This window comes from Nilaparvata lugens, chromosome 5, assembly GCF_014356525.2.
Source record: "Nilaparvata lugens isolate BPH chromosome 5, ASM1435652v1, whole genome shotgun sequence".
In the NCBI taxonomy this organism is placed as follows: domain Eukaryota; kingdom Metazoa; phylum Arthropoda; class Insecta; order Hemiptera; family Delphacidae; genus Nilaparvata; species Nilaparvata lugens.
This window is the reverse complement of record NC_052508.1, coordinates 1386191-1510103: the sequence shown is the minus strand read 5'-3', so window position 1 is coordinate 1510103 and position 123913 is coordinate 1386191. Positions and strand designations below refer to the sequence as shown.

The 123913-nt window shown below is 33.2% G+C and overlaps 6 protein-coding genes and 2 long non-coding RNA genes across 10 annotated transcripts; 4 read left to right on the top strand and 4 right to left on the bottom strand.

The window, feature by feature from the left end:
- Positions 1-7927: 7927 nt before the first annotated feature.
- On the bottom strand, positions 7928-21407 carry LOC111054014. The gene is made up of 8 exons (XM_022340972.2): positions 21149-21407; positions 19450-19777; positions 17129-17435; positions 16402-16475; positions 15835-15940; positions 15333-15395; positions 13990-14126; positions 7928-9743 (listed from the first exon to the last, which is right to left on the bottom strand). The coding sequence occupies exons 1-8, from the start codon at positions 21330-21332 to the stop codon at positions 9620-9622; spliced, it is 1323 nt and encodes a 440-aa protein (XP_022196664.2). The 5' UTR covers positions 21333-21407; the 3' UTR covers positions 7928-9619.
- Positions 21408-21501: 94 nt separating this feature from the next.
- On the top strand, positions 21502-44282 carry LOC111054011 (alanine--glyoxylate aminotransferase 2, mitochondrial). Of its 2 annotated transcripts, XR_005571472.1 has the most exons (11): positions 21545-21710; positions 22684-22769; positions 23652-23836; positions 24200-24323; positions 25448-25636; positions 26336-26533; positions 31637-31729; positions 32222-32443; positions 33542-33790; positions 36352-37317; positions 44016-44282. XR_005571472.1 is itself a non-coding variant. In XM_022340969.2 (10 exons), exons 1-10 carry the CDS (start codon positions 21656-21658, stop codon positions 34673-34675), a joined length of 1506 nt encoding a protein of 501 aa, XP_022196661.2. In that variant the 5' UTR covers positions 21502-21655; the 3' UTR covers positions 34676-34834. The 2 variants fall into 2 exon arrangements, 1 of the variants encoding a protein (XP_022196661.2); XM_022340969.2 differs by lacking the exons at positions 36352-37317; positions 44016-44282 and adding an exon at positions 34571-34834 and having other exon boundaries at positions 21502-21710.
- Positions 39535-42450, bottom strand: LOC111048722. Its single transcript, XM_039429335.1, has one exon. It carries the CDS (start codon positions 42448-42450, stop codon positions 39535-39537), a length of 2916 nt encoding a protein of 971 aa, XP_039285269.1.
- Positions 44283-44319: 37 nt separating the features above from the next.
- LOC120351693 lies at positions 44320-59301 on the top strand. The gene is made up of 5 exons (XM_039429664.1): positions 44320-44815; positions 45357-45456; positions 46022-46123; positions 57581-57736; positions 58985-59301. Exons 1-5 carry the CDS (start codon positions 44373-44375, stop codon positions 59051-59053), a joined length of 870 nt encoding a protein of 289 aa, XP_039285598.1. The 5' UTR covers positions 44320-44372; the 3' UTR covers positions 59054-59301.
- Positions 59302-69396: 10095 nt separating this feature from the next.
- LOC120351692 lies at positions 69397-71637 on the bottom strand. Its single transcript, XR_005571471.1, has 2 exons — positions 71420-71637; positions 69397-69637 (listed from the first exon to the last, which is right to left on the bottom strand). It is a non-coding gene; the product is annotated as an uncharacterized LOC120351692 (long non-coding RNA).
- Positions 71638-75936: 4299 nt separating this feature from the next.
- LOC120351691 lies at positions 75937-79860 on the top strand. The gene is made up of 3 exons (XR_005571470.1): positions 75937-76947; positions 77970-78059; positions 79350-79860. It is a non-coding gene; the product is annotated as an uncharacterized LOC120351691 (long non-coding RNA).
- Positions 79861-96793: 16933 nt separating this feature from the next.
- LOC111054010 lies at positions 96794-111945 on the top strand. Of its 2 annotated transcripts, XM_039429663.1 has the most exons (5): positions 96801-97018; positions 99581-99675; positions 101133-101455; positions 103485-103609; positions 111354-111945. In XM_039429663.1, exons 2-5 carry the CDS (start codon positions 99646-99648, stop codon positions 111500-111502), a joined length of 627 nt encoding a protein of 208 aa, XP_039285597.1. In that variant the 5' UTR covers positions 96801-97018; positions 99581-99645; the 3' UTR covers positions 111503-111945. The 2 variants fall into 2 exon arrangements, 1 of the variants encoding a protein (XP_039285597.1); XR_005571469.1 differs by lacking the exons at positions 101133-101455; positions 111354-111945 and having other exon boundaries at positions 96794-97018; positions 103485-104348.
- Positions 111946-118773: 6828 nt separating this feature from the next.
- Positions 118774-122434, bottom strand: LOC120351547. The gene is made up of 3 exons (XM_039429334.1): positions 121505-122434; positions 120629-120875; positions 118774-118829 (listed from the first exon to the last, which is right to left on the bottom strand). The coding sequence occupies exons 1-3, from the start codon at positions 122432-122434 to the stop codon at positions 118774-118776; spliced, it is 1233 nt and encodes a 410-aa protein (XP_039285268.1).
- Positions 122435-123913: the final 1479 nt, after the last annotated feature.

Here is a 123913-nt window from a genome sequence, read left to right as displayed (position 1 = left end):
TTTTAAAAACTTTTTCTATGAAAAAGTTTTTATTTCTCTTTAGATTTTGTACATATAAAGTAATAATAATATAAGAAAATGAAATACACATACAGATGACTATATTATTAGAGAAATAATATGAATGTTAACCATGATTAGTTGTAAAAGTGAACTTGTAATTGGATGTTAGCTTTTTTCAACTATTCCGAAATCTGTTTTAGTAAACGAATATTTTGATGTATTCTCCAATGAAACTATCACATTATTTCATCCTAGAAATTATTTACTTCTTAGAAGAAAGTGAAATTTACATTTTGTCAGACAAAACTACATTCACATTAATCATAACTGTGAGAATTCATGAACAAAGATAATCAATCACTGAAAAATCGTCTCATCTAAACATCACCGTATCAAGTCTCCAAGGATTGGTGCATTTTTCATTTTATCAAATCAATAAATTTTACCAAATTTGATTTATTTTTCAAAGCGTGTTTTAACATTTTCACTTGAAAATAGCTATGGCTAAAAAATATTTTGTGAGAATATATGTTGAAAATCACTCAAATTTAATCCAGCAGCCAAATTCAAGATCGGTGGGTATGATTCAGATTCTTAACTAACATTCCAAAGTTTTATCCCATTTCCATTTTCTCTAATGATTGATCATTACTGTCCAGTAAATGTTCTTAAATATCCCAAAGGAAATAAATTTTTTGTCATACTTATTCAATTGCAGCTGTTTTCCATGCATCAAATCAAGCCGGTAAACAGCTGTTTACAGAAAAAGAAAACATGTGATTTTCATTACAGCATACTATACTGTAAAGAGATCATATGTTCTCTTTACAGTCGAGTATGTTAGGACTCTACTGAGTCCTAATATCATCTGAGTAATTAATATACTAACTCAAATAATTAGAGAACTCATTTAAGGAGTTTCAAGTTATAAGAACTCATCTGAAATCTTATAATTTAGGCCTGTATTATTTTATTTGAGCTCGAAGGGTCTGTCTTTTATGAACTAGGCGCTACGGGCTAGGCCATGTTTATAGAATGCAGCAGCAGGTAATGGTTTCTGTTTCTCAGCAATATTATTCTTTCTCAGATAAGTATGACAAAAAATATTGTACGTAACTTGTACGGTAACGTACTTATCGTTACCGGACTTGTTACGTAAAGTACTATTACAAATGTTCTATTTATTTTATAAATATGTTCTAAGAATATTATTTAATAATTTATTAGTTGAGTTCACCTAAAGATTATTTTTCTCTGGCATTTCGTTTGATTATACTTCAAATGCTATTGAATTTATTTTGTGCATTTACATAATTTTGTATTCATTTGAAAGTTTTTAAAAGTTATTCATGTACTATAAATCGATTATTGTCTTTGAACATTATATATCATTGTATGCAAAATTAATGTCTAGTTTAGATTTTTTACAAATTGACTTAGTTGATGATTTTAATTGAAGTGATGGAGTAAACTGAATATTCAAGTATAATTTGAGAATAAAATACTAAAATTTATCCGGTGTTTTCTTCATTATCCATCCGTCAACTAAAGTGAATTATCATATTGTTTCTTAACCTGCAATACTTGTGATAATGCAAGGTCTACAATTGAATGTCAGGCTGGAAGGTGGCGAAGTAGGCCTAGGTGTGACGGAGAATAGCATGATAGTTCTGGAGGAGGCTTGCCAAGCTCAGGATTTCATGCTGTTGCCGTAAATTACCGGGTGAATTACGTATACCCGACGTTATACGCAAAAATAGCACAGACGCACATTATAGAGAAACTCGTCCTAATATCGCGCGTTCAATTCCATGTGTGGGGACCGTTAAAAGATGGATAACCACATATTTTTATAAGTATCAGTGTCCGATTCAGTGGAATTATTTCCCCCATGAGTTCCTATGGGACTGTTCTCACTCAGCCCGGCCGAGCAAGTTGGAATAGTCCCATCATAACACATGGGAAGAATATTTTCAGTGGATCGGACACAGACTGATATGAGCAAATCCAGTATGAAAGTGCTATTACCATCTCGGCAATCACCGGCCGGATTTTCACTTTACTACTGCTCACACATTTCAAATTCATTGACTTTAACAAGAGACTAGTGAGATTCACTTCAAACTGTCAGCTTTGTTTAAATTGCAAGCATTACTGTTACTTGTAGGGAATGCTGAGTGTGAATAGAATCCTATTATAGCAGGTTTTCTGAATTTACAACTAAAATTTAAGTTTATAGTGGAGTTATCTACACTATAATAAAGGAAAGAAAGAGCGTATACACGTTAAGAATAGTTATTTTGTATATCTAGAGTGAAAAGTACTGTTTTTTCTCCCTGAAGGGAAAGTTTGAAGCCCGAGGCGAAGCCGAGGGCAACAATGTTACTGAGGGAAAAAACATTTTTCACTCGTGATGTACACAACATTTTTCCTCCACCTACATTGTTTTATAGAAACTGCAAATCAAATAATTTTAATAACTCACGTTATTGGTGTGAATGTTTTATTTTACATAACCTGAAATCTAAAAACTAAACCGGTCGTCTGTCATATAGTAACTATATTACCCTATGGGTAATATAGTTGTTATAGTTACATTAACTATATTACCCTATGGGTAATATAGTAAAAAAGCGATAAATTTTTACCCTATGGGCAATATAGTTACTGTAGTCTGGCACTGCCGATTGCGCTATCTATCGGCAAAAGTTGTAACAATTATCAGCTGGCCGTCTATCAAAAATGGCTGACTCCAGCTCGCGCGTTTCAGATTTGAATTGAAGATGAAAAATATTTGTTTGCTGGTATTTTGAATAGAATAAAATATTTTAAAATATGTATAAATTTTTATCGTCTACTAATATTAAGTATGTAATATCATACAAACATATATTTCATGAGTTGATCAAATTTCTGGTTGAGGTATTGAATTCAGTTGACTAAGTTAAATGACAGACACCTCTATTATGTTTCCTCATCTGAGCTTAGACTTTCTAACATATTTCAAATGTAAGTTATTAAAATAGAGAGAGAAGCTTCCCATGTCATTTAAATGGAGCTACTTTTACGCTCTAGGGAGTTTTCCTCTCTTTTCATCCCGAGAGCGAAAAAGTGACACTCAAATCAAATCAAAATTTTTATTCACAATACAAACAGTTGAGGGTCCTGCCAAACCCAAAGGTTTTTCGGCGGGTGCCCAGTTACAGGAAAAAAATGAGTTACAAAAGATAAATAAACTTAGACAAAATAAATATTACACTTCAAAGATTTTAAGTAAAAAATGAAAGAAAACTAATGCAAAATGAAAAAATAAAATAAGAAATATACATAAGATTTTGATACAGAATTAATTAAAAAAAGGGATAAATGAAAATTTATTAGAAAGGAATGAAATAAAAAAATTTTACACAAGTAATAGTACATTTTTATCGTTGAGGCAGGCGGCAGTGACAATAAAAGGAAAATTTCAAAACTTCTGCCAGCAAAAATTGAAAAATTCTAATAATGTAAGCATATAGCTGTCATTTTTTTTAAATTGACGTTTCTTAAAATTATGTGTACGTTTGTAATATTATTAGTTTTATAAATTGATTGTGCTGTTATTATTGAGATACAACATTACATCCTTCTTAGAGTAATCACGAATATTTGGAGGTAGTCTGTTAAATAAGTAGGGAATTACATGATGTAGGGATCTTCTACCATAAATATTATTGAATCTGGGTACTACATATATTGATGGAGATCTTAAATTGTAGGGTGAGGGAGGAGCAAGGAGTCTATAGTATAAATTTTCTTTGTGGAGTATTACAATTTTGAAAAGGTAGAAATGTTTGGGCGATAAGGTATGATAGAATATTTGTAAGCTACGTGGGTTGTATGGATCAATATTATTAACATCAGGAATTCTGGTAGTTATACATTTTAATGTTCTTGATTGTATTCGTTCAACTCTAGATAAAAGATAATCGGCTGCACTTCCCCATGATTCAATGCCATATCTAATTATTGGTTCCATCAAGGACTTATAAATTAGATATAGGCAATCAGAGGTGATATTTTTATGCAAATAAAATACTTTTGCGTTAAGCGCTTGAAGTTTTTTTGAAATGTAGTCTATGTGAGGACACCATCTCAGGCTGCTATCGATTATAATGCCAAGGTAACGGGTACTATTTACTAAAGTAAGAGGCGGACAAGTGCAGATCTGAGAAACATTCGCATGAAGGCAATGACAGTCGTGGCTTAATACAGTTGGATCTTAGATGTGGAGATTTAAAGTGCATTAGTACAGTTTTTTTCCTGTTGATTATAAGATTTCTGTCATGGGACCATTTCAGAATTCTGTTGTAATCAAACTGTATTAATTGTTCAGCCACTTTTAAATTCTTATGTCCAACAATCAGAGCAGTATCGTCAGCATACATCAATACTTCTCCATGTCTGATTACTTTGGAAATTGAATTCACATAAATATTGTACAAAATGGGACCTAAAATGCTTCCCTGCGGAACTCCAAAATTGTCACATTTATATAACCCACTGTGATTGCCCCCTAGGTTAACCATGAAGTGTCTATCACTCAAATAGCTCTCAAACAATTTCAATACATTGCCAGTAATTCCAATATTAAGTAATTCTTCAAGAAGTATCCTATGATTAAGTGTATCAAATGCTTTTGAATAATCTATGAATAGCGCAAGAACATGATATCTGTCATTCAGGAGAGTATTTATTTTATGTGTAAAATTTACTAGAAGTGACTCAGTGCATTTTCCTTTTTGGAATCCATACTGATAATTAGATATAATATTGTTCTGGAGTATGTATTTATTTAATTGTGTTAATAAATATTTTTCAAAATTTTTTTCTGGTACGGACAATTTAGAGATTGGTCTGTAGTTATTGAAGTTATCACGTGCACCAGATTTATGAATTGGTTTAACTATTGAATTTTTCAGGGAGTCGGGGAAAATGCCTTTTAGAATAGATAGGTTGATCATGCGGCAAAGAGGAGTGCAAAGATAGTCTTCAAGGGTTTGCAATTCCAATACTCCTATACCATCAAATCCAGGAGATTTGTTTTTATCCATTTCATGAACTATTTGTTTAATGTCTTGAATAGTAGCTTGTCTTAGATAAAAGTTGTGATTAGGTGGGATTGAAACAGAGTCATCAAGAATTATTGGACATAAATGGGAAGTATTTCTAATATTTGTTATGAAAGAATCCGCGAAGGCTGAGCAAATTTGGTCTAGATTTGAGAATTTGTGAGAGAAGTCTTTAAGGATTCTACTATCTGAGACGTCAGATGATCGACCTAAAATACCATTTATACACTTACATTTCTTCCTGATATTGTTTTTTGAATCATTGAAGCTTTTTATTATATAAGTTCGTTTAGCAAGTGTGATATCTTTATTGAGTTTGTTCCTATAAACTTGATAATCATTTTTGTACACAGTATTCGTAGGGTTGCTTTTGGAACGTCTGAATAAGATATCTCTTATTTTAAGCTTATTATATAGTTCATATGTCATCCAATTATTTTTAAAATCATTGGAATGATTGGTTTTAATACGAATAATTTTCTCAGATTGTTTTGTTGCACTATCAAAATTTAATTTAATCATTTCATTTACCAAATTGGGAGAGGAAAGTAATTGACAACTATTCCATTCACTTTGTTTTAATAAAGATATACGTTTTTTCTTATCTATGATAGTTTTGAATACTTTTTGGTCATGATTGGGTTTCGATTGTGGGTTGCAATGAATTTTGCAACCAATGATATAATGATCGGAGATCTTTACATTGATGACTCCGGTATGAGCAATAAAAATACTATTTAGACGTAGGAATAAATGATCAATACAAGTTTGAGTGAGCAAACTTTGCCTGAGCTCTTCTCTAGTGACAGCAGAAATACCTTTTTTGCAACCATAAGAAAAAAGCATTGATTCAAATAACTGTACAAATTGATCATTGGATTTAAGAATATCTAGGTTCGCATCACCGATAATGATAAGATTAGCTGTATTATCAACCTCAAGAATTAACTGCTCTAGATCAGTAATGAAATTATCTTTATGAAAACTGTGTGGTCTATACAAACTTATTATATTAATTTACACTTTATACTAAAGTGTATTTACAAATACACCTTAGTACAAGGTGCGGCAGAAAGGATGAACGGTTTTCAAAAAAGTAATATGTCGTTACCTATGCATAAAAAAACATTTATTAATTTACAGAACAATATTCACATTATTTTACAATTTTAGAAAATTAATGTTTGAAAAAAAAAACTGACAGGTGACGGCCGTTTTCAGCAATGCACTTTACAAGCCGCTCTCGGAAGTTGGATTGTACTCTTTCTAACATTGCCCTGCCAATTGTTCGACTTCCTCACGAATTGCTCCCTTTAGTTCTTGAAGTGTACGTGGTTTATGCTGGTAAACACGTGACTTCAGGAAACCCCACAAGAAGTAGTCGCACATGGACAGGTCTGAAGAACGAGGAGGCCAATCAATGTCACCAAACCGAGAAATGATGCGACCACGAAAAACAGCCCGAATTGCTTCCATTGAATTTCTTGCTGTGTGAGCTGTCGCCCCGTCCTGCTGAAACCATATTTGCCGGATAGGAATACGTTTCCTTCTTAATTCAGGAAGGAAGAATTCAGTGAACATCTGTCTAAAACGTTCTGAGGTTACAGTTACAGTGGTCCCGTTGTCGTCTTCAAAAAAGTATGGACCAATAACAAATATACTGCTCACAGCACACCAAACTGTCACCTTGGGACTGTGTAATGGTCTCTCATGCATTAATTTTGGATTTTCATCTGACCAATAACGATAGTTCTGCTGATTAACGGTACCATTCAAATGAAAATGTGCTTCATCTGTCGTAAACAAAATGATGTTTTCATTTTGGTCAAATATGGCCTCCATTTCTCGAGCAAAATTCAGCCGCTTTACATAATCGCCAGGATTCAATTGTTGAACCATGGCCATTTTGTAGGGATGAAATCCTAGATCTTTATGTAAAATACGCCTTACTGACCGATCACTGATGTTCAGTTCAGAAGAATGTCTCCTAGCAGATCGATTAGGACTACGGAGTATGGCTTGCCGAACTCTTTCCACATTTTGTGGAGTGCGTACAGTGCGATGAGCCCCTGGTGGTCGTTTATTAATTACTGTTCCTACTGAACGAAATTATTTTACCCAACGTAAAATGGTGTTACGAGTGGGTACATTTTCATTTCTCGCAAGATTGAAATGACGACGAAACTCGCGCTGAACTGTAATGATACTCTCATTATTACGCACAAAACTGTCGTAAGTAAACACACGATGTTGCACATTCCACGAATCCATGATGCCGATTAAACAATGACTAGAAAAAATGGTATGATCTACCGAACACATGTTCACTTCAGCTGGCCCAATCCGACTACCCAAATCAGAATACTATCTGTTCTAAAAACATCCACCCTTCCTGCCGCACCCAGTATTTTGTTCCAGGGAGTAAAGTAAGCACTTTAAAAAGTAGGTTGAGGAAAAATATTATGTATCTCGCATCATCACGTCTGAACTACTGGACTGATTAACTTGAAATTTTGCATATACGATTCATAACCGAGATTCTTAATCTCGTATTAATTTTAATCTCGTAGATACTTGATCTATTAAAATTCTTCAAGATTTCATCACGTCAAGTTTTAAAACAGACCCTTGCGGAGCACGAGTCACCTGCTTGTTCAATAATTGAATTAAATGAATAACGGAGTCAATTTGAAAAATGATGGTATTAATAATTCATTGAGGATTGAGAAAATGTATATTTTTAGATCTACAAAAATAGTTACATATCATACACTTTTGATTTCAAAAATATACAATAGCAATGCATTAACATATTTTACATGGTAAATACAGAAATTTGTTACAAATTTCAAATATTGATATTGATAAAAAGCCACATCTAAAATTGTGTTCTCATTAATTGAGTACAAATTTAATATAACAGCATCTAAGCTGTTTGCGATAATGTAATTCTAGAGAATATTAAAAAATTGTCCCTGAATGATAATTTATTAATCAGAGCCTGTTTAATTATGAATAGATTAGAAATATATATATATATAGTACTTAGTACATATTCAAAATGCATTGATTGCAAACACTGTGGTTGAAATTTCCAAGCCGTTCAACGAGGTACAAACAAATATATTAAAAGAAAAATACAATAAACAATACGGAAGATGAAAATATTAAAAAGGTGATATGCATGTTTAGAAGAGCTTCAATTATAAAGAAATGAAATCATAAAACGTCAAAGTAACAATCATCAAGTCAAGAGGTTACAAGTGGCTTTGTTTAGAGATAATGAACGTGTCGATGAAATTTATTTAGCTTATTGCAGATACACAACAAATATATATCTCATGAGTCTCAAATGCCTGGATATAAACTGTAATTTCCAAATTCTTTGAGATCTAGTTTTCGGTCAGGAGAGCATGAGTTTGTTGATAAAAATCGATTCAATATTGAATTGAATTAACTGCAATAATTTTCAAACTGACTTCATAATTGTTTGAGCTAGCTAGCAGGCAGAGGTGGTTTTGATTAGCGTGGATATTGGGTACGCACAAGGATCATGAGCACATGTAAAGGATTTGGATCTGTAAAGGATCATGTGCACATTTAAGAATTTGTACACATGTAAGAAGGATCTTTGGAAAATAAGACATCAGCATTTTATTTTTCTATAAGAACTCTGTATCGTATTTCAAATCGGTTTAAAAAGAGGGTTAGTATTCGTTTAGTAATGGAACATAGAAATTACTTGCTTCACTTAACAACAAAAATGTCAACACCAACGAAATATTATTTTACAATATCAATTAGTGTGAGATTAATGCAATCATATCTCTAGTCTTCCGTCTCTATTGCTTTTGCCTCATCATCGAGTTCCACATTTTCCCATAGGCTACTTCAACAATAAAAAGTTTGTGCCATCTCTCTATTTTTTCTGAAGAATCCTTCAGTTATAATTCTGACACTGGTTACATTCTAGTCAAGACGTTTTCAGTTGAATTTCAATGATTGTAGGGAGCACCAATTCATCGGTAATGAATACTGATGTGGTTCCCAAAAAAAAGGTTTCAAATTAACACTTTCCATTTGTTGCTTTCAAGCGAGTCAACAGAGATTGGAAACCTCCAGGACTTTGTAACTTACAAATTAAAATCTAAATTGGCTTGCTTACATGATCTTTATTAAAAGATAATCAACATTTAAAACTAGATAACAAAGTAATATAAATATATATTATTATTATATTCGTATCAACTATGTACAATATCTGAACAAATACAAAAATCGACTGAAAAATATCTACAAGATAAGAAAGTTTAATGAAAACTCACCGATGTTCAGTAGACAAGTACGTAATAAATAGAAACATTTAAAATACGCCGTTCAAAGTTTTATTAGCCTAAAGAATCTAGAATCCATCGTTCCATTGAAAAATCTAAAGACAATATTCTAGATTGAATAAGCACAAAAATGCAAGTAATGGGGACTTGCTTGATGATGAGTGAATTCTCTTATAAGGTTGGTCCTGATTCGTCCACCGAATCCGAAAAGTCCTGAGGTCGGTCATCTACATTCTGACTACTGTCTAATGTCGATGCTAATAACCTCAGATTGTCAACACCACTAAGTAGTTGCCTGCAACAAAACAATCCATTAAATCACATTGCAATTGGAATCAATCAATGTAATATTTACGTAGTTTATTGACAAACAAGCTCAAAACTAAGTTAATTCTAAGAGAAAAGATATCATGGATAAGTATGGATAATTTGAAATAGCAGTAACACACTCATCTTTTTGAACGAAGCTTGATATTTTTTGTTTAGTGTGTACTTCGAATGATTTTAAAATTAGAGAGGAAAAGGTGAAGTAGAATTGATTATGTATAAAAATAGCATCTGCTGAGTAGCGTTCGTTTTTGTCCATAAACTTCTTTAGACATTGTGACAAGTTGTGCATACTTTTCTGAAGCGTAGCACGTGGTTTGAATTTATTGTGTAATAATCTCACTCAGGATTTCAAGTGCACGTGTTTTTATGTATACACCTGCCTTTAGGTAGCCCATAAAAATATAATCAAAAGATGATTCCACTCCACATCTCCACACAACGAAACGAGGCGGCTAGGGAAGGTCTGCCTTCCAAATCCCATGGGTTCTCTTGATGTATGGTATACATCAGTATTCAATGAACAAGTCTTCTAGTAATTAACATTCAAAACTCTTCTAAAGCTACTCATAGACAGGAGAAGTAGAGACCGCCGTTACTGGTGGCCAATGCTGGTCATCACATCACTTTCCATGAATTTCCAGTAGACAGATTTTTTCTTTTGTAAATATAGGTGGATAGTGAATCAATGACAAGTATTGAATGCAAGAAACTTCTCATTTTTACATTCCTCTCTATAACCTCTTAAGGCTGTGCAAAAGGCCTAAAAACCTTTTACTGATATTTTTCAAAGATTTTCGATTTGTATACTATCAAGCTATCAAAGTAAAAATGTTTCCTCAAGTTTTTTTTAACATCATTACTTTTTGTGATATGAGCGTCTAAAGCTCAAATTTTTGGCACAGGTCATTTAAAATTCGGTAAGAGATAATAAATTCATGGAATTTTGAGGATAAATCCTTCATGGTATTGTTTGAAATGATTGAATGAGATTTAAATTTTCTGAAAATATACATTTTTGGGAAAGTTATTCCATTTACAAAAAGATGACCGAAAATGACTGTTAGTTGAGTTATTTTTGATAGCTATACAAAACAAAAAACGTGAACAAATATTACCAGTAGTACGGAGATGAAAATTTTGAAAGTCCTAGTTTTAACATTTTATTTGTTTTAATAATTTTATTTTCAATTCCTTTTTTGGATAAGTTTTATGCCTCATATTATTTGATGTCAACTATTTGTAAAGGCTTAAAAACAAAAAGTTTTTTTTAAAGTGAATTTTTCATGAAGAAATTTTAAAGACAAGTCTAAGAATATTTTCTAACCTCAAAATGTTTTATGGAGATGGGAAGTAGGTATTGATGTTTTTCAACGTTTCTGCCTTGTGTTTTAAAGTACTGTTTTTGATTTTAATGTGAGTAATTGTACATTAGATATTGAGTGGATTTTGAAATCAATTTGAAGCTAATTTTTTGCAAGCCGGACACATTCCAGTAATGTCTCCCGGCTACATAGGCCAAAGTCCTTTTCAGGGCAATCCAGATAGTTACTTAGAATAGCACAACTTAATATTGAGGGCATGACAAGAGCTAAAGGAGAAATTTGTGGAAAAATGAGTGAAGATCTCAAAATTGACATTATACTGATTCAAGAAACATATGTAGCAGCGAATATGGATAACAAGCTGAAGATTCCTGGCTATACACTTGTTAACAGTTTAAATCATGATAAGAATGGAATTGCCACATTTGTTAGATCGAATATTGCTTCTCATTGTATTGGTTCAAATGGAAATAGTCATGCCATAGGCACAGCATACGGAGGACTGAGTATATTCAATGTGTACAAACCCCCTGGGGAAGAATGGGAGAACCCTGCCCTCCCTCATGCTGCACATCCGTGCATATATGCTGGCGATTTCAACTCTCATAGCCCTTTGTGGGGCTACAAAACAGAAAACAGGGATGGTGAGAGTCTGATTCGATGGGCTGAAGTAAATGATTGTCACTTGGAATATGATGCTAAACAAGGCTATCATTTTCATTCTGCCAGATGGGGAACTTCTACCACTCCAGATCTGTGCTTTGTGTCATATAATAGGGAAGGTAGACCTTTGCATGTGACAAGATCAGTTGAATCAAGATTCCCTAGAAGTCAACATAGTATGGTGGTTTTAGAGATTGGCATGAGGTTGCCATGTGTTCAAAATCCTGAACTTCCAAGGTGGAATCTCCGTAAGGCAGTTTGGGCAAAGTTTACTGAAGAAGTGGAAAAAACAGTATCCAGAATCCCTATCAACATACCAAACTATGGAAGGTTCAGTAGACTGCTCTTCATGGCTGCAAGAGATCTATCCCAAGAGGCCATAGAAAGAATTATGTCCCATGTTGGAATGCAGAATGTGATGGTTTACTAGCTGAATATAGAGTTTCACCAACTGATGAGCTGGCCAATAGCCTGATAAAAAATTTGGATGAAGGAAGACGCAATCGTTGGATGGAAGCCATGCAGAGTCTTGATTTCACTCACTCCAACAGAAAATCCTCCCCGTTACCTAGGAGTCAGACTTGACAGATCCCTCACATATCGACAACATCTGAAGGGGTTGAGAGATAAACTGAAGACAAGGCTAAATATCATCAGCAAACTTGCGGGAACATCCTGGGGTTGTGACATGAATGCCCTTCGAACATCAAGTCTTGTACAGTACAGGGGAGTACTGCTCTTCTGTCTGGGCACGCAGCAGACATGTTGAGGAAATTGATACAGTTTTCAATGAAACTATGAGGAAGATTAGTGGGACATTGAGACCAACAGAGACTGAATGGTTGCCTGTGCTTAGTAACATCATGCCTCCAGCTCTCAGAAGGTTGGAGAAGAAGAACAAGTTCATTTCCCAGTTGCAACACATTCATGAGGATCTCCCAGTTTCTAGAGATTTGGCTAACCCTCCACCAAGGCGCCTCAAGTCAAGAAGATACTTGAGACTAGATGAGCAGGGGGAAATGAGAAGTGCGAGGGAGTTATGGAGACTGAGATGGTTGCAGGAAGAGGTCAGGAACAAAGGCCTTGTGGATGACCCTAATGACATTGTTCCTGGCACCCAGCTGAGACGTAGAGAGTGGTGTGGCCTAAACCGGTTCAGGACGCAGGTGGGAAGGTGTGCTGAGCTGATGACAGCATGGGGATACACCTCTGATCCTCTGTGCCAATGTGGACAAATTCAATCAATGAATCACCTAATATCTGAGTGTCCACAACACTCCTATCATGGAGGGCTGACACAAGTTCATGATGCTGGAGAAGAGGCATGTCAGTGGCTCCACAACTTACTAGATTCCATTAGTATTTAACATATTAAGTGTAAAATCATGTTTTTTTCTAACTTTGGCCTATGAATTCACACATATATATATATATATATATAATATATATATATATATATATATATATATATATATATATATATATATATATATATCAGTAGATTTTTTTCTACCCTGTTGCACAGCCTTAAATAACAGATGAGCGGGAGAGATTAACAAGTTTGTGATTATGATGATTTTTACAGATTCAACTAATTATTATTCATCAATAAAATTCTACACATTTAAGGATTGGAAGTAAAGAATAATCTTTTCCTACAGTTACGTTGAAAAGTGGCCATTGCTGCACTGATTACAGAACGCAAAGAATCACTTTTCCGCTCTAGTGCGGGAAAAATTTTTCTGCACTCCAGATTTGCAACATGGCAACGCAAAATACTTAGTAGGTTATATGGAGCAACAGTGCAGCAAAATCAAAATGAAGTTGGTAACAGTGACTGCTGTGGCTGCTATAGTGAGCAGAGGTGCAACGAAGCAGAACGCGCAAATTATTAATTAGATATTATAACCAAGGACAACATTTTTATTCAATTTGACAATAAATTAAGGTTTTTATCAATAATAAAATTACACAGAAAAACATTTGATGCATTTCAGGCAATTTTACCCATAATTAACCACTTTTCATACATATTCAATGGTAACTGTAGGAAAAACTTAATGTGAAATACGTGCGCAAAGTTCCTCTGCTGCACTCAACAAACCATTCCGCCCCCGAGCCGTTTCTTTCGGTGCAGCAAACTGACACTTTGCGCACTAGTTGCACAAATAACTATTTCAATGCAGTTCATAGAGTCTAGAGTGGTGAATGAGAGATTATAGATACCTCAATAATAGTTCGGCACTGCTGGCCGCTGTCCTGAGTTCGCGCGAAAGTCCGGCGTTGAAGGGCCTGCTATCGCTGCTGCTACACGCTCCAGCTGCCTCCGATCCCGAACTGCTTCTCAACTTCAAAATCTCCAGCTGTAAAACACATAATTATCAAATAACTATAAAATAGTAAAGAAATAAAGATGGAGAATTCATTTTTCATCCACATTTCTTCGATAACTCGGGAATATTCAGAGCAAAACAGTTTCAGAATACTTTAACTATAACCTCAAAGGAGATAGATAGGTGTAGATGAGTAGATAGATACATAGATAAAGATAAGTGAAGCTGCGTGATACATAGATACAAATACGTAAAGCTGCTTACAGACTTATGCGATGCGAACACTCTTTATCAGCTGATGCTATGACTATAATATCTGTATCTCACTGCATCTGTGCCGATACAGCGATACATATATAATCAGCGTATGAAGAGCACAAGGGGGAGTTCAAGACGCATAAGTCTGTACGTAGCTTTACAGCTTATCAGTTAATTTTGTTTGATCTATATTTTAAATCTATTACTATACTCTGTACAGAATTACTTCAGACTTGGGATGGACATGCGCAGGAGAGAAAGCATATAACGGGAGGGATACAGAGGCGCGATGTTGCCGTTTTGAAGCGGCCAGCGATCTCCAACTTCTAGTGACTGTTCATGTGCTCATGCTACATATGCGAAGTTTCCTGTCTGAAAGCAGTCCGACGACTGACAAATTGGCAACTACACTTCTACCTATAACTCTATTAATCACTGTAATTGGCTGGTCTCCCTCCACTTCTCTGCGCTGCATATTCCTCAAAGTCTGAAGTAAATTTGTACGGACTATAAAAGATATACTTGATTAAAGACTTATTTTTGTACAAGGCTTATAAAAATGTATTACTTCTAGTTTGTTCTTCTACAGCAGACTTGGATAATTTTTCTTTATCATCAACTATAGTGCGGCCACTATAAGAAGCGTCCCGGGAATATAGATATTTATAATCTAATATAATGAAGCAAAAACAGCCCAGTTCCTCCTTTTGCAATGACGGGGACATGAATAGGGTGAAGTTTTTATTCTTCAGCTGAAATTTGGGAGAAAAAAAACCGCAAGCCAAACCCTTGAGTCTTGTGCCGCTTCTTACAGCTGCGCAACTAGAGCTTAGATTACGCAACGACTTCTACTCCAAATCGTTAAATAACACCATACAATTAAAATAATGGAAAATGAAGCAAATCATCGCCAGTAAAATATGTGAAGGGAAATTCAAAAAGATAAGATGGATTGAATATAATTTTGATTCATCTTACCCTCAGCATTTTCACTTCCTTCTCCAGCATTTCTGCCTTGTCCTCTGCATTGGTTGCTCTTCTCTGCAAACAATCAATTTAATCAATCCTTATAAATTTGAAGCAGTAAGAAGATTGTTATCTGTACAGTTTAACTGCATTAAAGGTGAAGCAATGAATAAATCACTAAATATAATTACATAGCTCTCAAGAAGTCTCAGGAAGTCTAATCGTGAGCTATGGCGGAAAAATACTAATATTCATAAGGAAAAATATGAAAATATATAGAAAAAAATTGTACTATAACAAAATATTGAATAAAACATGTTGAGATGATAGAATAAAAGGAATAGATTAGTAAAATGTAAAAAAAGCAATTCTATCAAGAATTTAATACGAAACTACTACAAAATCAATGGCATCTACTGTCAAACCATTGATAGGACAGTAGAATCAACCACAAACAAAATAATATAAAATTAATCATAGGATATCTAAACAATGAAAATTAACTGAAACTTACCCTCGTTCTCTTCAAATTTTCTTCTATTTGAGCAATCATCCCTTCTAAGCCTGTTTCATGTTCTGTACTGCGTATTGTCATCAATTCCCGTTCTAAAGAATCATTCCTGAAACGTCACAAGACGACTAATTCAATAATTATTTTGAGACATAACGTATCATAAAGCATTGATAAATTTTCTTAATGAAATAAGGAATGGAATTTATGGTTGCAGATTATGTTTTACAAAATATTCTTCTTTAGTCCGAAAGGATTGAAGTTACATAAAGATAGCCTTGAACATGTTCAAGTTAGTATAATTTAAAACAAAGAGAAAACTCAATTATGATTTAATATAGCCTAATATACTGTATAAAATAAATTGCCTATCACGAAATCGGTAATCAGTAGGAGGATTCAAAATAAACAAAATATTGATTTATTAATGTTCATTATAATTCATCAAAATTCGGGAGAGAGACAGTTTTGGGATAATATGCCTGTTGATCTCTCCCAATCATATTATTGTATATTAAGATTTGTGATAGTCAATATAAATAATTCACAAAATTGTGAAGATGATTCTACCTTCTAATTTGTTCATTGAGCTGTCTTCTTGCATTGTCCAGTTCTCTTCTTAGTCTCTCATTTTCCATTTGTATCTGAAAAGAATAAGTTTCAAAAGTTGACGATACTAGAAAAATCTATGTTTTAAGTTATAACAATTATTAAGTAATTCTCAATAAAAAATGTCTGTAATGAATCTAAAAGATTCTAACAAGACCCAATCTGTGATGGACCTCAATCATGTCTCCTTCAAGTACTGAAAGAGAACACAGGAACACAGAATTTTCAAAATCGATTACATTCTCTGAAGATTTTTTACAAAATGAAATAAACTTTTTATAAATTGATCCATTGTAAATAGTAAACCTTTGGGGAAAAAGAGAGTGAAGAGAAGGAAAACTGCTGACAACCAATGCTTTTCACAACATACACTTTCATTATCATTACACGTCATCTTCCATCAATTTCCATTTACCAAACATCTTTCTAAATAAAAATTGATAGAATATGATGTGATGAAAAGCACGGGCTGCCATTAATTTGCTGTCTCTACTTTCCCCATCTATAAGCAGTTTTACTATTTAAAAATTGTATACAAAATTTTCTTTTACGAAATTAACCCACATGTAAATTTGCTTAATGTTACGGCCTCGTGACTGTCATTAGTAGAAAGGCATAGAAAGAATAGAAGCATTTGCTAAATGAAGAAGGATGAAATGTGTTGAGAAAACGGAAGATGATAACTGACCCTTGGCGACGGCAGATCACTGGGAAGAGGCGCGGGAGGACTGTTGTTGTCAGAGTTGGGTTGACTGGAGTCATTGCGCCTCTCGCTGTGAATGGGTCCATCCGAGAGGAAGTCAGGCAGGCTCTTAGAGGCGCCGACCTCAGCCGACGCCGATGGCAGGTCGAACGGAAGCGTCGCGGGCAAGTCCAGTGGTCTGGCGGCGCTCTCACTGCTCCTGGTCCGCTGGTTTAAAGTCAGATCAAACGGTAAATCACCTTGACGCCCGCCGCTGCTATTACTGCTGCTGTTCCACTGCTCATTACTCGACCTCAATCACATCATACAAATTCAAGTTAGCTATTAATTGAGATGGAACTGAAGAGGGAAAATACATAGTTCTAGCAAATGATGATAAAATTAGCTCAGTCAACGAAATAAAGAGATGTTACGTTTCTATTTGTTTCATATTGGATCTGCCTGCAAGTGATGCCTCCTAGTTGAAAAAAGATATTTAGAATAGTCAGTAATCGAGATGACTCCTAGTTGATAGAATGCTGTATTAAATGTGCATAGTATGTATTAAATTTAGCTTCCCATGTACAGGTTTGATTACTTAGAAATTCAAACCAAGCATTGCATTATCATTCTTTTTGTGTATGTTGAATGCTATAGCCTGTGTAAACCTTAGTTTGCAGCAAGGGGCTTTATGGCCGATGTTATTATTTTTTCAAGATTTCAATTTATTTATTTCAAAATAAAATTGAAAAAAAACAGTTTATATAAATATTTTAATCCCTCTAGTTAATAGCTATTTTTTTTAATATAATTTTAATGTCATCATCATCCACGGCTCTACAATCCAAAACGGATCTTGGCCTCCTCCAGCAATCGCCTCCATTTTACTCTGTCCATGGCAGCTCGTCTCCAATTTCTTACACCAAGCCTCCTTGCATCTTCAGTGACTGAGTCCATCCATCTCAGTCTTGGTCGACCAGGGCGTCTTCTTCCTTCCATGTTGTAATTCATGATTCTTTTAGGCGGATATGAGTCATCAGCTCTTTCAACATGGTCTGCCCACCTGAGTCTCCCTACTCTGATAAAAGCCAGTGCATTGGTGTGGCCGTACATATCATACAGATCCCTATTCTTTCTTCTGTGCTACACTCCATCAATTTGCACACCACCAAAAATTCGGCGTAGAACCTTTCATTCGAAAACGTTGATCATATTCTCATCCAGTTTTGTTAATGTCCATGCCTCACTGGGATAGGTCAGTACAGGCAGAATCAGTGAGCGATAGATTCTTATCTTTGTTTCTCGGCTCAAATTCCTTGATCTTAAGTGTTTGGCGAAGTATGTCTTATTTGCAAGTAGGATTCTTCGCCTGATCTCATGTGTTGTTTCAAAAATTTTAATGTAACAATAGCAAACTGTAGCAGTTTTCATGCTCATTCTATAAAATAGGCTCAAGCTCTTTCTCTCACAACAATTAGCTAACAGGCTCTCTGGATTCTGTGAAATCTAGCTGCACTGCACTCCTTAAGAACAATCCTGCAATCTAAGGTTTGCAGAGCCTAGTGTTAGTATTAGATTCTTATTCAAAGCATACACGGTTCATAAGCAGAACCATATCAAACCGATCATGACTTTTCAGTGTTATGAATTCGTCCAGATCTGGAGATACGTAATGCTTTACATTATTCTCTGTCATCTTTTTTGCTTGTTACTTCCACTGAATTATAAACATTTGTACTGTTTATAAAACTTTATATAAATTTGTATTGTAGCCTATATATCTTACTAAAAATGTTTATATTTTTATATTTGAAATATCCTACTACACCGAAAATAGATAGATAGACCTGGAATGATGTGAATTGCTAGATTTTGGATTTCTGTCTTTATTTCTTCTTGATATTAATTAACTTCTACTTGAAACAAAAAATATCAAAAAGCAATTCGTTCCCTTAATGCTGTGAGTTGTTGGTACACAGCTCTCACGAATTCTCAGCTTTTACGCTGAATATATCCATCTTTAAAATCATCCTTGGTCAAAAAGAGCATTTACTCGATTGGTCTAGCCTCATCTACGTATGGTTGTGATCACGATTTACTAATATTCATATTTGTAAAAAACTCATGTCAAGTCCAAGTTACCCTTAACAGTAACTGCCAATGCCATTCATAGAACGACCACAGCTCAATGAGCCGAACAAATATAAGCGAATGAATAGGTAATATATGTTCAATTTGGTGGAATGAGATTTATATTAGACTCTATTGATAATATTATTTTGAAAAACATTTCCAGTAATCAATTCACATAAATAAGATTCACTCACGCATTAACAGGTGCGAAATCAGGAAAGTTATCAAGGTCAACGGCTAGTTGACAGGAGGAGTTATGACCAGAGTTTTGAAGATAGCACTGCTCTATGACAAGATGGTCTTGCACAAAATCGGGAAGACCGGAAGTGAGTTCCGGATTGAGCCTGGGTGCCGGAACAGGACTGGTGGCAGCTGAGCTGGCTGAGCCGGAACTCTGACCCAAAGGCTGGCTGAACACTTTGGGCCGGGCTCCTCCCGACGAGCAACCAACATCACGGTTCAAAAAGTGCTTGAACGAGAATGGGTTGTCTTCCCGTCGAGACGGGATCTCACTACTGCTACCTAAAACACAATCAAATTTATGTGCAAATATTAATAATGTTGAAAAGTGTATTATTTTGTACCTATAACCAAAAATACATTGAATCTAATAATTAAACAATAATATTCATGTGGAAAATTATTGTATTTTCAAACCCACATTTTGCAGCAGAGTAAGTAAGCTAGTGTAAATAAAAAATGTTGAAATCATTTCACAATTCAAAGAAAAATACTGAAATGGAGATAATAGGTAGGGTACTCAATGCACCTTGTCTACTGACAAGGATAATGGAGGGAATGGTTGAGGGAAGGAATATGAGAGGAAGACCTAGGCTGGAGTATATGAAACAATTGCTACGGGATGTGAGATGTGGATCATACTACGAGCTGAAGCGGAAAGCGGACGACAGAAAAGCATGGAGAGCTGCTGCCAACCAGCCCTACGGCTGTTAACCCAAGAGAGAGAGACTCAATGCAGGATATCAACTAAGTCTATGCGCCGACAGAGAGTAGTCAGGCGTTTTGAGAGCAAAAGGGCAGTGGTCAAATAAAAATGTTGTAGGTAATAAAAGATACTGTCATCAGATATAGAGTCTGTATCTGTAGCTTTAGTATAAACGTCTTTCTCTCGTAGCAACTAACTGAATTTTCTTTTTAGTTTTAGGTACTATCGCTATCGCGTTCTATGAATTTTAATTAAGTAAGGGCTGCCCGTTAGAGGGTTCTCATTGACTAATATGTGGTCTGACCGTTGGTAGTACATGCTGTAAGGTATCAAGGTATTACTACAGACGTGTAGCACAAAACGACTGACCGCTTTTTGTCTGCGCATATCCCAAGTTGCTATAACCTTACATTCACTATCCCTACAAAATGATAATGCTACCGTACGTTGGCTCAATTTGGTAACAAAATTAAAACAGGGCATTGATTATCATAGTTTTATAATTTGATAAATATTAATTCAGCTTAAAATTTAATCGATGGATAAGTTATAATTCTTGAATGATAATGAATAATTCTTTGTTTTTTGTGGGGTTTCAATGAAGCAAAATTCATAGAGATCAGATTCTTGATAGAAATAAACCCAGAATTGAATAACATTGAGAAACAAATCAATGCCTGATAAAATAAACTTGTTTTTATAAAAATAATGAGTTGATAATATAGTTTTAGAGACAAATTTTTGATCAACCATGAATAATTTTTATAAGAAAGATTCTTATGTAAACAAACTACCAAATCGTTGAATACATGAGATTCGTTCTAATTTTTTCGACAATTTCTCCAGCTAGTGAAATACCAGTTCAAAAAACATAAATTTAAAATAGTATAAAGCTTAATTGGTATTATCCATAAAAGTATACGAAGAAATAAACTTGACCAACTAACCTGCAGGTGAACATTCTGACACTTGTTTTCTACCTATCATTTTCCGACTAGATGAACCTAATCCTATATCTGGTCTAGGATTAGCACCCTCACTTTCACTGTCTGAATCTTCTAAACTACTTCTATTCTTTCTATTTCTATAATATTTCTTTTCGCCGTTACCATCATCATTGCTTTCCGCCATACCTAAATTCTAAAGTGAAACAAGACAGAAGGCAGAAGACGGAAGACGCACACAGACAAACGCAAATTCTCATTCAGTTCAAAATTCAAACACAGCTGATTGTAAACATCACAGCTGATACCCTCAGGTGAAGCGGGAAGTTCAAACTGAGATTTGATAAGGTCATATCAATTCTGATGACAGATCATTTTAATGAAACAGAATGAGGAGAGAACATGGGTGCAAAGAACGCTTTATTCTGATAAGATGTTTCTATCTTATGTTTAATTCGTCTGTCAACAGCACTGTGTCTTCTGATAAAAGGAAGACTTGTTGAATATTTTATGGACTTATTAACTTATAACAGAGCAACAATGAAATGTTTACAGAGTATAAAAGGTAATGTAGATTAATATTTTCACTACTGTAGCATTCAATTCAATATATGTTACCACATTGATGTATTCTTATAAATTTTTCAACAGAAAATATTTTATAATTTATATACGGTAATATTATGATAGTAGGCCGTTGTAGTATTTTTGAACTGATGGTAATAATAATATTATCAAGTTGTAGTTCAACTAATTTCAAGATTCTATTTGTTTGATATTGTTAATATACCAACAATACTAATTTAAAATGCTTAAAAATTGATCATTGTTAAGGTACCTAGTATAAGGTAGTGCCTACACAGCAGGCATAAATAATAATCCTTGATGATGAGTGAAGCACAATACCGTAATTATATTATTTTTTAAAAATTTGTGCTCTATTTACAGATTGTGAGAAGTGAAAATATGTTATTAAAGATGAAGTTTGTGATCTAAATAAAATACATACTCAATCGCTTGCAACCAAAATAATATGACTTGTCGTAAAGGGCCTCACAGCTCACAGTCTTGACTCACACCAGACACCAAGTTTGGCTTCCTCATCATTTTGGTTTCAATCTTTCATATACCGGTAGCCTAGGTACTTTTCGTCAATAATACAGTACTTCAAATTTGTCTACAAATTCCAATTATTTTGAACTCGCCTTGACCTCATCTGATTTATATAGGTAGGTATTTGAATTTGTATATCTAAGTGCCGGTTGCACAAAATCCGGTTAAATTTTAACCGTGATTAAATTCCACGCGAACTAATCAGAGAAGCTGTATTTTCGATAACACCTTCTCTGATTGGTTCTCGTAAAGTTAATCACGGTTAAAATTTAACCGGCTTATGTGCTACCGGGCCTAAGAATGTATATAGGCCTATAGATGTGTCTCAATGCTAGCTATCCCGTGGCCCGTACAGTGCAGTAACTATTTTTGTAACTTCACCATTAACTTACAGTACGGTAGTCTCTTTAATAACTTGTTTCCAGGTGTCAGGATTGAAAAACGTTTATATGGGACGAAAGCGTTGAAACATGAAATTCCAGACACTAAATTTATACCGAGGAAATATGATGTAAGTTTTTTAAAGACATTTGAGTTGGATAATTTGATAAGTTAACGTATAGTCTATTTTATTATAACTTAGAGCAAGAAAAAATGTTAGAATTCAAAACATTCCGAAAGAGCTGCTAATTCGGCTGTTACAGGTCTAAAATATTATAGTTTCCACAAGTATATTGAGAAACATACTATAAATTTTAAAATTATTTAAGTATACCGTATCTATCATATTAGAAGGAAAAACGTTTTGTTCATAATATGGTATTCTGAAATATTACGGTACCTACTACTTTCAGAATTAAAGCGACTTGAAATATTTTTTATTGATTACCGTATTTCTTATCAAATGAAAGATAATTACAATACGGTATATTTAATTTCATACCAATTAAGATAATCATTAAATATCAAATTTATCCACATGAAGCTGCCTGTGATTATTCACAGACTTTGATTATTCATAGACTTATTTCTATATTTACATCAAGAGTACCAAATCTCAGTATTGCTTACCGGTATAATATATTACATAATATATTATCGGTACTGTATTGAAAATATATTTAAAGGCTCAAAAAATGAATTATCAGTACCTACATATTTACTAGCACAGTGTGATTTAAAGTACCTATCTATCAGAAAAATGGAAAAAATATAAATAAGCATTATAATACCATTTTTTTAAATTAATATAAAAAATAGATTAAAAACACAAGTTAAAAAAATAGCCCTAAATGTATATATTTTAGGAAAAAATATTAATTTTTACATTATTTAATTATTTCTAAAAGACTCCATCAATATTTAAGAGCTTTATCAATATACAGCATCCAGAATTAAATAAAACTCATCGAAATAAAATGATGTAAATTATTGATTTATTCCATTTTCTAAGGGTCCAGAATACAATACTCTGAAAACCCTGAAGGATAAGCATGTAGTGCCTTGCATACAACAGTATTACAAGACTCCTCTCCTTATCAATGAGGGAAAAATGCAATGGCTGTTCGATCATGATGGAAGACGATACCTGGATATGTTTGGAGGAATCGTGACAGTGAGTGTGGGACATTGCCATCCGTGAGTATACCAAACCTTAATCCTTCAACTTGATTTATAGAGCAATATATTGTTTACCTCTTCAACTTTTTGAATTAGAACAGATTTTTGCCAAATATGAATGAATCAGTAAGTTTCTTATCTGATGGATAAACCTGTGAGTCTCCTCTCTCAGATCATTATCGGTTTTCATATCAGATTTAATTTATTATAATAAAGATTCTCATCTGAGACTCTAAATATTGATCTCAGATTCATTATGAATTTCAATGCTGATTCATTTCAATCATAGGCTATTATAATACGTCATTATCAATTCATTGACCAATATTGAAAAATTATGAAATTCTATCAAACCATTATTACTGATCCGATACTTTTCAGGAAAGTTTGTGAGGCCGCTAGAAAACAAATGGAAAAGTTGTGGCACACTACCAACATCTATATGCATCCGAATCTCTACACGTATGCAGAAAAACTTACATCCAAACTACCTGCTGATCTCAAAGTTCGTACAGTATTTTATCTTATCCCAAAGTTGTATTCTAGTCCAGATTTTCAATTCAGAAGCAACAGAGAGATATATAGATAGGCTGTTTTTATTTCAACCTGGAGGGCGAAGTTAGGGCGCAGCCGGCCCTCTCTCTCACTCAACCCTCTTATATAATTCTAATGCATCTACATCACAACAACATAAGGAAATAATCTCTTTAATAGAATAATAAGAAGTATGATTAAAAAAAAGCAAAGAGAAAGCAAAGTTTATTTTATGAAATAGCATCAACAAACAAAAGATATAAACAATATTGAAAGCTTTATTAGTTTTGATGATACAGAAATAGTATAATATTATAAGAGAAACTATCAAGAAATTACATTCTATTTTTTATTTGAAACTGAAATTAAGTAATTTGCACTAATAAATATTTTTTTATCATAATTATATTATGTAGAAACCCCATTTTTTGATTTTGATCCTCCCAAACATCGTATTAAAATATTGGCAGTTTCTAAAAAAAAACAGCTACAATAATACCAGAGGTTCCACAACATATTATAGACTAACAACATAATTAGCATATGGAATCAAATAGAGAATGCGTTTATTCAAATGCTAATTAATATATAATTATTATTTAACGAAAATCCTAAATAAATGCTGCAAATCACCCCGAAGACCTCTGCTACTGCAGACATTGACTACAGGGTTAACAGCTAGATGGAAATTCCATGAGAACTACTATCCAAAAATTAGTCATTATTAAAATGAGCGCTGCTATCCAGAGATTGTCAGTTTGGTGTAAGGGCAAGCATACCTGACTAGCAATTGGGAGGTACCGGGTTCGATTCCCGGGCTGGCAACTAATTTTTGGATAGTAGTTCTCATCGAATTTCCATCTAGCTGTTAACCCTGTTGTCAATGTCTGCAGTAGCAGAGGTCTTCGGGGTGATTTGCAGCATTTATTTAGGATTTTCGTTAAATAATAATTAATTAGCATATGATCGGATATAACTATAGTGTACTCATCCTTTGTTTTATTAATTTTAGAAATAAGACGAATAATATTTAAGCCCACACAGTTCACTCCTGCTGAGTTGTGTTTCTGATTTGAAGTTTGTTTTCATGAACAGGTGGTTTACTTTTTGAACAGTGGCTCAGAAGCAAACGATTTAGCACTTCTATTGGCTAGGACGTACACGCAGAACTATGACATCATTTCATTCAGGAACTGCTATCACGGCATGAGCCCCTATGTGATGGGTGTCACTGCCCTCTCAACATGGCGATTCAATTTCCCTGTCATGCACGGATTTCATCATGTAAGCTTAAAACTTATTAATTTTGTGCACAGTAAATAACAATTATGAATTTTTATAGTACTGTAGCCTACTTAGATTTATCTAAGTAGTAATAAATATAAATTGACTTTCAGTGAAAAATTAGCTTTGAATTATTACAATTATTTGAATATGGGATGGGCTGACTCATGACTACAGTGATTGGCTTTTTGCGAATATATTTTCGATTGCCTATAAGTATAATTACAGCATCATAATAAGTTATACTAAAATCCTATGTCAACATTACATTCAGAGTATAAAGTGCGTTGAATACTTAATAATTTTATAATCAGCTTGATTGGGGAGTCCGATCTCATTAGGCATCAAATCTTCATCACTGTAGAAATCAATCTAAAAACAATTAATTTGAAAATCAAATAAAAAAGTTATTTTTATATTGTATAATATGAGGAATTTAATGTTTTTCATTTATAATATTATGACGAATGTATCCTATTGAAATACAAAATAGGCCTAAATAATAATATAGGTAATGTAAATATCATAAATGTTGTATCAGGTAACTCACCTATATAATACTATTCAATTCAGCTGTTTTTCTAACGCTCTGGTCACATTCACATCTAATTTCAGATTCTCAAATGGTTTTTATAGTTTCGGTTATCAAAAAGTCATCACTGTGATAATATTGCATTTTTTCATGCAACGTTTTCGTAGACGATGAACCCAGACGTTTACAAGGGATTATGGGGCGGAAAGTTTTGTCGCGATTCACCAAGTCAAACAACAAGGGACTGCAACTGCTCTGCAAGCAAATGTCAGGCGGCAGATAACTATTACAATCAACTTGAAGAGATCTTCAAATACTCCCTTCCCAGGGGGAAAGTGGCTGGATTAATAGCAGAATCCATACAGGTAAAGTAGGCCTTTATATTTATGCAACTTCTTTATTACTACGGTACCGGTAATCCTTCTAATATGGAATTAAATAAGGATACTCAATTATTATCGATAAATTATACTTTTATTCAATGCTCATTTGATAAGTGTTATTATAATCAACTATACAGCGGTGGCGTAAAGGGTGATCCTTAGATTCCTAAGTTGAAAGCTACTGTTTAATAGGATGTAATGTGATATTATTATCTAAGTCACATTTTGAGAAGTACAATTCTATTGTCTCATTGGGTACCTCCGTTTTTACATAATAATAAACAGTATCTTGAACACAAATGCTTATACTTTCAATAATTATTATTAAACGAGAATCCCAATTGATAATTATTAAATGCAATTTCTCAGTAATTACCATCTTTATACTTTTATTACGAGAATGGAATTTGAGATATAATAAAAGGCAATTAAAAATACTATAGTCCAGTCACATGGTCGTTTTTCAGGAAACAGCCCCGAAAGAATTTTTCTCGACGGTTCTATATGTATTTTGGGGCGCTGAATTCGAATCCGAAATTTGCTGACACGCCAGAGAGCAGCTTCACCCCCAAAACCCCAAAAAACATATATGTTCCCATACAGAATATGACTTACTATATAGAAAATACATGAGCATATCAATAAAAGAAACAAACGTAAGCATTATTTTTCAATAATTTATCCAACTTATTCTTAACTAGATAATATGATACTAATTCCACTTTTTTTTACTACCGAATAGCCTATAACATTACTCACTTTTTTATTTCCTGAATAGTTGTGAAGGTGATTATTGTGGTAGTTATCCATCTGAATAAAAAGGCTGAACAAAATCTGTGGTTTGACAATAATTAAACTAGTAGTCCAGTCAAATGGTCGTTTTTCAGGAAACAGCCCTGGAAGAATTTTTCTCGACGGTTCTATAGGTATTTTGGGGCGCTGAATTCGAATCCGGAGTTTGCTGACACGCCAGAGGGCGGCTTCACCCCCAAAACCCCAAAAAACCCCAAAATTTCGGATTTTTTTCGAATTTCTCATTCAATCTCGTAAACCTTGAGTTTCTCAAGAAAAATCATTCTTGACAAAATTGAAGAAAATAAAATTTCCAATAAATTGAGTGGTCGCGCAGGACTCTTTTAACGTTTTTGGTTCCAGAGCTACGAATTTTCAAAAAAGGGGCATTTTCTAAGGGGTTTTCAAAATTATGCAAACTCACCACTTTCACCCTATACAACTTAGATATTAGACTAGTAATGATGAAAAACCACACATCAAGTGAAAGAGCAATTAATTCTGAACAGGATTACTTGGGAATTTTCAAATTTATCAGAGGGGGAGGGGGACACACCCAAAAATAGAAAACAAATCATTCAGTAAGAATACAAATTTTTCATTATAAGACCTTTTCAAGGCCTTCCTAACAAAAAAAAAAAGATATTTCGGCTGAAATCATCAGAAGGGTTATTTTCTATGAGAATCACCCGTTAGATACACTTAGTTCCATTATTTCCGGGTGGGGGGAGGGACACCCATAAGGTCAGATCTCCGCTTGTTCTACAGCTCATTCTTCTCAGCTTGTCAAGGTGGTTCAAAATCATGTATCATAACTAGAATTTGATGACAGAATGAAAAAAATCTTTTTTTAGTGTATTTTAGCCCATATTTAAATACACATTTTCTTCGATTTCACTGTTATTCAAGAGTCTCTAAAACGAGTAAGATACATGATAGAAACTTGCAATTGGCCTCAAATGGAAGAGAATTAAATGCTCTATAAGTTGCGTTGCCTCAAATCCATCTTGCATGGATGTTTATTATCGAAAAACTGTCGAGACTGTAAAAATGAGAAAAATATTGCAAATTTCTTGATTTTTTTAAACAAACGTATCTTACTTCATGATTGGATATCCTTCATTATGAAGGATATGCTGAATCCACCCCTTCAAAAGATTGAGGTCTGGGCATTATCTCCGACTGGCAGAAGTTGAGAGACAAGATATTATAGAATTGTTGAGGCAGGAATGGTTTCAGGTCAACATTAAGAATAAGACATTGGTGGAAGACCCATCTGTGCCATTGCCTGGAATGGATTTGAAGAGGAAACTTTGGTGCAGGTTGAATCGCTTTCGTACATGGCAGGCAGGTGTGCTCAAGCACAGACTACTTGGGGCATAGCCACTGACCCCCACTGCACCTGTGGAGATGTGCAGACGATGCAGCACTTAGTTGAAGACTGCCCACTGTATTCCTATGAAGGGGGACTCAGGGGTATTCACCTGGCGGATGAGCGTGCCATGTCATGGCTGGAGGGGACTGTGGGAGAGCTTGGCATTTGACCTACCAAAAATGAAGAAAGCCCGACGAGACATATTTATGTTGAATATTATAAACCCTATATGTACGTTTGATTGATTAGTGGTAAAGACAGTTATTGTGATTTCCTTCCTTACCCCCACCCATCCCTCTTCATCGTAGAAGGAAGCAGCCAAAGGCAGCTTCCCCCTCCAGTTTCAGTTGGCATGAAGTTCACGAAGCTACAACATCATTGCTGCTTTGAAGCCCCGGTTTCAACTGCATTTTCTTCAGTTTTTCAAGTAAGTTTTCGTTTATAATCACACAGCTCTTTTCTTTTGTTCACCCGCGGTCCTCCACTTGTAAAATTTCTGTTTCTAATCACCATAATTGGTCCTATTTGGGTCGGATTAGATCAGTGTTTTTTGGAAATGCATTCCGCTCATTGTCAGTGTCTGTACGTGTCGTGTTATTTAGATGTCTTTAAATGTTAAAGTCCCATTGTTTTGAGCTGTGTGATTCGGTAGTGTGTGAACTCAAAGTGAAAATTCCGTTTATTTCAACTCAATGCATTGCACGGTTCAAAAGTTATTGAATTTCAAAGTTTCAACCCAAGCCATAGTCAGACATTTTGGATTTTGTTTCCATTTCAAAATTGATCAATTATCGAACTTCGTTAATGGTCGGCAAAATTCGGTTTAATCAGTGTCACGTGATCGATCCCGTGAATCAATCAACGTCAAGTGCAGGAAGGAGAGAGAGCTACTCACGCAACGGAGCCAAGCAGACGACCACAACAAAGCCTGTATCAACCTTCCTTATTCCATTCCTTGCACATTGTGTATCGTTATATGTTGTTGTGTACATGTCTATATGTTGTTGTTTGTGTGTTTTATTAATGAACTGGTCCTGAAAAAAGCATGAGCATATATATATACTTTATGATTATATTTTTACAAAATTCATTCACCTCACATGAAAGAGGAGACTCTGTTCTTCAAATCAAGACCAAGTACCATTTTTTATCATTTCGGGTTACCTAGATACACAGTTTTGAATATAGAAATTGGGCATTTTTCTGTGTATTTAAATATGGGCTAAAATACACTAGAAGAGGATTTTCTTATTCTGTCATCAAATATAAGTTATGATACATGAATTTGAACCGCCTTGACGAGCTGAGAAGAATGAGCTGTAGAACAAGCGGAGATCTGACCTTATGGGTGTCCCTCCCCCCACCAGGAAATAATGGAACTAAGTGTATCTAATGGGTGATTCTCATAGAAAATAACCCTTCTGATGATTTCAGCCGAAATATCTTTTTTTTTGTTAGGAAGGCCTTGAAAAGGTATTATAATGAAAAATTTGTATTTTTACTGAATGATTTGTTTTCTATTTTTGGGTGTGTCCCCCTCCCCCTCTGATAAATTTGAAAATTCCCAAGTAATCCTGTTCAAAATTAATTGCTCTTTCACTTGATGTGTGGTTTTTCATCATTACTAGTCTAATATCTAAGTTGTATAGGGTGAAAGTGGTGAGTTTGCATAATTTTGAAAACCCCTTGGAAAATGCCCCTTTTTTGAAAATTCGTAGCTCCGGAACCAAAAACGTTAGAAGAGTCCTGCGCGACCACTCAATTTATTGGAAATTTTATTTTCTTCAATTTTGTCAAGAATGATTTTTCTTGAGAAACTCAAGGTTTACGAGATTGAATGAGAAATTCGAAAAAAATCCGAAATTTTGGGGTTTTTTGGGGTTTTGGGGGTGAAGCCGCCCTCTGGCGTGTCAGCAAACTCCGGATTCGAATTCAGCGCCCCAAAATACCTATAGAACCGTCGAGAAAAATTCTTCCAGGGCTGTTTCCTGAAAAACGACCATTTGACTGGACTACTAGTTTAATTATTGTCAAACCACAGATTTTGTTCAGCCTTTTTATTCAGATGGATAACTACCACAATAATCACCTTCACAACTATTCAGGAAATAAAAAAGTGAGTAATGTTATAGGCTATTCGGTAGTAAAAAAAAGTGGAATTAGTATCATATTATCTAGTTAAGAATAAGTTGGATTAATTATTGAAAAATAATGCTTACGTTTGTTTCTTTTATTGATATGCTCATGTATTTTATATATAGTAGACTAAGTCATATGCTGTATGGGAACCGTTCAATAAGTTGGAGACTGTTGCAGATATAATACGGAACTGTAACTTCCAGGATAAGTTATTGGTCGAATACTCCACCTTTTGAAGTACAATTGCATCTCAACCCCTCATAAGGGGATGACTTAGGGGTTGTAACTCGAATGTTTTAAATGTAAACACCCATTGTGTGGTACATCATTTAGAAGACCTTTTCAAAAAAAGAAAAAGAATGATGACATCAATAAAAATGTTCTATGATACTTGTATCCCAAATGGCGGCTGATTGAAGTTTTAATTTTTACTTGAAAATTCAATCAGCCGCCATTTGGGATACAGATATCATAGAACAATTGTATTCATGCTATCTTTCTTGATTTAAAAAGGCCTTTAAAATGATGTACCACACAATGGGTGTTTACATTTAAAATATTTGAGCTACAACCCCTAAGTCACCCCCTTATGGGGGGTTGAAATCCAGTTGTACGGTACGTCAAAAGGTGGAGTATTCGACCAATAACTTATCCTGAAAGTTAAAGTATTATAACTGCAACAGTCTCCAACTTATTTAAGGGTTCCCATACATATGACTCACTCTGTATAATGGATTAAAAATTGACTCGAATTTGAGATAAAATTCTTATACTTGCAGGGTGTAGGTGGAACAGTTCAATTCCCAAAAGGATTTTTGAAGAAAGCTTTCCACTTAGTGCGTACAAATGGAGGATTATGCATTAGTGATGAGGTAAAACCTAAAATATTAAAAATTTACTAGTAATATAATAATTAGTATGATATTATTAAAGTATAGATACAGTATTTGAGAAGAAAATCTGAGACTAGAAGTTGAAGCTTGAGGTATTTAAAAAAAATGCAAAACTCAACAATAATGTGTTATTAACAGAGATTTGGAGTGTATTTTCATCAAGATTTAACAAAAAGCTACAAAAACCATTCAGGATGAAATACTTCTGATAGCCGTTTGTTTGAAAGTTATTATTTTCAATTTATTTATTTCAAAATACAATTTTGGTAAAAACAATTGGTTTTTCCAATCGACTTTGTCAGAGAGGAGCCTTTTTTCATTCAGAGTATTCAAGGTCTTAAAAAATCAGTATGGCTCATATGGGCCTCTGAATGTGTATAAAATGGCCCTAAATCAGTTGAATTACCTGTCCAATCTTTGAAAAATCATATAAACTATTTAATATCGGTAATGAGTTTTATATTATTCCAGGTTCAAACAGGATTTGGTAGAACTGGGGAGCACTTCTGGGGATTTGAGATGCATGATGTGGTTCCCGACATTGTCACTCTAGCCAAAGGCATTGGAAATGGCTTTCCTTTATCAGCTGTCATAACTACGCCGAAAATTGCCGAAACACTTGGACACGCATTGCACTTTAATACTTATGGAGGAAATCCTGTAGCGACTGCCGTTGGAATGTCTGTTCTGGAGGTAAAATTAAGAAAAATCCTTATATTAGATTGTAAGCGGTAGTTATTAGTAGAGTGAATGAAAACTCGTAGATGATTCAGTATAATGTAACAATTAATGATAAACAAGTTAAGTTGTGTGAACAATTAATAGTACGGTAGGTAGTCATATATCAAATCTCCAAGTCCAAACTACCGTCGATAGGCTAAATGATGACGTGTTCTCAGTACACATACGTACAGTACATTGGAAGGGTGACCGCTTGATGCCAGCTCCATTGACTGACTATGATTTGGAACCCATATGAAACTGATTCATAATAATTATTATCTTCTCTCCTACTATCCCCACTCAAGCCAATAAGTGCTTATTTCCGTAGGCTATTATTCCTAGCGGAAGACACTTGCAACAATCGAGTTCAATCTAAATCCAGAATCAAAATTCATAAGTGGGAATGCTCACCTGATTCATTACCGGTACTGATTTGATTAGTAATCGATCATTAAATTTGAATGTTTACACTTTGTACAAGCTTCATTATTAAGGAATAAGAACATATTATTAAGGAATGAAATATTAGCAGTCAGAGATCACCAGTTAGGGGTGTCGTTCGAATACGGTATCTAATGTTTATTTTGACTCACTCTGTATCAACAATTCGTGGAAAAATTTATAAACTATGAATCACAAACCGCATAGCTTAGTTATTGAAAAACAAACATTCGAGCGAACGTAGAGAAAAATAATACAATATTCTCGTCAATATAGTCGAATTTGTTTTTGTACAGATAAATAAATGAATAATAATATTCTTTGTGACTCTATTTCAATTTTAATTTATAACTTAACTTATATAAAAACACTTCACTTGAATGGGCTGCTTTTATAAATTATTAATAAAACAGTATTGAAACTTGAAGTACCCTTTATTAATTAAAAAATTACGATTAGTTTTGACTATTTTTTATTTTCCTCATTTCAACTTGAAAATGACCTGAAAACTAGTCGTTGTAATATTTTGAATAATAAAGGGTACTTCAAGTTTCAATATTGTTTTATTAACTTGAGTTATATCTTTGGAATTAATAATCATATAAACGATATAGGTACTGTTTCTAGGTTATAGAGGAGGAAAATCTGCAAGAAAACTGCAGAAACGTCGGCACTTATCTTATCAATGAGCTCGAAAAACTAAGGGATGAGTTCGAATGGATTGGAGATGTGAGAGGGAAAGGACTGATGATAGGCGTCGAGCTGGTTGCAGATAAGGAAACAAAAGAACCCTTTCCCGCCAAATATTTCGTTGATCTCATGGAGGATTGTAAAAATATGGGGCTCCTACTTGGAAGGGGCGGTCTAAATGGCAATGTAAGTAATATTATCACTATATCACGCCTTGAATTATTATTGAAAGTTATTACATGGCTTTAAAATGAACATATATTACTCTTATGTCTTATTAGTTACCATAAATTAATATTCTATCTATATAATATTTATAAAAAAATAATAATCGTATCTCAATGGAATATGTTCAAAGATGAATAATGAATATGGATCCATATCAGTGTTTTGATTTCCTCTTTCTGAATACCAAATTTAACGTTCTGATCCACTCATAAATTTGAGCCCAATGAATTCAATGTAGATAGATATTGACTATCCATCTAACATGCTATGCATTATCATGTCGTCTCCATTAAAGTGTCAGTAGATTTATCAGATACAATCTCAGGAAAAACGGCATTCCATCTTGAAAACATCCTATTAATTAATGCTTGTTCTGAGTGTCTTGGTATTGGAAAACAAATGCATTTCATCTGGAAAAAAAATCGAAAAATATATAGTGTTTATTCTATAAACTACCGATTGCTAACAATTATTTATTTTTTATTATGTTATTATAGATAGGTTATTATAGATTATTTTGATAGGCTACGTGTGATATAATTGATATTTTCACATATTTTATCCGCATCTGATAGGGCTATGTATCATATCATTTTATCGTTAATGATATAAATTTATAATAGTAATAAATTATAGCTGTTATTATAGATCATCATCTATTTCAATAAGAAAGTGATGCATCATAGAGCATGAAGTGTTTTCGATTATTCACTAATCAACTTATATTTTATTTGCCAGGTGATTCGTATTAAACCACCAATGTGTATAACAAAGGAGGATGCTGGATTTACAGTATCAGTTCTGAGAAAAGCATTGCTCTATCATGAGGAACGTCGTTCATAGAACAGTCAAGGATCGTATTTCATAAAACGTATATGCAGTAAACTACCTATAAAATAAAAAAAATAAAAAAATAAAACCTATCTCATAAATTTTATCTCGACTTTTAGTAGGTACTCTTTCAGACAAACCTTACTCATCTACTATCCAGTGTTTTGAAAATCACCTAAAATAACAGTATGTTTTATAAAAATTTGTGTTGTGCAAGCTCCCGTTGACTCCACACAAAATCATTGTTAATATTAAATAACAACACAATTATTCATTCAGAATTTAAAATTTAAAAACAACAAATTGTAGAAACTTCTAACCAAGAAAAATTCTTTGGGAGCTGTTTCCTGAAAAATGACCATTTGACTAGACTAAACTGTGAATTATCTGATATAGGATATACACACAATATGCCTAAACCCCCGTACGGTAACTAAACGCGAAAGAGCGGGAGCAGGAAAGGAAATGGTAGAGACGGAGATAACACAATTAAAGGAGTAGCCTAGTAAAACACATATTAGAATAGAATCAGTCATACCAGTATTCGGTAGGTACTCTATCAAACTCTGGAACTCATAATAAATAATTATAAGCGCACTCTATTATCAATCGAAATGCTCCAGGTTCATTAGTTTACAAAAATTACTACTTTATTCAATTTTAGTGCTTCAAAAAAAAAAAAAAAAAAAAAAAAAAAAAAAAATATATATATATATATATATATATATATATATAAACACTTATCCACCACAGTAGAATCAATTTTAAGAAAAACTATACTATTATCACCATCCAATTACTTTGTGTAGTCCACTGACATGATGAACTTTTTGATGATCCTGGATTCTGATGGTTCAATAGAAAGTAAAATATTCATGTGCTTGGATCGAGTAGCCTCTAGAAGTTTTATTTTTCTTGGGTTGAGGAAATAAGTGCTCCAAAAGCTGATTCATTTAAAGTCTGTTCATCTCATTTTATATAAAGTCTGTAGTTCGCTCCAACTTCTGCACCGAGTTTTTTTTATAAACATGCACGATGATCGATATCACTCTACAATATTTACGAACAGATATGAAACTTCATATTTTTAAAATATTCAATTCAGAAACGTGATTGTTACGCTGTTTACAAACTGACTGACTACGGTAGTTGTTCGTCTGTGGGCAGGTTGGCAGTTGTAGCAGCCTTAACTCTAGTTTACGGTAATTTTTAACTTTACTTGATCAACTCACTGGAAGTGGTCAATATTCACTTATCACTGTACATAGGTGTATGTGCAGAATGGCTCACTGTGAGGGTTGGTGTTCAACCAAAGTCTTGATTTGACTCAAGACTGTCACAATCACTACTGAGACACTATAATTTTACTATTGTTAAGAGAAGATCAACCAATACCTATGTCATCTATCCTTGACAGCCCATAATTATAACAATTGAGTACAATAAATATACACTAATTTTAGGTTTGGAACGGTATTTTGTGGTTTAATTTTCTCAAAACATGACTATATCCATGAAAATAAACATAACTAGTTATTTCCTTGAAAATGAGTACTAGAACCCCATCATTAGCGATTGTAGGGAAAGCAAGACGACAAGACCTGCAATTACCTAGGCCTACTCTTCCAGGGAGTCAGAATGACTTCTAATTATTGATTCTATTTCCGGCATCTCCTGATTATTTACAGAGAAGAGGATTGATGGGCATCTCTCGTGACTTGGAAAGGAATCACTTGTCTTCTAACTTCCAGTGAATGAGCTTTGTCGAAAGTTGGTATTCTCTTCTTACTTGTTCATATTTTAATACTAGGTAAATGATAATGTTCAGTCTGATAAGTGAATACTTAGCAAACCAAATATTAAGTAGATTGATTATTAAGCTCTAATCCATCAAAATATTATGCAGTCTACAGTAACTGTATCATACTTAGTAGGCCTACTGTACGAAGAATTCGCAGGTACAGCTTTCATATGTTATTTTTAATGTTTTACTGAAACCTAGAGAGCCATAAAGATATACGTTATTATCAAATGTGTGCTGGGTTTATGATATGTTGTGATATATGAAGGTGATTAGAATACAAAGAGGTGGTAATTACGAGCTTCCAAGTACATTGAAAGAGCAGTGCCAGCAGATCGTATCACATCAGTGGTGATCAATGTCACTATTTTATGTAGGTACCTATCTTCCTAATGTTAAAATCCTTATTTGACTAAAATTCAAATGCTTTGACGCTATTATAGCTATTATAATTACCTCTTAACACTGTTGTCAATATTTGCAGTAGCAGAAGTCTCTGGGGTGATTCACAGCATTTAATTTGGATTTATTCGTTTAATAAATTAATAGTTATTCATTAATTAGCATTTGAATGAATGCAATTTCTTATTAATTTATTTCTGTAGATATATTATTGAGGCAAATTATAAACATGTACTTACCTAATTAACTTGATCAATAATTTGAATCTTTCTATCTATTTGCAGAGAATAATTAGATCTGGTTGTATTGGTCTTTGCAATGAAGAAGACTCATTTGGCCTGATGGATTGTGATAGAGAATATAAAGGACAATATATTTAATAGCTTGAATTATACCTATTCAATAAGGAGAATAAATTCAGTTTTTTAGTTCACAAATAACTAGTAGGATGGTATGTATTATTTTCTATTTCAAATTTACCAGGTACATAGGATTATATCATAGAGAAACAATAGCATGAGTAGATATACCATGGTATAGGGCGTTTATGTCGCAACTTTTACTGTTATCTCAAGCCCATAGTCCACGTAGTTCTTTCCCGTGAAGCTTTATGACGCTGGTAGTCTCTCATATTGTGCCGTTCATACACTCTAACCTGGTCAAAACTGAAAAAATCAACTATAATCGACAGTAATCGGCTTGAGATAACAGTAAAAGTTGCGACATAAACGCCCTATACCATGGGATATCTACTCACGCTATTGTTTCTCTATGATTATATTTACTTTAAAATTATTTAAATCTCATAATGTTCTTTGAAACAATCACTATTCTTTCCATTTTAATGGACAGAAATATTTTTTTCAATGTTACTCCAGTTTCCCAGTGTCAATAATTCATTTTTGTAATTGATTCTTTCCTTCCAAAATAAAATCTTGCAGATTAAGGGGTTTTGATTGAATTTTATGGAAATCTATTCAATAATTATTCAATCAATTAAAACAATAATAATTAAAATTCACGATGCCTGAACTTCACACTTTACATAGTTCTGTAATTGCTTCAAGTGCATAAATATGACACACAAGAAATGTTCCATTGTAAAAAAATCTGGTACATTACATTGATTTTATTGCTAAAATAATAAATGGATAAAAACAAATGGATGTAATAAACAAATACCTTAGTCCCTATATAGTTGGTACTTTACTTTACCATGAGGTAATAAATGTGAATGTGTCATTGCCTGTAACGAATAAAATTTATATTCCACTAGCAAGAACCCGTGCTTCGCAAGGATCTATTTTAAAACTTGACAAAATGAAAACTTGACGTAATGAAATTTTGAAGAATTGAGAATAGGCCTATAACCATCCTTGGTTAATTACGAATCTATAAGCAAAATTTCAAGTAAATTAGTCCAGTAGTTCGGACGTGATGATGCGTCAAACATAATTTTCCTATCCCGTACGTGCATAAGCCAGCTCTTTACTTTATATAATTATTATAGATATAGTTAACGACTGCAAGAGATAGGACTGTGGAACAGAATAGTGGTGAAACTATGATAGCGTCAGAAGTGTCTCAAACACAATAGTAGGTACTACATGAACCTTTTGAAAGTGATTTGAAAAAATGTTAAAACAACAGAACTGAATCCTTATCATTCTAACTTCATTTAGAGAGGCTTTTGTTTGAGCCGATTGGAAATCTATTTATAAAAAAATGAATGTCTGTTTGTGTGTTTGTTTGTATGTTTGTTTGTTCCCTGTAGACTTGAAAACTTCTTGACATAACGGCATGAAATTTTGGGAATATGTTGTGTGAATATTGGGGATGGTTTCTGAACAGAAATTTTAATAGGGGGGCTAATAATAATTATTTATTAATCCATTTTACAGACATATGATTACAATTCGCCGTGCAGTTCGCTCCACAATATTTTGGCTATCCATCATAAGTGGAAAACATGCGAACATGAATACAGAAGTATTGGCAATTTTTTATTTGATTAAATTCATGTTTTGAAGAATTCATTGTTACGATTGATAAATTGATAGGAGCTTATAGATATTTTCTAATTCAAATGAAATAACTTCTGAAAAAAATAATGATTGGATAAATACCAATATTGAATTATTGTTGACCAAGAACTCAGTACATAGACAATTCATTCAACTAATTCTGTATTGATGAAATTATAATCATTTTCTCTATTGATAATCAATTTCATCAACTAACTGGAAAAAGTACTTCAATTTCCATGAATTTATTAATAGAATTATATAAATCTAAAGTGTAGGTCATATCTAAATTCACAAAGAGTTCGATTCTTGTTGGCAAGATAGATGTTATTCAATGCAGAAATCATTGTTATTTTACTAAAAGATAGGATAAAATTTCTCTTCCAGGGGGAGTTTTGACAACCCACAAAACTCATTTTTCATTTGAAGAAATAATATCAAAAAGGTGCATAGGACCTTACTTTTTTGTTCAGCTTGCCAAAATACCCCTCATTTCAATATTAAAATTTTCGACTGACTGTACAGTGAGTCAATCATTCTATCAAGGCTTGAATAATTTTGAAATTTTAATTAAATAAAAATGGTAGAATATATTATCATGTAGATATCTTCTTCTTCTTCTTCTTTTCCTTCCCCTTATGCCGCTAAGCGTCGGGTGCCTCCAGCCATTTCTTATATTGCACTCTATCCTGGGCCATCCTCCTAACGTCCGTCATTGTCTTTCCCTTTCCAGCCGCGATACTCGCCACATACTCGCTCCATTCCATCCGTGGTCGTCCCCTGCCTCGACGTCCCTCCGGTCTTGCTTCCATTACCATCCTTGCTTTTCTTTCCTCCCTCATTCGTGTGACATGTCCATACCAACCTAAAGCTTTTCGTTGGACAGAAATGATCAGCTCTTCCTCCTTTAGAGTATCTCTGATCACTCCATTTCTCACTCTGTCTCTCCTTGTCTTTCCAACGACTTTTCTTAAATATCTCATTTCTGAGGAGGTAATTCTACTTTTATGCTTATCTAGGAGTGTCAGGCATTCTGTTCCATACATTAGGATGGGCTTAAAAACTGCTTGATAGATTTTCATTTTTGTTCCCTGACTTATCTCTCTTTTCCCAAGTAGTGTCCTGCTTATTTGGTAGTATACCTGGTTAGCTTTCCTTACCCTATTATTGATTTCTTCATCAACCTTTCCATCTGTGGAAATGACCGTTCCCAAATATTCAAAGTTATTCACTCTTTCCATAGATTTTCCATTCCACTTTATTTCCATTTCTGCATTTCCCTGCATCTTAGATATCACCATTACCTTACTCTTATCTGTATTTACTATCATTCCCTTGTCTCTTATTGCACTACACCATTCCGTGACAGAATTCTGAAGGTCTCTTTTGTTTGTTGATATCAATGCAATGTCATCCGCATAGATAAGTGCTTGAACATACACAGGACGGAGCTGATGATTTCCGACTTTACTTCTACTTGTTCTTCTTTTACATATTTTCAATATTTGGTCCATCAGCACTATGAATAACAGAGGGCTGAGGCTGTCTCCCTGCTTGACGCCCTTATCCATTTTAAACTCTCCAGACACAGCACCTCCTATTCTCACAACTCCGGTTACATTCTTGTACAGGCTCTTGATCCTTTTCATTATTTCATAAGATGCCCCCGCCTCCCTCAAGGCTGACCACAGGTACTCTCTAGGAACAGTGTCAAATGCTGCTTTCAAATCCAGGAAGGCCAAGTAGGTGTCACCAGCGCGGCTCAGTCTTTTGTCCATGACTTGTCTGATAGTAAATATATGATCACTGGTCTGACGATCTCTTCTAAACGCCGCCTGTTCCTCCTCCAGTCCCTCCTCCACCTCTACTCTAAGTCGTCTTTCTAGTATCCGGGAATAGATCTTCAATACTACTGATGATAAGCATATGGCTCTGTAGTTCTCACATTGAACTGAACTACCTTTTTTATGTATGGGAACAATCACATTTTTCTCCCATTCTGATGGAATTTTGGCATACTGCCAGACATCTTTACACAACTTCCATATCCAGTTAGCTACTCTTTCCCCTCCATATTTAATGAGTTCGGGTGTTATACCATCATATCCAGCTGCTTTTCCCAATTTCATGCACTCTATGGCATTTTGAACTTCTTGAAAGGATATCTGCATTTGCTCTTCTACTTGATCTTCTTCATTAGCACCATCAATAGGTCTTACCTCCTCCTGAAATGCCTTTTCATAGTAATTTCTCCACACCTGCAATACATCTTTCAGTTCTGATTTCACCCTTCCCTCCTCATCAATCACACTTCTCACACGCTTTCCATACTTCCCTCGTAGGGCTCGAACTGTGTGCCAAAATTTATTACTCATTGCTTGACTGTTTTCCTCAATTACCCTTCCAAACTCCTCCCATGACTCCAACTTAGCCTTTCTTACTTCTTGTTTGGATTCTCTTCGTCTTTGTACATATTCAGTCCAATCATCTGCATTTTTAGTTCTGAGAAACTTTTTCCATGCCTCCTTCTTCAGTCGAACCTTCTCTTTCACCAAATCGTTCCACCACTTGGTTCTTTTTACATGCTCTCCCACTACTGTCTTTCCACACACTTCCTCTGCAACTCTCAACAGCGACTTCTTCAGTAGGCACCATCTCTTCTCAATATTTTCTTCTGAGCTTCCATCAATTTCTTCCTCCTTCCTCAAGAGCTCCTCAGTTATCAGCCTTTGATATTCTCTTCTGTTCTCTGCCTTCTTCAATTCCATTATCTTTATTTTCTCATACTTGACAGATTTATACTTCTTTGGAGGTCTAATTTGTGTGTCCATAATCAATAGTTTGTGCTCTGTACTGAGCTCCGCACTCCTGTACACCCTCACATCCGTTACCGCATATCTGAAGTGCCTTGAGTATACAAAATAGTCAATTGCACTTTTGACTCCTCTGTTGGGTGATTCGAATGTGATTTTATGGATACTTTTATGGGGGAAGAAGGAATTTCCAACTAACAGATCGTTATCCACACAGAACTCCAGCATTCTCTTGCCACTACCATTTAGTACCGACTCTGCTCCATGCTTTCCCAGGCATCCATGTCCTATTGTGATATCATTGCCTACCCTCGCATTCCAGTCACCCATGATTATTATGTGCTTTGCATACTGTCGGGCCTTATCAACTGTTTCCTGTAAGGCTGAGTAAAATGTCTCTTTCTCTAGTTCAGCCGAGTCATCTGTGGGAGCATATATTTGTATTAGTGACACCCTTTCAGCAAACTCTAAATCTGCAGAAATAATTCTAGAGTTTACTGCCGTCCAGCTCACCATTTTTCTTTGGCACTCATCACTTAGTATAATGCCCACTCCTTCCTTTGCTCTATCTTTCATTTCCACCCCTGAATATAGAAATGTGTATCCCTTATCTAAAGCCATCTCACCACATCCTTTCTTTTTGGTTTCACTAATGCCCATCAATTTCAATCCATATTTCTCCATCTCCTCGACCACCTCACACTCCTTTCCAGCAATAGACGTAACGTTCCATGTTCCAAATTTCATAAAATTGCATTTCCGTTTTTTATTCCTTAAGTCCGGTCCTGTTCCGAGGCTCGTTAGTCTTCTCTGAATCCGAGGTTATCCGGCGTGTGGGGGATTAGCCCAACGACGCCTTCTTTGGAGTACTTCTTTGTCTGCCTCCTACCCTTCGACCTGTCCGGCTTGGGTGGCCCTGCTGGTAGTTACACTACCGCCGGCATAGCTCTCTGGGTCACAGGAGGACGCAAGCCCCTCCACCAACGACAAGGTGTTGTACTCCCCAGGAGGGGATGTAGATATCAACACCTTTATTTGAAGACATATTAACTGCATGCGTTTTCATATTGCCGATACAGCATTGATAAAACTGTAGACGTTTATTTAGCAGTCTCAAAAAACTGTTATAGCTGAAAAATTAATAATAACTACATGCTACGTGTAGGCTTATACATTGCATCAGGAAAACGAAGTTCAAAACTATGGTTTTCCTAAACATATGTTTTTGAGATAATTTCTTTGATGCAGCTGATCCACATTCACCATTATAAATTATACAGAGTTTGTGAAAATAAAAATATTTATTGATTACCAAAACAATTCTATTATTATTTTAATGATAATAATTAATTATTAGAACAATACTTTTATTATATCAATAATAATATTATTAAACATATTTATCAATAATAATTATCAGAACAATATTATTGAGGTTGAGTGGAATCAGGTAGAAAGCAATAATAGAACAGATGTTCTTTTTTGAATTTCTATCATATTATTTTGTTATTTCCAATGATTACAACATATGTTGGAATATCACATGTCAATAAATAAATTATCTCATATCCATATGGCACTCACCTTACCATGTTCATAACCTTACTTAATAGGATCCTTTTTCATCCTTTGAAACCCTTAGAGGCAAAATATCTCAAAATCCGTTCTTAGTGCGCGTCTAGCATGTTTGAAGAATATTTGTGCAAAGTTTCAAGTCTGTAGGACAATTAGTTTGAGCTGTAGTGTGATTTTACATCAAAATTTTCGAAAAATGCCTTCTCCTGGACCCCCCTGTGCTCCTGATCGAAATTTTTCTGCATAGATCTAATTTTTTTTCGTAGCTGAACAAAAAAGTTCCTCATGACTTTGCTGTGCAATGAGCGGTTAAAAAGTACAACATTTTTGGGGGGCCCCAGCTCCCTCAGGGGGGCAAATTTCTGAAACTCCTTTCTTAGTGGATGTTTTCAGGCTACCATAAACAATCGTGCAAAATTTCAAATTTTAGGCTCAGTAGTTTGGGCTGTGGTGTGATTTCAGTCTGTCGGGGCTTAGCCTTTTATAAGTATAGAGAAGATGATTATAATCCATAGCCTAATTTTAAAATAGTATAAAAATTCACAAATTTTATTTGCGCATTTACTATATTGTACAAGGATGTCTAAAATTTAAAGCTGGTAAATACCATTCTTACTGAATTAGTTGCAACTTCTTTGAATTTTTTATCAAATAAAACTCGTTCTCTCACTTTCGATATTCTCCCACAAATTAATAGATTATTAATTCATGTAGTGTTTCAATTCATATATTTTCAGATAAGTCTGAAGACTGCAGTTTTGATGCGACAGTATCTTCGATATTTTCGCAATAGTCCACTATTGTTCATCTTGGTGATACTTGTAGTAATATCATCGCTAATAAATTTATTGATGATATTGTTCAATGAGAGAGATAACATGGAAAAATGTTTTTTGGCGTTTAAGGACATGATAACCGTAAGTGCCATGTTCTCTTGTTTTCTAAAACGATTTAGTATATTTGAAGAAAGCATTGAATTGACGCATATGATTGAGGAGGAGCATCTCTTGGACCACTATCAATTGGATAGGACTGCCCCAAGTTGGGCGAAAGTTGTCAATAACTACAATAAGAAGAGAAAAGAACTGAACGTTATGAGTAATATTATATTAGTGTTAGCTTTCTGCGCTGCCTCAACACTTGTAGTGAGATTTTCGATATTGAGATTATTGGAATCAGATCCAGAGGATCGACTACGTGGCTTCCCAACTCCATACGTCTCCTACATTCCTCCAGAGTTTGATCAGCTTTCATTTGTAGCATACATATTCATATTGCATTTTCTGATGATGATATCTTTCACGTTTGAGGGCTTTACTGCATATACGGCCCTATTACAAAGTGTCAAGAAACTGCTATCAGACTATGAAAACATTTATATTTTGTTGGACGACATCAAGCATTCACCTAGTTCTTCTCAGGAAAAAGAATTTACTAGTAATGAAAAACAAATCCAAAGAGTCGATAATGTAAACGATGAAGAGGATCTAAGGAAAAAAATGAGGCTCATTGTGAATTATCATCATTACATAAACAGGTAGGCCTATGTTTGTGATGAAGGCACTATGATATAGAGATAATGTAATAATCGTTTTGTTCCAGTGTCATTCACTTTCACGGAAAATTTGCTAATTTTCTTTCAAAGCTACTAAATAGCTCCCACTTTTTATTTATCCTTACTTAGATTTTGATGTTGTACACTATGAAACTTATAACTTATCTATCATAAATCAATGGTTAATAAAATGATGATATATAAATATATATATATATATATATATATATATATATATATATATACCCTATTTATTTATTTATTATTCGCTCAAAGTAAGCTATCATTATTTCATTGTTATAATTTCTATCTGATCAGGCTATTAATTTAAAATGTACATTTTTACACTGAATGATCATCAGTACTTCTATTCATTTACCTTTTTATACCATATTATGTACTGTATTCATGGAAGAATGTTGTGACTATTTTGAACAACGCAAATACCTCTTTAAAAATTTGCACTCGGTCATTTATCTATTGAAAACTTATAGCCTAATTAATTTCTATTTTTCACAAACAGAAGTTTTGAAAAATGCGTCAGATGCTCAGAGTATCCTCTAACTGTATTCAGTTTCCTTATGATTATGGACTCCTGCATTAATATCTACTTCATGATGCAGGTAAATTACTTTAAATTCAACTTGAACATTTCAGCTTCATCATTACCGTTCACTACATTCAACTAGTATCAGCCAGAACTCATATGTATCTGAGATGATATAATTAAAACGTTACTTTACAAATTATATGAATAGGCCTACATAGTTTTCAAATATTTGCTTCAGTGAATCCACTAAAAAGTGGTACTGCATTACACTATTGTTCATTCAATAATTCTGTTATTATTTGTGTATCACAATCAGGAATTGGAAGCTCCATGAAATAATGGAATTTGAATAGGTGCTAGAACATTATTATATTATAATATATAACGTAAAGGACAATTAAAAATAATAATAATGAATTCCAATAATATTTCTTCTGTACCTATGTACAGTTGGTACCTACCGGTACTATTTTTAGTTTTCAATGTCATGTGATATTTTGAGTGGAACAGAAGGTTATTATAATGTAGTAATTATATTATAATAATGAAATATTTATTCATTTGTTTTGATGAGTACAGCGGATTTATTATAAGTGATGCATTCCTTTCCTGTATCGTTCTCTATTTTCTTTTCTTAGGCGAGGAATCCAAATGTAGCAATGAGTCTTGGATCATCATTCCTCTTGAACAACTCAATCCTCCTTCTTTGCTATTACAGCGGTCAGCAAATTAGCAATCAGGTAAATATTTGTTTCATATGCTCCTATAATTGATTGGTCCAGTCATTCTCGAATAAAAGTTCTCAATTTTTTTTGTCTCTTGTGATTGAATGCATAATATATTAGGCAATTGTGTGGGTTTTAAAAACGAAGAAACATTAATCAAGGGTGTGAGAATTGACCAGTGTTTTTTTATCTGTTGATTTTGTTGGAGAAATTTGTATTGCCGCCTACTTGAAATAGTGCCATCTATATCTTATTGTATTGTGTGTATCTGTGTGATCTGAATAAAGCGCGACTTGCCAGGATGCCAGCTAAACCTTGTCCGGGCTACATTCTTTATAGGTTATGGGCCCAGGAAGCTCTAATAAAGTTAATTAAATGTTTTATTTTACTTTCTAGTAAAGTATGTTGAAAGTCAAAGTGAATTCTGTGTGAAATCAGTGAAATTTTCTTCGTGAAAAAACTGAAACCTGTGTGAATTGCTGTGTGCTGTAGGCTAATCAAAAATACCGTGTGTTATGATGCAACGTGCTATGCTTATTGCTTCCTTAAGTGTTTTAAGCTGAAATTCAAATAATAATATTGAATTGGAAAACGAGAACAGTTTTCTGCTGTGTTTCGGACAATTTTAAGTCTCAAGATGAACTCTTCCGACTTGGTAGCTAGGTTCAATGGCACCAACTACAAACAATGGCTATTTCAAATGAAATGTGCTCTTCGAGCTAAAGGCTGCCTAGATGTTGCTTTTGGCAAAGAAACAAAACCAATCAACGAAAAAGAATTGAAGGACTAGAATAAGTTAGATGCAACTGCTATGTTTACACTATCTACTGCAATGGACCAGAAACAAATTGTGTTGATTGAAAACTGTGAAACTTCATTTGAAATCATTCAAAAACTTGACTCAATCTATTGTCAAAAATCTGAAATTAACAAAATGTTAATAATAGACAAATTTCATCAATACAAAATGGACCCGTGTGATAATGTAGCAACCCACATTAATAAAATTGAAAGTCTTGCTAAAGAAGCCAGGGATATAGGCGAGAATATAAGTGAACTATCGATAATAACAAAAATCTTGAGTACCCAACCATCAAAATATAGGACAGTGAGACAAGCTTGGTTCTCAATGCCTGAAGAAAAACAAACTATAACGAATTTGACTTCAAGACTTCTTGATGAAGAGAGAGCTCTAACTGAAGAGGAAAGCAATGATCAAGCTCTATCTACCTCAACAGTTCAGAAGAAGAATATGCCATCAGAAAAAAGGACAGTAATTTGCTATAACTGTCATGGTAAAAATCACATTGCAAAAAATTGCAAGAAGCCAAAAATGTTTCATGGAAAGACATTTCAATCGACTCCTGAAAACGTGCGCCAACGGGAAAATCGTGACAACCAAAGTTATGGAGATGGAGAACGTTCACATTTTTCTGCTTTCAACGCTGAAGAATCAGATTTCGACCTGGATGATTCTGAAGACTCAGAGCCATGGATCCTTGACAGTGGAGCCTCATCGCACATGATGGGGAACAGGAAATTCTTTGCAGAAATTCAAGAGTTCAGGAACAACAAGTCTGTAATACTGGGTAGTAATATTTGCCTTCCAATCAGAGGACAAGGTACAGTTAACATCAAAAAGTTTATTGAAGGTGAGTGGTTTGACTCAATTATCACAAACGTTCTCTTTGTACCAGATTTAAAAAGAAATCTCTTTTCTGAAGGACAATTAACGAAAAAAGGGATGATTATAATTAAGAAAAATGATACAGCTAAGATTTATCATAACAACAAACTTGTAGCTGAAGGAATTCGTACTGAAAATAATTTGTATAACATGCTTTTTAAAACTGTTGTGCTAAATAATATTGAAGTAAATTTGACAAGTAATGAATCTATTGCAAATCTTAAGCTTTGGCATGAAAGGTTAGGACACTTAAATTGTAAAGCAATCAAAGAAATGGTATCCAAAGGATTAATTAATGGTATACGAATTGATGACACTGAAAAATTTTTCTGTGAAGGTTGTACTGTAGGAAAACAACATAGATTATCTTATGATGTAGGTAACTCATGGAAATCTTCCAAGCCAGGTGAGCGAATTTTTAGTGATGTATGTGGACCTATGTCAGTAACTTCTATCGGTGGAGCAAACTACTTTATTTGCTTCAAAGATGATTGTTCAGGGTACAGAGTTGTATTTTTCATTAAACATAAATCTGATGCGTTTGATGCTTTCAAGACTTATGTAAATAAAATAATGAACATGTATGGTCGTACACCCAAGTATTTGCTTACAGACAATGGAACAGGATATGTCAATAAAATGTTCGAAAATTATTTGTATGCAAATGGTATTGAAATTGAAAGAACAGCTAGGTATACTCCACAGCAAAATGCCAGGGTTGAAAGGGATAATAGAACAATTATGGAAATGACTCGGTGTATGTTATTGTCTAGAAATTTGCCTAAAAATCTGTGGGCAGAAGCTGTAAATACAAGTGTATACATATTGAATAGATCAGGGACATGTCAAACACCAAACTCTACTCCTTTTGAGGTATGGACTGGTAAAAAACCGTCATTGAAACACTTGAAAATATTTGGTTCAGAAGCCTATGCATTGACACCGGATTGTAGAAGAAAGAAACTGGATTCTAAATCAAAGAAAATGATTCTAGTAGGCTATGATGGGAACTCAAATAATTACAGGTTAATGGACATTGTAAGTAAATCAATAGTAGTTACTAGAGATGCACTTTTCAATGAAAATAAATCCCCTGAAAGTGACAATTTTGACTCAAAAGTAAGTATTGATTTATATCGAGAACAAATTTCACAAAATAGTGAGAAAGAATCATGTACTGAAAATGTAGAAAGAAATCGAGAAAGGACATTACAAGATTATGAGAGAGAACTATGTAATGATGATGTAAACAGAAATCAAGAACAAACGGAGAATAATGAAGAAGACTTGTGTACTGGAAATCACATAAATGATAAAAATTCTAATATGAATCAACAAGATTGTGAGGAAGAAGTGGAAGAAAATAATCTGAATCTAAGACCGAGAGAACTCTTAAGAAAGCCAAATCGGTATTTAACTGAGTGAATGAAGTGATTGCTTTGTATGTAGAGTCAGATGAAGTACCTATGACATTCACAGAAGCAATCAAACAGAAAGAATGGAAAGAAGCAATTGATAAAGAAATTGATGGATTACAAAAGTTGAATACTTGGACACCAGTAGAATTGCCAGAAGGAAAGAAAGCCATAGAAACGAAATGGGTTTTTAGGAATAAGGATAATGGGATTAGAAAGGCCAGATTAGTAGCTAAGGGATTTCAAGTTGAGGATAAGGGAAATAATATTTATGCTCCTGTTGCTAAAATGAGTTGTATTAGGATGTTTTTAAATGTAGCATTATTAAGAAAACAAAAGATCATTCAAATGGATATTCCATCTGCTTTTCTGAATGGAAAACTCAATACCGAAGTTTATATTCTGCCACCAGAAGGAACTAATTATGACAAAAGTAAAGTCTTGAAATTGAATAGAGCACTGTATGGACTCAGGGAATCGCCCAAATGTTGGAATGATGAATTTAATAACTTTGCTAATAGACTTGGTTTCAAACGTTCTGATTATGATTATTGTTTGTATATTGCTGATGATGTAAATATGTTAGTTTATGTTGACGACATTTTGATTGCTGGTAATTCCGAAAATGTAATTATAAATTTGCAAGAAAAATTCAATGCTAAACATATGGGGGAAATATTACAATTTCTAGGCATAGAATTCAGGAGGAGCGTTAATGGTTTGAAACTGTCTCAAACAAAATTCATAAAGAAAGTACTCAACAAATTTCAGATGCTTGATTGTAAAGGTATGAAAACTCCTATGGAAAAAGATTTGAATCTGTCAAATAATGATGAGATAATTGATGTTCCTTTTCGTGAATTAATTGGAAGCCTCATGTACATTGCAACTAGTACAAGACCTGACATTGCATTTAGTGTTAGTTACTTGAGTAGATTTACTGAAAAACCGAGTGAAAAAGTATGGAAAGCAGGGAAAAGGATTCTAAGATATCTGAAAGAAACACAGGATTATAGTCTCACTCTTCATTCTAATTCATCTGAATTATTGCAGGGTTATAGTGATGCAGATTGGGCAGGAGATAAACTTGATAGGAAAAGTACCAGTGGTTGTGTAGTTTTATTTGCTGGTAATCCTGTATCATGGTTTTCAAGAAAACAAAATTGTGTTGCTCTGTCAACTGCAGAAGCTGAATATTTGGCTGCTGCAAGTACAGCCACAGAATTAATTAATTTGAAAGGCATTGCTAATGACTTAGGTTACAATGAATGTAAAACTTATTTATCTATTGATAATCAAGCTGCCATACAGATGACTAAAAATTTTGAGAATAGTAAAAGGAGTAAGCATATCGATATAAAGGCTCATTTCATTAAAGATGTTGTATGTAAAAGTATATGATATGATAAACCATATGTTTTCGTTGTCATTGATTCATTCATAAATATCAAATGTTGTTGATCCATTACTAGTAGAAAGTCATGTTCAATTTTATTTGATTAAAGCTCTACAAATGAAAAGTTTACTTATTTCAATTTAATCAAATAAAATGCCGACAAAGAAAAAGACAAAAACGATTGAAAACCGTAACTACGAAGAAGATAAGATGGAATCACATATTGACAAGTTTCTCAAGCCAAAGGAATTATCTATCGACCCAGATTCGCCTACGGCAGAGAGAGAGTGGAAACATTGGAAAAAGACGTTCGAAAATTTCTTAGAAGGAACGACAACCAAAGACAAAATGAAAATATTGGTAAACTTCTTATCACCTGCTTTATACGAAATTGTGGAAAGCTATACTTCATATGAAGAAACTATATCCATGTTGGAAGATATGTTCGTTAAACCAAAGAACGAAATTTATGCACGATACTGCCTTGCTAATGCAAAACAACAAATAGGTGAGTCCATTGATCACTACTATTCTGAACTAAAAAGATTAAGCTTATCATGTAACTTCACTAGAGTGTCAGCCGAAGAAAACAAAAACGAGCATATTAGAGATGCTCTTGTTTCAGGGTTATGTTCTATTGAAATTAAAGAGAAACTTTTTCAACAAGGAGATTTGAGTCTACAAGAAACCGTTTCCCAAGCACGTGTTCTTGAATCCGCAAAAACATATGCCGACTCCTTTAAAAGTACTTGTTATACAAACTCTGTTGAAGAAAATAAAAACATAAGCTTGAGTGAATCTTTCTCAGATGTTAATGCTGTAACCCAAAATCGACAGGCAATTGTAGAGAAATCCGTTCAATGCCAACGTTGCGGATATAAAAAACACTCAAATTCTCAAGAATGTCCTGCAATAGGAAAGACTTGTCATAAATGTTCCCGAATTGGACATTTTTCCCATGTGTGTAAAAGTAAAACGCTCAAAGAAAAACTAACTACGTCAACTATTACTGCAGCTGGTATAACCAGTAATCTTTCTAAAGCTACAATTATTGTTTCGGTGAATGGAATAAATACACCAGCTCTTATTGATACCGGAAGTGTTGCCAGTTTTATTGATGAAAAATTTGCAAAAACAAATAAATTTAAAACTGCATCAGATTCTTGTTTTATAAGATTTGCATCTGTTCAACATAACACCGCTACAAAAGCATGTGTTTATAGCAATATTGTGTACAAAGGAAATGAATACAACAATATTAAACTCTTGGTATTAAAAGAATGCTGTTGCAATGTGATACTTGGTCACGATTTTTTGATGAATCACTCTACAATAAGTTTAGCATTCAATGGTAATAAACAGCCTCTTGTAATAGATAATAATTCTACAACCACACCACCCTTGAAAGATTGCCTCTTGGTGGAGGCCATGATAAAACCATGTTCCCTTTTCAATGACTTGACTCCCGATTGCCACCCAATAACTACCCGATCCAGAAGACACCCACAAGATGACTATGAATTCATGAAGAATGAGGTCAATCGCCTCCTTACAGAAGGAATAATTGAGGAAAGCCAGTCCAGTTGGCGTGCCCAGCCTTTCATTGTAACCAATGGACAGAAGAAACGAATGGTCATAGACTATTCACAGACTATTAATAAATTCACAAATTTAGACGCATACCCTCTCCCATTGATCGAAGATTTTGTAAACACAATTGCCAAGTACAACATTTTTAGTACTGTAGATTTCAAGTCAGCTTACCATCAAATACCGATTCTTGAGAATGAACGACATTACACTGCCTTTGAAGTAGGCCGAAAACTTTATCAGTTCAAACGAATACCATTCGGAGTAACCAATGGAGTAGCTGCCTTCCAACGTACAATAAACGGACTTATAGAAAGAGAGAATTTGAATGACTGCTTTGCCTATTTGGATGATGTTGTCATTTGCGGTTCAGATCAAGAAGAACATGACAGAAATCTTAAGAAATTTCAACAAGTAATTGAATTGTATGGCTTGACTATAAATGAAGAAAAATGTAAATTTTCAAAAAAATCATTGAAGTTCCTTGGGTATGAGATAAAACATGGAGAAATTAAACCTGACCCAGAACGCCTTGCACCACTCATGAACTTTCCACCCCCAAGAAATGCTAAAGAAATGAAACGACTCATGGGATTACTGGCTCATTACTCCCGATGGATTAAAAACTTTTCTCAAAAGATTCACCCCCTTGTCCACATACAGAAATTCCCTCTATCTCAAGATCAGATGGAAACTTTGGAATTGTTGAAAAATGAAATTGCTTCCGCGGTACTGCTCTTTGTTGATGAAAATGTACCATTCATAATTGAGACAGATGCATCAGATTTTGCAATTGGTGCAACATTAACACAAAATTCTCGACCAGTAGCCTTTTTCTCACGAACTTTGTCCCAAAGTGAAACCAGGCATTCAGCTGTTGAGAAAGAAGCCTATGCCATTGTGTAGTCTATAAGAAAATGGAGACACTATTTACTACGAAAACAATTCACTTTGATCACTGACCAAAAATCAGTCACATTCATGTTTGGCACTCAACACAATAGAAAAATAAAAAATGAAAAGATACAAAGGTGGCGCCTAGAATTATCTGAATACAAATTCAACATAGTCTACAGACCTGGAAAAGAAAATGCACCAGCTGATGCACTCTCTCGTATATGTATTACAGCTGGTTGTTCAACATTGAACTCAGCTTTGGCAAAATACCATGATGAACTTTGTCACCCTGGTGTAACTCGTTTCTACCACTGGCTCAGAATGAAAAATCTCCCCTATACTGTAGATGATGTAAGGAAAATTTGCTCCAATTGTGCAATTTGCTCTGAAATAAAACCACAGTATATGAAGACAAAAGGAAATCTCATAAAGGCAACAAAACCTTTTGAACGAATTAATATGGACTTCAAAGGACCCGTACAATCAAAAACAAGAAATAAATACCTACTGGTGATGGTTGATGAGTACTCAAGATTCCCTTTTGTATTTCCTTGTCCAGACATGACTGCGAGAACAGTCATAAATTGCCTGGTCTCATTAATATCAATGTTTGGCCTTCCAAGCTATATTCACACAGACAGAGGAACATCCTTCATGTCAACTGAGTTGAAGAGCTTTCTTGGCTCAAAAGGGATAGCAACTAGTAGATCAACGCCTTACAATCCGAGAGGGAATGGTCAAGTAGAGCGATATAATGGAATTATATGGAAAGCAATAACACTAGCTCTAAGATCACGAGGACTTGATTCAAATCGATGGGAGGAAGTGTTGCCTGATGCACTTCACTCTATTCGATCTCTTTTGTGTACTACAACAAATTGCACCCCTCATGAACGAATGTTCCTACACATGAGATCCTCAACAAATGGACAGTCACTACCATCTTGGCTAATGAGCCCAGGACCAGTTTGGCTGAAGAAAATGAACCGAAATTCAAAGCAAGATTCATCAGTAGAAGAAGTTGAATTGATTGAGGCAAACCCAGAGTATGCTCACATTCGTCGCCCTGATGGACAAGAGTCCACTGTGTCGCTCCGTCATCTTGCCCCTAAGATAACACGAAAATCTAGCCGGGTAGAATGATATGATAAACCATATGTTTTCGTTGTCATTGATTCATTCATAAATATCAAATGTTGTTGATCCGTTACTAGTAGAAAGTCATGTTCAATTTTATTTGATTAAAGCTCTACAAATGAAGAGTTTACTTATTTCAGTATATTAATAATTAAGTATGTAAAAAGTGAAGAAAATCTGACTGACATTCTAACTAAAGCTCTGTCATATGAGAAATTTTCCAAAATGAGAAATGGTATGAATATTATTGTGTGATTTTGTTTGTTTTTTGTATTCATTCCATATATTTGATGTATAATCTGATGATTCTACTTTTTTCTTTTGATAATAAAAAATTTAAATCAAGGAGGAGTGTTGGAGAAATTTGTATTTTGCCGACTACTTGAAGTAGTGCCATCTATATCTTATTGTATTGTGTGTATCTGTGTGATCTGAATAAAGCGCGACTTGCCAGCTAAACCTTGTCTCGGCTACATTCTTTATAGATTTCCCCATTGTGATTAGCCTATTATGATCTAAATGTACATGCGATCGTTTATGGTATTACAACCATACAGCAATGGATGTGAATTACACCGTTAATATCAATATCGTAGCTCTCAAGCAAATTTTGAAACTTTTTAAAATAATGGAATCAGCTCTTATAGTTAGTCACCTGTATAAGAAGAACCGAAAGTCAATAGTGTGTGGGGATTTCAACTAACATTTCAATGCAAATAATGACAAGCAGGCAGAACACTTTATTAATTTGTGCAGTATGTATGGCTTTGAAATGAGGGCTTATGAGCCGACTAGGGGGGCCAACTGTCTCGATAATGTTTTTGCTTCCTGCTTACAAGACAATTTCAATGTACCGATACAAATAAGTAACTTCCATGTTACCCAGCGACCACTTAGGTCAGCTTATCTCAATAGAATCAGTAAATTGCAGTGAATCTATAAAAAAGTGTTAACCTCTGATTATACCTATAGAAAAATCACAAAAATCAATGAGATTAGTAGGTATCAATGTATTTAGATGTCACCTGTTGAAGGAAAGCTGGTCAGGTATAGGTATATGATAGAGATGTGGATACAAGGTATAATGCTCTTCTGAATACCATGATATACAGTATTATCATGATCTAAGTTTCAACATGATTAAGAAAATTAAATCTAACTCGAGAACAGCTAAACATTCAAATAATAAAAGTATCTGGTACACTCTGAAGTTGAAAGAGTAGGAAAATAATAAATAATAGAAGAATAATCTCTCTTACTCTGTTAAAAAATTCAAGGAAAAACGTTTTATTCAAGGGATTTTGAAATGGATAAATAGAAAGATATTATAGCATTGTGAATAAGGTGAATTTGAGTCCAATGTACCTAATGTGGCTTTTTATTGTTGTGTTGTATAAACCCTGTTTTTACTTTCCTTGCCCTACTACCATAGGTAAGGAAAGTATTGCTTTCCAAAAAAAATTAAGCTACCCCAATTTCAAGTTTTCTATACGTTTCAAGGTCCCCTGAGTCCAAAAACATGATTTTTGGATGTTGGTCTGTGTGTCTCTGTGTGTGTGTGTGTGTGGTGTGTGTGTGTGTGTGTGTGTGTGTGTGTGTGTATGTGTGTGTGTGTGTGTATGTCTGAACACGATAACTCCATTTCTAATTAACCGATTGACTTAAAATTTTAAACTTAAGGTCCTTATACCATGAGAACACGACAATAAGAAATTCAATAAAATTCAATTCAAGATGGCGGATAATTACTAAAAAACCATGTTTTTCACGATTTTCTCAAAAACGGCTCTAACGATTTTCTTCAAATTCATACCATGGATAGCTATTTATAAGCCCTATGAACTGACATGAGTCTCATTTCTGGGAAAATTGCAGGAGCTCCATAATATTCATGAGAAAAATGGCGGATAATTACTGAAAACCCATGTTTTTTACGGTTTTCTCGAAAACGGCTCTAACGATTTTCTTCAAATTTATACCATAGGTAGCTATTTGGAAGCCCTATCTACTGACATGAGTCTCATTTCTGGGAAAATTGCAGGAGCTTCGTAATATTCTTGAGAAAAATGGCGGATAATTACTAAAAAACCATGATTTTCACGGTTTTCTCGAAAACGGCTCTAACGATTTTCTTCAAATTCATACCATAGATAGCTATTTATAAGCCCTATCAACTGACATGAGTCTCATTTCTGGGAAAATTGCAGGAGCTCCGTAATATTCCTGAGAAGAATGAATTTTGTTAAATTTCTATCACGATTTTCTCGAAAATGACTTGACTGATTTTTTTAAATTCATACCCTGTATAGTTATATATCAGCTCTATTAACTGGAATGAGTCTCCTCCCTGAGAAACTAACAGGGGGTCCACCCCATCCCTGAGAAATTTACTTTGTAACCTCTTTCTCGTGCGTGAGGTAGGTAGGTAGAGCAGTTTATCCAAAAGAACACATGTCAATATTTTATTTGTCGAACAGCTGTCTGTTTTGACAATTTTCAAAAAATCCTGAAATTTCATAATTCAAACAAAGGAAAATGTACTCTGAACACAATAACAATAGTATAATCGTAGCTATTTAGCCGCCAATCGGCATGATGTTATTACCCTCGTTTAAGAATGAGGCTTATAGATCAATGAGCAAGGAAAGTTGTGTGAGTGTACCACACCAGATTTTTATTGTATTGTGTTGACTGCTAGCCTATAAGTCAAATTGTCATATTCTATTGAGGCTAATAAAGATATTCTGTTCTATCATAAACCGCATCTACAATCAATTTTATAATAGCTGAAGAAGTAGGCTATTATTGTTCAACAGAACAGATCCAGATTGGCCTAGCATCGCATTCCATGGTAGTGGCATGCACGTTCAATCATGTCATCAATCACCCACGCACTCTCTATTACGCACAGACAGGCAAACAGCTTAATAATTGTTGGCATCATCAGCAGTAAGAGAAAAAGATAAAAGAGGATGGCCACAAACGCTATCAATGGAAAGTCTCATGGGTTGACCATCCCATGTAGGAGTCCAATTAGAACTCGAGGGAATTATAATTTACTGTACTCTGTCAAGTGCGAACTCACCTGATTGAAACGTTCCGCAACTTGTGTCAGGGATCTGTTTGTACCTAAAAACTATCATGGAAAGTAGATTAGGCTCTACATGAACATTATTGCTGTCACGTGTCTGTGCGGTCAATTGTGAGAATGAGCTCAATCAAATTACAATGGAGATTGGAGACTATCTTCCTGTCCCTTACACAATAAATTAGTTGGTGTGTTCGTATAGAGTCGATACAATTATTTATATTCCACTCAACTTATATTAGTTTGTGATAATTTGTTACAGAATGAGATATTCCGAGGACATGTTGCAGAGCTTCCGTGGATCAATAAGCCCAAGTGGTTCAAACAGAGCATGATAATCATGATGAATCGAGCTAATGTCGACACTGAAATAAAGCCTTATGGAGTTTTCATACTCAACCTCACATCGTACAAAGATGTCAGTCACTTTCCTAATAATTATTTATTCGTACCTACTCCTAAGGAATGAGCATACCGTATTCTAAATGAGCAGGCCCATTTCAAAGCCTCTTACATTAGAGGAATAAAGTTGTAATGATAATAGGTGAATGGGTAAAAATTACGATGATATTTGGATTGGTTTTTTGTATTCTCACCTTATTTCACATTAAAATCATCATCAATTACCAATTATTAGTATATTAGTAATGTAGGCCTACTCAAGGCCATACGCAAGTTGATTATGGATGTAGGCCTACCGTTTATACACTTTACTGAGTGACAGATTTCTAAAGTGTGTCCTTCGTTTTGAATAATAAAATTAACCTGGACATACTGGAGACATTCTAAAGTAGGCCTACCTTTTCTCTTGATCTTTCATTAGTGGACCTAAGCTTGGAATGAGTAATTGATTAAAATAGCTTCTCCTGTACCGCGTATGCGTATTAATATGTTTAATATCGGGGCACCGAGCTTCGCTCGTTATTTATTTATTGATAAACAGTTCTTCACAACTCTTCAAAATGATTGGGGAAGGACTAACAGGCACAGCCCAAAACTGTTTCTTCCCCATCAAATTTCGATGTATACACTAGAAATGGTCCAAGAAGTAGGTTATGTTCCATACACTTGAATTCGGGTTCAATTTTCAGTCCAAATATTTGAAAACAGAAAAGTTCTAATTTAAGCTGCGTTTACTCCAAAGTTAGTAACAAAATGTTAGTAACTCCCTTATATATTCTATTAGATTGAGCAAAACTTATCATGCACATGATGAACATATGTGTTTGCCAAGTTTAATTTAATCTAATAGAATCTATAAGGATTAAGTTATTAATATTTTGCTAATGGCTTTGGTGGAAACGCAGCTATAGATTGTTTACAAACCAAATTCATGTTCCAGATTTTTTTGGAAATCGTTAGAGACGTTGGACATAAATAACCATGGATATAAATAACCAGAAAATATAAAAATATATACAGTTATACAGAAATTGCTCGCTTAATATGATAGGATTATGAATAAAGTCGTTTTATTGCATATTGAATGAAAAACGTGTGTTCAAACCTGACAAAATCGTGGTCAGTAGAATTATTAATTCATTTATTCATCATTCAGAGTTACACAACTTCCAGAAAAGTACCTCAGGCTGGCATCCGCTGCAAAGTGTGTTAGTTATTTATTTATTAAACATTATATTTGCCAATGAATTTGTTTTTTTTACAGTTGATGAAAGCTGCATTCTCGTTGGGAAATATTCTTTACACTCAGAAAATGACTCGTAAAGAGCATTAAAACTCTGGAAATGGATTGGGTGGTTTTTGATAGATTTATTACACCACCAACTCCTTCTGGGATGATATGTTACACCAGACATGCAAAGGAAATTAACAAGAGATGATGCAGCCAGACAATCCAGGGCTTGGCCTTTCTGGATCAGGTTCCTTCTGGTATTGATTTTTGTTCTCAAGGGAGAAAATAATAATTGCTAATATGATTTATTTGTGATAGTGGAAAATGAAAATAAATAAAAACTCTATTCATTTGATAGTTATTGGAATTATTTATCCTTGATATGCACTTAGTACATGCAATGTTCATTGCTCATTGCAAGAATGCACTGTCCATTGCATGATTGCATCGTTAACTGCATGTTTCTATTTCAATTGATTATTAAAAGCTTATGCTATCATATCATTAACTCTGTGGTCTTCAAAAATATTTGAAAATATATGAATTGATACACAATATCATGGATGAATTAATAATGAATGAGAAAATTAACGTGTTCATTTGATGAAAAATTTACAAAGAATTGTGACTGCTTTAATAAAAAGTGTATTTACCAGCTTTATGTTTCAGACATCCTTGTAGAATTTAATAAATGAGCAAATAAATTCGAGAATTTCCATACTGTTTTAAAACTAACCTATGAATTATATTTATCAGTAATATAAATCATATTTGTTACAGGTAATGGCACATTTATTTATTTTATTTTTTTTTTTTTTTAAGATTACGTCCTAAAGACTCCAGTCATGGAGTATAAGACAAGTCATGTTATTACATAATAATTCTAACACTAAGTAGTTCAACCTAGTTTAGGTTTGAAAGGAATTCTTGTACACTATAAAAAGCTCTATCAACTAAATATTTTTTAATTTGTTTTTTGAAAATCTTCAAATCATCATTACTTTTCAAGATTTGAGGTAGCTTGTTATAAAATTTCCTACCAATATAATCTGGTTTTTGTTCAAATAACCTACTATTGTGACCCATTATATGATAATCTGCTCTGTTTCGCGTATTATACTCATGAACATCTGAATTCTGGATCACACCACTCGTTTTCACATGCATTACAACTTCATATACATACAAAGATGGCACAGTTAATAGACCAAGCTTTTTAAATAAAGGCCTACAAGAGTCTAACCTATTCACTTTCTCTATACATCTGAGTGCCTTCTTTTGAATCTTAAACACCCTGTCCATATTTTGTTGAGATGAATTACCCCATACTAAAATAGCATACCTAATATGAGATAGTATAAGTCCATGGTAAGCAGTTAACATTAGTTTTTTATCATTCAGCCTAGCAAGCTGCCGCAGGACAAATACCCCAGATGATATCTTATTACATATCCTCTTATTTACATATCTTATTTACATTCAATACCCCATGATAATGTGGGGACTGAGGTATTTGTTTTTCATCCATCAATAATATAAATATATATTATATTCAATATATAATATATTCATGCAATAATATAAAATCAATAACGTACCAGATGTTACAATGGAACACTTCTTGCGTGTCAAATAATTTGACTATTATTCTACTTGAAGCAATTACAGAACTATTTAACTGTTAAGTTCAGGCAGAGTGACTTTTATTCATTATTTTTTTAATTAATCAAATAATTATTATTGAATATATTCCCATATTAATCAAAGACCCCTTTATCTGCAAGACATTATTTCAGAAGAAAGGAATTCATTACAAAAATGAATCCATCAACGTAGTAAAATTGGAAAAACTATTCCTGTTCATTAAAATGAAAGGAAATTTTGATTGTTTCAATTGTACGTTATGAGATTTGAATCATTTTAAAGTAGATAATCTGATATATACCTTGATGTACCTGATGGATCACAATCCATCAGGTCAAATGAGTCTTCTTCATTGCAAAGACCAATAAAAGCAAATCTAATTATTATCTTGAAATAAATAGAAAGATACAAATTATTGATTGAGTCCATGGGGTATATGATGCTAATAATTTGCCTGAATAGTATGTTTTATTTTCAGATCTATACATAAATAACAAATTTTTTGTGTGATAATACGTGAATAACTTATTTATGTAATAGCATATACATCTTTGAGCACCCTAATTATAGATTGATTAAGAATATTTTTTATTACGATGAATGAAATGAATTTCTCTAAAATGTCTGTGATGTTCTAATTGATATTGATCATTGCTCAGAGGATTGGAATAACACTAATATTTTCAATCCTCTCCAATTCTCATTGGTTCCAGCTTCCAGGAAGTAGCATGATTACATTTAAATCAGGTTGATTCTGTTGTTTTATCAAAACTTTACTTATGCTATTTTCGCATTATGAAGCTAAATTTTCTAAAGTCATTTCTAAAGAAATGACTTTTCTAAATGTCTTTTCTAAAGACATTTGAAGACATTAATTTTGAAGGCCACACAAAAAATCAAGTATTCCTTTTGAAAAATTTTCCCTTGAAACATTATCATTTACCATTATGACCAATGAAACAAAATTGAAGTTATTCTCCTTATCATATATAAACAATATAATCTATTTTAAATCAACCATGAAATTATCAAAATAGAATCTATCTTCACTAAACTAGAAAACTATCGCATTCAAATTTCAGTCACGTAAGGTACCGCATGTAAATTATACCGTTAGAAGCCATTAGAAGCCGTTTGCAATCCTCTGGTTTAAAAACAGTGAAAAAAACAAATAACGATTTTTTAGTAAATTGGCTCAGAACAGGGAAAGGGAAATAGCTACAAATGCTAGAGATAGAGTAGCACAAGATGGTAAGGTTTTTAGTATTTATCATCAAAATATTCAGTATCTTCGCAACAAAATTGACAGATTAGAAGTATTTCTTAAACAGGAGGATCCTGACATTGTTATTTTCACAGAGCATGGCTTAAAAATAAAGGAAATAAATCAAGTTAGGATTCCAGGCTATTCACTGAGATCAGAATTTTGTAGAATAGCTCATAGAAGTGGTGGTGTATGTATATTCACTAGCAATGCTAAACATACCCAAACTTATGAACTGGATTTTGTTAAGAGATTTTCTGTTGAGATGGATTTAGAGGTGACGGGACTATAAGGTTAAAAATTGATGATCGATTTGAGGTAGCAGTGTTAGGTATCTATAGGTCACCAAATGGAGACTGGCAAAAATTTTGTGAGCTGCTCCATACACTTTTGGAAATTATAACCGCTCGTTTCACAAATGTTATAGTAGTAGGAGATTTCAATACCGATTTCGCCAGGCAGGATAAAATGACAGAGGTTATTAGAGATATTATTAATATGAATAATTTAGAAATTAAGGTCCACAAATATACAAGAGTAACTCGAACTTCACAGACAATTATTGATAATATCCTCACAAATATAGAAGGTTGTAATGTCAGGTTAGGTAGCTCAGATCTATCAGATCATAACTATCAAATTTTAGATGTTAAGTTGCAGGGCCAGAATCCAAGCAGAAAAAAAAACTTTTGTGAAAGAAATTCAGCAATATGAGCTAGGAAATATAAATTGTTTGAAGCAGGAACTGCTTCAAGAAAATTGGAGTAGTGTTTATAACAAATGTAACCTAAATTACAAATATAAGCAATTCATTGATACTCTAAGATTTCACATTAGTATATGCTGTCCGATAAAAAAAGTCAAAGTAAAAAGTAAATTAAACAAAGTAGATGAATGGATAACTGAAGATATTCTTACTCAAAGAAATATTGTTAGGGAAGCTTATGAGGAATTTAAATTAGTGAGGGATGTTCCGAGTGAAGTCAAATACAAATGTCTAAAGAAAAACTATGCAAAAGAAGTGAGGAAAGCCAAGTGTAAGAAAACAGCTGAAATATTAAAAACTAGTACCAATTTTAACTCTGCTGTTTGGGAGGTAATTAATAGAAATAGGAGAGCAGCTCAAAAAGATACAGTTACTAATGTCCCTAGGATAATCGATGAACATGGAAATTATATGGATGATAGTATAGACATTTGTAACTTTTTCAATAAATATTATCAACAGGTTGCATATAATCTCCAAAAGTCACTGAACACTAATACTTATAATACAACTACATTAAATGCTGAGCCAATTGAAAAGGTATTTAAATTTCATCCATTATCAAGAGATGAGTTGTCAAGAATAATAAAAAATTTGAATAACAAAAAAACAGTAGGATTGGATGGGGTCTCAAGCAAAATTTTAAAAGAATGTGAAAATGAATTACTGGACCCTTTATTGCATCTCCTTAATACTTCACTAGAGCAGGGTATTTTCCCTGATGATCTGAAACAAGGAAAAATTTTGCCAATTTTCAAGAGCGGTGATTCTGAAAGAGTTGAAAATTATAGACCCATTAGTATTCTAAATGTAATAAGTAAAATTTTTGAAAGAGTAGTTTTAAATAGGTTATTGATGCACCTGGAAGAAATTAATTTCATATGTGATGAACAGCATGGGTTCCAAAAAGGGAAATCTACTAAGACTGCAATAGTATCCCTTGTTGAAAGACTAATAGATATAATAGATTCAGGTGAGAAGGCAGCCGCAATATTTCTTGATTTATCCAAAGCTTTTGATTGTGTGAACCATAGAATATTATTGGAAATACTAAAAACTGTAGATGTGAATGGTATAGAACTAAAATGGTTTGAATCATATCTCATAGGTAGAAACCAGTGTGTTGAGCTTACGAAGGTGGTTGGGAATGAAATAGTAAAAATTAAATCTCAAAAACTGGAGGTCCAGGCTGGAGTACCTCAAGGCTCAATTCTGGGTCCCTTACTGTTTCTGTTGTATGTGAACCAATTACCAAAAGAGTTAAAAGATCACAGAGCTCTGTTGTTTGCTGATGACACATCGCTTATCTTTAACAATTATTTATTAGATAGTCTAGAAATAAATGCTTTTACTGGAGTACAGTCAATTGTCCAATTCTTGAAGCAAAGGCAATTAACAATGAATAGTAAGAAATGTCAATTCCTACAATTCAAAAGTAGATATAATTCAGTAGAGGATAGAGAAATAAATGTGTTTGTAGAGGAAAATGAATTAGACCAAGAAGAGAAAGTAGCATTCTTGGGAATTTTATTGGACAGGAAATTAACATGGCATCCTTACATTGAGAGGATATGTAATAAGATATCATCTGGGGTATTTGTCTTGCGGCAGCTTGCTAGGCTGAATGATGAAAAACTACTGTTAACTGCTTACCATGGACTTATACTATCTCATATTATAGGTATGCTATTTTAGTATGGGGTAATTCATCTCAACAAAATATGGACAGAGTGTTTAAGATTCAAAAGAAGGCACTCAGATGTATAGAGAAAGTGAATAGGTTAAACTCTTGTAGGCCTTTATTTAAAAAGCTTGGTCTATTAACTGTGCCATCTTTGTATGTATATGAAGTTGTAATGCATGTGAAAACGAGTGGTGTGATCCAGAATTCAGATGTTCATGAGTATAATACGCGAAACAGAGCAGATTATCATATAATGGGTCACAATAGTAGGTTATTTGAACAAAAACCAGATTATATTGGTAGGAAATTTTATAACAAGCTACCTCAAATCTTGAAAAGTAATGATGATTTGAAGATTTTCAAAAAACAAATGAAAAAATATTTAGTTGATAGAGCTTTTTATAGTGCACAAGAATTCCTTTCAAACCTAAACTAGGTTGAACTACTTAGTGTTAGAATTATTATGTAATAACATGACTTGTCTTATACTCCATAACTGGAGTCTTTAGGACGTAATCTAAAAAAAAAATACAATTTATCAAAAATTTATTTTCATTGGTTTCAACTGAAATACACTATCTCTAATACGATATACATAGCCTATACTATCACACAATTTGACATTCTATAATATGCACACAGAAAGTATTATTATTAGAACTTCATAAAATTAATTATTAATACTAGGCTGTAGCCTAGAGGAGCCTCCATCAAAATCGTGCATCCCAAATTGCGCCATAATATTGCACGTCTATGTGGTGCCGTTTAAAGGTTCAATTTAACGCTCATATACATAATATTTTGGGTTGCTCGAATTTGAAGGAGGCCTCTAGACTGTCAATATAATTGTACAATATTTTGATTTGTACAAAAGATTGTAATTATTTATGTATGTATGAAATATTGTATAAACATGTCAGCTGTGATCAACTACCTACTCATACTGATCGACTTAACCTCAGTTTATGGTAATATCATAGAGAAACAATAGCATAAGATTCTCACACTATTGTTTCTCTATGGTAATATTAAACTTTTCCTCGTCAACTCATTGTATGTGGAAGTGGTCATTATTCACTGATCACTGTACATAGGTGTATGTACAGAATGGCTCACTGTGCGGGTTGGTGTTCAACCGAAGTCTTGATTTGACTCAAGTCTGTCACAATCACTGAAACACTATAATTTTACTATTGTTAAGAGAAGATCAACCAATATGTCATCTGAGTTCCAAGTAGAATAATAATTTGACACGCAAGAAGTGTTCCATTGTAATATCTAGTACAATATTGATTAGGCCTATATTGCATTAATTGATAAGAAAATTGGCAAAAAATGTATGTAATAAACAAATACCACAGTCCACAGTTGACACTTCACCATGGGGTAATAAATGTAAACGTGCCATTGTATGTAAAAGATATAATTTATATTTTAAAAATATAATTCATAGGCAAGTTTCAGATTACTATGAAAATTCTCGAATTTCATTTGCGCATTCACTAAATTCTACAAGGATGTCTAAAACCAAAAGCTTTCAAATACAATTTTCATTGAAGTGTTCGTAACTTCTTTGTAAAAATATTTCCATCAAATAAAGTAGTTTTTCTACTTTTGATATTCTCACACCAATAATAATATTTTTGTATAAATATATTCATTATATTGTATTTCAATTCATATATTTTCAGATACGTCAGAAGACCACAGTTTTAATGCGAGAGTATGTTCGATATTTTTGCTATGATAGCAATAATAACCCATTATTATTCATATTGATGATAATGTTAGAAATACCAACGCTAATACATTTATTGGTGACATTGTCCAATGAGAGAGACAATATGGAAAAATTAAGGACATGTTAGCCGTAAGTGGCATGTTCAATTGTTCTCTAAAACGATTTAGTAGACCTGAAGAAAGCATTGAATTGACGCATATGATTGAGGAAGAGCATCTCTCAGACTGCTATCAATTGGATAGGACTGCCCCAAGTTGGACCAAAGTCGTCAATAACTACGAAAAAAAGAGAAAAGAACTAGAATTTATGATTAATAAATTAATATTCATTAGTATTCAGTCTCCGCGCTTGCTTAGGACTGTTAGTAAGATATCCAATGGTGAGATTACTGGAATCAAATCCAGAGGATCGACTACGTGGCTTCCCAACTCCATTCGTCTCCTATATTCCTCCAGATTTTGATCAGATTTTATTTGTACCATACATATTCATATTGCATTTTCTGATCATTCTCCCTTTTACGGTTGAGGGCTTTACTGCATATACGGCCCTATTACAAAGTGTGAAGAAACTGCTATCAGACTATGAAAACATTTATATTTTGTTGGACGACATCAAGCATTCATCACCTGGCTCTTCTCAGGAAAAAGGATTTACTAGTAATGAAAAACAAATTCAAATCGCCGATAATGTAAAAGATGAAGAGGATCTAAGGAAAAATATGAGGCTCATTGTGAATTATCATCAGTACCTAAACAGGTAGGCCTACGTGTGTGATGAAGGCACTAAAGATAAAGTAATTTTTTTCGTTCCAGTGTCATTCAATTCCACTGAAAATTCCCTGATTTTCTTTCAAAGCTGAATAGCTCCCAGTTTTTATTTATCGTTGTACTTGAACTTTAATGCTGTACACACTATGAATCTTATATCTTATAAATCAATAAAGGGTTTTATAATAATGAATTTGCAGTATTTATATGATATATTTATCAATTATTATGAAACGAGAATCCCGATTAGATGCTGTAAATAGCCCCGAATACTTCTGCTACTACAAATATTGACAACTGTGTAAACAGCTAGATGGAAATTCGATGAGCGCTACTATACAATTTCCTGGTCCACTCGGAAGACGTGACGTTCTGCATGTAGTGTATCCTCCCTCTCCCACACAGCACACTGATGTTTATAAAACGTTTAATAAACGTTATCTCTTAAACATTTGAAACGTTTAGACAACGTTGTATGTTGTTGGCCATAACGTTTTCTAAACGTTTATTCAACCTTTAGTTTGGTACTGACCTTTACGTTTAATAAACATTTATTTAAACGTTGTATTCAACATTTCGATAAACGTTATATCAACGCTTTGATAAACATTATAGTTAACTTTCAATAAACGTTATATCAACGTTTTGATAAACATTATATCAACGTTTTGATAAACATTATATCAACGTTTTGATAAACATTATATCAACGTTTTGATAAACATTATATCAACGTTTTGATAAACATTACAGTCAACATTTCAATAAACGTTTTGATGAACATTATAATCAACCATTAGTTAAGCATTCGATTCTTTCCCAGGTAGCACAGAAACGTTGAAATAAAGTTAGAAACACGTAATACCTTAACGTTGAAAACACGAAAAAATGTCCGTCGTTTCCACATTATTTTCAACGTTGAATAATAGTTGAAAAAACATCGTGGTAACCATTATTTTCAACTATCAACAGACATTGAATTAGCCATACTTTTTAACCGGTACCTTATTAATTACATGATAATATTTCTAAAATCATTTGGAAAGAGATGAAAATACGAAATCATATTTCCATTTATTTACATATGATTTCATGTAACAGAAATATTACCGTGCAATGCGGTACATTGGTAAGGTGAAATAAAAACCATATTACTTCAATTTTGATCCACAAAAGTTATTATGATGAAAGTTGTTTAAAAAACTGAGATGGTTACAACCAAATTACCATGGTATTTTAATATACTCTGCCATTGTATAGCTAAAATCTCAAAAATATTTTATGTCTGTAAGAAACAGAACTTAAAACTATTATATATTATATTGAATGATGAAATACGAAATAAATATTTTTTCATTACCATGTTACAGTAAAACACTTTTATAAACTGCTTATCACACTACATCCAACCACTTTTTAATTTTAAAAACTGAATATACAAAAGTTATGTATACATTCAAACAAAAATGTTGACTGTAATTGGAGTACCAATAAAAATTGCAATAGATACAGTATTGACATTTCAAAAAATCTGGAGTGGTGCACTCACACAACTTTCCTTGCCGTTATGAAAAATGATAACCAGACGGTAGTGTTCACGCGCATCTCAAGTCTACTATTCAAAGATCTGAGCCAGCTGGTGACAGGACAATAACGATGGAGACACATGATGTCTGCTATCTCTTCATAGTGAATGATAAATATAGAATCAACAGTTGCCAACAGTTTGCAAGTGAATAATCAATTTTTCTCGAATTTCGAGCTTATTTTCAATGTTATGAGAAAATGTTACTGAACATTAATTGTAGATTTTTATGCTCAATCTTTTCCACTTGAAAATTTTTGTTCAAATAATTGTATCTGAAGCCTGATTATTGAGAATCTGAAATCAAACTTTGCATAGATGAGGCGGAACTCCTGAAATTTTCACAGATATGGGACTTGTGGCTGTTGATAGAGCTTAACAATGTCTATTTTAGGTATTAATTTAATCAGAATCGTTGGAGACGTTCACGAGAAAATCGCGAAAACCCTGTTTTTGACAACATTTTTGCCATTTTAGTCGTCATCTTGAATTAAATTTGATAGAAATAGTTTGTGTCGGATCCTTATATTGTAAAGACCTTAAGTTCCAAATTTCAAGTCATTCCGTTAATTGGGAGATGAGATATCGTGTACACAGACACTCATACACACATACCAATACCCAAAACCACTTTTTTGGACTCAGGGAACCTTGAAACGTATAGAGAAATTCATAAATTGGGGCACCTTAATTTTTTTTGGAAAGCAATACTTCCCTTACCTATGGTAATAGGGCAAGGAAAGTAAAAATTGGTTTTGTTTTAGTAGAAGCACTAGCTGTATAGAACATGAACCAAATGTAACAGAGAGAATTATTTAGTATAGAATGAAGAGACTATAATCACAATTTGGCCATTTGTTTGAGAAGGCTAAATTATGGTAAAAGTTTGGTGGATTTGAAAAAGCTAGCCAGCAATCAAAATGCTGAGAGAACAAATGGCCACAGTGTTATTATACAGTCTCTCTGTAGTGTGAAATAAAGAAAGTGAATATTAAATGCATGAAAAGTCTGTATATTGTAAAATTATTACAAAAAAGATTATGGATGTTTGAGATTCTCTAAAAATTTACTTATTGGCACTTGGCCTAGTTACATGTGATTGGGTGCTGGATCATTTCTCCGTTTTTCTCGACCTCCATCATGGTCTTTGGAGAGTCAAAACCAATTTTGGATTATTATATGGATTTCTTCATTTGGGGCACTGGAAGTAGACTTGATGTTCCACACTGCACCTGAAAACAAAAAATTTATAACCCACTGTGAAAAACAATATTTAAATTGAAAACTGCCATGTAATTTATATATATTTTTCCAGAAGAAAAATTTAGTGGGATTGAAGTTAGTAGAGATGTGATTTAGATGAGTTTGAGATGGGATATTATATATGAATATATATACAGTTTGAGTCATATGTATTGGGAACTATTCAATAACTTGGAGACTATTGTGGATATTACTGTAACTTTCAGGATACTCTATACTCATTTAGTATCATTTAGTAGTTATACTCTATACTCTATTCATTTTGTATGAAAGTATCATAGAGCATTTCTATTGATGTCATCTTTCTTGTTTTAAAGAGGTCTTTAAAATGAGGTATCACACAATGGGTGTTTACATTTAAAATATTCGAGATACAATCCCTAACTCATCCCCTTACGAGGGGTTGGGATTCGGTTATATGTCAAAAGGTAGTATAACATTGTACGGTAAATCCTGAAATTTACAAAAAAAAGTGTTCACTGGGAACCGCATGGTTTTAAAAAGCCACAAATTTTCAAATTTTGAACAAAAAATTTATTTTTTCACACAATGTGTTCTACAAACATGAAACTTGTAATTTTCTCAAAGTTTGTAGAACACATTGTGTGAAAAATAAAGTTTTTGATCAAAATTTAAAATTTGTGGCTTTTTTAAAACCATGCAGTTCCAGTAAACACCCTTTTTATATCTAAAACTACAACATTCTCCAACTTATTGAAGGGCTCCCATACATATGACTCACTCTGTATAATAAATATACCTACTCATGCTAAAAACTTGATCTGTGTAAAAAAGTTGGGGAAGATTGTGGGAACAAGTCAACTCATTGAAGATTCTAGTGAAGAAAAATAAATCAATTTCAAATGACATAGAATAACACTGATATAGCCTACTACTAAGGCCCGTTTACACAGTATAAGTTTAAGCTAAAGTTCAAACCTTTTTTTTAGTTTAAAATAAATTTATGTTTTTAGAGTATCATTTTGAACTGCCTACCTAACCTAGTCTATAAATCAAGAATTCACAGATCTTTGAATTAGGTACTAAACTCAGTGATCTGATTAACTCAAGATGGATTTTAGTTATTCTTTTCTAATTAGCAATAAAAGTGTGTACTGCATTATAATTTTAGAATTTTCTTGTCAGAAATTGAATAAGAATACAGTAACATAATTATGTGCCCACTTTGAAAACAACCAACAACCACCTAGGCAGGTTTTTGGTAACTTAGTCCAAGTTAGGCTGGTTTAGTAAAGTTTAGCTTGAAAGTTTGTAGATGATGCCTACTAATCAAAACATAGTCTATTTTTGAGATTATCTCATTATAGGCCTATTAAATTTATTTATTTATTCATAGATGGCTTTCATTGGCAGAGATCCTTTTGGATGTTCTGCCTTGCCTATTAGCCTACCCATTGTCATTGCCTATCAACACTCAAGTTTATAGGTTATATATTAGGTTCTTCATGTTTTCAATATATTAAATAAGATGATATATTATGGAAGATGGTAATATAATACGGCTTATTTTTTCAACTTTTTAAATAAATAATAGAGACTATACCACAAGGTAACGTTTTCAGCATAGGTTAATTTTATGCTTGCCTAACACAATCACAGAAAACTATAAAGGTAACAATCTGAATTTCATGTATCATATACATGAATACATAATATAATAAATAATTTGTAAATGTTTAACTTAGGTACCTTTCAATCATTCAACGGATAGAGATAAATGTTTAACTTACCTTTCATTCAATCATTCAACGGATAGAGATAACAAAAATTGCAAGACGATCACATCACATATTCACATCCACGATTCCACTCACAGCTTTAAAAATGCGAGGTTACCGTTGGTCGTTGGTATTTTCTTTGAGTTGAGCAGTTTCATTGCGCATGCTTGAATACAATTTTGCGCGATATTTGAATATTGGAGAATTCATAGATTCCGTGTTTTTAGGATAATTGACATAATATAAGCATAATTAAGTGAAGCCACATGAGTGGCTTGTGATTGACACTTGAAATACTGTATTGTTGGAATCAATATAATAAAAGTGGTTATCATATTTCGAATTGAAAACATGAAAATGATTTCAAAGTCTTGGTGTGTTATTTTATAAATGGCATTCTTTCAAGCATAAACTGGAATCCAATTTGAAAAAATGATATAACTTATTCAATTTTGGTTAGAATTATTTGAGATTCTAGGACAATGTTGATAATATAAACAGAAATGTTTTTTGATTTTTTTCAAAATTTGTTATCATTAATTACAAATTATTTAAAATTTTGAACGTCAGTAGCCCGTCAACGGCACGTTTGACGGGAGTTTTGCATACCAAAAAAGTGCTGGAAATTCACTTCTACAGACGAATTAGTCATAAAAGACTGCTTTTTCGAACATTTTTGGGGAACTTGAAAATCAGTCAAATTTATTTCCAAGTCCCTAATCTGGATTAAAATTAGCGCAAAAGGTCTATTATATAATCAACAGTGCGTTGTAGACGATTTTCGCAAGAGACAATAAGTGTTTGAAATTCAATTCTGAATCCGAATTATTGATCAGAAATACAATTTTTTGACTTTTTTGGGAAACTTAAACATTTGGCAAATTTATTCTGTCATTCTGGATTTAGCGCAAAAGGTCAATTATATCGCAAACAGTGCGTTGTAGACGATTTTCGAAAAAGACAAAAAGTGTTTGAATTGCAATTCTGAACCCGAATTGATCAACAAAAAGCCTGAAGTGAACTTTTTTGGAAAACTTACAAAAATGTCAGTCTTAATTGGTGCAAAACATTATTTTTATCTCGATAACGGTGTGTTGGAGACGATTTTTGAAGAAGATAGAAAGGGGTTGAAATTCAATTCCACTTGAGAATTGTTGGTTAGAAAGCCTAAATTGAGACATTTTTAGGGATTAAGTTACAATGGTGAGGGGGGGAGGAGACACCTTCTGAAAAAAATGTTTGATTTACACTTAGTGTGTTGACTGGGTAGGTACTGTAAAAATTCCATACTGTACCAACCTTTCTAATGTTTCTTTTAGTAAACATTTCTAACGTTTATTAAACGTTGTTTTCATAACGTTTATCAGCATTATACATTCTAGACGTTTATTAAACGTTTATAGAGTAAACGTTTATTTTAGTAAACTTTTCTAACGTTTATTAAATGTTGTTTTCATAACGTTTATCAGATTTATACATTTTAAACGTTTTTAAACTTCTTGTGCTGTGTGGGCTCTTTGTCATCATCACCCTCCTAATCTTTGGTCTTATATTTACAACATTTTATTGGAATCTTTGTTTGATAATAATTCATTCATTGATTGGGATTTGAACAAATGCAATTTCCAATTCATTTCCATATATTTATTATTTTTTGCTGAAAGTAGGCTATCATTATTTCATTGCTATAAATTCCTATCTATTCATATATTTATCTATTTATATCTATTCATTACCTTTAAACCATATTATGAACTGTGTTTATGAAAGAATGTTGTAAATATTTTGAAAAACACAAAGACCTCTTTAAAAAATTGCACTTACTCAATTAATTTTTATTTTACAGAAGTTTTGAAAAATGCGTCAGATGTTCAAAGTATCCTTCAATTATTGTATTAAGTAGGTACCGTTAAGATTATGGACTCCTGCATCAATATCTACTTCATGATGCAGGTAAATTACTTTAAATTTAACTTGAAAATTTCAGCTTCATTTTTATACCGTACACTACATTCTACTAGTATCAGCCAAAACTCATATGTATCTAAAATGATACAGTTAAAATAGGTACTACGGTATTCTACAAAATGTCTACAAAGTTTTCAAATATTTGCTTAGTGAATCCACAGGAAATGGTACTGCATTACAATATTGTTCATAAAAATATTTTATAATACAGTTATTATTTTTGTATAGGAATTGGAAGCTCCAGGGATTTATGGAATTTGAATACATGTTAGAACATTATAAGTGAAGGACAATATAATTGAAAAAATAATAATGAATTCTAATGATTATTTTCTTATAGGTACCAAAGCCTACTTACTTTACTTACTTACTTTTTTACTTCCTAGGTCCTCCCGACGGTCGTGTGTCCGTGGAGTCGTCATAGTTGTCCCGGGTTAGTCCAGGTGTGTAGCAGTGTGTTCCCCAACATACTCTGCTACTGAGTAATAGGGTCTTGTCAGCAGGTACATCTTCAGTGTTCTTGGGAATGTCCCAGTATTGACCATTGATTTTACATGCAGCGGGAGCAGATTGAAGAAGAAAGCCCCAGTGTAGGCTGGTGATTTTGCAGTCTTAGTGAGTCTGTGTTGGGGAAGATCAATATTATTCCTGGTTCGGGTGCTGTAGGTGTGTTGTCCGCATCTCAGCCTGGGGTTTGTTTTCACCACCGCTAGTACTGTTTCCATGATATATAGTGAGATCACTGTCAGGATATTATACTGCACAAAGAAGCCCTTACAGTGATCCAACATATTTCTTCTCAGTATAGTGCGTATAGCTCTCTTCTGTATACACAGTACTCTGTTGAGGTTTGCTATTGTTGCCGATCCCCATGCAACAATGCCGTATTTGAGATGAGATGAAAATAGGGCATGGTAGGATGTAAATGCTGTCTTCTCATCTGTTATATTGCGTATTCTGCGGATCACATACAGTGCTGAAGATAGTTTTTTACACAGGTGATCTATGTGGTTTTGCCAGGTGAGATTTTTGTCCACTAGAATTCCGAGGAATTTTGTATTGTCGGCCTCCATTATTTCTCCATTCAGAGGTTCATGCTGTTGATTTCTATTTGTGAATGTAATACAGACTGTTTTTGTAGTGTTGATGGTAAGGTTTAATTTATTGCAGATTCCTTTAATTTCATTGAATGTAGAATCGATTACTTCATTTTTAGACATTTCCTTGCTAGTGGGCATAAGTATTGTTGTGTCATCTGCAAACAAAATGCATTTTTTATCAGGTTGTAATTCCTTAGAAAAGTCGTTTATATAAATGAGGAATAGCAGGGGGCCCAGTATCGATCCCTGTGGTACGCCTTTAGTGACTGCTTGTATGGATGATCTATAGTTGATTACATTGCTATTGATTTTATGTTCTACTTCAACATATTGTTGCCGGTTTGTGAGGTAGTTTTCTAGCCAGGCAAGTGCATTTCCCACAATTTTTAGTTTTTTGAGTTTGCTTTTTAGTATGTTGAAGTCTATTGTATCAAATGCCTTTTGTAGATCAATAAAGAGTCCACAGGGGGTTTTATGTTCTTCCCACATTTTTGTAATCTCATTGTGTAAATTTGATATTGCAGTCATTGTGCCGAGGTTCTTTCTGAATCCATGCTGCTGTTTCACAAGTAAATTGTTGTCTTCAAGATGGGATATTATTTGATTATAGGCTGCTCTTTCGATTATTTTTGATGGTGTAGGCAGATTAGCAATCGGTCTGTAATTCCTGGGATCAGTTTTGTCACCTTTTTTCAGTTTAGGATAAATCTTTGCCACTTTAATGTATGATGGAAATTTTGCTTGTCTTATAGATGAGTTAGCAATGTCAAGAAGTGGCTTTTTCAACTCGTCCTTGCAATACTTCATTATTTTTCCTGTAATCTCATCATATCCAGCTGAGTTACTTGGTTTTAGGTTGTCAAGAAGGCAGTCAATGTCTGATTCTGAAATTGTGGAGAAATCACTGAATAATGGAGCATCAAGCATCTCATCCTCACTATCTAATGCGTGCATATTTGACTTTGGTGGCGGTTGAGTGAATAAAGAATTGAAGATATCACTAATATGCTTGGGGTTTTCTATTTTTCCGTTTTCCCAGTTCAGCACTAGGTTGTCCTGTACTCCTAGCTTGTTTTTGTTTCTTTCATTATTGATAATCTTCCAGAGAATTTTTGTTTTATTATTAGTCTTTTCAATTCTACTTCTTATCTGCTGCACTTTCTTCTCTCTCACTTCTTCTATCACTACTATTTTCACTTTTGAATGTAATTGATATTTCAAGTAAAACAAAAGATCACTATAATATAGTAATAATATTACAATTATGAAATATATATTTATTTATAATAAGTGTATATTTATTTTTTCAATAAGTCCAGCGGACTTATTGAAAGTGATGTATTCCTTTTCTGTATCGTTCTCTATTTTCGTTTCTTGGGCGAAGAATCCAAATATAGCTATGAGTCATGGATCATCATTCTTCTTCAACAATATATTCCTCCTTCTTTGCTATTACAGTGGTCAGAAAATTCGCAATCAGGTTATATTTGTTATAATGAAACCAGTCATTTTCAAATAAAATTCGTCAAATTATTTCTTGTCTCTTGTGATTGAATGCAAAATATATAGGCTATTGTATTGGTTTTAAAAACGATGAAACATGAATCAATGGAGTAAGGCGCAACTGGATGGATCAGTGCTCTATTTATAAGAAAATGTCTTTTGATTTTTCCGTTGTGTTTAGCCTACATTTTTTTTTTCATTTTCATTTATTCAACTCAAAACAAAACAGATACAAAAATAATCATATACAATTTGTGATATATTATCCCTCTAGCTACAAGCTATTTGAGGGATTAAAAAAATTAAATTTAATCAATAAATATCGACAGTTCTTATTGATTTCTTATTATTATTTTTCCACAATAGAGTCCAAGTAGAATGTTCAGTCAACTTTTCATATCGATGTACACATAAATATCGATTTTCACTATTATTTATTTTCCACTTCAATTTGCATCACAGGAAGATATTAGACCACTCTATGTAACCATTTATTCATAGCAATCAATTAACCAAATAACTATTCATTCACTGCTCCTCTAGATCTAGAATGCATTGCATTTTTTTTTCACAACGTCCTAACCTCCAAAGCAACCTTAAACTTTATTATTTATTAATGAACGATCTTAACGACAGAGAAAACGCAAATAGACCAAAGGCAACCCCACGTGACCTCACTACCAACATAACGGTTTAAAACTTCTACTGATCATTTTTTAGGTTATGTTTAGCGGAATTGTAAGGATATTAGCTTATATTTTATCAACAAACTGAACAGTCAACATGTTTAAGATGTAACAAAGTACAGTAGATACAAAATTATTCATTACTTGGTAGGTTTATTCTTATAAATAAGACCTTCTTTAGCAGAAGGCTAATCAAACACAAAGACATAACATTGATGAATTCGTTTAAAACAGAAAGTTGAAACGGTTAATAGTATGATTAGGCTATTCATCACTGTACCAGGTAAGATAATATTGCCTAGGCCCTATTTGAAATAATTTTTAGATTTTAACATTTAAAATGTACATTCAAAACAAGTATTGCTAATTATACAGAACAGTCACTTTTAGTTTTAATAAAACCATACGATTCCCCGATCTATGGACCGTGGCGATTAACTTACACTGGATAAGTAATAACGTAAATGCTTGTCACTTATAATTTTTGCCTGTCCATACTCAGGTAGGCTACAACAAATCGGGACCTGATTAGGAAACTTAGATACTTTAATCTTAAATATTGAATAGGCTACCTACCCACTGAAAAATGTTATTGATAAAACATGTAAAAACAATAATTAGGATTATTAGAATCTGCTGTATTTTCAGCCTAAAGAAAGAACGGTAGAGTTAGGAATACAGTAGTTATTAGTCAATCTAAAGGAAAACAAAATTAATACGAACATATTTAATAGCCATTGAACAAGATCAAAATGTAATCTATGTGCATCTTCTATTTTTTCAATAGAGTTTATTGAAATAGGACAAGTAGCCTATTGCATTTTAGGAGTTGATGGAGGACTATAAAGTTGGTCAGAATATTGACAATAATACACGTTAGGCTACCTATGATCTAAGTTACCTATTATCTTGTAGTGAACAACTACAAGACAACCTATTTTGGACTACGTGTCTAACCTTACCTTATCTGGGAGAGGAATAGCACAAGATTGACTTATTTTCTCTTCTATCATTTTGATAATGTACTTAGTGTATCAATCAATAAATAATCAATCTTTTCTTTTTTTCTTGTTATAGGTTTTGCATTATATAGCATGCTTTAGGTTGCATATAAAGCTTCACGTTATAACACCTGACTCCTGCCTCACTCAGGATTGAACGACACCTCAAAACCAAATCCAAAAAATAGGTTTTAAAAACGGATTTTTTAAAAGAATCATTGAAATACGCATGATACAGGTAGCCTACTGTATTGTCATATAAACTCTTAGCAGGTCTAGAAACAGCTATTTTTTCTTTTTTCAGAGAATAACAGGCTGATTGAGCTATGGTTGAAACTTGCTCTTGGGTTTATCTTGCTAGTTTATGGCTGGTGATCACAGTATCAAGTATCTGGTGAGCTTTCTTGTAATTATTTATTGAAAACAAGAATATGTGGAAGCAACAGATCAATGATCCATTTTGCTTCCATTACATTAATCGTTTGAAAAACAAAGAAAATTTGAAGTACAACTAAACAAATATTAATATTGGAAATAAGAAATTAAATGTAGAAACATTTATGATGATGACTATAAATACATTAATATAAAATGCAATTACATCAAGTGATTATACAATCCTAAGTTCTGCACCAAATACTAAAATGAAAAATGAGTGAAATGAAATAATACTTGAATAATTAAAGACAATTTGAAGTACAACTAAACAAATCAATATTGGAAATAAGAAATTAAATGTAGAAACATTTATGATGATGATTATAAATACATTAATATAAAATGCTATTACATCAAGTGATTATACAATCTTAAGTTCTCAACATATTCTATCAAATCATGTTGATGTATAAAAATCTTGTCGATGCTGTATAAAAATTACAAATTGTTTTCAATACCAATAATAATAGAGTTTCGCATTATCGTGTTATCAGATGGGCACGCTAAACTGTCGGTCCCGGCTGAAGTATGACAGTCGTAAGGCCCATTGATGGCTTGAATATATTCAGGCGGTGAGACCTTCCCGCAAGAGACTCCCCACCGACAAAAGCCACACGAATTTACTTTTTTTTTAAGTTTTGCATTCTAACATTACAATACTGCCTTGATCTCCTATTGGAGGCCGCCCGGAACATTCATATTGTTGGTGTTTCCAAAACAAATTTTTGAGACAGGACCGTTCTTCATTGGTTGGGTTCTGTAGATGTTCCCTACTAATTGTTTGTTAGCCTGGGTACACACGGGCCAATAGGCCATTAATTTCGATTAGTTCCACGACTTCCATTTCGTGAAGTCAATATTATAAACCACACCTAACAACTAAGAAGACATTTATCAGCTATAGACTTAGAAAAACGTTCATTGTACAACTACTAACAGCTATGTATCATTCTTTTAATTGATATATAAGAAAATGTTTCTTTGGAGTACCTGGTTACGACATACCATGGCCTCTTCCACAGCTATATCAATTATGGCATAGTGAATGGGGTCATGCAGTAGGCTGTAGAAGCATCTTGCTTCTGCAAAAGAAGGTTCTCCGGATCATCACCTCATCGGCTGGAGCATTGTGCGCCAATCTTTAGGAGGCTAAGGATTATGACGGTCTATAGCCAGTATCTCTTTAGTTCACTGTTACTGTTGAGAAGATCAACAGATGTACTGTTGAGGACATCATACCTTTCAGCAGAGAGGACATGCACATAGTCACAACACACAACACAAGGAGGAGGAATGACATCAATTTGTCTCAGGCCAGACTGACTCGATCTCATAATAGCTTCCCTGTCCGTGCATTTGAGATTTACAACAGGATGCCGGTGTATTTCCGTGAACAGGATAAAAAATCTTCAAGAAGGCACTTCGTGAAAAGCTTGTGAGTCTGGCTCTCCACTTCCTGGATGAAGAGTCAACCCAATGTTTTCTGAGATTTATGACTGACCTCCCATCTTTCTCAGTTTAGTTATCAAGTATAAGTTTTATTTTTTATGACGCAATCTATCCAGCAAGTGCTGATCATGGATTGAGACTACTGAATTACTGAATGTCACATGGGACGGTAGGTGATGCGAATTTCCACCAAACGTGTTCCATTATATAGTTTTTTTTAATTTCCTTGCCCTATTACCATAGGTAAGGAAAGTATTGCTTTCAAAAAAATTAAGGTACCTCAATTTCCACATTTCTATACTTTTCAAAGTCCCCTGAGTCCAAAAATAGTGGTTTTTTAAACTGAAAAATAAAACAAATTAAAATTAAATCATTTCAACCAAAAAATAATGAATAAGTCATAAATCATACGAAAATAAGCATATGAACATATATTATATAATATCAACTTGTTTATTATTGCATTTAAACTTGAAAATGACCAATGTAGGCCGAAACTAGTTGTTGAAATGTTTTAATTAAAAAGTGTACTCCATGTTTTTATATTGTGTTTATTAATTTCAGTTTTTGGTATCAGATTGAAACACAATTCATGAAAACAAAAAACTTCACTATTCACCTCTACAAATAAAAAGTGGGTTACTCACCATATACTGTAAAACGTGCCGTGCTACCAATTTTTCCTTAAACGGTTGGAATAGCATATAACACCTGTCACACTAAGGAAAGTTGTCGGCTCCAATAAAATAGATACTTGATAAACTGTGAATGGATCTATTGCCTATGAATGAGAAATCCAGTTTTCAGAGCAAATTAACTTATAATCTTCAGATGAAAATTTTGGCAAAAACACAGAATTATAAAACGAACAATAACTTATAAGCTTAATGATTTCAAGTAACTACGAACTAAAATACTTATCTAGTTTACAGTTGAAACACAGTGGCTATTGGCTTTACTACACTAATAGCGAATTTTGCACAAAAATTTATATAAACTTCAATCTAAAACATTAATAAATTCATTTAAACAGACAATAACTCAGAGCACAAAATTATACAAGCAACAGCCAGCCATTAGTTTCAGAAGAAGGTCCAACAGGAAAAAGACACAAGTTGCCAGTCACGAAAGACAACGCCCTCTTCAATATCGATCTTTACAGACACGTCAACACAAAATTATAACTTATAAGTTTAGAATTCACATTCTACATCTGTTCTCAATAAAACTTTAATTTGAAAATGTTATTTTAAATTTTTATACATATATTCTATTCAAATAAACGATTTATTTAGTAATTTGTTAACCCTGCCTCGGTGACATTATGGAACAATGCAACAAACATTTACGATAATAAATTCTCCGTCAAAAAGTTTATCCGTCTATTGATAACTCTGACATTTACTATAAAGTTCCATAGATCTCGAATTGAAGATTCGATTCCAATGTGAGAAGAAAAATGTAATATTACAAATACCCCAATTTATTATTATTATTATTATTATTATTATTATTATTATTATTATTATTATTATTATTATTATTATTATTATTATTATTATTATTATTATTATTATTATTATTATTATTATTATTATTATTATTATTATTATTATTATTATTATTATTATTATTATTATTATTATTATTATTATTATTATTATTATTATTATTATTATTATTATTATTATTATTATTATTATTATTATTATTATTATTATTATTATTATTATTATTATTATTATTATTATTATTATTATTATTATTATTATTATTATTATTATTATTATTATTATTATTATTATTATTATTATTATTATTATTATTATTATTATTATTATTATTATTATTATTATTATTATTATTATTATTATTATTATTATTATTATTATTATTATTATTATTATTATTATTATTATTATTATTATTATTATTATTATTATTATTATTATTATTATTATTATTATTATTATTATTATTATTATTATTATTATTATTATTATTATTATTATTATTATTATTATTATTATTATTATTATTATTATTATTATTATTATTATTATTATTATTATTATTATTATTATTATTATTATTATTATTATTATTATTATTATTATTATTATTATTTTTTTTTTTTTTAAATGAATTGATGAATTGTTACATTTAATTTTCACATAAAATTTCAATAAATCAAAAAATGTTCATTTCTTTCACTATTGACGCGGTTGATTTTATTGATGCACATTTTGGAAAACAGTCCGTTAAGGCACTCAGTATGATTTTCAGTTAAGTGTGACTCCAATGTGATGACGTTAGTGTTGGGCTGATCTGGATGCACGTAGTGTTGGGCTGATCTGGATGCACGTAGTGTTGGGCTGATCTGGATGCACGTAGTGTTGGGCTGATCTGGATGCACGTAGTGTTGGGCTGATCTGGATGCACGTAGTGTTGGGCTGATACTTGTAGTCGACTGCTGCATACCAAACTCGATACAGGTGACATCTCAGTTAGCATTGCTTCATGTTTGTAGTAGACGGCTGCATTCCAAATTCAATACAGAGTCACATAAATTTTGTATCATATTTGTAATTATACAATGTACATTTCAGGCTTGAAATGACAATGTAATTCGTTTTTTGGAAAAGAGATAGACGCTGCATACAGGATTAATTTAGGTGAGGATTAATTTAGGTAAGGTTTGGTTTTTTGATATTTTCAGCTTTCAAGGTTTAGAGTTCTGCATACAGGATAATTTAGGAGAGGATTTTTTGAATCAATTCTTTCATGATACTGTGACTGTTCTTCTGAATTCAAAGTTGTGAATGTGAACATGGATGGCAATTACCTCCAGGTAATGCAGTAGTGTTGAAGTTTGAGATACAGAGTCAGCAATAAGCATTGGCATTGCTATTGGCGTATGCTTTGGTGTCGGCTTTGGCATCGGCGTTGATATTGGCATTGGCGCAGATTTTGGCATTGGCGTAGCTATTGGCATTGGTGCAGCATTGGCGCAGATTTTGGCATTGGCGCAGGCATTGGCGTAGCTATTGGCATTGGCGCAGGCATTGGCATTGATTTTTGTTGTTGGCATTGGCGCAGATTTTGGCATCAGCATTGGCGCAGATTTTGGCATTGGCGTAGCTATTGGCATTGATTTTTGTTGTTGGCATCAGCATTGGCGCAGGCATTGGCGTAGCTATTGGCATTGGCGCAGGCATCGGCATTGATTTTTGTTGTTGGCATTGGCGCAGGCATTGGCGTAGCTATTGGCATTGATTTTTGTTGTTGGCATCAGCATTGGCGCAGATTTTGGCATTGGCGCAGGCATTGGCGTAGCTATTGGCATTGGCGCAGATTTTGGCATTGGCGCAGATTTTGGCATTGGCGCAGGCATTGGCATTGGCGCAGGCATCGGCGTAGATTTTGGCGTAGTTATTGGCGTTGACATTAGCGTAGTTATTGGTGTAGGCCGCAGCGTAGATTTAGGCGTAGATATTGGCGTAGTTATGTCACACTAGTTTGAAAATCACCCAAATGTTCTTAACACTCTTCATGGCGTTCACTTGTTACTGATTTCGAGATTCACATGATAACTATTTCAATGTTAATGTCTGTGCTGTACCTGTTATCTTAAAATGCTTATAAACTAAGAAGAAAAACTTGATTAGGCTATCAATACAATCTAATACACATAAAAATTATTTTAAGTATCTATGAAATTGAAATTTGTTAACATCTTATTATACAGTCAGCAATACATAAATTGTGAAATATGGACATATCAATGATAAATTTAAAAAAAAATCATTCATTTTCATCTATTCACTGTTCAAATATCAAAATTTTAATCCATTCTTCAAAATAGAAATATAATTTCATAACACCCTGTATCATTATCAAAATTGTAAAAAACAAACATCATAACAACACAACAAAAATTTAATTTCAATACATATTTCAATAATTTCAGACATTTGGTCTTCTATTCAATCATTTCATAATATATTTGCATTTCATTATTATTTAATATAACATTTCATTTATAGCATGTTCATTTCACATTTATGATTTATCATTCAGGGTTTCAAAATTATTTAGTTTTAATTTTGTTCAAAAATTGTATAAAAAGCAAATTATTTAATATTATTAATCATCGTTTGTTGGATACTATAGTTTATTTCGACTCTTCAATGTTCTAAACACAAACTACATTTCATGACAAAACTTTACTATCAATCATTAAACAAGAAACCATTCAAAACATCAATAATATTTTGCTTCAAAGGCAAACAATATTCATAATTAATCATCATTTTGCATCTATGGCAATCAACATTATTAATCATTATTTTGCATCTATGGCAATCAACATAAGTAATCAACACAAAAAATATTATCTCATTACTGCCTCTCTAAGTCATAACCTCTGTTATTCCTTCTTTAGGCAATAATGGGTTTCCATCTCAAAAAACAATCACATACCAGCAAAATTCTAATCAACAAACCCCACTAAAAATTCTACATACACTCCAGCATCCATTTCAAACGATAATCAATCATATCAAAATTTATAGAACAAACAGTTTTAAAATTTAAAAAAAAATATCAATTACAAAACACTTTAGAAAAATTTTAGCCTTTAACTCATTTCAATTGATAATATAACACAACGTTTTAAATTAAACCAATTATTTTTTAAAATAATTTAAAATTTAAAGACTGTATAATAAGTATAAACATTTCAAGATTATGATACAAAGATGATCAAGATGAAATACTGGGTAAATAAGTTCCCTAAAAAATACAAACAAGAGAAAAGAAAACTGGGTAAATAAATTCCCTAAAACAATACAAAGAAGAGAAAGATTAATTAGAGCCTATCCTACATGTCAGTACTGAACTTTCATGAGGAAGTATATTTAATAAAATATACTACTATGGAATTTTGTAAATTCCAAGTATGACTCTAATTTGTTATAATTGTGAGCTATCACTCCCACAAAAACAACTGGTGAAGGAAAAAATATGTTGACTATTGTGACTGGGTGGAAAGTTCCTAGATGTCTGTAAGGCAATGTGATAGCAGACTCTAGTATCGGACCACAAAAACAAAAGTATGCAAAAGGTTTTACAAACATTTGTTGTTGCAGTCATAAGGTTTTTATATCGCAAACAAGTAGGTCAGATAATCGAGTCCAGCCGTATGTGGTTCACGCCCACACCTCTAAAAAAATCACACCTACTTGTCTACCAAAAATCCAAAGTATTGGACAGCAAAGAAAAAATAAAATGCAAAATGGGTTAAAAGCCCAGAAGAAAACTATAACCTAATTACATATGGCTTATGGCACAATATGCAATGAAAGATGAGAACATGGGACATAATTGCTCTGAAAAACCTAATTACCTAATATGATACCTAAAAAAAAATAGACATGATTAAAATATGTAATACATGATGAAAAAATATACCGCAAGCAAACAATTATTTACACAACAATGGATAGATTTTAGAAAAGTTAAGTTTTATCAACAATTAAAGATTAGGAAAATAAGCTACTATTTTAACTTCTAAAATTATTTCAGAAAAAATACAAATTTAAATGACTATGGACAAGATTGGTTAAGATATGCTTCATAGAAGAAATTTACTGAATATTACACAAAGACAGGAAAGAATCGAAAATTGAAAAGATTAAGGGCCAAGAAAATAGGCTACAGGAAAGAAAAAAGACACAATTATGGACTCTTACCATACACTGTGTAGCGATTATGCTATTCTGAATCCCGGCATAACACAGGATTCCTAATCATTGTGTGCTCTCTGATGGTATTTCTTCATCATATATTGATTGACTCTCACAATTTTACCTGTACTTATCTCTTCCAGTTTGAAACACCCTTTATTGAGATCATCTCTTATTATGTAAGGTCCACGATATTTAGGACACAGCTTGGCAGAAAACTTTTTCAGCTTGCTCGACAAAATGTAATTTCGAATTACAACTAGATCATCAACTTTGAATTTATACTTGGGTTTATTATGCATATTCTGTTTGAATCTCCTGATGACACCTCTATTCTTTATTCTGTACAGTATTCGTTTGTTTCTGATACTTTCTTCTTCAAGTTCAAACTTATTTTCTACAGGATATTTGATATATTTGAAAACAAGATGTGCCAATTTATGATTCATCATAAGCTCCATGGGTATGTGACCAGTCGATTCATGAAAATTGTTGTTGATGACAAATTCAACCTTATCAATATACTTGTACCAAATATTATGCTTATTTACAGGAACGTAAGTTCTCAATATGCGATTGACCTCTTTCAATGGTCTTTCACTAAGATTTGCCTGGGGATGATAAACTGAAATGTAGTAATATTTTATACCTAATCTTTCCATAGATTCTTTCCACAATCTGCTTTGAAAACAAGTACCATTATCACTGATTATATATTCAAATTTACCAAATTCATTTACATATTTCTCAACAACTTTTACTAAATTATGGGCGTTAGCCTTAACTATAGGATACAACTTTGTAAACTTAGTAAAGCCATCATGAATAATGCACATCCATTTGTACTTGCCACCTGGTAATTCTCCATAGACATCAATGAACACTTTGTGATGTTTTTTCTCAGAAATTATGGTATGCATTTCTAATAATTTCTTTTCATTTGATGTCTTTACAAGTTGACAATACTTACAGTATCTTATAGTTTTGGTAACAAGTCTGTAACAATCTTTTATGTAAAAAGTTTCTTCAATAAATTTGCATGTTTTTGATATACCTACATGACCTAATCTTTCATGAAATTCAACTATCAATTCTTCATACAGTGCTGAAGGCACACAAACTTTCCAAAAACTATTCTTTCCAGATTTTCTAGTGAACAAAAGATCATCATTTACTTTAAAAAATTTGTTGATATTCAAATTACCTGTCTCCAACTTTTCTCTTACATTTTTTAACCAAACATCATCTTTTTGAATTTCTTTGATCTTCTTTACTATCTCAATTAACTTGTTATCACTCTTAATGATATTCAATACCTTGAATTCATTTGAATTTCGATTTTCTAAATTACCTTCATAATCAGTTCTAGAAATGATATCTGGCACAATGTTATCCTTTCCTGCTACAAATTCCCACTCAATATTAAAATTCTGTAATGCAAGAATCCATCTTCCCAAACGACCATGTCCTATCTTACATTTTTTTAAAAAGGTCAAGGCTTTATGATCTGTACGGACAACTATTTTTTGATTACCAAAATAATTTTGAAGTTTCATCAAGCCAAATAATACAGCTAAACATTCTTTCTCACATATTGTGTAATTTAATTCAGATTTCGTTAAGCTTCTGCTAGCATATGCAATGACACAGTGTTCCTTATCTTCACCTTCCTGAAATAACTCAGCTGCAATTCCTACATCACTGGCATCAGTGGCCAAAATGAAATTTTTGTTATAATCAGGATGTTTCAAGATCACACAGTCGATGAACCTATCTTTGATTTCTTGAAAGGTATCATTATCTTTTTCAGTCCAAATGAATTTATTTTTCTTGCATAGAAGATGCTTAAAACGATTTGTCAAGTATGAATAATTTTTCTGAAACTTTCTGTAAAAATTACAGAGACCTATGAATGACTGCAATTGTTTCAAATTTTGAGGAATGGGAAATTTCTGAATAGCATTTAGCTTAGAGTCATCTGCTTCAATACCATTTTTACTGATAATATAACCCAAATACTTTATCTTATCTGCAATAAATTTCGATTTATTCAGTTTCAACTTCAAATTACTTTCCCTCAACTTATTGAATAATAGTTCAATTCGACTGATATGTTGTTCAAGAGATATACTAGAAATGGCAAGATCATCAATATAAGCAATAGTAAACTCACAAACCTCTTCACCTAGCATTTTGTACAAGCACTTGATAAATTCAGAACCACTAATATTCAATCCAAATGGTAGATGTGTATATTGATAAGTCTGTCCAAAAACATTGAAAGCTACATACTTTTTACTATCTTCAGTTAATTTTACCTGATTGAAACCTTGAGTGAGATCAAAACTGCTAATGTAGTTGCACTTATTGAAACGAATGATCAAGTTATCTATTGGTTCAGTTTCTGTAAAATCCCTTATTATGTACTTATTTATTTCTCTTCCATCTAAACATAATCGAATTTCATTGTTTGGTTTTTTCACTACTACCATAGGGCTTGTATATTCAGAACTACCTGGTTCAATGATTTTCTGATCTAACATTTTCTTCAATTCTTTCTTGACTTGATCTCTATACTGATATGGAATCGGATAACTCTTCTTATCTAATTTCACATCATTTTTCATTTTAAGTTGACATAAATAGTCTTTTGCAGATCCAGGACTATCAGAGAAAATATCTTTGTTATTTTCAAATACTTCAATTAATTTGTTTACCAATTCAGGAGATTCATCGCTTAGCTGTAATCTTAAATTATCAATCTGCTGCTTCCATAAAGTATCAAACGTTTCTTGGTCTCTTACCATGTTAACATGAAAAAGTCTATTGTACTTCAAGGTATCCTTTTTTATAAATGGAAAACAACAATCTTTCAGTGATATCATATTTTGATTAAAATCAATAATTGCTCCAGCATCTTTTAAGAAATCACAACCCACCAAAATATCCACATTTAAATCTTGAACTATAAGAAAAACTATTGGCAATTCTAACTTACCAAAAAATACCTCTAACATAATCTGTTTATTTATCTTCTTATGTCTCATACCAGTAGCTACAACTATACTTACATTAGGAGCTGGTACCAAGTTCAACTTGAGATTGTTTTTCTTCATTTCATCAACAAGTTTCTCATTAATTACATTTACCTCAGAGCCGGTGTCAATAATCATTTGATATTTCTTATTGAAAATTTGTACTTCTATTTCTGCTAAGTCATATCCAGTGGGTGGAGTATTCTCTTGTTCCTCCAATAGTTCATTAAAAATACAACCTATCATGTATGGTTCTTCTTGACAAACAATTTCAGATTTACTCATAGCTTCATCTACCTGAATTTCTGGAGTATGTACCATATTTACACTTGATGCTTTAATATGACTTTCTTGATAACTAGGCATTACTTCATTACTTAAATTCTTACAGCTATTTTCTTGCACATGAATTTGACTGATTAATTCTGGCTTTCTTACTTCAAACCTGTTTGAAGTTTCAGTTTCAAAATTTATTTTATTCATGTCTACAGTTATATCAAAATTTGACCTTTCCTTAACTGGGAGAGCAGGGCTGTCGTTTCGTCGTCCCATTATTAGTTTAAAGGAGCATTATGTCTTGGACGATTTGCATTTGTCTGATTTGAAGTTTGAGCAGGCATATAACCTGGCGGTGGGAGGCTGAAATCTAACTGGTAGTTGTTAGCTGGTCGATTTAGATTTGATTGATTTGAATTCACAAGTTGATGATTTCTATTATCTCTGAAATTATGCTGAAAATTTTGATCTCTATGACCATTATTGTTTGGTCCATTTTGGTACCGTCGATTTTGGAAATAATTCCTACCTCCTTGATACTGCTTATTATTATCATGAAACATCACACCATTTGAATTCTGAGACCTATTTCTATCATCCCTATGTTCACTCTGATGAAAACTTATTGTTTTATTTTGACCTCCAGCTTGAGCATTGTTATGATCACGGGGCATTTGTCTGTTTACTTTGTAAGTGTCAGTATTGTCAAACTCATTCAACAAACAAATAAACTCATCACTAGTCTTAATGTTACGAATAATAGCAGCTGTAGATATGGTTTCATCAAAATGACCTTTCAAAAACTTGAAAATAGTATCTTTATCTAAGGCTGGAATTAGATTCTTAGCAATGTTGAAACGAGAAATATAATACTCAGTAAGATTCTTAGATAAGTTTGGCTTATATTTTCCAAATCTCAAATCATCTCTAGCAGATGACTGAATGTTGTCTGACCACATTCTAGCAATGAATTTCTCTTTAAATTCTTCAAAGTTATTTATATCAAAACGAATGAAAATCCACCAATCACGATGAGCAAAATTTGAATTAAAATTGTTTTCCAAAATACCCTTAATTTTGATCCAGTTTGTGATTTCATTTCTCTCAAGATACTCGGTCAAGTTTATTAAGAAATGCATTGGATTCTTTTTGTCAATTTGCATTTGGAATTCAAACTTATCGAAATTACTATTGTTACCAGTATGATTACACATCGGTTTTGTTGACATGTTAATTTTATTTATGTTTTTTCTAACCTCAGTTATAGCAGCTGTATTTTCTTGACAATCTATTTTCAAAGAGGATAATACCTTGATTTCCTTGTCTACTTTTTCGTTTAATTCTACAACCTCTTTTTCAACATGCTTAATACTTTCATTATTTTCTGCATTGATAGCATTTTGTGTCATATTTTGTTGCTCAACTATGATCTTATTTTTATTTACTCTTTCATTAACCTCACTGACCCTATCAGAAACTTGAATGATTTTGTTTTGCATTGATGTTTCTACATCTAACATTGATGTTTCAAGATCATTAGTTTTCTGCTGTAGATGACCTATTTCTTTGTGATTTTTACTTAATGTATCATTTATCTCTTTTATTTCCCGCTTTGTACTAACCTGATCTAGTTTTATGCTAGCAAATTCTTGCTTCATATCATCAAACTTAGCATTTTGATCTTGTTTCAAATTATCAATCTTAGCATTTTGCTCATCAAACCTTTGTGTTAGGAATGCTATAAGATTTATATCATTTTTAGCTCCTACCATACTTGTTTCATTTGATATTTCTACTACTTTCTCATGGATTGTTACATTTGAAACGTTTTCACTTACAGCTACACTATCGTTTGAGTCATTGTTTAAGGTTAGGTCTAAATCTTGTGATTCTTCATCTAAGTTTTGAATGTTTTCACTGGATAAAACTTCATTATTTTTATTGCTCTCCATCTTGCTACTGCGTAAAAAATATTTACTCATTAGAACCTGAACTTTCTTGAACCGATTTCCCACTCAGCAGAAATTCCCATTCACAATCCATCAAGATATCTATCCTACCAATAATTTTTTATAACCAGGGATATATTTTGTAGTTTGAGTCCCACACCAGGGCGTACCATTTGCCGTGCTACCAATTTTTCCTTAAACGGTTGGAATAGCATATAACACCTATCACACTAAGGAAAGTTGTCGGCTCCAATAAAATAGATACTTGATAAACTGTGAATGGATCTATTGCCAAGGAGTGAGAACAGTTTCAAAATTGCCGGAAGTGATGAAGAAAGAATAGACTTCTGGAATGGCAAAGCAACCTTGACGAAAGTCATGTATCGACAATATTGTGTAAAAGGTATTAGTTTCAAGCTTTCAATTTCAATAATTTAATCTATACCACTATGAAAATGAGATGGCGTCTGCACGTTTGTCTGGGTGTTCGTTACGCCTAAATGGTATGTGACATTTTGCCGAAAGATGGTTTATATAACCGATTTCATTGACCTATTTTTATTGAGAAAATCCTTAAGCCGTGTCTACACTGAACAGTCGGCAAACATGTTTGTTGAGGAGCTCAGGGACAAACATTTTAAAAATTTTGGACAATCATTGTTTGTCAAACAAAAAAGTTACTGTTTTTCCAAACATTTTCAGTGTTGACATATGTAAAACATGAAACCTGTTCTCCTCACTTACAAATATTTTGTTTGGTGACGCGTCCACACTGGCCACCAACAAACATTGTTTGTCAAATAACATAATAAAATTTGCCCAAAATTTTTCAACAAACATGTTTGTAAAACATTTGTTCAGTGTGGACACGGCTTAAAGGATAAGCCCTACTGTCCTTCAATGTGTACATGCTATTCTCATGGAGGAAGCTTTTATTTTGTTTCTTATGTCACATGTGTGTATTTAACAAATTAGCTGTTCTAATTATTACATCTAAAACCCTTAGTTAGTCATCATGTTAAACATCCACATGTTTACTTGAACAGGTAATTTTGGTAACATTGGTTTTAAAAGTATCAAAATCAATGGACGCTCGCTAATATCTAAAGCCGGTCACTCACTACCCGGTAGACCGGACAGGTACCGGTCTACCTGTCCAGTCTGTAAGCCTAGCCCCCTATTGAGCCGCGACTAGCGCTTGTGGCGCGACGCGAGTTTTTGTAACTCTTGTAAAGGAGTAGATCAGCGCAAATTGGCAACACGACGTGACGCTGCGCGTCTCCTATCCTTTGCATGAGTTACAAAAAACGCGTCGCGCGCTGGTCGCGCTCAAATTCAAATTTTAGGCCTATTTATTCCCAATACACATTATATAAAATATTGTACAGGCACTGTAAATTTACATAAAAATTTCAACTTAACACTTAACATAAAAAATTAACACATCATTCTATGCTGTTCAACCTAATGCTAAAATATTGTTCAAGACTATAAAAACATTTCTCCAATAGGACCTTTTTAATTTTTCTCTTGTATTCCTTCTCAGGTAATTCCCTAACGGTAGGTGGTTATAAAATATGCTTGCTCAGGCCTTAAAACTAGTATGACTAGATCTATAAAAGTAAAATTCATTTAAGATATTTAATCAATTCAGTGTGTAATGACTAATGAGAGTGGACATTATTATGACTGTAAAATACATTTAAATTAGACTTCACAAACAACAAGCATGTGTATATGAAAATACATGGTAAATTCATAATTCCCAGTCTCATGAATAAAAGCTTGCAATGAGTGAGAGGTGGTTCATTTCAAATTGTTCTATATGCTCTTGTTTGCAATAAAAGATAGAAATTGGCCTTTTTTGTGTATTGGAATATGGGCTAGGTACTCTCAACAGAATTTCTTTCATTTCTCAACCGAATTTGACTTATGATGCATGATTTTGGACCGCCTTGACGAGTCGAGAAGAATGAAGTGTAGTAATATGAAATCTGAGCATTGTGTCAAAAGTTATAAGAGTTTGAAATTTTGATCCATGAGGTGTCCTTATGCGCGCCTCTCCACCAGGAAATGGTGAAATGAAGTGCATCTAACGGATGATTCTCATAGAACATAATCTCATGAACTTCTGTCATTGTGCAGGACAATGTAGTTGGTGATGATGGATTAAGCTGAAAATTAGGTGTTTTTCACAATACAAGGAGTATTGTTGTCAGGTGTACCTGGAAATCTATTTGAGATGAAGCGCTCTACCTGATCTTAGATTGTAAAGCACAAAAATGCTCCTAGATGGATTTTGAATTATACATGTAAATGGTAACAATCGGAAGATATTGTTGATCAAAAACTAAAATTCATCAGAATTGATTTTTTCTTTGAATCTTATACATTTTTGAAAAATCATAACTCAGTTATGATCTATCTCATTGGAGATAGAGAGTTCCGAATGATCTCATTTTATCTGTAAAAAGGCGAGGGCCAATTTTTCTGTCTGATTACTGAAATTGTCGGATTTGGCAGAAATAGCTAAAAACTGGAAAATGAACCGAAAATACGAGGTTCTTGGGCCGTTCTGTATCTAGCAGAAGAAAATTTTGCATGAAGTAATTGGCTTTGGACTTCTCTCATGTATCCAAATGATACGTTATATTAAAAAATCAGAACTACAATATTAATTGCAAGCACCAATGTATATAGTGACTGGACTATTGTGTGATAACATTTCTGTATAACTCATTACTTTTGTTATTAAGTGGTATTCCTTTCATTCCAATCAATTGCAGATTTTGAAAATAATGTTGTTTTTTTTTCATTTCAGGCACCAAAATATATCACAAAGGCCGCAAAGACAGTTCATCGTGTGTGTTGTATCTCATTCTGCAAAGACAGTGAACATGTAATCATATAGTTTGACACCATACACAACGTTTTATCATTACCATAGTATAATATACCACTCTCATTGTATAATTTTGCACATTACGAAACATGTGTTCTGTCATGAATAATAATGTGTTTATGTAAATTAACAATTTACTGTTACTTTCGCAATTTTTCATATGTTTTGAAAAAAAAAATTAAAAGGTATTATGTACTTCATTGGATAATTATCTTATACTAGCTTTGATCAGTCTGGCACGTAGCCAGGATTTGATTTCGGGTGGGGCAAATTATATTTTATTGCCATCGAGATTTAACAAGAAAAATCAACTTACGCCTAAAATATGCATTTTCCTACAGGTACCTTGGAAAGTGACCTTTTCTGCACTGATTGCAGGCCGCAAAGAACCACTTTTCCGCTCTAGAGCGCAAAGTATTACTTTGCGTAGGTACTCTTAATACTTAGCGTATTATCTTGCAGCTATCCCAATCAGCTGTAGACATTGTTGGCGTGTATTTTGAATGCGGACTTGTTCTATGTATTTTTTTCTGATTTTCAAATAAATAAAAATGAGAACCCATTAAATTATACATTTTGTATATTATTAATTATTCATTATTTCAAATAAATTTTTTTTCATTCATAAATTGATTGGTTGAAAAATATTAAATTAAGATTGACACAAAATTATTCAAATTTTCAAATTCATTGGATTAATTCAATTTTTAATTTGAATGAATGATCGATTATTGATTTTCAATTGGATTATCAGGTTTAAAATAAATTAAAGTTGTTATTAATAACAAAATTATACAGACAAACATTTGATGGATTTCAGCCATCATTTTACCCATAATTAACCACTTTTCATATTCGATGGTAACTGTAGGAAAATTTAATGTGAAACACGTGCGCAAAGTTCCTCTGCTGCACTCAAGAAACCATTCCGCCCTCGCCTATGGCTCGTGCGTAAAAGTTTCTTTCGGTGCAGCAAACTGTCACTTTGCGCACTAGTTGCACAAATAACTATTTTCTGCGTTTTCTAAGCTATTCATACACCTGTATATACATGACAATCTCTAGAACCTTGGAGAAGACAGGTACTATTTGGATGGGTCTATAACTGGAAGGTTCCTCTTTTGAGCCCTTCTTATGAACGGGAACAACTTTGGAGACTTTTAATACATCGGGGAAAACACTCTGTGTAATACACCTGTTTATACAAATGGTCAGTACTGGCACTACAGAGTGAGCAATAGTTTTGAGAAGACAGCTTGATAGACCATAGAAATCTTCACTCTTCGAAACTTTAAGATTATGAACCACTTTAAAAATCATCTCTTGACTCACCTCATGAAAAAAGAATAGACTATTTTGCACTTTATTTACATTATCATTGAGCAATGCACTGGTTGTAATTAATCTATTATTTTTTATTTTTCATAGAAAGGGTAACTTACTATAATTTCATTTTATGAAATGAGCTTCTATATTTGGTTTTGAATAAACAATATATACTTACTAATGTAATCATTGATAAGGTGAGTTTCATTTCTAAATGAATATAAATTACGTTTATTGATGTTGTTATAGAGAGCATTTGCAATAACATTTAGTTATTCAATAACTGAGCTGTTTTATTTACAGTTACCCATAATCTATATAAATAAAAATCGAACCTCAAATTTTGACATTCAATAACTTTTATTATAGAATTTTACAATAACTCTTTGTAGGTATAGAATTTACTGATGATTTAAATAAAAACTCTAATCTATAATAATAATTGAGTTTCACAAACCCCATTACTTTTATTGACAAAGATATGAAGAGTCTATCACAATGAACCTTGCATATTGACTAGCCTTCGTAGGTACTGCTGTACTTGATTGTTTATAATGTCGTTTTCACAAAACATTTTGCATTGCGCACTTGGAGTAGATAAGGCTTTATGTAAACTTTAAAGAAGAAATCTTTTTAAAACTCATGTTAGTGACGACCGTTTCGTTGTGTGCTGCATCATCAAACTAAATTATGTTCAAACAGTAGACTCTCAAAATTTGAGGGTTATTGTGGTGGGGGAATTAAACTCAGCTATATCAATGAGTTTTAAAAATACGGTATTTATACTTTAAAGTTTACATTTGTGATATATTCAACGAGTGAAAAAATAATGGATATTCAATAAAGAAAAACAAAAATAATTGATTAAAATAGAAACAAATGAATACGCATAAAATTGTGAACTGTATAAATGTTACAATAATCAAGATTATTTGAATCATACAAGGATTCAAATAAAAATCTGAAGAACTTATTGGTATTTAATTAAGCAGTCCCATGAACACTAAGCAGCGTTCAAAGAAAATTTCATTTTTTTTTACTCCATTATTTCAATTTAATCAAGCGTGTTTCAAAAAAACACAGAATATTATTGCGTGCTGTCACAAAATATGTGGCAAACCTAACACTATTCATACAGTAGCATTTTATAGAAATTTTCATAAAAATCTCTGATGGTGTTAAAAAAGGCGTGTGAATGATCATTGCCAATAATATAGCTCAAGCCTACAGTATAGGTAATAACCATCAAATTTATGTTAAGTTAGTTTGGTTTGCTTCAGGCAGGATTTATAATATTATGCTGATGCAGTATTTTGTAGATAGAAACACTATTTTGATGACTATATCGTCATGAACGTTAATAATTATTATAGAAATTAAAAAGATTGAATCATTGTTCTTACATTTTCTTGTTTTCAAAGTTATTTTTAAGAAATATCAACACAGTAGGCTATAGATATGATATTTTATTTGAATATTAAGGTACGGTACCCACCACACTAAGTATCGATAAAAAATGTGCTATAAGACAAGAATAGAGCGTATTCAACAATCAAAACTCAAGCATTATTTGCATGTGAAATATATGATTAATTTTAATGTGAAATACTAAAACAATCTTATTCGAAGTGAAGTTCATAATTGGCGGTTAGCGTGTGCAGTGCATGTCATGGTTGGAAACCTTATAAATAGCTAAGGTATTTAGAGCGCGCCTAATTGTAGCGGGATTCGAAGGTGAACTTTGGTGTCACATTGTAAAAATTTCATATCAAAATCCTTAGCATAATCAATCATTCAACTTCAATTTATTTTGTCCATTCAAATAAATTTATTCAGCCGTCAAAATATTTACAATTATATTTTCATATGATTTTGTCATTGCCATCTCGATCATACTGTTAACTATTCCAAGGAGGATAATAAACTGTTCTAATACTCTGTTACAGAATGTAGTATCTGTTCCATTTTTAAATTATTACTATAGAAGTACTGTTTTGATTTGAATAAATTATTATTATACAAGCTTTACTTACTGATCTTCACCTTCCAGTCTTATGTTTTGTTAAGACTTTATTATGAGTTCAAAATGTAATTATATTTAGTATACTGTTGAGTGTTTTTTGAATGTGATAATTGAGTTTCTTATCTAAAATATTTAAAAGTGAATCTCAATATAGAACTATCTTTTTGCAAATATTTCTGTAATAGCCGGTCTTGAGCTGTTCTTGAAGGTAAAACTAGTTTGTTTTTTTAATTTTCTATAATAGAATGTTTATAGTTTATGTAGTCTGTTGAGATTTGATGTATTTATTTCTACACTTATTCTTTCTTAAATGTATTTTTTAAAGGTAGGCTAGTGTATAATACAAATACAGTAAAGCTAAAGTTTATCTAATAAGCTCAATTTTTTATGTTGCATGATTCAATTAAGCCTATTTAAATTGTGCGAGCAATTAATTTTGTAGAAATTGGGCAGCAAGGATTATAATTTACAACTGAAGCTTTCAGTTAGGTAACTATTGAAATCACGTAACCCATAGAGATTTGGTGAAAGACTCCAATGTTGGCCATAAAATGTATCATTTATTCAGAAGACAAAATATTTCAATAGAGTAGTAAAAGTAAAGAATAGAAATAATGTGATTTTTTATAATAATATACAAAAACCATTTAAAGTAAATGAAAGGTTAGTCAAATTTGTAGGTTAGGATTGGAGTGCAAGGATGCTAATCTATTTAAAACTTTTATTCATTTATTGGATAGAGCAAACAATACAATAGTTGGTGGAGAAAAAACAGGCTATTGCCTAAAACTTCTTCAATTTCCTAATTCTCTCTTGAATTGTCCAAATATTATGTTGGTTAGGTATGTCCATTTTAATTTATACACTAAATCATTAATCTGAATATACAAATCAGAATAAAACAAACAATTGATATGATATTCAAGTCAAGTCAACTCCATACAACAAATATTTTTACACGAGTAGGTAACTTGAGCATAAAGAGTAACATAAACTAAATTCTACTTAGAACTGTGCTTTAGTAAACTAGGCCTATATCCTGCTCAATTATAAACTTCCTATTGCTTGAAATTTCTAAAAAAAGTGCCCTATATGGGTGTCTGTCAATAAATCTTCATGATTTAAATAGGTAGTTCTTTTTCAGATGAATATCTTTTCAAATGGCAATAAAATACGGTACACCTTTTTCCAAATGTATGAATCTACAGTAATCAATTGATCGCTTGGAAAGATCATTAAAATATCATCTGGTTTGTTCATACTAATTTAAAATTCACGTCACTTCTAGAAAATCTCATACACTGCAACCTGTGGGAGTAAAATAATAATATAGGCTACATCGACTTTTGTGATAAACATTGATCAGTAGGCCTACGGTACTGTATGGATTTAAAACCTACACAACCCATACCAAACCTAACTAACTTAATTGTCAGAAGCCCATAAATATAGTGCACTACACCAAAATTGTTGTTTATTATATTACTCATACTATATTATGTCATAAACTATCTTATTATGGGTTGAATCAATTGGCTGTTGACCCTATTTATTCCTATCTCACAAATAGAGTACCATACAGTATGTTTTAAAAAAATGGTGAGTATTATAGAGGTGGAATAGTCAAATACGGTGTGCCACAAGGTTTCATTCTTGGTCCACTGTTATTCATTGTTTATATTAATGATTTGCCTAATATTATTGATTCTTGTAATGACGATAGTGCTTCGTATTTGTTTGCAGATGACTTAGGTTTGAAAGTGGCTAATAAGAATAAGGATCATTTGTATTCTAACACATTGAATAATACCTCTAAAATTGAAGATTGGTGTGCAGCAAACAATCTGAGCATTAATTCCACAAAAACAGAGGATATAACGTTGAGCTTTGACAGAAAAATTAATGACATAAACTCAATTAAGCCTAAGTTTCTTGGCGTGAGAATTGATACTAACCTGACTTGGAAATGTCATATAGGCTAACTAATTTATAAAAAAATCAACAAGGGCATCTTCCTTTTACGTAGATTATGTAATATTGTAGATATGTCTGTTTTAATGAGTGTTTAGTTTGCCCTTATTCATAGCCTTTTGCTATATGGAATCCAGCTGTGCGGAAATGGCTCAACTACAGACATCTTGTTTAAATGTCAAAAGAAAGCAGTGAGAATAAATTGCCACAAGGCTCCTCGTAGTCCATGCAAACCATTATTTATTGAACTCGGACTATTAACTCTGCCATCTTTGTATGTATTGTCATGCTTGATTTCAGTGAAGAAAACTGAAAATCAATATGATGTTAACTCTAGTATACACCAACATAACACTAGAAATAGGAATAATATAAGAGTCGAGTATTGCCAGTTTACAAGTTCCCAAAAAAACTGGCAATACATGTCAATAAAACTTTATAACTCTGTCTGAAAATATCAAAAGAATGAGCTTTAATAGTTACTGTAAATATTTAAAAAAGTATTGGTCAATGAAAGTTGAATATTTCTTTGTAATAGATTTTTAAACTGATGTTTCTGTGTTATTAATGACGTTGTTGTAACATTTTAATGTTGTGTGACAATAAATGATTTGATTTTGATATTATTTAACGCATAGCCTAAGTTAAATTGTGTACGGTATATAAAATCATTTTATTTCAATTTACTTCCCAAAGTGCTATTCCCAACAACTCATCGCTAAGGGATTACGCCTTTAGTGAACAATTGTAGAAACCAACTGATTAACAACTTCTAAACTTGAATTATTCTTCTTTATAGAATGAAGTGCAAGAATATTCCGGCTGAGTTCCATCGTGAAAGAGTTGGCGTTGCATCTAGTGCAGATGCTCGATTCACCCATAACAAGATCGAAGGTAAAGGTCTAATTTCTTTTTCATTGAAAATTACCATATAACGCAAGCGGCAAATGTCACGTTGAATATTATAAGATACAGTGTAGTCTATAACAAGGTCCTTAAACAATAAGGATCCGACTCGAACAATTTCGATCAACTGCAATTTATGATGGCGGCTAAAATGGCGAAATGTTGTCAAAAACAGGGTTTTTCACGATCAAATTTATACCTAAAATAGTCATCGATAAGCTCTATCAACTGCCACAAGTCCCACATCTGTAGAAATTTCAAGAGCTCCGGCCCATCTATGCAAAGTTTGATTTAAGATTCCCAATCATCAGGCTTCAGATACAATTTAAACACAAAATAAGTGGAAGAGATTGAGAATGAAAATCTTACAATTAATGTTCAGTAAAATGTTCGTGAAGGTTTCAATACTGAGCGTGCCCTAGTCGACTTTATGAGAATTATATATAACAATGTGAATGATGGTCTCATTGTAAATGCTTTATTTTTAGATGTGAGAAAAGCATATGATACGGTTGAGCATGGTCTTCTCTTAAATAAGTTGGAATCTACGGGGGTAAGGGGCGTGGCCCTACAATGGTTTTAATCTTTTCTAAGCGATAGAGTTCAATGTACAAAAATTAATGATACATGTAGTTCTTTTTCAAATGTAACTTCAGGACTCCCACAGGGATCAGTACTTTCAGCTATTATCTTTATAATATTTGTGAATGACCTATGTGATGCCGATTTCAATGGAAAAATCTTCTGTTATGCGGACGACACGGTATTAGTTAGTTCAGGAAAATCGTGGTCAATTTCTAAATTTCTTGATTCTTTAATAGTTATTTACATTTTTCACCTTAGTTCATACTTAATCATATAGGAGTATTATTTCATTATTATCAAACTTAATAACACTTTTGTTTTGTTTTTCTAAATCATGTTTTATCATTATTTACTCATTAAAATACACTTGTACCGCAATGGCCGTATAATACTTTGCTTAAGTTTTTAAAATAGCAACTATATAGTATTTAATTTATGTAACTAAGACTCATGACACTGGCAGCGCCTATACACAATTGCTGCCACTTTAATTCTAAGAGAGAGATTCTTTATTGTAAAAATTTTGCTATGCAAAAGGATAATAAATTTCATTTTCATGTTTGTTATTTAAAAATACATTAGAGATGTTTTTTGACAACATGTTTAGTGTTTTCATTATGGATAGATATCACAACATCTCACCAGCAACAATATCTGAAACACTTTGTTTATTTATCATGATTATGAGAGATGGATCTACAGTTCTAGGTGGGTTCCGGGAAACGATTTTTAAACTCATAAATGGGATTAAGATGGCTCTTAAAATGGTCACCCTTACAAAGGGAGTATGCACATGCAAAGTATATCAACTTTTCTGTTCGTAACAGACTGTCAATAACAAAATTCATCTTTTGTTGTAGGTTGGTGTGGACTCGAAATCTGGGCGCAAAATACAAGATGTGGATTGTGTTCCTGAGGCAGTTAAGCACAACCAACACATCATTTTACACTTGGGTACAAACAATTTGTCAGATGGAGATGCACCTAGCACTATTGCCGGACGCTTTGAGAAATTGATCGATGACATCAGACGTGTGAATCCCGATAGTAGTATCTACGTGTCATCAATTCTTCCTCGAGCAGTGAGTGGCTTTTCGGGGTCGAAAATGTCTGCTGAGAACATTGTTTTTCTCAATGAGAAAGCGAGAAGGACCAATTATCTCGTCACACTTGCTATTTCAAGGTATGTATTCCGACTCCTTGGTCGGCAGTACTTTATTTATTATTTTATGCTTCTGTAAAGTATTTCTCATAATTTCAGCTAACTAGAAACAAGCACACATTGAGTCTGCTATTGTTGTCTATGGTTGTGGATTTGAATCCTGCCCGGTGTATGATCATCTCATTGCATTTCCGTCGCATAAGCAATGAGTAAAATTCAATTTTACAGATTATCACACTTAGTAGTTCAACTCCAATCTTGGAAGCCCTTGGCGATAGAAAGTCGAAATTTATTATTGGTATTTAATTGTAGAAGAGAATTTATTTTCAGTAGATGTATTATGCTCTACGTTTAAAGCGATATATGAATTTTACAAAGTAATAATTAGTATCAGCAAATAGCCTGCACGGGCTATTAAGTTGAACCTCTATAAAGTTGACAAAGTATTGGGAAAATAGCCTTAACACTCTGTATGTAGTTGATCAACAGTGAAATTTCTTATTAAGAATGTTTCATATCTGAATAATTATTGTAAGTGAACACTTACAATAACGCGTCATTTGACTGAGCAGTTCAGAGGAGATCGAAGAGGAGAAATTTATCACTATTAGATCAAGTGTCAACTGTTTCACACTTATATTGTACTATTGTCATCTGTGACGTCTGTTTTCCTCATCAACAACTTATAACAAGGCCAATGGTTCTATGACCTCACGCAGTCACGGCTGTGCGACAGACTAGACAAATCTTTTACTGGTAATATTTTTGAAAGCTTTTTTTGGATTTGGACACTATCAAGCAATGAAAATAGAAACGTTTCACACGAAAACTTTTTTCTGAATAACAATGTTTGATGCATGAGCGCTTAAAAATTAAATTTTTGAAACAGATCATTTCAAATTCGGTGAGAAATAAATAAATTGATTGAATTTCGTGGACACATTCAAACTTCTAGGTTTTGTTGAAGTAAAGACATTTTTTCTGAAAATATTAATTTTTGTAGTAGTTTAAAATACTCAAAATACCTTGAACTAAGTTATCTTGATTTTTTTTCATTTAAAAACTTTCTCAAAATTTTACATGTTGAGAAAAAACTTTCATTCAATTAACTATATCGTGCTGAACGTATCCTCAAAAAATTATGATGAAATTTAATTTTTTTCTTATCAAGTATTCAAAACTTGAAATCACATTCTCATTCCATATCATTATAAATTCTATCTTGATCTTGATGAGTAATAAAATAGAAATAATAAGATCTTAATAAGTTATAAAAGTCAATGCATCATCACGAGTTTCCTATTATGTTTATTAGTGTGTTTTAGCAACTAATTATGTAGGCTATTGACTATGAGCAAGGTCTATAGAAACCTTGATAGATCTTGACTTGGTTTTATAGACCTTCTTGAGCATCTACTGATCTACACTCTGTCAAATAATCATTGGAATTTAATTCGTCTCTAAGGCCACAATGAAACGATAAAAACTATTACATTGACTTTTTCGATTTATAAATTGGATTTGTTTGTCCTCAATTTGTTTATTTCATTGATGTTTTATAAATTACAATTTAAAATAGATTTAGAGAATGGGAGAGATAAGATTATATTAGAGTTATTTATCAATGTATGTTACAATTTATTCAGTCTTATACACTAATTTATAATTTATGACAGTATGGCTAATTATTCAACGAATAATTAATAATAATACTCTTTTTTCCCTTTTTTTGTTGAAACATCACCCTTTTATGTACCGTAGTTACATTACAATATTATATTATCAATATTCAAATTGCATTCAATCTTCATTCACATAAATATTTTGAAACAATCGTTGAATAATTAGCTATACTGTCATTTATTGTAAATCCGAGTATAAGTAATCAGAAGATATTGTAATTTACATGAATAAAAAACTCTAATATCTCTCCCTTCTTTCTCTTTCTCTCTTAAACCTCTTAAAGGATTACAAAAATGCAATCATTTTCATGACTGGAAATGCAGCAAATAGGTCTTTTTGATAATTTTAATGCTATTGTTTGCCACAGAATCGAACGCTGTCACGTCATCAACAACAACTCACTTTTCATGGACTCGTTGAATGTTGTGAAAACAGGTCTCCTTTCCAAAGACGGGCTCCACCTACAAAGAGCAGGGATCATCGCTTTAATAGGTAATGTTATTTCTAGCGTTTGCAGTAGATTAAGGGAGTGTCCACCTCACCTTCCATCTCTCTTTAATTATGAATTGGCTTTTCCTCCTTTGTGTCCGAAACAAATGTCCAGTCTCACGCCCTCCGCTCCACTCCCTCTTGCTACATCAACAATTGATGATGATGCTACATCATACCGTGATGCGCTCATTCTACATGAAGCAGTTGAGGAACCAAAACCTCAACCGAAATCCTCTCATCCTCGAATCCAACCCAAAGTGACCAAACCCAGACCGCCGGTCACTATTGAACCTGTATTTTCATCTCCTTCTCCTGCCAAATTAATCGATCCTGATGGTTACCAACTGGTTACTTGCAGAGGAAGACATCACCGAATTTCCATGTCTCGTCATCGTTCCAGCCAGATCAATTCCATGTATGAAGGTATATATTCAACTCTGCGAAGCTCTTCTCCTTCCTTATCGCATGAGAGCAGTAATGAATCTGCAAGAGATCAAATTCCTGATAAATCACTTGTTCATGATTCATCAGATGCCAGCTGCGCTCAGCCCCTCAATCATTCTCGCTCCTCCAAGCAGAGAAGACGTAGAAGAAGGGGAGCTGGGTCCAAGTGGAATTTGACTGACAATAAGAAAGTGATGAAGAAGGAATCTGACAAGAAGCAGAGAAAATTGAATGCTGTTTATGAGAAAAGAAGGGGAATAACTTTGAAGAATGATAATACTGAATACGACTGGAATGAGGCCAACGAATGGAATTCTATGGCTATGAAAAAGATCTTGGCTGGAACGATGAAGAGCAAGGGAAAGAGATGTGATGAGACATCACCAAAAATTGCTGGTGTTGAAAGAGTACCTCCTTATGTTCCTTCTCGTGAAGCCTATCCTTTTGCTCCTAATAAATCCTGCGCCTTCCAGCAGCTTCAATTGAAGCAACTTTTGAATGGTGGAGGTGACGGTGGAGACTACCCTAAAAAATGTGATAGATGTAAGAAGATTTATAAATCACGTTGCTCTTTTGTAAATCATAAGAAACGTTGCCATACTCCCAATGAACCCCCCGTTTTCACTTGTGAATTGTGCAACAATTCTTACAAACTTCAAAAAATGTTTATTCGACATAGAGAAATTTGTAACGGTTCTTCCTACCATCGCACTTGTGAAGATTGCAAAGTAGTTTTTAAAACACTGTATTCATTCGCAAATCATAAGAAAAGGTATGTTGCAGAACAGAAGAAAACAGAAAAATCCTATTGCAGTTATGCAAATGTTCAGTTTGATAATGAATGTGCTTTCTATCGGCATAAATCATGTTGTGTAGTGTGTGACAATCGACAGGTTACATTAGTTTTTGACTCAATGTTTGAATTCGAAGAGTGGAAGATCAATGAAAGTAGGAGAACGTCATCGCAATTCAAAAAAGTTCGAGGTACATCAACATTGAAAGGAAATGTGAAAAATCATAATTTCAGTTGCATATTTAACAACACCCGTGCTCAAACTCCCAGAAGCACAGTTCGTCGAAGACAATATGGTCAAATCCCAAGAGGACAGTGCCATTCTCGAATAAATGTGATAGAATATGAGAATGGAAAAGTTGAGGCAACATATTCATCTGAACACTCACATCCATGTGGCCCGGAAACGCTGATTTATCATCGATGGTCCCCTGAAACGAGGAAGGCAGTGAAGAGTTCATTAAAGGATGGAGTTGATCCAAATGAAATAAGAAAGAAATTCACTATGAATGATGAAATGGTTGGTGCCGCTATCCAAAAAGAATCATTTATGACTAACCGACAGATATTGCGTTACAAATACAATTTATTACAGGAGAAGAGAGGCTACTGCGATGATGCCACTTTTTTGAAAAATCATGTTGACGGCATGAGTGACAGCGAAAGAAGGTGTATTTTAGCATATAAGCCGCAAAATTGTAAAACTTTAATTGGTGACAAAGGATATGATGAATTACCATACAGCGATGACTTGTTCATTTATGCATTCCAAACCGAACGCCAATTGAGACAGATGGAAGAAGGGGCAAAAACAATTGTTTGTATTGATGCCACCCACGATACTAACCGGTATGGATTCTATTTGGTTAACATACTTGTTCCAGACGAGTTCAAAAAGGGATTTATTGTAGGTCAACTAATTACAAGTCACTTGAGAAAAGAAATTTATGAGATTTTCTTTAAGAGCATCAAAGAGAGGATTCCGAATTTGATAGTTAATGCCGTAATGGCGGATAATGACTCAAGTATATGGAATGCCGTCGAAACTGTTTTCACTAAGGATACAAGACATTTGTTATGTGAGTGGCACGTGAAGAGAGCTCTCAGGTCCAATTGTGTGAAGAAAATCAGTGACCCAAGTCTAAGAGAAATGGTTGAGAAAAATCTAATGGCAATGATAAATAAGAGAAACGAGAACGATTTTAAAGCTGAGTTAGTGAAGTTATTTAATAAATTCGAAAACCCTCAACTTTCAAAGTTTAAAAAATATTTCTTAGATGAATATCTCCCAAAAAAGAGAAGTGGGCCATGTGCTATCGCAATTTCTATCACGGTAATACCGACACAAATATGTATTTAGAATCATATCACAGCAAATTGAAACGTAGGCTCAATCGTATGTCCAATAAGAGAGTGCATGAATTAATTGAAATTTTATATGACATGGAAAACGAAAGATGGCTTGTTCTACAGCAACAACGTTTCAGTGAGCCACACGTAGACTTCCGTGTTAAGATTGATCACCGTCACAAGAATGGCATGAAAATTTCACCTGATAGTGTTAATAAGATTTCCGATAGGGTTTGGGAGGTTCAAGAATATGGTAGTAAGAAGTTCTTTGTTACGCAGCTTACGCACGAATGCAACATCCCTGACCACTGCTTCTATAAATGTGGAAATATGTCGTGTTCAAACCTTTGTTCCCACCTTTACAGTTGCTCTTGTGACGACATTTCAAATTTATGTGTACATGTACATAGAGTGTTTTCTTTAAGTATTAGTGATTTGCATTGTGATTTAGGCTTTAATGAGTTTTCCGATTTCATTAGTAATGAACAGTCAGGGATTGATGAAGTTACTTCTGAAAAATGTAATGTAGAAATCAGTTGTGATACAATATGCCAAATGCCACCAATGAAGATTCGATTTTCTCCTAATAGGAAGTTAGTACCGCAGCCAAGGTTTTACAGAACTTTGAAAAACCGATCAAAATGTAGGTCAATATTAAAGAAACCTAATATCAGCATTATTAAAAATTCAAAAAGTGAACTGCTGAGCTCAAATCAAGAGTTGCATGCAGAGAATCAACAAACTATTTTCAGAACAACCCAAAACAAATCATATATTGAAAAGAAACCAGAACCATTACTTATTGCTCAAAAAGGAACAATAAATAAAAAAAGTACTTTCACAAATCCCATAACTGATTTTAAAGCAGCGTCAGTTCAGAAAAAAGTCATAGACGATTTCTTTGTTTCTGATCTTGAACTCAAGTCCTTAGATTTTAACATCTCGAAACGTGAGGAGATTGAAATTATGAAATTCACTAAAAACCACTTTACTAGAGGCTATTTATACGATTCGGTTATTGATGCTTTTCTCCGTATTCAAATAACAAATATGAATAATAATAGTTTACTAATAAGAGGATATGAGGTTGACATCATTATGCAACCCAACAATTCCGTTGATGACTGTATAAATAGATTACCTCAAATAGACTATAAAGCTTTCAGCCAAATATTTTTACCTTGTTGTATTAACCAACACTGGTTTCTCATTGCAGTTCAAGTCACTGAGAGAAAAATGTTGTTCATTGATCCTCTTCATTGCAACATGGATAACATGTCGAATCCCCAATTATATCTTTTGAACAAATGTCAAACTGTTCTAAGTAAATTGTTAGGAGACAATCTTCAAGAGTGGACCCCTCCATTCACTCCACCACATGTATTACAAAAAGATGGACATAACTGTGGACCACTCATATGCTTTTATTCCCACAAACTTTTGTTAGGTGAAAGTCTGCAATCTCATTTTGATGCTGATTCATTCAGAAAATTCATCCATGAAGTAATTGTACATAGGCTAAACAACAATATTAAAAATAAAGTAAATGGCATCAAAATAATTAAATGTTGTAAAGTAATAAAATAATGTCTATTTCATGATATATTGATTTAATGATTTCAAGGAGTTTCAAAAAAGAGTTATCGTGATATTATTTTATTGCTAATTAATTGCTAAGCTCTAACAATAACTTTAAAAGTTCTACTCAACCTGAACTTACATTAATGGGAAAAACTTTAATGACTTACAATTGAACATCAGTAATGAGATCGACTACGCAACCCTATAAAATCGGAATTTATATAGAATAACGAAAAATAAGTCGTATTGATAACTTTGCATAGACGGCGTCCTTCCTGTTAACAAAATGTTTTCCACTGTTCTCTGAGGCTACGTTTTCATCACATTATATTGATTGTCGAAATTTTCGTTCATTGTTTTCAAACGACAATACGTCAAAAAATATGTCTGGGATAGTCAAATCATGAGAACGTAGGTGCCAAGGAACTTTCAAAAAATGAGAGATTACCTTTTCAGGGAAAGCTTTTTTTATTGCGGATGATGCTCATATGAGCTTGTCACACACTCCAACAGTGTCGGTTTGTTGGGGTTTAGACATAGTCTGTTTAAAAAACTATTTTTAAAAATTTTAGTCTGTTGCTGACATATTATCTCAAGCTTATTCAAATGAGAATTTACAAATTTACTCATATGTTTTTAGAGATGTCTGCCGAATTTATGTTTGAGGTCCGCTTTCTTAGCGTAATATTCCAATATATCCATACGATCCAAGGGCAAAGCCACATGAGGCGTTTTTCAGACGAGTCGGCAGGGCAGGAAGCTCACCGATTGGCTAATTATCAGCTGATTCCGGAACGCCTACCCAATCAGTCAATCTGAGAGCTTCCTGCCCTGTCGACTCGTCTGAAAAACGCCTCATATGGCTTGGCTCCAAATCTTACGAATGGCACGTTAATCCTCGGTTCCTTTCTCTCTTCAGTGTTATTGTTATGTTGGTATTAAGCATCTACTTGATGCAGTCATTATCCCTCACTACTTAACGTATTCAATAGAAACGATACTTTGATTACTCACGTTACTTCATTTAGTACTTGGTACTCAAATGCATCTGATTTCCGGTAACCACACATTATTAAAATAATTTTCAGATTTATGCTGAACTTTTGCATTTTGCTTGCAAAAACTAATAACGCTACGTAACTAGCACTTGGCAGCAGACTCAAGTTAGGCGGCCATGTTTGTGGTTCTATAACTTGACAAAAATTCACGTTCTGGCCGCATGGATCACAGGGCGTTTGGTGGGAATGATATTTAACTGTTGAGCTCTGTGAAAGTTGCCCCCCTATCGCTCGTCTGTGTCTTATGATATGAGATCGGAGGTTAAAAAAGATGACCCTGGTATAATCCTGCTTACAAACAATAATAATTCATTCTCTTCAGCGACCATACAACTTCCTATAGTGAGGTCCACGTTATAATGGCAGTGTTTGATTAGCAATGGTATTGCTATCCTTGTCTATCATTCAATAAAGCAAATAGCGCTATCTCTTTCTCGCTTTACTCTGTTGCCAGATCGTCTTTTAACAATGTAGAATTAATAATAAATTAACAAAATATTTCATCTTCATCATTAAAATTCAGTATGAAATTATTGGAAAATATAATTTCGTGCTTAATAAAATAAAATTGATTATTTCAAACAAGAAATAAGTTAAATATTATATCAATAAACCTGTATTAGCAACCGTCTATAGAAGGCATTGACAAGACAGAGGATCGGCAACGTTGTTTTGCTATCTTTCTCCACTGCCATTATAACGTGGACCTCACTATAGAATGGTTGTGCATATCATAGAAAATATATGAGCAGTGATGAACGAGAGATGATGGGTGAGCTCATTAAGCTTACTACATCCTAACAAGAATTATTTCTTTCCTACTGTGATCACAACTCACAAAATTTCATTCAGTTGGCAGTGTCAAAAGGGAAATCTTTATACAGTTTTTGGATATCTCATATTGTAGTTTTGTAAGTTTTAATTGTCTGTATTGTGAATATTTCATACTCATATTGTTTGAAATGTAATAGTGTGATATTGAGTGGATATAATTGTAGTTATTTTTTTCTGTGTATCTTATATTCTTTTGCAGGTTATTGAACTGAATGAACTTTGATTTTTACCTTATGTTGAACCTTGAGTTTTTAGTGTGAGAATTGACCATGTTTTTATTGAATTTGCTAACTTGTTGCTTAGTTGTCGAAATTAAAGCAATTTTCGTGCATTTTTCAAATACAATTTCAATTTCATGTCGAAAAAGCTTCTTTATTTGGGAATTTTACGAATGTTGACCTTTTTGCAGCTTTGGCTTTTCCACTGAAAACGCTCAACGCTAGTGGAAGGGGAATAATTTTCAGTGAAAAGGCCACAGTCCTAATTGAGACGTTACCGGAAAACATCGTGTAACGGTGTGCAAGCCTCGGTCCTCTGAATGGGTCAATTTCCCATTCAGAGGGACAAATTGACAAATTTCAGTTATCAGTAATTTTTATCTATATAAATAGGAAATCAAATTTTATAGAGTTAGTAAGAGAAGAATCAGGAAATAATTTGTGCGTGTGAGCTCAAGTATAGTGAGTTTTCTTAAATCGTATGTGAGTGTTTCTGAAGAGTCCAAGTTTAAATTGTTAAAATGGTGAGTGCCAAACTCTTGTTGTTTTCTTATAAGCTTATAGCTCAAAATTCAGTTTCATAGAATGACCGAGGCCCAAACCTACAATAGTTGCAGCAAGTTAGCAAGTTCCCAAGTATTGAAATTAAAAATTGAATATGCCTTCTTGACCTGAATTGATTGCTGAATAACTTTGTTTTGTTTGAAAATTTCAAATGTGACATGATTCTATTTATTAGTTTTGATTAGTTTAATAAGCCTGAAGTCGAATTTTATGAATATTTTTCATTGAAGTTCCTGGCTCGTAGTTGCTAGTTGCTTAACTAGGTGACAATTGAATAATGATAATAATCTGTGCATTTGTCACTATAAGCTCCTAAACCAATCAAAAGAGATTTCATAGCAGTATAATTTTAGAAAATATTATTGAAGAGAAGAAACACCCCCTCGATATACCTCGCACAGCAGTAGTATAATGTCTATCGAACCACATGCATTTTTATATATTTCATATTTTGGAAAATTAACTAAGTCATCGTATAGAGAGATTCTCAGCTACATAATTTTATGTACGGTGTGAGTTGAAGAGGCTTATAAATAACCATAGCCACCTCTAATACAAGGCCCCGGCCTACGATATTGCAACGTCGCAGTGTAGGCCTAGAATCTAATACATGATTGGTAAAAAGATTTTTTAAAATACCAGCTGATCTTTTTCACCAATCATGTATTAGATTCTAGGCCTACGCTGCGACGTTGCAAGGCCGGGGCCTTGTATTAGAGGTGGCTATGATAAAACCTCCACCGGTACAAGAAATATTTATATATTGAATATTTTTCATATTCAATATTTAATAATTTCAGCACTTATATGCCTTGTAATGAAGTAATAACAAATTTCATTAAAAGCTTATTATTCCTTGGTATTTTGCTGTTGTTTCTGCTCGCTTTTTTCTCCTGTTTCAGTTGAACTGGTTTGTCGCCGCTTCAACGGAACTTGCTATTATACCACACAACCAAGAACATCACCATCTATTTCACTTGACTATTCCGTATGGATTGGTGATTTATACACTTTGACTGTTCTGTACTGTATGGAATTTGAGTATTCATAAGAATGACTTGTCTTATACTCCCTGCTGAAGTCTCCAAGACGAAATCTTAAAAAAAATCTAGTCTATACACCAGGCTTCATCATAGATTACTTCTGCTCAGACTTGGATTACCATGCTATAATAAGTCAATTGATAACATCTCCGATATGTCAATAATCCTCATTTTATAGTAAACCCTTGAGATTGAAGTGCTAGATGAATTACTTGAAAAGGTGACGGTCAACCCGAATTTATGTTTCTTGAATTATCTTTGTCCGGTTGTGAATCACCCAGAATTATGCATGGGTTTTTGCCAGATCAATGCGAATGAAGTTTACCATAAAAATATTTTAAGGGACGGTTTCCGAGCTCGGGATTTAGCTAAGTTCTAGACTTTAAACAGCTGGAGTCAGAAAACTGGCTTTCCGAAACGGGGCCTCGTCGTAGTCCACGTTTAAATTAAATTTCCCAAAAACACTTAAGTTGAACACAAAATAAAATAACGACTAAATTGTGTAAAGTTTCAGCTATTTTAATTATTTAGGAATGCTTCATTTTGTCAAGAAAAAACGTTTCCAATATTTTAGAAATGAGAAAATAAATATCTTAAAAACCATGACTACTCTCCATTTCGGAAAGCCAATTTTCTGACTCCAGCTGTTTAAAGTCTAGAACTAAGCTAAATCTCGAGCTCGGAGGCCGGCCCTAAAATTATGTCTCCTAGTTGCTTTACTTTCAAGTTACTTAAACATAAATTTGAATTGAACTTCTAATAATATTTTTTATACAGTGATGAAAAATCGTTAGCGATCCATACCGATATTTCCATCAGTCAATAAATGAAATTAATATTCATGTAATAGGAAAAAAGACTCACCACTTTTGTATTAACTTATTGTTAACAAGATAACTGACAAACAAGGCTCTCTGGGCCGCTTTTGGTAAAGTGAGGAAGTTGTTTTTCAAATTGATAATTTCCCATTCTACTGGAAGCGGCTGGAGAGGTATCTACACGAAGAAACTATTATTCTGCACATATCATATAAGGTAGCTAAGTTAGTTGAGTTGAAAATGTATTTATACAGAGTAAGTCATAATGTATGGGAACCCTTCAATAAGTTGGAGACTGTTGTAGTTATAATACTGTAACTTTCATGATAAGTTATTGGACGAATACTCTACCTTTTGACGTACAACTGAATTTCAACCCCTCATAAGGAAGGGGGTGACTTAGGGGTTGTAACTCTAATATTGTTAACACCCATTTTGTGCTACATCATTTTAAATACTTTTTTAAAACTAGAAATATGGCATCAATAAAAATGTTCTATGATACTTCTACCAAAAATGGCGGCTGATTGAAGTTTTAGTTTGTAAAGAAATGAAACTTAAATCAACACTTTTTTGAATGAATAACGAAACACATTGAAAAACATTGTTAATTATGACGTTTTCTGAAATTAGACAATTGAACAAGCTCATAATATATAGAAATAAGATGTATGTTGGAAATTATTCTAGTTATAGTCACTTAAAAGCCGACCATTCTTTTTGGGTCATTCAGTAATAACCTAAATCTCTTGAATTGTATAACCTACAAGTTGATAAAATCTAATATTGGGGCACTCTGTTTCTTGAAGTAGTGTAATGGTGATCTTTTTTAACAATTTGATTATTTTGCCTCTAAAATAAGTGTTTTTGTTTAGAATTATATCGTAAAATTGTAATTGAGTCTATTTTTTACTATTTATGAATTAAACAGCATTATTATTATAATTATTGAATTCATGTCATTTTTTCCGTTTTCTCACTTTAAGTACTCTATTGTTATTATTTAAATCTACATTTGGCGTCTACTAGACCTGGTAGCGGCTACTGAAAATCGGTTTATTATCCCTGTGAGGAGGGATTCGGACGGGACGTTGCTAATTATATCCTGCCAAGAGGTGGAATCATATTTTTTTAATGGGTCACAATTTATCAACTTCGTTAATTCACTCATACATACAGCTGAATGGAATGAACGGACTGGAATAATTGGAGTGATTTGAAAATATAAAATATTAGGGCCAGTTTCTGAGCTCGGGATTTAACTAAGTTCTAGAATTTAAACAACTGGAGTCAGAAAATTGGCTTTCCGAAACGGGGCGTCGTCGTAGTCCTAGTTTAAATTAAATTTTGAAAAACTATAAAATTGAACACAAAATAGAATAAAGAGAAAATAGTGTAAAGTTTCAGCTACCTATTTTGAATTATTTAGAAATGTATCATTTCGTCAAGGCAATAAACGTCTCCAATAATTATAGAAATGAGAAAATGAAGATTAGCATAAAAACTACGAATACGCCCTTTTTCGGAAAGCCAATTTTCTGGCTCCAGCTGTTTAAAGTCTAGAACTTAGCTAAATCCCGAGCTCGAAAATGAGCCCTTGAATTTACTTGACGAACAAGTGGAAATGTGGCAGCACATCCACCAGAGACGGCACTCTTATTTTAAGGGACGTGAGTTTTTTTGTCTTATTTACAATTGCATAGATATAACTGTGATTAATTATTTTGAATTTGAAGTTGCAATGGGCATTGAGATTTTATTCAATAATTTTATAGAAGATGTCGATATAAAAAACTAAAATATAATTTTTTAAACAATAAATAAAGAGCGCAAATGATTTATACGTTATTAAGAATTAAAAATTTTTATGATAGTCTGTTTTCCTATTTTTTGTGGAAGTTTTTTACTGAACATGTTCCTCGAAAGAGCGGGTACAGTATGTGAAATAATGATGATGTGGATATGGAAAGGATATAATATATCAATATTTTTGATGGATATGATATAATATTATCCAAGGTGGGGTTCGATTATTAAGCAGAGCCAGTTCAAGTGCGGTCATTGGTTTAAAGGAGTACGGTAGCAGCCTTGAATCTTTCATCGTTTTGAGCGATAAGATACAATATATTGTATAATAACTGCATTCTATATTGTAGGCCCATACAGGTAGGCTATATAATTATGTGCATAATATTTTTTTAAATAGAAATCTAAAAAAGCATAGTTAATTATTTGATACTTGACACAAGAAAGTACCGGAGCTATGCTCCGGGAGGGTATGGAATGCCTCCCATGTGGAAGGGAGTATACTGTAGTCTTCCCCCGGGAAATTTTTTTCTTTATTTAATAAAATTGGCCAATTTGTATCAATTTTGATTACTATTCAAACGAAATTTTTCCTGTGTCAGGTTTAAATAAAAATCATCAGCATTAGGTCAATAGTATTTTATATCATGATGACGATTCATTTTAATGTTTCAGTTTTAGTTGAAAGACAGCAAACATAACATATACAGGATTAGAATAGGATTTAAATTCTCTTAAATGTAGGCCTATTAACTGGGATGAAATTAAACTGCTGAATATATGCCTAGGTAGAGGTAGGTACTAATATTGTTCAGCTCTGTTGTGCACCGGTTTAAATCTAGCACTGCTTGGCAGTAATATTCATGAAAAAAATCCTCATAATATTACTGAAAACGGAATGAAATAAAAATTCTCATTGCAAGTAAGTAGTTACCTATATAGCTTTCAAAATGTTTCATCAATTTACCGACTACTGACATGAATCGACTATTTTTCTTTGCCATTTTCAATTAATTAAGTTACTGTAATTGAAAAATTAATTAATATTATAATCAAACATTTCAATAAATTACTTAAGAATTTTCATTGATTCTATCAATTTTGATGGCCATATTAGGAGAAGTGAATATATACGGTAACTTTGTTTCCATATTGCAATTATTATTTTTAAAATGTAATGTTATTTATTTACTTGCTTAGATCTTTCTAATTTTCAATTCAACAATATGCTGGATAAATAAGGAAGGATATTATTTATCTAGGAATTAGTCACCATCATTCAATTTTATTGATGAAGTAGGCTAAGTTTTGTAGCTTGATGAAAAATAATAATCGAACCTGGCATTTGAAAAATCTCAATAATTATCAAAAGATAAATTTTGTCAGTCAAATCATATTTTTTGTTCATTTCAGCATGGTCGTAACAGCATACTTTATTGCTTGATTTTTCAAATGACAGGTTCGACTATTAATTTTTCATCAAGCTACAAAAATTAGCCTACTTCATCAAATAAAATCTCCATCAAACAAATCTCCATCATCCATCAAACAAATTTATTCCTAGTAAATTAATATAATTCGCAATGTATGAATCTCGTGATTGAAATTAAAAATTCGCGGTTAAGTAGGAATAGGAAGTGATAAAAAGGTAACAGCTAACAAGAACTGCTATCCATCCGCTACAGTAGCGGTTACCAGGTTTAGTTGGTAGCTCTGTCTTATCACTGTTTCCGACACCAAAGTCTGCTAGTGAAATCCGCGTTTCTTAAACGGTGTACACACGTACGTTTGCCTCGGGTGAGCATACGTGTATGGGCTTGCATTCGCACGTGTGGACACTGTTCGCTGAGGCATGTGGGCGAACCGGAACCCTGTCGGTATTTTGGCATGCTCAAAGGCGCCTCGGGTGAGCATTGAATGTACGTGTGGACGCGATTTTGCCATACGGGTGAGGCAAAACGTAAACATTGAAGGCGTCATAACCTAATTCCAATGAATTAGGTTGATGAATGACAAATCAAATTGTGATCCAATAACTAATTGTAAATTGTAGGATTTTTGTAATTTTGTAGGATATGTGGATTGTCAAATATTTAAATAGAAACATGCATGGAGTATATAATTTGTATCATGATTAACAAATTCAGAACTGCATAATTTAAGTAAAAAAAGCTTCTCTACAGGGTTCCTACAAGAAAGTATAGCTCAAATATTATTTTACTGTGGCTATCAAATCATCTTGTGTTTGTTTCATGTTATCAATCAGAGTTGTTAATTAAAATTGTAATCTTCAATATGATATTATACGTTTTAGATAGCTAGGCTATCTATAGAGAGATTTATTCAAAATTTGAACTAGTATTCCCTTAAAGGTAAATCTTGAAGCTAATCTTTTGGAGAATCTTGTTTTGTCATGTGTATGAGCAGAGTTAGTTTAAAATGGGCAGCAATTTAGTATTTGATTCAATTTATGGCTAATTTCCTAAAAGAAGACTGTCAATTTTGTGAGACAGTGTTAAGTGCTTTGATTAGGTCATCAAAACTTCTGGAATTATTGTAGAAATTTTCTTTTTTTGAGATTCAGAAAAGATATTGGAAACCAACAAATGAATCGCCTAATGCCAAGAATCTCAAAGTTAGAGCCAATCGTTCTTTTGGAGTTATTGCTTCCCTCATGATGATATCATTTGTTTAGATAACTAGTTGAATTAGATTCAGTATATTAACAAGATAATGTTTTGACATCCTAATAAAGTTTGAATTGTCAATCTTATGTCATGTAGCAATTTATTTCCTTACTTCAACCTACAATCGTTCAACCCACCAACATCGTTTGTCAAGTTTTATTTTTGATTTTATTATATAAGTCATTGAAATAAAATGATACTGCTGCAATTTGAGATAACTATCTTCAATGATGGAATGACGCCATTGTTGTCATGTTGTGGAAAATCTACATCTATCATGGCTTCGTGTCGTCTGCAAATCAGATAGCTTTTTGAATGCCGAGGCAAATGTGGATCGCGTCCACAAGGACGTACAGTGAATGTTGAGGCATGTGTACATACGATTGTTCGCGCGAATCTGTACGGACGTGTGTACAAGGCTTTAGGCGACTCGAGGTATTTAACACCAGTTCTGGTGTTTTTTTTTTTAAATCATAACGAAATAAGAGGTAATTTATTTATTCAAGTGAGTAAATCATTGCTTCATAGTTATTGGTTTTAGTATGAACGATGTCATCGTTGCGTTCACTTGATATTGGGTAGGATATGTGGTTGCAATAAAAATACGTGAAAGATAGACATTCCAACTCTAAATATTATAAAAATATCATTAAATAGATTTTATCAAGAAAAATAGAATTAAAATCTAATAATTTATTTTCATAATCTGAAAATACATGAAAATAGCTAATCCGTTGGGTTGGTCAAGCTGGTTATCAATGGTCTATTTGGTTTTTCTCTGTATTGAGGTAAAGTCTTTATTAATAACTAAGTACAATGTTAAACTTATCCTCTATATACATTTTTCAACTGTACCAAATATTTTCATTAAAAAAGAGACTAAGATATTTTTATTTTAAATTAACTATGTTCTTCTTTAACTTGCTTTTGTACTATTTTAATAAATTTTATAACCTAGACAGCTTCATTGATCCTTTCATAGCCTATTATTTTCCTTGACTCCTCTTTGTTAATTTGTTTACAACTTCAATTCCACTAACCATAAACACAACTAATAAACTGCATCTATGTTTGGTGGCCAAAACATTTACGTTTCATTCAGACTAATAAAACATCAGTTAAATATAACTTCAGGTAAGAAGTTCATACTGTATAATTATTTTATAACCTTCTTTGGCATCTCGATGAATGTATTCTAATTTTACTTTTAATCATTCATTCTCATATAGTATAATTTTAACTTTGTTTGAACATCACGTTTTCTATCTAATATTCTTAATTCTAGAGGTAATGCATTCAAAAGACATGGTATTCTGCATTCAGGGGCTCTTTTCCCATATGCGTTATTAAATCTTTGGGCTCTGTAGTTTCTATGCCTTAATCTATATTCAATTTCATTTATTTCTCTGTATTTATCATTAAAATAATTACGAGATAAGTCGGTAAACTTAGCAAGAGCCTCGAATGTCATAATTCCCAGAAGCTGTCTTTCAATACCATTAAATAAGGTTCTTATTATATGTTGGTGCCAAATAGTAAATTGTGATCCCATAGAATAGTGTACTTTGTATCATTGAGTAATATATAATTCTTTTAGTAGTAATAGGAAAATAATAACATATTTTTGAACATTTTTATACAGTGCTGCTCTCATGATATTTGTCAGCCAGTTATTATGTGATTTAAACCTCATATCTGCATCAAATGTTATTCCTAAATGTTTGATACTTTTATTGAACTCTAGATCCTGACAGTTACATCTATTCCTGAGTTGGTTTCTCAGACAGACAGGTTTATGACACTTCAACCTAGTTAATTGATTTTCATTTATATTAATTCTTTGGTTCCTAAATAATATCACTTTAGTTTTATGAGAGTTAATTTTTATATGATTATTGTAAAAGTACTTAACTGTTAGATCAATATCTTCTTGCATATCTCTTAATCCACTCTCCAGCTCCTTATGTACTAAATATAATACATTATCATCTGCATATTGTAAAACCTTACTTCTAAACTGTAAACTGGCAAAATCATTCACATATATGTTAAATAGGATCGGTGATAAAATACTTCCTTGAATTAATCCACAGTTCTGTTCATAACTGTTACTTACATAACCACCTATACCAACATGCAGTACTCTATCTTTGAAATAATTCTCAAACAGTCTTAACAGTTTACCTCCAACACCCATCCCACTCAATTTTAAAAGCATGACTTCATAATTCACAAGGTCGTATGCTTTTGTTAAGTCAGTTGTTACCGAAATTACAAATTTGTTGCTATTTAGTGCCCTATTGATATCACTAGTCATATTTTCCAAAAGATCAATAGTTGACTTTCCTGGAATGAATCCATACTGATTCTCATTAATTATACTGAATCTTGACAGATATCCTTGCAACTGTATACCTATGATGTGCTCGAGAATTTTCATAATAACCGAAATAGAACCCACTGGTCTATAACATCCTAAATCCTTCTTTGACCCCTTCTTAAAAATTGGCCTAAGATAAGTTATTTTCATTTTCGGTGGTATATTCCCTGTTTCTATAATTCTATTGATCAGGTGCAACAGTATCAATCTCAAATGAAATATATTATTTATTAAATTTTTTGCTCTAATTTTATCTGGACCTGGAGATGAATTCTTATTTAATTTCAAAATAGCCATATATAGCAATTCTAAATTAATTTTCCTGAAATGCATACTTAGTCTATCGCCTATAGAGAAATTTGCTTGTTTGAAACTTTGAGACAAGTCAAAGTGTTGTCCTTTCATATCATCCTTAATCTCTTCTATTTCTTCTTTAAACTTATTTCTAAATTTTTCTATTAGTTCATGAATGTGATTTTCTTCCGTTACTTAAAAATTATTTTTAATTGATTCTAATATTGTCGGCCTGCGTTTTTTATTAATGAATTGGTTGATAGTTTCCCATGTTTTTTCGTATCACTGTAGTTAGCAGAAAACAACCTATTATAATACTCTTTTTTCCTATTCTTATTTGATTTGTCAGGTTATTTCTGATTCTCTTGAATTGTTCCCTTAGCTCTAAATTATATTTATCTCTTTTTAATCTTTGCCATGTAATATTTTTTTCATTAATTAATTGCCTAATGTTATTATTGATTCAAGGTTTTCTTTCTTGTTTCCTATCAATCTTAACCCTTATTTTGCTTTCATTGTAGATGTCCCCAAATTTCTTTATGATTTCATTATATATATCCGATGGATCTCTGAGATCTAGTAATGGCCACCAGTTAGCTCCCTGAATCAATTCATTAACCCTTTTTGTGTTTGTAATATGCCTATATTCTTCCTCTAATTTTCTATGTGGATTTTCATTTATACTAATTTTTACCCCAGTCCAATAATGATCCGCTATTTTACTTTGAACTACAAAAGAGGTATAAGAGCAATCATTATGTAATTTTACGTTTATGTGGTCCAAACAGGTAGATACTAATATATCATTGTATATTTCCTCTCTGGTAGGTCCTTGTATACTATTATATAGGCCATTGGAGTATAGAACACTGAGATAGTTATCTGCACCATATCTTTCATTCATATAACATAAATTAATATCTCCTATCATTATGATATTTTTCTCATTCTTTATCTGATCTATGGTTAAGAATTTTTCTAGTTCTTCATTGAACAAATTAACATTCTGATTTGGAGGTCTGTAAAAAGATGCTATGACTGTAGACTTTCTTTCGGTGGTAATTTTTACACATAAAATCTCCGCAGACTCAAAATTATACTCTATTTCTTCTATATTCCATTTCTCTCTGTAGAATATTCCTAGCCCACCACCTCTTCCTTCCTGTCTACATTTGAAAATACTACCATATCCCGGCATACCATACAAGCTAATTTCTTGTGAATTTAAGTTGACTTCACTTAAGATTATGACGTCTATGCCCTTGATTACATCCTGTAATTCTAGATCTATTGTATCACAATATTTTCTGAGTGATCGTACGTTAGTACCTATGCATACCAATTCATTGACCGATCTATCCACCTGGTTCAAGAAACGTTTTGAATCATTCCAATTCTGAAACGTTATAAAATTATGATTAATATTCACATCTTCTTCGTCTAACTGTAACATTTTACCATTTTGCGAGATCTGTATCTATAGATTACACGTATATTTTATGTTCCTTATTATTAGTTTTTTTATTAATTTATAAGTAGCCTATTAGCTTTATTAATTGTTATTTAATTGTAATTGTAATTAATTGGACAAGTTTTCTTATTACTAACTTGTATAAATTGAAAGATAATGACAATTCGAAAATGAGATTAAAAAATAATAGATATGAGAAACAAAATTGAATTTGACAATGGACTGTCATGTTAAGATAAGATAACTCCAATCTTGCATTATAATATGAAGTTTATAAAAATTCCAATATAATTCTGAATAAGTTTGATCTATGAATTTGTGAGTTGAGAAATAAATCCTTTCAATTGTCGATAAGGTGTTTCCCCTCTATGAAAAAAAACTAAAAACGAAAATATTTATCCTTATAAATATCAATAAATAATAATGAGTAGCAACTTTATACCCATTTAAATGGCTCAAATGCTCAATTAAAGAGCAGGAAAGCATAAATCTGCCTCATTTTTTATGACAAAAGTTTTTCCATTAGCATCCTTTCTAATTTTTACTCTGCCCACCTGGTCAACCCATGCATCCTTTATTTTCTGCTCTCTCTTCAGCCGACAAGCCAAGCCTAGTAGTTTTCTTCTCCCCGATGTGAGGCTGCAGTTTATGAACACCGGCCCCTTGCCACTGAAACCTCCAATGTGATGTCTTTCCAGCGTACCCCTTTTCCTTCTCATCTCCATCATTTGATCAGCATGCTGGCTTCTAACAAATTTGACGATGATGCTGGGGGGCGGCTGCTTCGTACCTGGTTTCCCTTTGAATGGCTGTAGTCGATGACATGCACCCACCATGTCTTGTGTTATTTCCAAGCCAATCGACTTCCCCACCTCGGCCAGCGTGTCCATTACTTGTTCATTCTCCACCTCTGGAACGCCATGTATTTCCAGTGTGCTGCGCCGCGAATACTGCTCCATATTGTCTATTCTTTCTTCCGCTGTTTGAAGTCGATCCTCTGCTGCTTGTAGACGACACAGTGTACTCTCAACATCTTTTTTAAGCGAGTCAATGAGGGTCTGCTGACGATCAATGATCTCACTTTGCTTTGTGATGATGTCAGTCCACTCATTCACCTTATCTCTTCCACCGATGATGATTCGTTTTAGCTCCTGTAAACCCTCAACCACCTCACTCTGTTTACTGTCGGAATCGCTCCTCAAATCACCCACGAGTTTTTCAATTAATTTTATAGATGTTGGACTATCACTCACATTTGAAGGATTATTAATTTTTACCGGTGTCGAGTCCGAAGCGAGTCTTGACATACGTAGAGCATCAACACAAGCCGGGCAACTCCAGGGCTTATCTTTTAGAAATGCTAGATCAGATTCCTTTATTTTAACGCAATCAGGATGGTAATACGAATTACAGTCCTTGCAAAGTAGTTTAGGATTCGCAGGAGCACGACTCACCGATTGGCTACACTTGCCGCAGGAACTCATTTTACAAAGTTTATTAATGTACGGTTTCGTAGAAAGTTTAGGCAAAAAAATATAACTCATTGAACGCTTCAACTCCACAAAAAGTATATTTTAACCTTCACGATTCAAGTTCAAAACATATTTCATAACACGACCAGTCCGGAAAGAATTAGGTTAAGTTCTAATCATTATAACAATAAGATTGCTGGAACGAAAAACAACCGATCGGTTCGATCTCCCAACTAGAACTGGACATGTAAATGTACATGAAACTGCTACTGTTAATTTGATCGTACATGCGGTCGTTTAAGATTACAACGATACAGCAATGGATGTGAATCACACCGATAATATCATGAACCACACTACAATTAATTTTATAATAGCTGAAGAAGAAGGCTACTATTGTTCAACAAAGCAGCGCCAGATTGGTATATTGATGAGTATTCAAACCAGATTGGTTTCATCGTTGAGATAAGAATGAAACTAGCCTGACGCTGTTTGTTTCGGCTCTTGTTTGTGCTTCAAGTTTTTCAGGTTTTTCCAGGAGTTGTGAGTTGAATTTTGGTTGAGTTGTGCGACGCGGACTCATCTACGCGCCTGTGAATTTCCACTTATTGATAATAAATCGTTCGCAAGTTATAAGTGTTTTTGTTTAAAATGGTGAATACACCAATTGCAACGAGGAGCAGTGGCAAGGTTGGAGCCGGTAAGGACAGGGCTGCTGGCGATAAGAGTGGCAATAAGGCGTCATTGTCCGAGCGTCGCCCCTCCTCTTCTTCATCTAGTTCCAATGGCGAGGGGTTGATTGTTGATAAAGGCCTGATTAAGGAGCTCATCACTGAACTGCTATCAGATGACTTGTTTCTCGACACCCTGGTTGATCATGTTGCTGATAAGATCAACAATAGACTCGAGGAAAAGATTACTGCCCGTGTTCTGGATGAGTGTGAGTCACGCTTCACGGCCATGGAACAGAGGGAGGACTCGATGTCAGCTGCAATCACCAAGTTGCACGACCAGCTGGCAATGAACAATGCGGCGTACGAGGGTAGGCTGGACGCCTTCGAACAATATCAGCGTCAGAACAATATACAAATATTTGGTATACCTGAGCTTGTGACAAATCTATGTCACGACAAGCTGAAGATCGAGATCGCTCCATCGCTGATTGATCGATGTCACCGTGTGGGTCGTCTCACATCGAAGCCTGGCGATACTCGGCCTATACCTCGGGTTATACTGGTCAAATTCGAGAGCTACCAGACCCGACGAATGATCCTGACGGCGAGGAGGCAGCTCAATGACTCGGCTGTCACTATTGGAGAAGATCTCACTCGGCGAAGACATCAGTTTCTACTTGAAACGGCGAGCAGGGTGGGAATCAGGAATGTGTGGAGTGTTGATGGTAGGATCCTCTGGCGTGAGGGTGATTGAATCCTGTCTGGTTAATTCGTCTAATACTTGAAATGGACTATTATGTATTCTGAATACCGTACT

Coding starts and splice junctions, on each gene's coding strand:
- LOC111054010 (XM_039429663.1), top strand. CDS start 99,646: ATGCTCGATTCACCCATAACAAGATCGAAG. Junction 101,456..103,484: donor GTCACACTTGCTATTTCAAG/GTATGTATTCCG, acceptor TGTTTGCCACAG/AATCGAACGCTGTCACGTCA. Junction 103,610..111,353: donor AGGGATCATCGCTTTAATAG/GTAATGTTATTT, acceptor CTCCTGTTTCAG/TTGAACTGGTTTGTCGCCGC.
- LOC120351693 (XM_039429664.1), top strand. CDS start 44,373: ATGAGTAATATTATATTAGTGTTAGCTTTCTGCGCTGCCTCAACACTT. Junction 44,816..45,356: donor TATCATCATTACATAAACAG/GTAGGCCTATGT, acceptor TTTCACAAACAG/AAGTTTTGAAAAATGCGTCA. Junction 57,737..58,984: donor ACCTCACATCGTACAAAGAT/GTCAGTCACTTT, acceptor TTTTTTTTACAG/TTGATGAAAGCTGCATTCTC.
- LOC111054011 (XM_022340969.2), top strand. CDS start 21,656: ATGGACTTATTAACTTATAACAGAGCAACAATGAAATGTTTACAGAGT. Junction 31,730..32,221: donor GATTATGCATTAGTGATGAG/GTAAAACCTAAA, acceptor ATATTATTCCAG/GTTCAAACAGGATTTGGTAG. Junction 32,444..33,541: donor TTGGAATGTCTGTTCTGGAG/GTAAAATTAAGA, acceptor TACTGTTTCTAG/GTTATAGAGGAGGAAAATCT.
- LOC111054014 (XM_022340972.2), bottom strand. CDS start 21,332: ATGGCGGAAAGCAATGATGATGGTAACGGCGAAAAGAAATATTATAGA. Junction 17,436..19,449: donor GATTTCGCACCTGTTAATGC/GTGAGTGAATCT, acceptor GATGTGATTGAG/GTCGAGTAATGAGCAGTGGA. Junction 15,941..16,401: donor CTCAATGAACAAATTAGAAG/GTAGAATCATCT, acceptor GTGACGTTTCAG/GAATGATTCTTTAGAACGGG.
- LOC120351547 (XM_039429334.1), bottom strand. CDS start 122,434: ATGAGTTCCTGCGGCAAGTGTAGCCAATCGGTGAGTCGTGCTCCTGCG. Junction 120,876..121,504: donor AGGATGCATGGGTTGACCAG/GTGGGCAGAGTA, acceptor ATAACGTTTCAG/AATTGGAATGATTCAAAACG. Junction 118,830..120,628: donor TAGACAGGAAGGAAGAGGTG/GTGGGCTAGGAA, acceptor TGATTTTGCCAG/TTTACAGTTTAGAAGTAAGG.
- LOC111048722 (XM_039429335.1), bottom strand. CDS start 42,450: ATGAAATTTGGAACATGGAACGTTACGTCTATTGCTGGAAAGGAGTGT.